General features: G+C 40.7%; 3 protein-coding genes across 19 annotated transcripts in view; 2 read left to right on the top strand and 1 right to left on the bottom strand.

Moving 5' to 3' along the window:
* The window catches only part of LOC113988418 (atrial natriuretic peptide receptor 2-like), a 39,997-nt gene extending 16,041 nt beyond the window's left edge, over window positions 1–23,956 (top strand). The window contains exons 8-23 of the mRNA XM_027722003.2: window positions 1,361–1,433; window positions 3,670–3,817; window positions 5,268–5,354; window positions 5,602–5,745; window positions 6,612–6,733; window positions 8,372–8,513; window positions 11,363–11,411; window positions 12,335–12,439; window positions 13,386–13,505; window positions 14,368–14,461; window positions 15,236–15,323; window positions 16,076–16,215; window positions 19,417–19,569; window positions 20,488–20,586; window positions 22,944–23,035; window positions 23,579–23,956. Of these exons, the coding sequence (XP_027577804.1) occupies window positions 1,361–1,433; window positions 3,670–3,817; window positions 5,268–5,354; window positions 5,602–5,745; window positions 6,612–6,733; window positions 8,372–8,513; window positions 11,363–11,411; window positions 12,335–12,439; window positions 13,386–13,505; window positions 14,368–14,461; window positions 15,236–15,323; window positions 16,076–16,215; window positions 19,417–19,569; window positions 20,488–20,586; window positions 22,944–23,035; window positions 23,579–23,728 (1,806 nt within the window). The 3' untranslated portion in view covers window positions 23,729–23,956. The remainder of the gene's footprint in view (window positions 1–1,360; window positions 1,434–3,669; window positions 3,818–5,267; window positions 5,355–5,601; window positions 5,746–6,611; window positions 6,734–8,371; window positions 8,514–11,362; window positions 11,412–12,334; window positions 12,440–13,385; window positions 13,506–14,367; window positions 14,462–15,235; window positions 15,324–16,075; window positions 16,216–19,416; window positions 19,570–20,487; window positions 20,587–22,943; window positions 23,036–23,578) is intronic.
* Window positions 23,957–30,253: 6,297 nt separating this feature from the next.
* TMEM215 (transmembrane protein 215) lies at window positions 30,254–34,071 on the bottom strand. Its single transcript, XM_027722000.2, has one exon. The coding sequence runs from the start codon at window positions 33,776–33,778 to the stop codon at window positions 33,059–33,061; it is 720 nt and encodes a 239-aa protein (XP_027577801.1). The 5' UTR covers window positions 33,779–34,071; the 3' UTR covers window positions 30,254–33,058.
* Window positions 34,058–90,418, top strand: TOPORS (TOP1 binding arginine/serine rich protein, E3 ubiquitin ligase). 17 transcript variants are annotated; one of them, XR_005563216.1, is made up of 14 exons: window positions 34,058–34,252; window positions 52,468–52,759; window positions 53,820–56,009; window positions 56,753–56,811; window positions 58,813–59,055; window positions 60,221–60,305; window positions 61,866–61,951; window positions 63,216–63,367; window positions 64,103–64,283; window positions 71,786–72,471; window positions 74,126–77,572; window positions 82,810–82,938; window positions 83,682–83,821; window positions 89,568–90,418. XR_005563216.1 is itself a non-coding variant. In XM_039380404.1 (9 exons), exons 8-9 carry the CDS (start codon window positions 72,310–72,312, stop codon window positions 77,096–77,098), a joined length of 3,135 nt encoding a protein of 1,044 aa, XP_039236338.1. In that variant the 5' UTR covers window positions 52,996–56,009; window positions 56,753–56,811; window positions 58,813–59,055; window positions 60,221–60,305; window positions 61,866–61,951; window positions 63,216–63,367; window positions 64,103–64,283; window positions 71,786–72,309; the 3' UTR covers window positions 77,099–77,630. The 17 variants fall into 17 exon arrangements, 1 of the variants encoding a protein (XP_039236338.1); XR_005563214.1 differs by lacking the exon at window positions 52,468–52,759; XR_005563218.1 differs by lacking the exon at window positions 52,468–52,759 and having other exon boundaries at window positions 53,815–56,009.
* Window positions 90,419–144,179: the final 53,761 nt, after the last annotated feature.

Raw genomic sequence — 144,179 nt, 5'->3', positions numbered from 1 at the left:
ATGTGTAATTGGACAGATGAGAAATTCAAAAGGTTTTAAATAACAGGCATTTGCATTTTAGAAAGAGCAATCCAGTTTCTTGGCCTTACATAGGCTTCTTTAAATGTCTGGTAGCAAAATTTAGCTATTATTTCTGCTATTTTTCTGCAGGTTTTGAGTTTATATTTTTTCTTCTTACATTTCTGTACACATTTTCCTATATGTATAATGATATGGGAATGATGTAGTGATAACTTCTTCAATAACAGCAACTTTTTTTAAAAAAACTTTTATTGGTTTTATTGTAGCAAGTTAGGAAAGATTATTTTATCCAGTTTGGTTACTGATAAAATTTAAAAAGAACCATCTGGAAACTAATGCCTTCTTTAATCATTCAAGTAGAAGAAAGGATTCGTTTGATATCAAGTTTGATATTCGTTTGATATCAAGTGTCTATAGCAAGCCTGATAGTCACTTCCTGATAATAAGTCTTTGTACAGTCATACCTCTACAAGATAAAAGTAGGTTTCTTTCCTCAAAAACCTTTTGAAATAAATGGGATGAAATAATTTGATTTAATGGGCTCTATATTTGCCACGAATTTCTCCCAATTATGTCGATACAATTTTCACATCATGTTCCTTGTGTATGAACTTGTCACCTGTTTCAGAGAAAACATGCATCATTCCTAGTATAATTCCAGTCTCTAGGAAATGCTATAATGATGGTAAAATGCTGCTTTGATTTGACATTTAAGCATTGACTGCAGCCATTAAAACTGTATAATTTAAACTAGTGCTCATTTGAAATCATGTATTTATACTTTGTATATTAGTTTTTCATGTCAACTCTACAAAAAATCAGCTATTAGATCAATGCCTTCTTCACTGATGCTTCAAGTAGCCAGAGATTCCCTACCTAATACTCTTTATGCTAGAGTACTTGATATAATATGGCCTAATTTGTAGACTGGGGGCTTGGAGTTGGGATGTATTGTGTTCTTGTCATACACTTACATAGCATAACACATGTTCATGACATGAGGGGATGTGAACCACTCATTTGATGTCCAGGCTGAAATACAAATGCATAAACATTAATAATAATGGAGAGTTTATAGCCAATGCAAAATATGACATGTAATTACTTTTAGAATATAGACTGTACAGTGCTTAATATATTTATTATGTGCTGTTTTCTTCCAAGCCTCTTATTAATACATTTGGTTCAAACGTTATTCATAAGATGTATGTTGAATGTTTAAATATCAGATTTGGTTTGGATACTTATACACTTTCATATTTGATAAGAATAATCTCTGGTTTAATTTCTTCAAAGGCATTGGGGCTACATTAGGAATGAATTTGATTTATTTTTGTAGTGGTTTCAATATCAGAAACAAAAGATGCTTTGGGATGAAAGTTGGATTATAGATTTCACCTGCATCAAACAAGGTTAGTAACTTGTCATTTTGATACTGTGATCAGTTTCTTTAATAATTTTGAGAAATAATCTCCATTATAAGTAGATTTTTACATTTCAAGGGTCTTACAAAAAGTGAACCAATCTGTGAAAGACATATCCAATGTTTCATCCCTGTTACCTCTGTGAACTGGTCACTGATGTTTCTTTCTTGAAGCTTCAGATGTCAAAGTTATTTTAAATAGTTTCCTTCTTTTTATTTACATTGATTTGTCAATTGAAAAAAAAACAGATGCCAAAATAAACAGACAACTTCTGAACTTGGACAAAATAAATTACAATTATTTCAGTGAGTGTATCATTCTGTATAATTGGTCTCTGACTAAGTTGCCCCTGAATTGCACAAATATATTATGATATAACATGATCATAATTTCTCTCAGTGTATGCTATCTGTGACAGACTTCCTGCAAAAAGTAATTCATTGTGGCCAATGGGTTTTTTACTATTTTATCTTCTGACTACAAGTCATGATTTAATTAGTTCTAATTAAATAAATTAAGAATAAATTCAGATCTTATTATATGCTTTACTGTGCTACGCTTAAAATAGGCGTAGATTATTTACTTTGCTGTTTCATGATTTGGCATTCAGAAGGAAAACAGTACCTAGATCTTCAGAAAGGGTAAATCTGTAGAAATCTGCTGAAGTTTGTAGGCCTGTGCTGATGCACACTCTCTCACTGTGTGTGTCTGTGAGGAACTGCTAAGCAGATGTCTGCTTTATCTGTGTTATGTTATTGTGTTGCTAGTGTCAAGATGTTCTTGTGATAATATATAGTAGGGATACTTTCAGCCTTAATTTTTTTATAGCTTTGATATGATATTCTTTTTGCTGTAATAAGAAATTTTGGCTTAGGAATTAATTTGATTACATAAATCAAAATGAATTTAAATCCAGATTTGTGAATACAGAAATGGAGGAAAGTGTCTTTCAATATAGCAAATGTAAGAAGACCAAATTTTCAGCTAATAGTGAACCAGAAAATGTCATAAAGATCACACATGAGGAGAAACATTGGAAAGAGACTCAGAGAAACTAGAAGCATGACCAAAAAATAACACATTAAAAATTAGTTTGAAAAATCAAAGAAGAAAGACAAGCTTTCTTGGAGAGAAGACTGCGAATCAACAATATTGTTTAAGACCTAGGAGTGATAATTAACAACTTAATGGGGACTGATAACATTATGAGATTTAGTAACAGCCAGTACGTCTTCTCTGGATAAAGCTGTTCAGAGCTACCCACTGTAGCCTGAAATGCACAGTTATCTAAATGGAAACAGATCATCAGTGTTCTACCCAGGGTATGTAGCCTGTAAAATGAAAAATTAGCCTTATTTTTTCAAGATAACTTCTCTTTTTTTTTGCTTTGCACCACATATAGAGATATAGATGTACACTCTTAAATACACACTCTTATTCTCAAAGCTGTCTCAGGGATTTCTAATATATTTCTGGGTGGAATGCTGTAGAAAGACTTAAAATGTCAATGCAATTTTGACCTGCATATGGATAATACTGTGGTGTGGGAACATGGCAGTTCTAATCCAAGCTGAGATGCTGAACTTTCTCAGCAGCATTTTATTGGATACTTCTACCAGACTTGAGAGCTCTCAGCATTTCTGAGACTAATTGGCTAAATCTGGATTTTAATTGGACATGGTTAAACAATATGTAATTATTAAATTTGTTTTGAAGTATCTTTGTCACCCTGAGTTGGTCAACAGAGATTAAAAAACATACATCGAGATCACTGTGTATTTTTTTCATCTTTCTGCATTGTTGCTCTTCTCTGACTTCAGTCTGGTGTCAGAATCACTTCCCACATTCTTGTCCTTTACAGTCTTCTAGGAGCTCCAAATAGACTTGTTAAAGTATAGCACAGGGCTTGCTCTCCTTCCCTGGGTTCTGTCCTCAGCATCTATGTAGCAGCAAGGGCTAATCATGTCAGGAGTAGAGAAGTAAAAATTGCATCAGATCCTGAAGATTAGTGAGAAAGATCTCTGGCAATGAATCATCTTTGGAACTTTTTTACTTTTTATGTAGCAGTCACATCCCAGGCAATGGTTTTCTGTCTTAAGTGTTAACAAGAGCAGCTGAGATGTAAAGATTTGGAGAATTCCCTTTATTTGTTTGCCTCTGGAGTCTCTGCCTGTGCAATAATAGGCACCTTCAGGTGATTTTTCTCATCCCACATCCCGTTTAGATCATGTCATGTGGACAGTAACAGGAAGCATGATGAGTGCTCCCCCAGCACCCAGTGTCTCCAACGTCAGCTGTATCACTGCTCTGAGCTCCTGCACAGCAGCTGCCAACATGTCCAGGAAACAATACTTCACCCAGACTGGAAGATAGTAAGTCAATGTATTACTATTTTACTTCAGTGCCTACTATATTACAATTCCACCTTGAATTTCTGGTTCTTGCCACTTTACTGTTGAATAGGCAGTAAAAAAGCTTCAATTTTTCTTGTTAGGCCAAATCTGGTAAGTTAAGATCATCATCTGACTTCCACACCAAATATTGGCTGTGGAGTATTTTATATGCCAGGCTTCTGGTTTGTCTTTCGTTTCTCCTTTTCTCTTAGGGACTACAGTCTGCTAAAGAATGGTCCTTGCTGTTCAAACATATTTGGAACCAAGGTTTTTGTGAAGCCCTTTTTCTAAAATGCAGGCAGAGCACAGCTAGGTTCTCTACACTAAAGAGTGGCACCCTTTACAGCAGCATGTTAGAAATCTTGTCCTTAAACCAGCTAATGTGACTGAATGTTCAGAACATTTCACCTCTAGATCAAATTATAAGGGTGCACATCTATGTAGACAGATGGCATAGGCATATCTTGCTATCCAGAAAGCAATTTTCCCCATAAAAGTAGTATAAATAAGGGGTAGGAGGGGAACACATGCAAAGATGGAAGCAATACCTACCATAGGAACACGTAGGGTAAGATCTGTGCTTTGCAGGAAAAAGAAGCTTACTTAGGATCATTGGCAGGGGAAACAGCTGCTTTTTCAGCATAGATTGTGGAAAATCACAGCCACTTCACTGATGTAACACTGTGATGTAGCACTGATCTTTTATATTAGGCTTTTTGCTTCTTCTTTCTGAAAGGTGACATTTTCATCATCATCGTCATTATCATCTTCCTCAGATGCCTCATGGTTAAAAATATTCAGCAAGGGTGAAAAATGTAAGAATGGGGCATTCAGTCTCATTGGCAAAGCACCTACAGCTACTACACCACAGACCCCATACTCTGTGTTTATATGGTGGGTATCACTTAAATTCCTGCAGGTATCTCCATTGGATTCCTTTAACAAGGAAAATTGCTTTGTTGTCTATCAAACTCAGCTGCTTCATTGCTGAGAATGCTTAGTCCCATGAGAGCAGAAGTATGTGAAATGTCAGTGAGGGATCTACAGAATGGTAGCCAGAAGTCATGGATAAGGAGGGATGTGGCTAAATGTGTTTCTCTCTCTCTGACACTTCCTTTGCTGCTACTCCATCACTGAACTGCCTCAACTGACCTTAACGCTCACAATCCAAATGTTGTTCACAGATCAAGATTGCTTGAATGCAATCACTAATTCTTCCTTTGTCAGGAGAAACAGGGAAATCTGAATCTATGTCAGCTGTCATAGATTCAGATTTACAACCACATATGGAAATGCTTAAATTCTCTGCCTCATCTCTAATTGTATGAAACTGTTCCACTCTAGAAAGTATATCTTGTCCATTTTTGTAGTATTGCTGGCTTAGGAATTTGGTCTAAAACTCTATGAATAGCATTTCATTCTGTTTCAGTGATGGTAGAACAGTGGCCATAAAGAAAATAATGAAGAAAGCATTCACATTGTCTAAATCCATACGTAAAGAAGTAAAGCAAGTGAGGTAAGAAGTGAAATCTGAAAAGTGTTATTCCTTTTTTGACTGGTTCTTTCAGGTTTAAAATGTGACCATAAATTCATATTCCTCTTTCTTTCAAATTTTGGTTTAACACCAGATCAAAATCTCCTTATTCCTGTCTTACTTTTTTCTCTACATTGTAAGACAAGGCACTTTCCATCTACCGTATAAAAAGCAGGAGGCACATTCATCAAAATTGTCATTATGCTGTGATTTCTGTTGAATTTCACAGGGAACTTGACCATCCCAATCTCTGCAAATTCATTGGAGGTTGTATAGAAGTCCCAAATGTTGCCATTGTCACGGAGTACTGCCCCAAGGGAAGCCTGAGTGATGTGCTCTTCAATGAAGACATTCCTTTGAACTGGGGTTTCAGGTAGGAAACAAAGTTTTGAGAAGATGAATGAGGCATACTGTGATATATGCTGCTTAGGGAAAGATGTTAAATTTTAGATGATGTTCTTGGAGAGAGAGGCCCGTACTGTGATATGGAGAGAATGAAGAAGCAAGCAAGCAAGCAAATTCAAATATTCAGTCCAACTTGTCTTCCATTTTTTTTGATAAATCATATGTTTAGTGCTGATCATGCTAAGGCAAAGACTTTTCAACTCTTGCCTAGAGAGACCTGCAGAAACTGCTCTAAAACCTTTTTTCCCGTGTAACTTAATTTTGTTCCCAAATATCTTGAGCATCCCTATTTAACTAAAGATAACTGCACCTTTGTTTATGAAGACATATTGATTACCTGGTTAGCATATTTACAAATGCTTTATTATACCTACCAATAGAGAGAATGAGCTCATACTGTTGATGAAACTTCCACAAAGGCAATGACATTGTTTTTTGAAATTGATCTTCTTGTCACACCCTTTCTGCTTCTGCTTTATGTTTGCCTTCAGCAAAGAAAAAGATTTTGAGGAAAGAAAACTTCCAAACAAAGTGAGGAAGTTAATAAAATTGTTTCTCTTGTAAACATTTGAAAATGCTCCCAAGGATACAAAAGTACTGGCAATTTCTAGAAGACACTCAGCTGTCTTAATAGAGGCTAAAGGCCTGCAGGCTCACACAAATGAGTGGGAGTTAAGGGCTTTCAGCCACCCACCTTAAATATTTTGGAAAATTGAGCATGGGAACACAAATCGAAAGCTATAAGGTGTGTTTCTGTAAAATTCAGTAGGCTTTGGAGCCACTCTTGACTGAAAGTTTAGTGGAAATATCAGCTTACTGACTTTTATCTTTCAGGTTTTCTTTTGCTACTGATATTGCACAAGGAATGGCTCATCTTCACCGCCACAAAATGTATCATGGACGGTTGAAGTCTAATAACTGTGTGATAGATGACCGGTGGGTTTGCAAAATTGCAGGTAAAAAGTAGATAAGAAAAAAATTTCAAAACTGTCTGCTATCCCACTAATGTGTATAGATTTCACACTCAACACTCTTTCCAAGTGCCTTCATGCTGATGTTTCATGTGGAATTGCCAACTGTACCAGACTTCAGTAGAAGTGGCCTGTACTGAAGTAAGTTTCATGTTATATTATCAAGTCAAGTTAATTAATATGTGTCACTGATGCATTCATCAGACTGCACAAAGGATGGAGTTTGTCAGTATCAGTCTGAGGAGAAACTCTGCCTCATTCTCAGTTTTGATACAGCGAGAAAACCTGAGCCATGGACAAAGATGTGTAGTAATGTTGACTGATTGGTAAACACAATGTAGTTTCATGGAGAAAAATAGACTCAACTCAGAGCTTTTCAGTCCTTTACACAAAACTGAATTGTATTCTCCCAGAGACAGAGCTACAGTTCTGGTCTGCTCCTGGTACAGGAAGACAGCCTGTGGAAGCAGGAATGCCACTGAAGAGTCTAGTTTAGTTTGCAGCTGCCAAGGCAAATTAAGGCAATGATCATCTCTTCTACTTTCTCTCCAAAGTTATCACACCCTCTCACCCATAGCCATCGTAAAGGAAGCAGCAACAGATTTGTTTTTTAATGGAATATCCTATGACTAAGGCTTCCACACAGGGCCAGGCCTGCTTTTCCAAGTTGTTCAGTATTCTAGTGCCTTCAGAACTGCCTGCTCTGCTTAAAGTCTGTTCTTGAGAAAAGCATAAAAAATAGACTTAGTTGGATTACATCAGCTACATCACCTTAGCACAGCTCGTCTCAGTTAAATAGGATCTCTGTGAAATCATTCAGAAGTTATATAGTTCCACTGTAGCAATTTAAAATTTTCATGGCTTATCTGGATGTGATAATATCAAACCAACATCACAAATAATGAATGTGGGAGCTATTTGAAAAATTACCTCCAACATAAAGAACTAATCTCTAAGACCATCTTATTTAGAGGTCACTCCAGATAAAAGGAGACATCTGCATCCAACCTTCCCATACACAGCAGAGTGCTGTTTACGTAAGAAAGAAAAATGAAGTCGGTTGTTTTTTTTTCCTTCTCACCGATTCTGAGTCATATGCTGAACATCCCTTCTATATTAGGCTAGAAATATAGATGGAAAGATGTTTCACATCTATGCCGCCTTTGTTCTGATGCTAGTGGTGTGCAAGTAACACCCACCATCTGCTTTTCAGTCGTTAGTCTGTCTAACTAGTAATTACTTTAGCAACCTGCCACCAGAGATAAGTATCAAGGGACAAGGTAGAACAAAAACCTGCATTTACAGGCTAACTCTTGCACTGAGGTGAGACTATTATCTGAATATAATTTGATAAAATCATAAAATAATTCTGATTGGAGGAGGTTACGTAGTTCAACTTCCCTGCTGTTTTGCAGTCCTACCTATATATTTGGTTTCCAGTCGCTATATTTGCAATTGTTTAGGGAGGCAAGACCACCAAAAACACACTATTTCTAGACTAACATGTGTATTTTAAATAGGGAAAACTAATTCCTTTAGACTAGTTATGTTACTGTCTACTATTGCAGGCGTTTCAGTGAAGTACCCACTGAATAGTTTGTTCCCTGTTTTCTTTCACGCTAGATTATGGTTTGCAGTCATACAGAAAAGAAGATTCTCCTGAGGGATCAAGCTCATGCCAGCAGCATTTGATACAGATTTACACAGCTCCTGAAATACATTCGCTTTCGGAGTTTGAACCCAATTCTATGACAGATGTCTACAGGTAGTTAAGTTTTCCTGATCTTGCACTTAGTAACCTCATCTTGAGTATGTTTAACTGACAATTAAGCTCAGTATAATTCTGTTGTCACTCCAAGTATATGTTTGATTGTAGTTTTTAGAAGATTGGTCCTGGAATACAAAATAGCACAGATAACATAGGATCTTCTCTTTCAAGGTAGATAACCAAATACTGCATTCACTGAATATACATGGAAAGTTTGCCAAATGAATTATAAGGAGTCACTATAGACTGGTAGATAAAAAGGCATAAAGATGTGTTACTGTCTATCCATCCATTTTTCCTGTTGCTGTTTCTTACGAGAAGGTGGATTATTTTCAATAATGGCAATACTTTAAAAGTTAGTAGAACCAATGTTCCAGGATGTCACAATAAACATATGCATCCATAATTTCATAATTAGTGTCTATACATTATTTGCTGCATATACACAGTGACATTTTTGGTTTACAGAGGAAAAAATAAAGGTCAGAAGAAGAATAGATGCACTAGTGAATAGCTTCATCCCCTTCCTTTTGAAAGCTTTTATAGAATAGCATTTTCCAATGGCTTATTTGGCTATCAAGTTTAGCCCTGCCAGTGGTGGATAGCTTCTACACAACCACTTTTCAGATAAGTGGGATTACAATTGTAAACAAGTGTATACATATTAAATGTGCTAGAACACTATTAATTTTAATCCATTCTGTCAGGTTACCTAAGCAAGAATTTGAGATCACAGTAGTATTTATGTCTATAGGCTTAAATACGTCCTGAGAATTTGCTTCAAAATGGTTCAGCTAAAGTAGTTTGAGATTGTGTTGGTATTTCTGGCTACCGTCATTCGTCCTGTGTCAGTCTGTACTTTTTCAATATGGAGTGGTGTTAGAAAGTACTGTACTCCAACTAAACAATAATTTTGGGGTTGTCTCATACATTCCAGTTTACCATTGCCACGAAAATGTTTCCTATCTGTTCTCACTTTGCTCCTGTTTGGAAAAGATATTGTTACTTGACTTTGCAGGCAACTTGGCCTCCTGAAACCATTTCTAACCAAGGGTTCCCCTTAAAGTAGTCTTAAGATCTGCTTTTCTCATGTCGTACATGACTACAATGAACTTTTGACAGACTCAATGAATCAATCTTGCTGTCAATCTGTGTATTTGCAAAATCCAGATCTACTCTTGTGGTACTGCACTTGATCCTTTCTTGGTAAAAAAAAAATAAAATAGTAAGAGATAAAATCAGAAGAGGGAGAAGATCAACATAAAGACAGTGAAGATAAAGATGTACCCTATATGATTAAAAAATCTTCTTATCCGGGCTATTTTTCAGAATTTGCCTTTTAACAAATTTTGTGTTTGATGATAGGAGCAGGGGTTAAGCTTTCCTGATAAATGTATGTGGGCTCACTCGCCAGCGAGCGGTGACCCAGTCTTGAAATCCTCAGTTTTTATCCGTGCAAAAATTCCATTAATATTTCTGAAGATAAGGTCCAAATAAAAAATTAGTAGAAACTGCAGGAGTGAGACTTGTAATTTACTGTACTCTTACAGATGAATCACTTGCTCTTGAATTTCTCTGGGGAAAGTGTTGGTCAGACGGGAAGGCTAAAATGGAAATGAGAACAGGAGCACGAAAGCAGCTCCTGATTTGAGCTGAAGAGGCTGTTACCACTCACAGTTTCTCCGAGATCAGCTCCCCTTGATTTCATTATGTGAATCTTAATGTCCACTATGTTAGGACTTTATTGAGCAGTGCTGAAAAAGCTGAATTGAATCAATACTGCTTTATCAGAGTTACTATCATCTAATTATTCTCCTCTAAAATCTGTTTTAGCTTTGTTGTCTCACCAGGTTTGATATTGCTTTCTACTACCAAATCACCCCAAAATTAACAGAAAAATCTCATCGGATTAATTTCTACAGTATTCAGCATAGTTTATATTTATTATTTTATTTGCCAGTGGTGGTCCACAAGTGGACTGAAAGACAGATATACATATACCATTATGCAACCAGAATGTCTTAGAGAACAGAGCAACCATCAGCAACACAACAGACTGCAAACCAATATTCTCCATAAAAGTAAATGTTACCAAGCACAGCTGCATGCAGGGGGTTAATTATTACACTGTTTCAATATATAAAGAGACGAGCATCTTTGTCAGGCCTGTTGGCTGGAGGAGCTGCTTGCTTCTGAGACATCACTGTTCTAAAAGGTCTCTAGTGGGTTCAGTGAGGAGGTTTAACACCCAGTTGTTAGTGTCTTTTTCCATTCTTCTTCCTTGATGAATATGTTTGACCTTGGTTCAACTGAGGAAGATGATGATGAGGAAAATATAATTCAGAAGGAACAAGCAGACATGTCTACTATAAAATATCTATTCTGGACACACTGTGTCATCCTTGACTTTATGGAGGTTTTTTAGACAGTGATCTGTGCTGAAAAGAAGCCAATCCTCCAACTGATGGTCACGATGAACCTACTCCTGCCCCTTGATTGGAGCACAAATCAGTCCTCTCTGTTTAACTGGATTATGTACACATCTCTGCACATATCACCTCTGGATTCCATTAATTCTTCCAGAGAAAATTGCTTTGCTATCCGTCAAATTCAAACTCTTTATCTCTGGGCTTGATAACTGTGAGAGGATAATGCTATGAAACGTTTGGTAACAGATTTCTGAAAACACAGAGCAGTACACACAGCAGCACTTTTGCCATCCTTCCTTTTGAGATACTGGGCTTTCAGTCATACAACAGGGAAGAATAAGAAATCATGGAAAGAAGAAATCACTGACTCCATTGACTGTTATTTCATTAAGATTTTGCTTTGTTTTTATTCTGCAGTTATGCTATTATTTTACTAGAAATTGCCACAAGAAGTGACCCTATGCCAGTAAGTAAAGATGAACTACCTGTGAAATTTGCATGACTGCTTTGATTCTGTTTCTGCTGAAGACATAAACCAAACTTTGAGTAACTGCACCTTTGAGTTACTTTTTGAGTACACATTTTCCTTGTGATTTTCTCGGTGTTAGTTCAGTTCCCATGGAACATTGCAATCAGAGCTTCCTCATACACCTACCTCTCTTCCCTTTCAGACCCTTGAAGAAGAGCAGATGATAAAAATAATGTGGCTCCAAACCTGATTTTTGATTAGTTCTGTGAGGCTTAATGGTGGCAGGGAGGGATGTAGAGGGAACATATGTCCTAATATCTTCCTTTTTATTCTATTCTTCCTTTTCCTGCCATGCAGGAGCCCTTTTAGTGGAATCTTGAGTGCTAGAAAGGCAAATGAGCTTCTCTCCATAAGGAAAATCTCTATTTTGCATGTGTCTTGTGATCAGTGCTAAATGGCAAATACACAAAAAAATGCACCTTATAATTGAAACCAGATGGTCTGGATATGTAACCATGTTGTCTCTGAAATAATTTGCTTAACAAGAATTGTAACAATGAAGTCTTGAAAACTACCATTCTTCCAATCATGACAGTTTGTGATAGAGCAATGTAGGCCTTATGATTTTTAAATGTTTCCCAATATCTTGCCAGGTATTCAATTGTTTATCTCATATAAACACTGAGATTAAAACCTTTCAGCCATGAAAAAGCTTTTAGAAAAAGTGACCCAGTTTAGACTAGTTATATGCTTTTTTATCCTTTTTATTTTCTTTCTTGCACCCTTATGTAAAGAAGCAGAGCAGGAAGTGATAAGGAAAGATGTTATATAAGTAATGATGGTAATACTAATATAATTTCAATGGCTGGCATGAAAACCACGCCACTAATTTCAACATTGTTTAATCCCCTTTACTCTAGAAAGATAGTATGCACTCAGCTGAATATTTTTGGTGCCCACCTTTGTCAGAATTAATTTCAGGAAAGGCTGAGAATTCTTGCCCATGTCCCACAGATTACATAGAGGTAAGTAAAATATAATATTGTGTACAAAGATTCTTTACTGAAGTGAATTTATGACATGTCCCAGAATTTTTATGGCAGTATGTAAATAAACCAGAAATCAAGAAGTACTCCTCAAATAAGGAACAATGAAATTATTTAATATCCTTAATTAAAAAAAAAAGTCATTGCGATAATGAAACATTCAGTTCTCTCCAGTTGAGGGTGTAATAGGTTATGGTTTTAATATGCAATCATTGATTTTTGTGCATTTTCATTTTATTATAAAGTGTTGAATTCCATACATATTTTATGTCAGTAATATCCATTTAGCTTACTGGCAGAGGGCTTTCAAATAATGAGGTTTCTGCCTCAGGCAAAGTATCAGTTTGGTTTGATTCTCATGCAACAGATCTGTGTGTTCGGTAGCCCCAAACTGCCTGATAAAGTACACCTCCCCCCTACCTCCATTTACTTAAATTAGAACAAGATTATGGTGTCCTTACTTCAGTTTAAGTGCAGTATAACTGACTTTGATGGTTTGTAGCTATCTAAATGTAACAAACTTCTCATTAGCAGAACTGGATTTTAGCCGGGAGTTAACATTATTAAAAGAGTAGTTGAGTTTTTAATCTTTTGTGAGTTTTGTGTACAGAGAAGTCCTCTGAAAACTGTATGAGTTCACCAGCATAACACTATCTTAAAACATAAGACAAGAGCTTAAGTACTGTTCAGCAGAAGAAATGTGCGTATCTAATTCATGATTTCCCACAGGAGCATTTTTATGAACTAACATCCTTTGTTCAGCAAAAACCTGTAGAATTCCACAGACCTCAGTATATCTCTGACACTTTTCCTCAGCTGCAGATGACCGGTTTGTACAAAAAAATAATAGTATTAATTTAAAAACTGCCTGCACTTGGAATGATAAAAGGCTGTTTGCTTTTGTCACTCTTTTTTCCTTCTGCAGTTAATCAGAAGATGCAGAAAAAATAATCCATCCCAAAGGCCTACATTTGAACAAATCAAGAAAATGTTGTACAAGATGAATCCTAATAAAGTTAGCCCTGTTGACATGATGATGACTCTGGTAACTTTAGTTTTTTATTCCAATCCAAGTTAGTCTGCTCACTTGCAATCACTTTCACCTGTATCCTTCAGGTTTGTTTTTTGATCTCATACCCCTTGTTTGGTGAGAAAACCCAGTTATTTGTTCGTCTCTGGTCGGCTAATTGTAGCAGTAGTTCTGCTTGAGACACAGCTTTCCTTCTCGTTCAATTTCTGTCGTTTTTCTTAACTTTCTCAACTTCTTTGGGGCTGAACACTTTCTTCAGTCAAATGTTGTTTGGTGTTTAATGTGCTTACAGGATACTATATTCCCCTTTTCCCATGACTCAGTGGTCTTACAGCACCAGGGATATAGAATCCTGGCATGCCACAAAGAGCATGTTTACAGATGCATTTTGAGCAGAGTATCTCAAGGCCATGAGCAGAGAAGGGAGATTCCTGTTCCCACAGCCTATTACCCCACACAGAAGAAGGATATAAGAAAGCAAAATGCAGACTAGCACAGCAGGATAGTTTACAAAACAACATAGTGAGCTTTTGATGAAAGTCTGAGACTTAGATACCTTTTGTTTTGGTGAGATTTTAATCCATCTCTGCAGCTTGGTCTCTGCATTGGATTAGACCCCTAAAGTTTACAATAACTTTGAAAAGTCTCAAATCAGCTTCTGCTGTCAAGCAACAATCTCAAATCTAGATTCATAAATTTACCTAAGGGGAAACTTAGATCTTTGGATTTTGTAGAAAAATTTTAGGTGTCTTAGACCTGCACCTTTTCTTATCTCGGAGTGTTTTCCAAGCAGAATCATTCAAATGCTTAAATCATATCCAACTATGGATCTGTTTCAGCAAAAAGATTATTTTATGCAATTCTCTATGTTATTTAGATGGAGAAATACAACAAACATCTGGAGGTACTGGTTTCTGAGAGAACCCAGGATTTAATGCATGAAAAACAGAAGACTGATCGTCTATTGTATAGTAAGTTATAAATACTGGATATTCTTCTCAATAATAATTTTATTTCAGCTGTCTAATTACAAACAGAAACCCTTTGATAAGTCATTATTTAGTAGCAAGGAATGAGTATAATTGTTACTTTCAAAGTTGGAAAGATATTTACCTACTTTCTATACTTCTCCCCTAGAAACCAGTACACTCCTCTGAGAGGTATGACCCCAGAATCCATAGTGCCCTGACTTCGGATTTACATGGCAGTCCTGCTTAGTTTTAAATGTTGGGGAATTGCAGTTGGTTACTTTTGATTGTAGTGTATCCTCTGGCATTATGCAAGAAAAGAGGTATAGAGGAACAGGAATACACATATGAGAGAGAAAAAAAATTGTGAAGGTGCAAGACAGGAGAAATAAAGACAATTAAAAGAACAAAACAGAGAAGTGATAGTAAACAAACCTAACACAGGTAGAAAGCACTAGCAAAGAGTTGTCATGGAAGGAATTAGTAAAATCCCAAGTCATACTATTAAAATCTATCCTTATACTTCCTTGGAATGTATAGATTTGGGTTTTTTTTTTGGAACTAAAAGTTATGGGCCATCAGAAATATCTGGACATGTTATCAATGAGATTACTGTGAATTCTCACATTACAGCAGAGCAGATTTTGATGCCAAACTGTGTTTCAATCTTTGTAATATTTCATGTTTCTAATCATTGCTTTTCACTTTTAAACAAGCATGTTTAATGTGTGATTTTACCATGTCAAAAAAGTAACAATGCACTACTTTCTACAACAGGTATGTTGCCGAAACAAGTAGCAGATGATCTCAGGCAGGGGAAACCTGCACAAGCCCAAAGTTACTCGAGTGCCACCATCTTTTTCAGGTAAACAAAAGTGAAAGATAAGACTAGAAATGACTCCTACTGAAGAAACTTCTAGGCTTCTAGTGGAGGTGAAGCTCCTAACCAAGTACAGAATTTCTATCTAAGCTGCCATCTATTGTACCAGCTGCCTCTCCAAAAGAGTGTTTTCCAAAATTCTCACACCATATCAATTTTTAATTATAAATACTTAAATAAGCAATGAGATTACTGTGGAGCTCTAACGTACAGCAGAACATTGCTTTACATGTGTTACTCATGCATGAATGTATATTTGATAACGTAGGCCTAAGTAAAGACTCCAGCACTTAGCTGTGTAAAGAAAACTTTTCTGTCCTTGCAGTCCACATGGATTTACAGTTTTAAATTTTTATATGTGCATGAAGCAACATATAAACAGCATGCCTTCACTTGTCACAAATGAACAGATATCAAATTTCCTTTTTTCATTTTTACATAACCTAAATTGAAGACTACTTAATCTGTTGCAGATTAAAGTCTATCTGTAAAAACGGTTTATGGTATCGGTAAGCAAAAAGACTTAGGTCAGTCTGTCCTTTTTGAATGGAAGGAGTCTGCTGCCAATTTAAATAAATTAATAAAAAACTATTCCATAAGATCCTTAGCAAAGGAAATGCTGAAAAAGAGAAGTTTGACACAGTTCCAATGAGAAATTATGACTGTGTGTTTAGGTTTACCAATCTGCAATGTTTAAGATGGTGGATGAGTGTGTTCTTTCTGTTGTGTTTTAACAGCGACATTGTTGGCTTCACTCAGCTGTCCAGCAGCAGCACACCGTACCAAGTGGTAGATCTCTTGAACAAGCTTTATACCACTTTTGATGAAATCATAGATAACTATGATGTCTATAAGGTGGAGACAATAGGAGATGCCTGTAAGTTCCTTGAGCTCTGGACAGTGGTGGGGCTTATGGGGCATCCAGGCAGAGACTAATTTGATGACAAGGAAGAACAGATGAAGGAGATTTGGAAAGCTTGTTACCAGTGAGAAGACCACATAAAGCAATAAGGAGATAAGTCCTAACTACCAGAGCCCCTGAAAACTTAAGGAACATTTTCCTGCATAACTTAGATCATTTGTACAACTGATGACTGTTGCAGACAGGAAAAATGAATTGAGTTAAATACCACTGATGTTTATTTAGTTCCTATGACCTGTAAGGTCTGACTTTAAACCTTAGCAGCAGATTAATCAAACTGGCAACTTCTATATCACAGGAACACAACTGAAAAATTTACCTTCTATATGGGATCCTAGATGTCTTTCCATAAACTTTATTATCTCTGTCTTTTTTTTTGCAAAGACCATGAAAATCTTCTCTCTCTAATACTCTGTAGGGGCTTGACTGTCTCTTCTCTTTGGGTTTTTAGGAAAATGGCTTTATATTTGCTACCCTGGGAATCTGCTGGAGACTGATTACCATTAAAACTCAGTTCCATCAAAACCCTAAGGGAATCTAACAGAACTTTTGGATGAGACAGAAAGGAAGTCCTGTAAGAGATTTGGAAAAAAAAATCCCCACTCTTTTTTTCCTGTGCCATAGTTCAGCATATTCTCAAGCATAAAATGCCTGAACAAATGTACCTGGGAGATCCTGAAGAGACCTGTTTCTTGTCCTACAAAGTCATAGAATCAAAGAATCATAGAATCATAAAATATCATGAGTTGGAAGGAACTCACAAGGGTCATTGAGGCAACTCCTGATGCTGCACAGGACAGCCCCAAGAATCATACCATGTGCCTGAGAGTGCTGTCAAAACCCTTCCTGAACTCTGTTGGGCTTGCTGCTGTGACCACTTCCCTGGGGAACCAGTAACCAATCACCCTCTCTCTGGATGATGAACTTTTTCCTAATATCCAGCCTAAACCTTCCCTGACACAACTTCAGGCCATTCCCTCAGGTCTTGTCACTGGTCACCACAAAGAAGAGATCAGTGCCTGCCTCTCTTCTTCCCCTCATGAGGATGTTGTAACTGCAATGAGGTCTTCCCTCAGCCTCCTCCTCTCCAGGCTGAACGGACCAAGTGACCTCAGCCTCTCCTCATACGGCTTCCCCTCAAGGCCCTTCACATCTCTGTTGCCCTCCTTTGGACACTCTCCAATAGCTTAATGACTTTCTTATATTGTGGCACCCAAAACTGCACACAATATCCAAGGTGAGGCTGCCCCAGTGCAGAGCAGAGCGGGACAATCCCCTCCCTTGACTGGCTGGCAATGCTCTGCCTGATGCCCCCCAGGACATGGTTGTCCCTCCTGGCTGCCAGGGCACTGCTGATTCATGTTTGTAACATAAGTTACAGAGGTATAGCCAGAAATGCCAAGACAGTGGAAAGAATTCAAAAGTTTATTTAGAAGGCCAGAATATGAGAAACTTATAAATATCTCACAGTGCTTATTGCAGCACTGGCCCCAGGAAGAAAAAGTCAAACCTCCTGTTCGCTCCTGGGTTTATCATCGCTGGCCCCCTCGACTCTCTGCGGGCCACAAGGGCCCTGTAGCATTCCTGTAAATGTTATCTCTCTCCTCTCGTATCTCAGAGAGAGAGGCTGAGAACTTCTCTTCCTATGAAGAGAGGGGAAGAAAATGTTGAAACTGCCTTTGAGAAAGAGTTACCTTTTAGGCAGAAAGCCTTCCTAAGCAAAACCTCTGTCTCCTCATAACAAAATCTTCCAGAAAAAAGAGGGTATTCTACCCTCACATGTTCATTTGTCATCAACCCCCAGACTTGCTTCCAGAGGGCTGCTCTCCACCATCTCATTCCCCAGTCTGTAGGAACACCCAAAGCTGCCCCACCCCAGCAGTAAAATCAGGCACTTGCTCTTGTTAAATGTCATACAGCTGGTAATTGCTCAGCCCTCTGATTTGCCAAGGTCTCTCTGCAGGGCCTCTCTGCCTTCGAGGCAATTTAGTATCATTGGCAAACTTACTTAGTATCCCTTTGAGTCCTAGATGCTGAAGAGCACAGGGCCTAAGACGGAGCCCTGCAAAACCCCACTAGCAACAGGTCTCCAGTGTGATGTCACCCCATTCACTATTATCCTCTGTGCTGGATCCATGAGCCAATTCCTCACTCACCACATGATGTGTTTACCCAGCTGTGTACTGGACATTTTATCCAGAAAGATCCTGTGAGAGACAGTATTGAAAGAGTTACTGAAATCCAAAACGATTACATCAACTGGCTTCCCTTACTCAACTAGATCGGTTGTCATAAAAGGAAATTAATTTTGATAAGCGGGACTTTCCTCTCGTGAAGCCATGTTGGCTGTAACTGATGACTGTGTTGTCTTTCAGGTATTTTTCAGTAACTCCCAGAATAATCTTCTCCATAATGTTATCAGGCATTGAAGTGAGACTGATGGGCCTGTGGTTTTCAGGGTCATCCTTCTTCTCCTTCTTGAAAATTTCGACAACATTTGACAGCTTCCAGTAAGCTGGGACATCTCTAGATTTCCAAGATCATTGAAAAGGCATTGAGAGAGGTTTCACAATGACTTCAGCCAGCTCTTTGAGTACTACTGGATGAATCCCATCAGGCCCCATAGGTGTACAGGGATCCAGCTGGAGCAGCAAATCCCATATAAGTTCAGGGTTCAGTGGGAGTTTATCATTCTCACAGTCATGGTCCTCCAGCTCAGCACTCTGGGACCCTCGGAGCTCATCATCGGTGTTCAAAGCATAGTGCAGGAAGCGTAGGCCATTGCCTCTTTTTATAATAGCTCCCCAAAAACAACAGGTACTGAACAGCCATATTCCCACAACCTGTTCCATTTCAAGCATTCTCAATGAAGGGATGAAGGGAAAAAGAAAGGGTTGGAGGGGATAAATCCTGTGTAAAACTGAGAAGGAAATACAACGTTTTTCAGAGCTAGGGTAATTACACGCAAGGGCAAGTTGCCCTTGCCTTTGTTTGTTTCTGGCTTTCTCTGCTTAGGAGGCACAACTGTGCCCTAGGATATGACAGAATTGGGCTTCTTTTTGTTTGTTTGTTTGTTCTTTTTGTTTAATTTGGGCAACACACTTTGGTAAATCTGTGTAATGCCAAACATTAACACAGTTGCATTGTTGTGTTAAGATATGGTGGTTTCAGGAGTACCCAAAGAGAATGGGATCCTTCACGCCGGTGAGATTGCAAGCATGGCTTTAGACCTCCTGGATGTCTGCAAGACTTTTAAGATCCCACACAAGCCCAACACCCTTCTAAAAATAAGAGCAGGAATCCATTCAGGTATGTTGAGAGGGCTGCAAAGGTTTCTTCCTCTGGCTTAACAAATACTTCTGTAGTGGCCATTTTATCTCCATTAGGAATTTCTTCATAACTTCATTAAGAAGCTAATTCCTTGATATGAGAGGGAATACATCATACAGGTCATCTCAACAGAATAAATTATTGGATACATGGAATATTTGTAACTCAATGCAGAATACAACTTTGGAAATATTCCATGGTCCCAGTGCCTTTGCTGATCCAAGTGAGAACTGCCCTTCTGTGTCTGTTGCTTGTCCTTTTCAGATGTTCTCTTCTCAAAACTGTGAGTTTTTTCTTGACTCATTGATCTAGCCTTTGCTCTCAGACTCCCAGCTCCCTGATCTAATCTGATGTGTGATTGCAACTGCTTCTTGTTAGATAGTCAGAGTTGGACCTATCCTGTGCAGCCCAGCACCTGCCAATTAAATGATCTCACCAAGAGATTATATCTTCTATTTTTTAAATCAGTTGAGGCTGACATGAAGGAACCAAAATTCTCATTTTCTGTCTTCAGCAGGAGCAGGTTGCTTCCTGTTCCTACCTTTCCATGTGATAATGAGTGTTACGTGTGCAACTCCTATTGACAGCATTCCTATCCCATTGCCCCTGAAAATATGTTGAAATGGGGTTCTGCAGATGTCTTAATTCATGCACAACATCTCCATCACATCACCACTTCCCCCACTGTTCTCCTTTGAGGCCTTTTTGCAATTCCCTCCATGGTTCTGGAATCTATGTGTAAGATAGATGTGTAACCCATGTAAAGATGATACCAACACTCAGTCTTTGACTGATTAATGAATGAGATATAAAGTAGTGTAGTAAGCAGCCATAAGGCTGTATGACTGATTATGTGATTTATAAATATGAAATGCTTTATTTTATTTTTCTTAACAGGGCCAGTCGTAGCTGGAGTTGTTGGAACCAAAATGCCACGGTACTGTTTGTTTGGAGACACTGTGAACACAGCTTCCAGAATGGAATCTACCAGTGAAGGTAATAAGGAAAAAACTGCAGGTGGGGTTTTGATCATCCTTACATGAGTTCTGAAAAAATGCTGTGCTGAGTTTTGAGTCCTGACCTATTCAAACAACTGCAAATCCTGTAAGAAGGTTCTTGATTTCTGGTTCCAATCTGCCTATGAGCAAATTATGACAGTGATATTCTCTACAACCATTTTTGTAACCAGATCCCCTTATTCCCCAAGTCTTAGAAAGGGATTTTTGTTGCTGTGAAATTCTCTATGGTAAAAAAAAAGTAAGAATACGATAAAATGAGAGGCTCGATGTTCCTATTTGTACCTGGCACCCTGCTGAATTTATAGCAAAAATACTTTCATAACTCCTCTCTTTTGCTGATAAGTTTCTCTAACGGAGAACACAAGCGGTGGCAGGACACATGGGAGCTGTGTCTGTCTAACTGGTATAGAAGATTATGTATATGTCTTCCAGCAAAGAGAATAGACAGAAATTTCTAGTGATTAAAGCGTGGAGATATTCTCACCTTCACTTCTTCCCAGGACATAATAGTTTAGTTTGCCTGCTTCATCTTTAGCCAGTATGAGCATTTGAACCTCACATTCTGATATACTTTAGCCCAATGAACAAGAATTGGGAAAAAAATAAGGAAAGAAAGGGATTCAAGGTCAAAGGACCTTGATGGCTTTTTTCCTTTCATTCATGAAATGAAGGTGAATAGTTTTATGGCTCACATTGCAGTGCATTGTAAATGTATGTGAACTAGGCAAATACAAGTTTTCAAGTTTAATTTCATGACAAAAAGTGATGCTTTCAATATCTATCAGGATCCACTAAAAACAAGGCAGAAAGGCAGTGGAGTGGTCCTACATGATGGTTTTGAAGATTATCTTTGGGATTTGAGAATTACGAAGGTCTATTCCTTCCCACTATTTTATATGTTTTTCCAAAGAAAATGCCAGCCTGAGTGCAACGCACATAATTTCATTTTCTTTCTACCAGTCTCCCAGATAACTCCTTTCTTTCTCCTCCTCCTTTCAGGCTCCTTGAATCATCTTCTCAGACCCGCCTTAAAACTAATGCCTTCAAAATCTACTTCCATCGTTCTTCATAGTTCATCATTCATTTTTTTCTGTATGTCAGTCTCTTTCTCATATGGTACATCAACACTGCAAACCTATGTACAAAGACAGAGCTTTTTATCTTTCAAGCCTTTATTTTATCTCCCTTTTTCTCTGGTCATGTACCTCTGAGGATCTCAAATTGCATTACCTTGTTTTCACCCTAAGTTGGTTGCTTTAAAATAGAATAATTATTTACTAGAAATGTACACAAAAAGTGCTATCACCTGGAATCTGAGTTCTAGTGGCTTGTTCTCAAGCAGGATGACAAGTTAAAATATTCTGTACCTACTGCAAAGAATATTTTTGAGATATATATCTATATATGTTGAAACACATATTTCCTGATCTACAGGGAGTGTTCTGAGACTTTAAAAAGAATTTAAACAAACAAACGAAAGTGGATATTATAAAACTGTTATTTTCTGATATAAGAACAATCACTAAGACAATCTTAGACAGTACTACCATCAATCTGGGATCTTTTTCAAACAAAGAAGCATAATGATTTACTCTCTGTCGCTGATTGTTACAGGCAAAAAACCCTCAAAATGAAATAAAAAAAACCAGTTTTCGTTTTTTTGTTTGTTTGTTTGGGTTTTTTTTTTCAATTTTTAAAATTTTGGCAAAATTTTACTTTCTGGCAAAAGTAGTATTTCTTCTATGTGTTGTCTTCTTTGGTCCTTTCCCATCATCTGCAGAGGGCAAGGGAGGTGAGGCTTACATGGAAGTAAAATCTCAACTAGGAAAAAATGACATTGTAAAAAAAGTTGTGGAATTATGGTAATATCATCCTGTCCGCCTGTCTTTATTAACAGGTTTGGAGTCAGAGCAAGGATAGCAGCTTCTCCAATGTTTAGACTTTGCTGAAAATTATATGTGCAAAGAAAGAGCTGGCTCTTTATTGACTAGGAGATAAAACTATATGCAGTTTTCTTCACCAGATTAAATGGATGCTCATCAGTAGCACGAGCCAGGCAGCTGCACAGAGTAGACAAATACTATTAGATGCAGAAAGTGAAGAGTAGTGTTTGTTGACAGCCACATGCTTTTTGTGAGATGCTCTCACAGACAGGCCGGGATACTGAAGCTTGTGTGTGAACATTTCAAATAACAGAGGAATGACAGCAGAGACATGAAAAAAAACAAGGGGAAGCTCACTAATGGGTCTTGAAATCTTTGGTACACATTGTGGGGTGGATCTGTCTTAGATGTTTAAATTGTTTGATAATATGACAACTATTTCTCTTTCCAGCTCTTAAAATACAGTGCAGTTCAAGTGTATACCAACTGTTGGAGCAGATTGGAGAGTATGTGTTAGTATGCCGTGGGAATTTACAAGTCAAGGTGTGTATGCAACATCTATGCTCAGCTTTTCAGAGAGGAGAGTGTGAAAGCACTCTGGAGTCCCTGAATTTTAACCCATGCAGTCCTTTATGTCTTGCAGTCCTTTATATCTCACAGTCCTTTAGTTAGACTAATTCCTGATCTAAAGAAAGCACGTTCAAGTATTAAACCAGAACCAATTAAATGGCTTGTTCATGGAACAACTCTGATAAGTCAGAGATGAAGGACTTAGCCAAGCTTGGAAGTCCTGCATGGCACATTCAAAAAAAAGGTCATTCAGAGGCATCACAAACCATCATGTGAGTGCTATAAGAGAACTAACATACTTGTGCGCCCAATTTTGGATGGGACTTCAAAGAATTGTTTTAATTGATACTGCTGCCATTATCTTTTAAGGGAAGGTCTTATGCCTCATTTTCTCTGTATGTAAAATCGCTGACAGGCACATCAATCTCCTTTTGGGACTTCTTTTGTACTGTAGTAAAAAATTATTTCATAAATGATGGATAGTATTGTAACCCCATGACTGATTTTCTTCCTTAGGGGAAAGGAGACATGGTAACATACTGGCTTGAAGGTAAGAAAGCCTCTGACTTCCAGAAGACAAACACCAGTACATCTGTAACTCCTCAAGATGCCAACAGAACTTCATACACTTTGATACCAGGCGTACTTTCCAGTGATCCTCTCTGAAGTCCTGCTTACTAGCCAATCACTGGCTCCAGTATCCATTCCGGTTTTTGGCTTGCTAGATCATTCTGCTGAATTAGAAAATTAGAAAAGAGGTAGCACACCCCTTTGGCCTTGTGAATATATTAGCTCAGATTTCATTCACAGGTGTCTCTCCTACCAGTGGCACTGAAAACACAAAAAAGCAAAAACTTATCTTGGGGAATAATACATACATACAGCTACCAGGGCAGAAGGTGTTTTGTGTTGCTTCTTGATTAGGTTTTGCTGGGTAATCCCCTGCCAGCAGACACCATGACTTCGAGATCTGCTGTCCAGACATTCCAGTCTGTAAGCTGCTCCCACAAGAAAGAAGGAGACAATGCAGTATTGTAATTTAGTGGTACAATAAACCTTGTGGTTGTGACTGGTTTTGTACTGTGAGAGTGAAAAATGAGATGTGGGCTGTGTGAGAAAGCAAGGTCCATGGAAAGAGGGGGATGAAGCAGAGCAATGGATACAAATTGAAATGAGAATTTGTGCTCCTGCTTCCATTTCATCTCCATTGTCTGGAGCATAGAAAAAAAAGAAAGTCTGGTGTGTCTCCATACAGTCAATTTCTAGGGACACCCGATGTCTTGATACAGAGATCTTGGAATCTTGGGAGGGAAACTAAAGACATTGCGTGCTGCTGTTAAACAGACTAAAGTTCACTACAGCTGCTCTTGTCCTTGGCTCTTCTGGGATTTCTCCAAAAAACAGCTCTTAACATTAGCTAATGTTATGTAGTTGCTTTGACTAATGTGGCAATGGACCTGCTATTGCTGGCTAGCTGTCTGTGAAATCAGGCAGCCCTCTGAGTCACTGAGTAATCTAGGACACAGCTTAGAAAAGGTCATTCCTGAGCAAGCATTTCCTGTAAAGAGAGACCCATTCCTACCAGTGGAGTAATCTGTAGATGAGCATGATTCTGTGAGCACTGCACTAGTAGACTTCCTTTAAAAACTTACCATTTAGGGCTAATCTATTTTGAAGAGTTTAGCCAGCTGCAGTTCAACTGATTAACAAACAATCTAACAGAATTAAATACATGAAATAGAGAGAAGAAGGATACAAAGCAAGGAACATAGACATAGCTGATTTTGGCACATGAGAGTCCAGTCAAATTTTTTAAAATTAAAATTTTTAATTGGTTTCATATTTTTTGTAAGCTTAAAAAAATACTTTCTCTGTTTTTGAGTTTCATATTAGTAGGTAGTTACTTTTTTTGTAATCTTTGTGAAATAAATCTTTCAGTTATCCAGAGCCAAGAGATGTTCTCCAATACAACAATTTCCTTCATGCAAATGCTATCTAGAAATTGTCAGACTCTCTGCTCTATTATAATCCTTCATAATGTATTAGATGTTTTACATTATTCTTTAAATGAGTTGGCATTTGTTTACGTTTTTATTAAAAAGGCACATATCCTAGGGTTTTTTATGAAATGTGGATGTGAAAGCATATGTTTTGCTATATTTGTCTGTAGCAATACTTCAGTTTTAACTCTTTTACTTTATCTTAATGTTGTTTATAGAATCAAAAGCTCTAAAATGTGTGTCTTATGAGTTTAACTTCTTCTAGAAAGAAATGAGTGGTGAGTGACCATAAGCAAGCTTGTTGGATTGACAGCTTTCAGCTCTGACAAGTCTTCAGGTAGTAATTCAAAGTCTGCTGAAGATAATACAGACTCTTGCAGACTTAGGAGGCTTAGAGTCTGGTGTTTATCTACAAAAGAGATACAGCTTGAATGATACCTGTGTCAGCCTACTTCAGTTTTGTTGTTGTTTATTGATCAAACAGAGCATATCCAGCATGAGAACTGGATTATTTTCTAAGGACCATAGAATCTATGATAACTCTTCTACAACTTCAAGCAGTAGTCCTTATGAATGTCAGTTTGTCTGATGACTGTAATAATATGATGCTCTTCCTCCAGAAGACAGAAGTACAGGGTAATGAACGTCACAGATGCAAACACAAGGGTCCTCAGTCAATTGACAAGTATTTTAAGATTTATCTTGGATTTTGACAGGTGTAGTCAATGGCTACAGAAACATTTCAGATGCAGGAAAGCGTTTACCAGCTGGTAACATATGATAACAGCACAGTGTTCATCTGTGACATGCTTTAAATCCACAGAAGTTCACATCTCAGATGTGGAGTCAGTCAGCTAATCTAGCAGGAATTCTTTTCTAAAATGGCACTCTATACAGATAAGTATGTGATATGTTCCTCCTTTCCTTGAACATTGTATTCTACGAGAAAATTGGAAAAAAATACAATAATAGAGCTGAAGGAGTGAAAGCAATATGTACCTTATAGATTACTTCATTTCTTCACTCAGCAGCCATTCATTGTCCACAGTCACGCAAAATAATACAGAGGATACTAATACTGTATTTCTGATGTGGTGATTTTATGGAAGGATTATGCATTTTGATTAGTGCTTATTGCAGTTCCATCTACATAGCATTGGGAATGTAGATAGGAATATTAAAAAATCACACAACACAAAAACTGACTTATGAAAGTCTTTAATTAGATTGATGAACTTTCACTATCTTGTTTCAACTTCAATATTGAGGAACAGACTGAACAATCACAACATTTAAAAAAATCACAACAAGTAAAAAGAAAACATCATTAACATATTTCCAAGTGTAAAACTTCCTAGATTTCATTCAAACCATTGGCACTGGAAAGAGACTGTGTTTTGCCACCAAGAAGTTATTCTTTATCCCCTAGATTAGGTAGCAAACATCTTATATTTAGCTTGTTACTGATATGTGCAGGGGGTCTCCAGTTTCAAGGTTATTTTTTTCTAAACAGTTATCTGCTTCTTCATACAGCTGATTATTCAAACCAAATTTATTCAAATAAAAGTGAAATAAAATCAGGTGTTCTTTGCAAACAGTGCACGGGCATAGTATGATTGTTGAGCCTGACTGTGCAGTCAAAGGATGCAGAGTCTCTCCAAGATCTATGTCTGATCAGTATGAGATTCCCCAGTATGTAGAACATCTCTCCCATCCCACTTAGACACTTACTAATAGCCCTTCCATCTGAATTGACCTCAATAGTAAGAATCTTTGGTTTTTTTAAGTGTCTTTCTGGGGCTGTCCTTTCAGACTAGTAAAAAGACAAGGCTATGCTACCTTATTCTGATTATTCTCCAGCTGACTACCATCTGCTTTTCAGTTAATGAGTTCTCTATCCTAATTCCTCTCTGAATTTTTCCCTACTTCATGGTAGTACATATAAAACATTGGATTATACATTTTTTACATTCTAAATTGGAATTCAGAAATGAAATTATTTGCAAAAAAATGCCCTCTCCAAAGAAAATACAGGAAGATTCCCTTTCTAATTTTAAATTTGCTTAAATGAACTTTCTAATATAGAGACATGAAATAACCAGTTTGAAATGTGAGAGAGTGGGTTTTGTAGATTTTGTGTGGAAACCTTCCAAAGAGCATTCATACATCTGCTGATGTTATTTAGTGCCCCACAGGATACTAACCACAGTCCTCTGGTTCAGACAGCAAACAAGCTACCCCATCTTCTGTAGTTGTACCTCACTCTTCCACTGCACTAGGTTTAAAGTGCATATGCACCCTTTTTGGAACTAAATTCAAAGAACTGGATTCAACAGTTTCCATACAACACTAAATTTGACCCTGAAGATTCACATCAAATTTTTACTGTTACACCTTTGTGAATTTTGCCTTGGATTTCAACAGCAACAAAATAGTTACTTCCTGCAAGTGAGTGCCAAATATGAAGCTAATGTAGTAGCATCCTTATGTACATGACTGTGTATAACTGCTGATTATTAGTGCATTTCATAGTAAAATACAGTGATGTGCAAATAAGTGTTTTGATGAGATCTGAAAATGAATCAGCTTTCCTGGCATCAGATCCCTACTACATCTAATTTTTTTCTGTTGCTCTTGTATCCTGCCTTCAGGCAGAAAAACACTCTCTGTCCCCACCTAAGGAGCCTGTTCAGGGAAAGCTACCGAAGAGAAAATACACATATGGCAGAATGCACTAAACATATTGCCTCTGTGACCAGAATTTAACACAGTTAATCTGACAAATTTGGTTACTTTTGCTATCATGAAGGACACTTCTTTTTCTGTTCTACTCTCACTAGAACAAAGTACAGACCCAGATTTCCAAAGTGTTTAACCCTTTCTCACTCCCTAAGTAATGACACTTGAAGTTGAAATACTAAAACTGAATCTTTCAGAATTGATCAAAGGTTCAAGGCTTTTACCAGTGGTTTGGGGAAATACTGAATGCAAAGCACTGGAAAATTTCAATTTTCAATTGCCAGGATTTCACAGGGGCTGTATTGAAGCACAGACCTGGGATACTTTAACTCTGTTGAAAGAACTGTGTGTTCTTAAACAGCCACAACAGAGTTGTTCTTAAAAAAACTTTCTTCTTCTAAAGGATGGAAGGAATTATAAATTGCAACAATAGGCTTGAAGCAGGAAAGTTAGAAAGACACCTTTGAGGAGATCTCAAATTAATATGTGGCTACATTGTGCATTCTGTGACCTGCTCTTGCAAACGAATGTATAATGTATATGCACCCATCCATGGTGCAGTACGAAAAAACATTAAGCATAAACACTTGTATCTGACACAAGGCTAATTCACGCAACTGTTCTGAATGGAAAAGAAGCCATGATTTAGACACCAATGAAAGCTGAATCTCCTTGTCTGATAAAGACACAGAGGGTCTGGAATTCTAACACTGACAGGACCGATAAATTAACAGTAATGCTTATAGATGAAAGTTTGCCAGAGAGCAGTAAAAGTCGCTTCTAGATCCATTCTCTGTGTTGTTGCCAGACATTAAAGGGCAGATACCACCAGAGAAATAACAAACTCTCCAAGAGCAGTCCCAGTAGGGATTGTGTGTTCAGGCTGGTTGCAGAGTAGAAATGAGTTGAGCATGAGCTGCATTGCAGCTGATGCCCCACTCTGTGTGTTAAGAATCTGTCAAGAAAACACTTCTAGTCTACATCTTAGGAAACTCCTCTACATGTTTTAATACAATTAATTTTGGAAACTTAGACAGAAACCTTTCAGGACTCAAAAATCTTCATGTCAGAACTGCATTGTCTAGCAATATGGTTTTACTGGCAACATGTTGAAACTCAAGATTCTGTGTGCTGATTGTGCTCTGCAAATAAATAGATCAGTTCCTACATGCAAATGAAAATCAAGTTGCCTTGGTGGTCTGACAGTCACCCATCTCTAACCCACCACAAAATTCCAAGCCTGTGCTGCAAGAACTGACAATTTAGTTGGATCATCAAATGGATGATGTAGTGTCCAATTCTACCACTCTGGCCAAAAGCAGGAGTTCATTCTGTGAACAGTCTGGTATGTAGCAGCAGAAATGGTGAGAGGGGGTCATAGTAGCTGTTACTCTGCTAATTACAACACAATAAATAGTTACTAAAGTCAGGACTGCAGAGAGGTTGGATCAGGAACTGCCTGCGGAAGAGCAGGATATTTCTGCAGAATGAAGATCAAGAACACAATACCAGTCCTGAAAGACAAGACAGTCTCCTGAGAGAGACTCTGAGCACACTCTCCTCCTGCTTGTTCCATTCCTGGTAGAAAGGACCAGCCACTGTTTAGTGCTCAGGAGGACAAACTGCACACTGACTAAAACTTCTAACTGTCTGTTAAAGACTTTGCAATGATCAGCTTGTATGACTGTAAAAAATTCTATTTGTGACAACAGAAATTTTAAAAAAGTAACACAAAATTTCCCTGTGTACCATTGATCTACGTATCACATTTCTTCTTAAAAGAAGATAAACTCTACTACAACACTATGACAAATGCTATTCCAAAAATAATTTTTATATATCTTAGGAACCTTCTCTGAATGTACAAATCACTGTTTTACTTCAAACACTATATACAACCTGCCACCCATGTTTTAGGACCAAGCAGTATGTGGCAATAGACATTTATCCCACAAGCAGAGCTCCCCTACAGCTGCATGCATTATTTGGAAGCTAACACTGAGAAGTGGCATTTTGATCCGGAGGTTTTTTAGACTAGTAAGAACAGAAAGAAGCTCTCACCCCTAGTTGTGGCTTGGAGTCACACCCCAAGCTATGGTATCCTGAAGCCAAATTCAAACTAGAAGTTGCCTCTGAAAAGCAACATGATTATTCCTTCTTGTTCTAAGGTCAGCACTGGTACCGCAAATTCTAGTGGCCGTCAAAAGAGACCACATGAGCTGAACAAAAATAAAGTCCTAGTACCTCTCTGGCCTGGGCATGTAATCTACATAAAAACCTTGAAGCTTCTGTCATGCTATCTTCGATCAAATAAGCAGTAGATTTCTACTGCAAAACCATGGTGTTTGAAAAAGGTCACTTTATTAAAAAAATCCACAAACAATTAACAAAAGCTTATTTTTAAAATGGCCAAATTAATCCATTTCCATTTCATTCTCTAACTAGCAGAAAAGAAAGGACAAAAATATAAAGAAAGAGATTTCAGAGGCCATACTAATATATTTCTTTAACATCAAATTCTCACATGTTCAATAAAAAACTTTAGTGGATCATGGTGGATTAGCCTAGAAATATTGCCTAAAAGTGTAGTTTGTTAAGAAATCTTACCTCAGTAAAATGAATTAGAGGGATGAAATTGCTTGTAAATATCACATTTTAACCATATTTTTTTTTAATATATCTTTATATATTGTGGGAAGTTTTCACTCCCGTTAAACTTTGCTTTAATACAAACGTTCTCGAGTTTTTACACTAAGAATGGAATAACGCATGTGACTCAGATCTGCATGTCTGTGTCTCATGTTAGATATTTACCATTCCATTTATCACTAGAGTTTGCTGTCTTGTCTTGAATAACCCCATATAACTTTTGACAGAGAATATGTAATCCTAGAAAAAATGGAAAAACTTGACCTCTTCCCATATATATAGATATATATTTGCAGAACTGTACAAATCTAGGTTCCCAGCAGGCTGATGCTTTGCTCTCTTATGCAAGTGATTGCTCACAACCCTGTTAAAGGCAGCACACAGCTACCCAGTAGCCTGTTTTCTCATGGTGGGTCTGATCTTCAGGGATGCTGAGTACACATGGGCACACACTAAGACCCTCACCTGCTTTCCTTGGAGACAGAAAGCAAAGGATTCTATTCCTCATCATGTTCATCAGCAGTATTTTAGCTGTTGGCTTCAGAGGTTGTGAAGTAAGATTTCCCAGTGCCATCAAAGACCTGCTCTGTACACTGCAGAATAAGGTCTCGCAGTGACTAAGCTTGCAGGAGGCAAGCTGCTGACAACAGAGTGCTTTTATGTGGAAGTGGGAGCTGAATATGTCAGAGAGAGGGTCTGTCTTGTGGAATTATTCCTTTGCTCAGCGAATAAAACTTGGGCTGGACAGAGTGCAAGGGTTTATTTATTACCACAGTACTCTTCCTGCATGCCTGAGCAGCAGAGCTGCTAGTAACCACCTATTGAGAGGCTTTACCTGACTCAAACTAGCTAGTGTTTTTTAAATGTGTCCTAATAGCATCCTGATGCTAAAGTGTGGCCAAAGCTTTAACATCTTGTTTGGTCTGAAAGAAATCAAACTATCCAATGTAAAAAATTTTGTTTCCTCCTTCTGGAAAGCTTTTCAGAGACTGGTCGACTGTTACTACTTGAAGTAAGTTTCTAAACAAACAAACAAGCACACAAGTGTATGCATATTTACATTCAGTATCCAGACAATTCCGTAGACAGGGAAAGCTCATTTCAGTGCAAAGTTCTTTTCCACTTTCTACACAACATCTGAGGTTGCTACAAAAGAAGGCCTGGTTTTCTTGTTTCCTATTCTGGTAATTCAAAACATTTATCCGATGCAATTTATGGTTGACAAGAACGAGCTAAGTAGAGACAGTTAGTAAGACTTGCATCACACAGGAACTTTTTGGAGTTGTGAGAGTTTAGTTATAGGAACTGGGGCTTTGTGAGATGCTAACTCTGTACTTTAGCAGCCTAAGACCTTAACCCTTGGAGCAGCTGCTTAGCACGTACATTGTGTCACACCATGTCTCTGATACCTAGTTAGTAGAGGCCAGTTAAGATTTTTATACACAGCATGGAAAATACAATTTACTGTTGGACAGAATAGCTGGGATTTGTGTTTCTGCATGTTAACTGCAGGCTCAGATTTTGAATGAGTCAGGTTAATCCTCATTACTTGCTTCATATTTTCTTGCTACGTATCCACAAGCTGTGAGTAAAAATGTGTCAGTCAGGTCCTCTCTTCCCTCCCCACAGCAAAGCATGGCTTTGAGACCTCTGACTGGACTGTAACCATGCATCACCCATACAGAAACATCTGGCATTTTAGAAAAGGCACAAGAAAATGGCATTTTCAGAAGGGTAAGATCCTGCTCTGCACATAACCCATAGAAGTCTATTCCCTAAGCAACTTTTGAGGTACTGAAATACATTTTAAAGGCCTAAGTCCACTGACATCTGATTCTAGTCTGAGCAAGAACTGTGTCAGGATCATGTTGTAATCTCCTTGTCAAGTATGCCTATAAAATCCTAAAGTGTTAGAAACATTTCAGTGAAGTCAAGACCAGTGGAGAATTAAGCTAACACATCTGTGTTGCATGCTATTGATGATGGATTAGCCTTTGAAAAGTCCTCTGAGCCTATCTGGTTCCTAGGAGACTTTCAGGAGAGCCCACAGGGTCAGCACATTGATTTCTTGATGCAGAGGAAAATAAAATCCTGTCAGGAAGAAGAAGGGGGACAAATAACTTCTACACTCCCTGACATCAGCCATCTACTGAAGTGCATGTTGACATCTCTCAGTCCCTCCCAAAACGAAGTGACAGTATTTCAAAGATTCATTCAGCTATAGAGCACTACATTCTTTCCCACAGACAGCTTGAGTCTGATTCAGCTCTTGATCCCAGCTGACAGCCACTGCCCTCCTGCCAGGCTGCCTACAGGCTTCATACAATAGGCAGCAGGAAAACAGAAGGGAGAGAAAGGGAGAAAATAAAATTAAAATGTAATTTTTTTTTCCCCCAAAACGAAGAATGGAATTCTTTAACCTCTAAACATGCTTGTTTACTTACAGAAAGAATATTTCAGGCACAAAAGGTTTGAGTCAGTCACATACCAGGTTAAATTGAAATAGTATCAGGATTGTCCCATGCAGTGTAGTCAGCTATATTATCCCCTATCAAGAAGTTGAAGTTGCAGTTTTTGTATACACACATATATGTAAAGTATATGTCTTTCACACTATGCTCTCCTGGTCTGAGTTGATTCCGGTAGGGTTTATGTAACAACAGTATCTGTCATAAGGGCTGTTATCCTTGTAAGAACAGACAATGATACTGTCTTTAGGTGCCACAAAAATGTTGTCTTCAATTTCAGGGCAAGCAATGCTGTCCCTGCTGGGAGAAGAGCTCTTCTTCTCCAAGGCACTGTATGTGGAGCCATCTCCCACACACAGAGTCAGCGGCATCTGTGGGTAAGGGGTCTCCAGGTATTTCAGCATGTCTTCCTGTTCCACTTTCTTGATGAGGCTGCTGCATTCTCCCATGGTGGCAGCGGCGGTGGTGCAGACGAAAACGGAATTCTCCTCACCCCGCAGCACTCTCCTATCCCTCTGGTATGCTTTCTTGGCCAGTTCGCCACAACTCCCCTTGCCAGACTCCAGGTCTGAGGGGGTTCTTAGCAGCTCCATGACATCTCGGTCCTTCACCCGCTTACAACACGGACGCATGTCCTCGGGCCATTTGGTGCAGCCGTCGGTCTTTCTGGTGAGGGCAATAGCGGCGATGCCCGGCAGACAGATGGCCGGCCCGATGGCCAGCAGCGGGATGTCTCCCAGGGTCTCTCCCTTCATGCCAGACACAGTGAACATGAAGCCGAACACTAGGAAGACGCTGACCAGAGCCACCACCAGCCCCGTCCGGGGGTTGATGTCGTCGGGTCTCAGGGTCCGCGCCATCCTGCCGCTGGGCGCGGGGACACTTCACTCCACCGGAGCGCCCCTCGGGACAGGGGACAGATGTGCCCCGGCAAGCGACTCAAGTTTCCCAGACAGTGAAGCGCGGAGAACTCCGACAACCGGCACCACTCGCCTTCCCGTCGGTGGAGCCGCAGACGGAGGGCGGGCCGGAGCCGGGAGCCGTCCTGCCTCCTCCCTCTCTCCCTCCCTCACTCCTCGGAGCCGCTTTGAGCTGCGCTAAAGTGGGAGCGGCCCTCCCTCCTCCGGCAGCCCCGCCGCGCCCTCCCACGAGTGGGCTCGGGGGGTTCAAACCCCGGCAAAGGGCGGGAGAAGAGACACCGGGGCGGTTTTAAGCAGTCGGCGGGCGGGGAGCAAGCAGCCGCGAAAGAATACCTGCCCTGCCGCCTCCTCCTCGTCCTCCTCCTCCCCCTTCTTGTCCTCCTCCTCCGGCCCCACCGGAGCCTCGCAGCAGCCGTGAGTACGCGCACGGCCCCCGAGTGCCGCGGCGCGGGTGCTGCGGGGTCGGTACCGGGGGGTCGGCGGAGTTCCCCCACCTGATGGCCACCGCTGCTCGGCCGGCCCTGCTGCCACTCCGGGCAGTCTTTCCCTCACGAGTGGACCCCCGACTGGCGTCCTTCCCCGGGGGAGTCGGCCTGCGCATCCTGCGTACGGACCTCCACCCCGAAAGCCCCTGTCTCCGTGGGGACAGGGCTTGCGGACTAAATCCTCCCCCGGACAGACAGCAGTCTTGCCCCGAGTCCTTTCCTGAGTTAGGTACAAGTGGAGACCAAGGCTTTAGGAGATGCTGTGCTTCAGCTGGATTTCACCCCGGAGGAGGCCCTTAGGGGAAAAGCCTCTCCCGGTGTTATTCCCTCCCCAAGATCCCAGAGTGAACTTAAATGCCGGGATGCATCTCGCAGGGGTTTCCTTGGTTTCAAAGGTGTGCCGGCTGTGATGGTGATGTTCCATCCCTGTGTTTTGATGCACTTGGGTGATGGCAAAGTAAGCACCTCGAGGTGAATGAGTATAGGAAAGAATCTGAAATGTGTGGGAATATGGAAATGCAGCAGCATGATCAGGAAGGTTGCCAGTGAAATAAAGGAGTAAATGCTTCCACCTGGGGAGAGATACTGAGAGATGAAAAGGAGTGATACGAAAGAGCTTTCAAGAAAATTAAGATAATAGAAAAGGACACACTGAACTAAATTGTGAAACCATGGTTTCTCTAAGTTTTCCCAGTAACATAATTCCTTTTCCTCATACTACAAATTTGGAAAGCTCAGAAAAGCCAGTTTAGGAAATGCACAAATGCTCCTCAACTTTAAGTCTTATTTACCCTCTTATTTACCCTCCCTACAGTACAACATGAACAGAGCACATCTGGGTTGTAGGTTTCTAAACTGCCTGAGAATATCCTTTCATTAATGGGACCAGCTGCTGCCTTACAGGACACTTTCTTCATAAATGGGATGTCAAGTTATAGGTTTTGCTGTTTAATTTGAAGGATGAGTAAGTGGGAGTAGAAGTATACACTGGGGAGAGTTATTAAGTCAGTGGCAGTGACCTGGGTTTGAGATTAAAAGTTTGTAATGGACCATGATCATTGTTTCAACTTGTACTCCAGAAGGTTGTCCAGTAAAATCCACACTGAACCTCCCTCCTGTTGCTGCATGGTCTGAAATAGGAATAATTTGGACTTTGTTAGAAATACTCTTCTTGACTGAAAGACTTAAAAATCAAAACCTTTCAGTTAGATTTCAGCACAAGTTAACTTCTACTTTTGCCACTGTGCAGGATTTAGCCGTACAAGAAATGACAGTAGTGTCTTGGCTCCTGTTTTCCTGAGTGAGAATTTGCTTCTTGTTTCCATCTGCTGTTATTCAGATACACAGCTTTTATGTCTTCACACTGGAATTAATAATACCTTTTTTTTACCCGTCTGCTGAATTCTGTAGGAAAGGAAGTGATTAGCCTTCAGCCTGTCTGTCCCATATAAATAAAATATTGTAAAGTGTAAGTTATGAGCACTGTTGTGTTGATAACTAACGCCATGAAAGTCACCATTCCTGCTCCCTGACCTTCCTTCACCTCTCTTACTGCATTTGAATAGTCTTTCAAAAAATTGGAGATTGGTTTTTAGTTGAAAAAAACTCTGATGCTTGGAAGTAACAATTACCTGAAATTGTATTCATCAACAGTCCTTCAGAAAAAGAAAAAGTGCATCACTATATGACACAGAAATGTAAATATTAGTGGCATCAGTGGAGAGGAAAAATACCTTAAGAGCTGCAGTACATGTCAGAATATCTAAGAGGAATAAAAATGGCCCTTCAAATTTAAGCGACAGGCTTACTGAGATGGAAGAAAGAACATCTACTTTGAAACAGAAAGCTATTAGTGGACAGAAAAATACAGAAAATGTCAGGATAAAGGTGGAACTAAATGCCTTCAATTTGTCCCTTTGTGAGTGTTTTCAAAACAAGATGTTTTCTTCCTGGGAGAGGGGGTAGGAGAGGGAAAACAAACATCCAGTTCCAGGAAAGCAAGCTACAATTGTTAAAATGGTCTTGCAAATCTAGAAATCAAGAGATCAGCAAGTATCTCTTAACATAACTGAGTAACAATACAAATAGTTGAATTTTCTATCCTGTTAATAACACAACCTCTTTTGAGGTGAAGCATGTTTCTGTTCTGGTGCTGGACAGAAAAATGAGGTACTCAACAACTTTTTTGCCTCAGTCTGCCATGGCAACCTCTCTTCCCACACTTCTCAATTGGATTTACTGTAAGATGGGGACTGGGGCACAAAAATGGTTCCCACTGTAATAGATCAGATTTGTGATCACCTGAGGAACCTGAACACACCAGTTTATGGGATCCAGTGAGATGCTGTGCTGGTTTTGACTGGGGTAGAGTTAATTTTCTTCACACTGTCTAGTATGGGCCTGTGTTTTGTATGTATGCTGAACACAGGGGTGACAACATAAAGTAGTTTCTGTTATTGCTGGGCAGGGGTTACACAGACCCAAGGCCTTTTCTGCTTTTCCTTCTGCCACACTGGTAAGGAAATTGGGGATGTGTGGGAGACTGGGAGCAGACACAGCCAGGACAGGTGACCCAAATTGATCAAAGGGATATTCCAGACCACACAACATTATGCTGAGTATATAAAGTGAGGGAAAGAAGGAGGGTGGAAGGGACATTTGGAATGATAATGTTTGTCTTCCCAAGTCACCCCTTATGCGTGATGGGGTCCTGCTCTGCTGAAGGTGGCTGAACACCCACCTGCCCATAGGAAGCAGTGAATGAATTCCTCATTTTGTTTTGCTTGTGTGCCTGGCTTTTGCTTTCCCCTTTATCTCAATCCAAAAGTTTTCTGAGTTTTACCCTTCTGATTCTCTGCCCAATACCAATGGTGAGGGAGGGAGTGAGCAGCTACATGGGGCTTGGCTACTTGCCGGGATTAAACCACAACAGATGCATCCCAGACTCCCAAGGGAATTGACTGATGTAGTTGCCAAGCCACTCTCTATGGTATTTGAAAAGTCCTGGCAATCAGATGAATTCCCAGGTAATTGGAAAAGGGGAAATATTGGACCCATCTTTTAAAAAGGTAGGAAAGAGGACACTGGAAACTACTGAACTTTCAGCCTTCCTGGGCTGACATTTCCCATTAAAAGCTACACAACGCTGCAAAAAGAAATAGACCAAACTCACCCCTGTGCCTGGAAGATTACGGAACAGGTCCTCTTAGAAGCTCTGCTAAGGCACATGGAGGACAGGGAGGTGATTTGTGACATAAAGCCAGCATGGCTTCACCAAGGACAAGTCCTGCCTGACCAACCAGGTGGCCTTCTGTGATGGAGTGACTACATCAGTGGACAAGGGAAGGACTAGGGATGTCATCTATCTATATTTCTGTAAGGTGTTTGACATGGTCTCTAACAACATCCTCCTCTCTAAATTGGAGAGAGAAGGATTTGACTGGGGAGCTGTTCAGTGAATAAGGAATTTTTTGGACAATCAGATCCAGAGGGTGGTGGTCAACAGCTCAGTGTTCATATGGAGATTGGCAATAGGTAGTGTTCCTCAGGGATCTGCACTGGGACAAGCGCTGTGTAACTCACCCTCACTGCTGGAGAACCATCAGCAGGTTTGCGGTCAACCTGTTTTGAGTGGTTTGAGTGGTGCAATTGATGTGCCTGAGGGATGGGATGCCATCCAGAGGGACCTGGACAAGCTCAAGAAGTGGGCCCACAGGGATCTCATGTGGTTTAAAAAGACCAAGTGCAAGATGTTGCACCTGGGTCAGAGCAACCCCCAGTATCAATACAGACTGGGGGATAAACGGAACAAGAGCAGCCCTAACGAGAAGGAGTTGGGGGTGCTGGTGGATGAGAGGCTGGACAGGAGCATCCAGTGCTGCATCCAGCTCTGGGGTCCCCAGCACAGGAAGGACATGGGCATGTTGGAGTGCATCTAGAGTAGGACACCACGGTGATTAGTGGGATGGAGTGCCTCTCTTATGAGGAAAGGCTGAGAGAATTGTTGAACCTCATGAGATTCCCATGGGCCCACTTCTCCATCTTGTGAAGGTCCCTCTGGGTGGCATCCTGTCCTTCGTGTGTGTCAACCACTCCACTCGGTGTCATCTGCAAATTTGCTGAGGGTGCACTCAATCCCTTTATCTATGTCATTAGACATATGTCATCCGGTCCAAAGTACAGGCCTCTGAGGGACAGCACTCGTCACTGATGTCCATCAAGACTCTGAGCCCTTGACCACTACCCTCTGAATGTGACCATCCAAGCAATTTCTTATCAATCTAAAAGTCCACTTATTAAATCCATCTATCTCCTATTTAGATAGCAGGATGTTGTGGGGGACCACGTTGAAGGCTTTACAGAAGTCTAGATAAATGGCATCCATAACCCTTCCCTTGTCCACTGATGTAGTCAATCAATCCATTCCTTTTTCCAATCACTGGGAATTTCTTCTGATTGCCGTGGCTTTGCAAATATGATGGAAAGTGACTTACCAACTACACTAGCTAATTCCCTGAGGACTCTGGGAGATATCTTGTTGGATCCCATAGACATGTATGTTCAGGTTCCTCAGGTGATCATGAAAGTGATCTCATACTGTAGGAAGCCCTTTTCTTCCCAGGCCTCCATCTTGCAGTCCATCGACTCACGAGGTGAGGGAATAGAGATTGGCAATGAAGACTGAAGCAAAACACTTGAGTACCTCAGCCTTCTCTCATCCATCATTACCAGTTTTCCTGTCATGTTAATCAGAGGGGCACATTTTCTTTGATCTTTCTTTATTACTATGGAACAATCAAAACAGCTATCCAGATCAACAACTTTAGATGTGTTACATTCTTTCTGGTTTTTATGTAGGTTTGATGGTAGAGATCAGAAAAGAATGGATCAGGATGGATGTGCTGGAAAGGGTACTGGTTGAGTAACAGGTAATTTTTCTTAAACCCTTCTCTCAACCTGTTACCTTGCAGATATGATTGTGTGCTTCTGTCAATGGCTTTTTGCAAAAGCAAAGCCTTTCTCTGACCAGGCAGTACTGCAAAATACATGGAAAAGTGTGTGTGGTACATTGTTTAATATCCTACAGTTAAAAGATCTGGCAGATGAAGTTTCAAATTAATGCACTACAACTGACAGCTGGCTTTTTGATAAGATCTCAGCCACACTATATGAGGACTCTAGAAGTTCTTAATAACAGGTAAAATTAGACTCTTATTTCCACCTTCCAAGTTCTGTGGCAATGCTAAAACTTGACACTGCTTCTGAATGTGGGATCATCTAAGTCCTACCTATAATCTGGATATGGAACACAGGACTACTTTTACTGACAAGGATTGGGATACTCAAGTTTCAAGCTTTTACAGTTAGGCACTTGTGAACACATTTGAGCCAGCCCATTACCCTGGGCAGACAATCATACTGCTGAGGTCACTGGCAGGCACTTCAAACCCACTCAAGAGCTGCTTCACTAAGTCCTAGCAAGTACTGCTTGCTAAAGTGGATGCTGAATGCACCACATCCATCTCCAGGCCTTCTTGTACATTGTGTTTTCTTGGCAACATCCACAAGAAGAAATACTTGAGAATTTCTTTGTGTTGTGCAACTGTGTGCTGTGATCCTCATGCACCTCAATTAATAGATTTTTTTTTCCCACTTAACAGTGCTTGTTGTTCAACCAACTCCGCATACCAAATTACCTTATTTATATTTCTTAGGGGATCTGTCTAGCTACACCCTATGGCTCTTCCATGCTTCTGAACTGTACTCAAAGCCCCAGGCAGTTCTTTGTGTTTTCATGTCCTCAAGCACAAAAAGTTCACCTGAGGGAGGCTTTTTGGACTCTGGCTGTTCACTGATGCCCCTGAGTCTTGATCTTCGTTGACAATCATATGTACTTGACTGCTGATTGCTGGCTGATTGGCTGGATGTGGGAGGATTCTCCTGATAAGAGCATTCACTCAATAAACAAGGGGGCAAAAGGGAAACAACAGATGTCTGAAGGGCTTGTGCTTTGACACTGAGCCTTCACAGGAGTGGGATTCAAAAACCATGGCAGTGAGTCAAGCATCCATCTTGAGGTGGGGACTTAGCAGGATTGCTGTGGAAGAAGTACAGGCTGCCGTATGAGCCACATCAACAGCTAATAAATTAGCCTGTATCATTCAATGGGAACTTTGTCCATCTGCATCATATTTCCTGGTATGCTCTTTCCCTTTGGGAAACTTCTTATTAAATATACTTTATTGCTTCTATTGAAGATTACTCAAAAGATGCAATAAACTCAGGGAAGTCACAAGTACGGTGAGTTATGCACAGTGGTAGATAATGAGTAGCATGCTTTGTCCCAAAAAACTTAGCAAAGACTTCTGAAAAGGTGTCTCTACTCAAGTTGCTTGTCTGTGGAGAAAGAGAAAGGGAAAATAACCAATGTCAGGTTGTCTCGACCTAACTCTACAGAAGAAGCTAATAATTTTGGGTGTGGTGAAACACCTTTAAAGCAGTTTTAAGCATAATCATGTAGAAACGTATGACCAAGTATTAGGGCCCTTGCAATGACTAATTCTTTCTATGAAGCTTGCTGACACCCTTCCTGTCTGTTTAAGAAAATTAAGTAAATAAGGGAACTCATCAAAAGACTATTCCTATGTTCCTTGCAGGCTCTGGAAGGGTGAGACTTCCCAAGACAAGCGAACTTGAAACAAATTTTAATGGGGGTGGACTTCATTGAAGTATATAGCTCAAACTATGCAAATATCTCTTTAAAAATATTCTATGCTGTGGATATGAAGCAAGCAGTGAAATCATTGTCATAGCGCTCCTGATTGCCTGACCTCTGATTATTTAGTGCCACATCTTCACCTTGCTAAGATATAGCAGCTAATCCCGGGAAACATTTCCAGGCATACAAATGACAAGAAAACAGTCAGGATCAGTCAGCATGGATTCACAAAGGCGAAGTCATACTTGATCAAATAACCTACAGTGAAATGACTGGCCTGGTAGATGAGTGGATATTGTCTACTTGGACTTCAGTAAGACCTCTGACATTGTCTCCTGTAAGATCATCATAGACGAGCAGTTAATATATGGCTTGGGTGAGCAGTGAGTTGGACAGAAAACTGGTTGAATGAGCAGACCAAATGTTGGTGTTTAGTGGTACAACATCTACTGGATGCCAGTGACAAGCAGTGTACCCAAAGACTCAATACTGGTTGCTTCAACAGTCTTCATTAATGAGCTGGATGATGAGGCAGAGCGCACCATCAGAAATTTTTCAGATAATATAAAACTAGGAGGAGCAGCTGGTATCAGAGGGTCATGTTGCCATCCAGAGGGACATCAACAGGCTCAAGAAAGGGACTGGCAAGAACCTGATGAAATTCAGCAAGGGGAAATTCCAAGTCCTGCACATGGAGAGAAAAAAAAATTAACCCCCCCCATATATACATACGTATATATACATACATACCTATATCCATACACACACACGTGTGTGTGTGTATAGATATATATACACATATATATATATATACACACACATATATATATATACACATATATATATATATCTCTATATAGATATATGCATGCTATGTGCTGCCCAGCTGAAAAGCATTTTGGCAGAATAGGATGTGGGGGTCCTGGTGGATACTAAGTTGAACCAGCAGTGTGCCTTTGTGGCAAAGAAGGCAAATTGTGGTCTGGGCTGCATTGCAGTAGGAGGAGTATTGCCAGCCAGCTGGCAGGTGATCCTGCCCCTCCACACTGGTAAGGTTACACCTAGAGTACTTTGTCCAGTTCTGGGCTCCTCAGTACAGTAGAGCCATGAACATACTGGAGAGAATCATTTCCTCAATGGACTTTCCAATGGAAAGGTCATTAAGACGACTCAGGGACTGGAGCACCTCTGCTATGAGGAAAGTGTGAGGGAGCTGGGACTCTTCAGCCTGAAGAAGGGAATGCTCAGAGGGATCTTGTCAATGTATATAAATGCCTGCAAGGAGGTTGCAAAGAGGATGGAGCAAGGCTCCAAGTGGTGCCCAGGGACAAGACCGGAGGTGGTAGGCACAAATTAAAACACAGAAGATTCCCTCTGAACCTCAGGATGACCTGAGGATTCATTTTGAGGATGACCAAGCACTAGCACAGATTGCACAAAGAGGTGGTGGAGTCTCCACCTTGGAATTACTCAAAAGCCATCTGGACATGGTCCTGGCAAACTGCTGTGGATGACCCTGCTTGATCAGAGGTGTTGGATCAGATGAACCTCAGGAATTTCTTCCAATGTGCACCACTCTGTGATTCTTTAATGGCAGAGAAAATGATGGATGAATGTGTGTATGTGGGTGTGCACAGCCTGAGCAGTCTCTCATCACTGTGTGCAGGGGCACTGGAGGCAGAAGAAGGGCAAAAGGCATTTTTTACTGGAGAAGGGGATGCAAGTAGCTCCCTTTGAAGGAGGTGAAATCTGCATGGTGCACCAGGTGTTCTCTGGGGGAAAGAATGCAATGTGACATAAGGCATGGAGCAGCTGTGTTCTTGAATAAAATGAAATCTGCTTTTTTTCAGGAGGCAGTCTATCTGATCCCTGTCAAATGGTGATGGCTTCCCTCCACCATCTGGTCCACCAGACCATCAGCCATCACCTGGCTGAAGGCACCAGAGCAGTTTGCTGCAGTCCCATGATAGCTCCTCAGCTCTCAGGCACTTCCCTAGCAGCCCCCCTTCTTGTTGCCTTCGGGAAATACCTGTTGCTTTACCTGCCACCACCCCACAAGCTGTGTATCTCAGAGCAGCTTCCTCAACCAATGCCCTCCAGCAGCTGCAGAGCCACAGAGGCTCCTCAGTAGACACATCTCACCTCAGCCCAGCTAGTTGCTGGTGGTGAAGATCTTTCAGGCCCTCTCTGAAGTCCCAGGCGTGAGTGATTAGCCACCAGATAGGTATCTGTCAGCTCTGCTGTCCCAGTGATCGATGCCCAAAGCCATCAATCAGAGCAGCTGGGGATCAAACCATCAGCATGTACATGCTGCGCAATTCTCCTTTTTGTATTTGGCTGTCAGGTCCATCAGACCAAGGTCAGGGAGCGAAAGAAGTCTGTCCAGGCTTTCTTCCAATGAGTGTGAGCTGCTGGAGATTGACTTCAGAGGAAACATGGTTTGAATTTTAGCCACAGGTACCAACCCTGAGGATTTTGGGAGTAAGGATGTGAAGAAATAGTTGTTAGGAAGATATTGCTGTTTTCCTCCATGCATAGTGCATGGATTCAACCACTTTTTCTGAAGCTGCACCCGTAGTATCCGTTATCTAACTAAGCCATTGCAGATGGTGAGATGACGACAACCATGAGTCAGTCACGGTTCTGCACTGTGTCAGGGAGCAGGATTTAAAGGTAGGGTTATATGTTCATTGTGCTCAGGGCACAGCACTGTGAATGTATAAATCAGATTCTGGTGTTTACTACATGAGGAGGTGTGTAACCACAAAGGTTGAAGGACAGTGATGTGGGAGGGCTCTGCCAGTGTTACACGCCTTCCAACGTAATAGGGTGTTCTTGTGTTTCAAAGGCGTTTGATGCAGGGAGGGTATTAAAGTTTTTATAGCTGTACACTTGGAGTGCTTGCAATACTTAGAGCTGGTAAAAACCTGGCATGCTGATATCAGGGCATATCAAAAGCCTTTTGATTGCAAGCGTGGGTGTAAATACACAGCTAATTCACTCCCTTTCTGTAGAACAGACCTGTATCTCTGAAGATGCAGGGAAGAATGCCGTAAAAAACAGCTACATATGTTGCAGAGGAGGAGCAGAGCACATGAAGGTCTCCAGCCATCCTACAGGAGTAAGGGGTGGTGCAAACCAAACTTTGAGCACAGGTTCAGAATGGCCAAACCTGTTCCTCTGCCCACCCTCATCTACCCTGCACTCTGTATGGAGCAGAGGCATCCTAGGCCACTCAGGGCAGCTCCATTTGAATATTGATGTGCCTTACCATCCTCCACAGATGGGCTTTAACCTCGCTGCTGGGTTTAGAGGGCCCCAGTGAACACTTACCCAATGCTGGCCCTTCACAGCCCATCACAACCCATTCTCTGGTGAGGCTCCATCTCTACATTCAGTATCAGGCATCAGGTACCCTGTGTCCTCTGTCAAGGGATTTCCAGCCTACAAATGAGGCAATGTGGCAAATTCCTTTCTTGCTCCGCTGTGAAATACTGTCCAATGCATATGTGCAAAATTGTTTAATTCACTTCCACCAAAGAACATATCTTTCACTGCATGGTAGTAGGGAAGACATGGTAACAGAAATTTTATAATAGGCTTTTTTCTCCTTCCTGCAAAGTACAGGTGGTTCCTTAGGCTCTGATGGCATTTTGGGTCATCAGTGTACCACAAGTGTGGGCACTGCCTCTCACTGGCCTGCTCCCAAAAGCCCTGGAACAGCATGACAGCTATCAGAGGTCTGGTCTCAAGACCTGCAGGGGACGACACTCCTAAAGGAGGAGCCAGTGTGCTTCCTGCTTTCCTGACTGCCAAGCAGACAGGCACAGCTTGTGCAGTGCCATCCTGACACAGGATAAAGACCCTTGGGTAAGCATGTCCTTGAGGCTTTCAGGAGACCCCAAACATCCACTTCCCAAGCCTTGTTTTCATTTTCTGTTCAGGAAGCCACATTCAGCTGAAGCCATGGAATATGGGTATCAAAGACTCCTTGTCTAGACAGACAGCTCATCTGAGGTGCAGCCACTTGGCTTGAACACCTCCTCAACCCATCCACCTATGGAGAGTGAGCACAGGCCAGTTTGGGACCCTCATCTACTGCTGTCATGGTCTCTGAAAAGGAGCAACCAGCCATTGGGGTATTTTGACAAGTGCCTTGTGCTTTGACAGGAAGCTGCAATGTGGCAGGATGAGTAATTAATTAGCCTTGTGCTGCCACAAGCGTTTCCAGTCCCAGCTGACAACAGACTAATTAAGAAAGTCCTTGTGGAATCTATTTTAGATAACCATTTACTTTGATACAAATTAACAAGGGCTTTTCTAACGGTTTATTTCACAGGCTACTCATTAGATTAATTTATGGGGTAAACAGCCAGAACTTGAATAGACAATTTTGCTGAAGAGTGTACTAATCTTATCAAGGCAAAACACTTGCTTCCTTCTGATTTTTTGTGTCATGTTGTTTGTTGTCAGATGTTACCTTAACCCAAGTCCAAAGGCTTTGAAAACTGAAATAAGTGCTGGTTCTTAAGAACCGAATAATGTCCCTCGTATGCGATTTGCCCATCAGAGTCATTTGACTGAGCACCATGAGTGCTAAGTACACCCCATTATGAGTATTGTCTCTTTCAGCATCTTGGTGAAGATTGAGGAACCAAACTTCCTGCCACCACAATGATCCCTGCATCTGTGACTGTGGCAAACACTGATACTCATGTATCAGTGTATGAAGTGTGACTTCATGCGCAACCTCAAGGGTTTCACAGGATCTCCCGCAAAGCCTAAGAGAACCAGAAAACGGCCCTACATCTCCCAGATGGCAGGAAAGAGTGTCCTCCCTTCCTACATTAGCTTTCAAAAGCTTGACCCTACCTAACAACTGCACAGTTTGTCTTTAGGATCCTGCAGGATTCTCAGATGTAATCCGGAACAGAGTAGGGATGTGGGTTGATAGTGAACCTACAAGCAAACTGGTTATCTCCACTTGAGGATCTGTCCAAATGGGAAAACATGTAGGAGGATTTTACCTTCCCTTACTGTCTGCACTGCTTCATGTTTACAAAGTATAGCAGTGATGGTGAAGTATTTGACTCCAAATCACGGGTGAGTGGATGACAGCAAAGATGGCAGGTTGGACCTTATGTAGCATGTGATTGCATAGCTTGGGAAGAGAAGTGCGGCTGTGGACAGAGAAAAAGAGTGAAGAACCTGAGCTGGAAGGTCTCACCTGGGGAATAAGGTGGCACCACAGCAGGAGCTAAAAGCTCTTTGTCATTTTCAGCGGGGTACAGTTCTCCACATGACTGAGATCAGGTATTTCCATCATCACTAGAATTAATTGGGAAAGTCTCTTTGAAATGAATATTTGAATATCTAATATAGTTTCTTTTTCCTTTGGGAGGATAATACCCAGTTCCCCATTTTCAGACACCAGCAGAAACTTAGGTGAAAGCCACAGAGATAAATTTTTCTTTCACATTTGGTTGAAATTGGATTGTGGATATGTATACATAACAACTCTGTTGGGGAAATTGCTTAAGCTGGGGGTTATTCTCTACAAATCGTCTGCTCAGAGACACACAGATCGAGAAAATCTTCCATGCTTTTCTTTCTAAAATGCTGACCCAAACTAGAACCCCTAGATTCTTGTTTAAGCTTGTTTAAGGAAGTGAAAACTAAAAGTTTAAGTGGGATTATCAGCTTGCATTTCTTAGCACCTAATTATGTGTAATTTTTGTCTCACTCTCTCCCACTCCCAGAAATTCTACATGGGCAGAATTTGGAACATTTCCCCTGTGTCATGGTAACAGAGCTGTGCTGTAGAGGCTCCACAAAGCTACACACATTACGATTTTTATCCCTTGTTGCAGGCTGGTGATGCATAAACTTTTCCTTCCCAGTCCTGTCTGACCATTTTGGAGGCAAGCAGCTACAATGAACATCAAGTGCGACTTCATTTGCTATAGCTATCTGCTTTCCACCTCCTAATCCTTAAGGCTGTTGACGATTTCCCCCATGGTTGGATGATGGGATGTTGGTGACCCACTTCCCAAGTCTGAAGGGACCACAGAGCAGAGGGTAGCTGCAGTGCCCAGCCACTCTGTTGAAGCTGAGTGCTGACAGCCAGGAGGTAGCAAGGATGGAACACAATTGCTTCTAAAATGCACACTGTGTGCTTCCCATAGCAGATGCTTCTGCCTTATCTGTGTGACAGAATGTGCTGTTGACTCACAAGGCCAGACTCCTCACAGGTGAATACTGGCTTAGTGCTATCAGCTTCGATTTCTTTCTGCCAAAAGCCTCCAAGGACCCTATTAAGAAGGGGGCTTGGCTTTTATTTTAGGAGGAGTAGCTTTATATAAGCAGCCTGTGCCACATTGATGCAGTTTTTACTCCTAATCTTTTCTGACCAGTCCTCTGGGCACTTCATGGTGGCTTCCTGAGGTCACTGGCACTGCTGTGCTGACTCCTACCTGGTGTGCTACTCCCTCGCCAGAGCTCAGCCTGCCAGAACAATAACTTTGTCTACCAGGAGCACTCATGTCAACTGCTGGGTGCAGCTAGGTGAGCTGCAGTTGTCACTCCTTTTGAAACCATCTGCTGGTTGTTTTTTGGTTCTTTTTTAATCACCTTTAAATATCTGCTCTCAAGAACATTGTGTGGTTTCTAAGGATGCTGTATGCATAAGAACCCCCAGGTTGTAAACTTGTGTGTCCTTTGTGCTTTGGTGCATTAACAGATGGGGTATTTGACTGTGTTGCAGTGCCTGAGAGTCTGTCTGGCCTCTAAAGCTGACTTGATATCTGCTGCTGATTTTCCAGAGAAGAAAATCTTCATGGGACCATGAGGCTAGGGGCAAGGTCTTGTGGATGTTTTAACACCAAGTGACTACATATGGTACATATTTCTTTGCAGAGGCATGCTCAGCCCCAGTAGTAACACTGAACAGTGCATTTTACCTGATTATGCTGCTTTTTGATTTTCAGACCTCGCTAAATATGTGAGTGTGATTGCTAGGTACTACCTTGCCTCTGGGGCTCAGATCATGCATTCGGTTTCTTCTATACTCCTACCCCACCTCAGGGCAAAGCTGTCTCACGGATGATGTGGTCTGCTGCTAAATACACTGAAAACAGCCATGAAGCAGGTAGTCCTTGAGCTTAAACTGTAGAGCATTATCCTATATTTCTAGTAAGGTTATTGGTTCCTATCGTGAATTCCTGCCCTAAATACCACCCTATTTTGCCCAAGGGGAGCCACCAGTAGCTGTGTTATCCCATGGCTTGTTGCAGGATCCCTGACTTCAGTAAAGCAAGTTTCTAGTGATATTTTAGCATTCCTTCAGACCCTGTGTCCCTGTCAGGATCTTTTCCATAGTTCCTACTCAGGTGCTAGATGCACAGCATGTAATCAGGCAGAGGGACAAAGACTGGATAAAAAATTTCTCAGCAACATTTATTTGACAGATTCATCCTCTGTGATCAAAGACCCCGTCTTGATCCTGTTAAATTTAATGGACATTTTACTAAAAACCTCAAAAGACTAGGATATGACTCTCCCTTATTTGTGAACAAGACCATTATATCATTATAGCTTTGGAAGAAATTAAATCCCTTCCCCTACTCTTTGGGTGGGAGGAAAAGGCATTTATTATGCTTCCTCCTTGGATAATGCCTGTTCTCAGAACTGGTAATCACCTGAGACAGGAGCTGGTGTAGCCTGTGTCAGAGGAGTGTGCTGTAGCAATTTCTCTCAGCATCATATAATTAGCCCTGAGTTTGGGAGATGGCTTCTACTAGATAGAGCTAAGTTTACCTCCATGATTGCAGCTGTGCATTTTTAGTCCCTGCAACTACTGGTGCTGCAGAGCCTGGCTTTGAACTTCCACTACTTTTTATTCTTTCCTGGGAGATTTGGTACAGGGAGGGGTGTTGAAATGATTTCTCTGTCTTCCCCCAAAATTTATATTTCTGGAGTGTGTCTCAAATGTACTTAGGAAAAGGAATGAATTCAGCAGTATCACTGTGCTAGCAGAGCAAATGTTTTGCTGATGGTAGCTATTTTCCCTTTCATGTTAGCACTGAATTTGTTTTGGTATTCTTGGAATGCCTTTAAACTCTTCATTTCTTCTTTAGAGTGAGCTGAAATGGTCCCTTGTGTGAAAGTTAGCTTTGGGAAGACAGCGCTAAGCCTCTTACGAGAGCAAAGCTGTGCCTGTGTTTAGACTCATTCCATCACCCTCTGTGGCATTTGAGCTGATTCTTCTTTTTATGCCTATCACTTTCTCATTTCCTTTGGCTAGGATCCCTCTTTCTTTCTGCTGAAATGTTTGGAGGGCAGACAATTCCGTGGCTGCCTGCAGATGAAACCAGATCAGTCTTCGGCATTGAGTTGTGTAACAGCTGCCCACTGTCACTACAGAGACAATTTTGGGACAGTGTCATCAGCTTTGTCAATCCATATGTGCCAGGGACATTTTTGCTGGATAAAAGCTTAAGTGCACATTAACTGGATCAAATTCTTAAATGTACATCTGAGATATGAAGAGTCAAATAGAACACCCAACTTCCATTAACCAAACAAAACTCATTAGTGTAATTCATTAATATAAGCCAAAGGTTCCATGAATTTCAGCTATCCATAGGCACATGATCTCTAAAAGGTCGTCCTGTGTTCACTTTAGTCAGTATATGAATATGTGTGAATGAGCAAGAAAAATTTTAGTATTCTCTTTGTAAATTTTAATTTTTTTTTTTTTTTTTTTAATAAAGCTTATAATTGTCAGGTCTGTGTTTATCAAAAGCATGTGACAAAAAGACCAGTATGAATACTATCAGGGTTTCAGTTTGACAAAGCAAGTGTAAAAAGACCTAGTGGAATGTGGCAAAGATATATATCGTAGCTTTCTAATAATAAAAATGTCCCACTCGCCTTAGATGTGGGACACCGTGTCCTGGAAGATGGCTTCTTGTTACCTTAGCAGCTGAGCCTCCTCCAGTGAGGGCATGCCCTAAATTGCTCCTTGCGATTGCATTAATTTCAGAACAAGGTGACAAGACCCCAGGGTTGGTAGGTCAGAACCACACAAACTGCATCAGATCCCAGATGGCTTCTGCTGGGAGGTTCAGCATCAGCCTGCCTTGTTGGCACATGCCAGGCAGCTGATGGACTGGAGGACAATGCATGGAGCTCAGACAGCTCGGGATTTATGCAGGTTTGCATAGATAGACAACTGAAACACCACGTGCTCCAGGTGAGTTGACTGCAGAGACCCTGCTGCTGAAAGTCTCAGAACTGAGTTTGGGCATGTTTCTCTTTGTCTAAACACAAGAGCATGGTCAGTTCAACTCACTTCACTTACCTGGTTCCTACCAATTAACTTAGCCACTAGCTTAATAGTGGCTTATCTTCATCCATTACCTTAATATTTCTTTAATTGACTCAATTTAAGTAAGAAATAAACCACATCTGGTGCAAAATTTGCTGAATGATTGAGATGTGATGCTGCTCAGTACCTCTCAGTCTGACATTAGCACTAGATCACTTCTCAATAGGCTTCTGAGTATCTGTAACATGACAACTGCCTTCAGGATAGCCAGAGGAAGGAAAAAAATAATGCTTATTTCTTTTATTTTAAATAACCATCTCATATTGTAAACAAACTAGTAAACATACCTTAGCCAGGCGTGCAGCATTTATAAATCAGTGTAAGCAGCTCTGTTGCTCTGATGAAATCAATTGGTATATATTGATTTGCATTTTTCATTGATCAGACCTGCCTGCATGAGATTAACCCCTTGAAATTATCTTTTATTTGAAAAGTGAGTTTGGCCTATTTCTTTGCAGCACGGAATAGCTTTTAATAGGAATGTGAACCCAGAATTCTGGGTCCTTTTAAAAAATGGACTTCGTTCTGGAAATCCACATAATAATTTTTTCCAGGAATAACCTGGGCTTTTTTCAGGCTGGATAAATTCCAGCTCAAGTAATTACACTTTGCCTTCCTCAATTCCTCCAAAGGTCTAATGAATTCAGGCACTCTTAGCATAACATTATTACATGCTGCTACTGTACATGGCTAAACAGCTGTTGTACTTCCCCCCAGTGACAATTACATTTCAGTGGTGCGTGAGCTGATTCCCTTACACCTCTCTGCTGGGGTGTGCCAGAACGATTCCAATGCTCACAGTCCTCCAAGAAAAAGCACACTGGTTACACGTACTTTTATCATGGTCTTGCTAGTCTTGCTCATCATTCTTTGTGTTACTGGTTAAATTCACTTCTAGATCTTGAACTACCATAGCTGGGAAAGTCTCAGAGCAAAGGACAGCATGTTGCCAGAGGTGCCAGGTGCACTGGCAGGCTTTACTCACATGGCACATGTTCTGAATACCTGAAAGGGCAACCCCCACTGAGGTAATTAGTTACATCTGTGTCACTTGACAGACCTGTGACACCTATGTTGGCTGCTGTCCATCTATAGTGAAAGAAAAGTTTAAAAATCTATAGTTACTGGAGATGGGAAGTTCATAGCTACAGTACTGCCTATTCTGCTTTACCTTTTGAAAGCGTTTTAGCCTCTGGTTTTTTGACTAGGTGTCAGTCCAATCATTGCAGCAGGAGCATGCTGCTTTGATGCCACCAGTTCCCAGTTCTAATAATCTAGTGTGACTCCTGAGGTTTGCAAAATCAGCTGCAGCGCTTATGCCTGACCCCTGTTGTCAGACTGGAGCCAGATGTCCCATTAGAGTCTCACAGAACAGAGGGCTTTCCAGGCCTTGTTCAGCTTCAGAAATTTTGCCCTTTTCTTAACCATGGGGATAGTGAGGATGTTTCAATGTCAGGGTTGAAAGCAACAGCCTCTTTCTTCTGTAGTTCAAACAGCTGAAAAGCAATCTGATGCCCAAATGTGATGCCAGGCTACATCATCTACGTGGGGGGACCTGTGCACTACTGGGGCAGCAGCTGACAGCAGGAGGGCTACAGAGAGAGTGAGTCTCAAAAAAATAAAGATGAACATGACAAGGATCAGAAGGGAAGGTTCTCTACCATGTGCTTTGCTGTTTGACCTTCAAGGATCCTTTTGGACATGCTGTAGGATTTCCAGTCATATGTGTTAACACCCAGTATCTGCACCTAGGTCTGCCAGATACAGTGGACACAATTTTTTTGTGGAGCTGCTGTGAGATGGGATAATCCACACTTCTGTATCTTCTGCACCTGTGGATGCATTTATCTTTCAGCCCACAAGGGGCTCAGTTGATCTTCTTGCATTGCTTGAGGGATAGGATTTCAGTTGGCAGCTTCTGGGTCAGGCTAGCTTTGGCATGTGGAGTAGCTCTGGGAAGGAGATGGTTTAGCTCTGAGTGTCCTGCGTCAGTCTGTCTCTGATGTCCATTAGGGTTTCACTGAGTGCTAATTTACAGCGTCCTTCCTGCATGGATGGCAGCTGTCATCCTACCAGACCCCTCTTCCGACTGTGACACTGACATCCTCGGTCCATGACGTGAAGAACTGGGAAAAGGCTGCAGCAGGGAGGTGGTGTGTGCGTGACCACCGGAGAGCCTGCCTTTCCTGCACGTGCTTCCAGAGTCAGCCAGCTCACATTTCAACTGAACTCAGTCTGGAGGTGGACATATTCAGCACACATCCTTCCTGAGGAAAGGCTGTCATCCCTGAGACACTGCTTCCTCCAAGCCCATTGACTTCCAAGACGTGGTATGGCGTGTAGAGAGCAAGTTAAAGCATTAGAAAAAAAGGTTTGGTTTCACATGTGTTACTGGGCAAATTGACATTCTCCAGAGGAGAATGTAGATGAGAATTGGGATGGTAAAAAAATGGAAAAAACTCGTGGGTTGAGATAAAGACAGTTTAATAGGGAAAGTAAAAGTCACACACAAAGCAAAATGAGGAATTTGTTCACTGCTTCCCATGGGCAGGCAGTAACAGAAACATCCCTGTGTTATCAACCCTGTGTTCAGCACAAATCCAAAACATAGCCCCATACTAGCTACTATGGAGAAAATGAACTCTATCCCAGCCAAATCCAGCACAGAGGCCACACTCTTCTCCTCAGCTTTAGGCGCCTGCATAAATGTTGACAAAGTTTTGCACATAACCTGAAGCATTTTTAGAGGAGGTGCCTCATGTGATCTGGAGTGCTGTCCATCTCTGGTGCCTCCATACAGTGTCAATCTCATTCAAGACAGGCTTCAAGGTTATACCTGCTGGCCTCCTTCCCCTACCAGCACCCATCCCAGCAGGGGTAGTAGCTGGGGTCTTTCTCTGCCAAGGAGAAGGGGAGTAAGGAGCTGATGCTGCACTACCCCAGTGCTTGAGGTTGATGCCAGACAAAAGGTAGCTGGTGCCCAGGCAAACAGCTGAAGGCTTAGTTTTGCATTACGGGCTGTTCAGACAGAGCTTTATTTGCTCTTTAGCTTATGCCAAATAGGGAATTCCTGTGGGGAGTAGACACTCAAACTAATGTTTGCCCCTGGGCTGAGGATGTGGGGACATTAAATGGCCAGTTTCAGGACGACCTTGTGCCCCTGTGTAATAGTCACAGAGATCAGTGGAGATGCGGCTCCCCTCCTCCTCTTCCTCAGTTTTCCTACTCTGTTGTCTCAGTTTCTTCATCACCCTCTCCTCTTCACCTTTCTCCTTAGTCTGCACAGATCCATATGGCTTTAACAGAATATCATTAACCTGCAGCACTACAGAAGGCTGGTGCTTTCTTAAAAACCTGCCACTTTCTATTTTTACCCTCTCTGAAGTACAGGCGCCTCAGACCAAGCTGAGGGGGCTGACCTGCTGCTGTGAACTGATCTTGACTGCTCTATCCCTGCACAAGTCTTATCCTGCTGGTGCTTCAGAGATGCCTTGGACTCCAGGTTGTACCTTTTCAAACTGTGGTCCCTTAAGAAATTTGTACAATACCCTGCCTAAAATGGGTAGGAGGAAACTTACCTTTTCAGATATGCATATGCAAATGAGGATGCTGTGAAATTTGAATAAGAGTATGTGGTTTTGCTCTGTTTCTATATTTCAAATTCCCTTCTTGCCCCATCCTCATTTATTTTTTCTCCTGGTTTCACAAATGTTGTGAGAAATGAGCTAATTTGCCTTTACGACACAACGTGTTACAACACAGGTGTACTTGTACACCCCCCCCAGCTCATTGTAAGTTTGTGTTGTTCACATGCCTTTTTAAGCAAGAGTCTGATAATAGTTTGCATCATTAAAAAAAAAAAAAAAAAGACTCTCCTTTTTTTGTTTCCCTCAATCTAAGTTGTATTTTCCTCATTTAATGTCTGGATAAGCAAATATTCACTGCTTTCATTTCATGTTGTTGCTTTCTATTCAATGATAATGATATATTTTCATGTAGTACTATGGCATATAAATTGGGATGAAGGGAGTGTAGATTGTTTTCTCCTGCAGGCTGATTGCAAACCTTCTCAACATTTACCAGTCATTGTACTGGCAGCCAGTTTAATCACATATTCATGGTAAGGGAAAGCACACTGGGCTTCAAAGATACTTACAAACTGCCTTTTTGTGAATGTCAAGTTATTTTGCCTCAGAATTAAAAAAAAAGTCTTAACACTATGAGATCCAGCTGGACACCCAACTTTCCAAACTCCAGGAATGCTAACATTAAAATTTGAAATTAAATGAAAACCGAATCTTTAAACCTTACCAAATCATCAAGTTTCATCTTGAAAGCTATCTCAAATGTCTAAAGTTCAAAACTTGTAGATTGTACTGGTGTGACTGAAAAACTTTTTTTTTTTTGCAGCAGATTTTCGCTTCAGTGTTCAAACTCTGGAGCAGAGGAACATAAGGCATAGTACCAGATTTGGGCATTTTATATATCCTCTAGTGAAAATTGCTTATATAACTTGAACACGCAGTTCATGCCTTGCAGTATCATCCTGACTCTGAGGACTCACCATGGTTGCTGGCTCCCAAAACCAGGCTGTTCCATATTGGCTGTTTAAATGTCTAAAGTACATTTATTAAAAAAAAAAAGTACATGGGCAGGTGGTTGCTTACCTGGAAATAACTCTGTGTTTACAGAAAGCCGTGGTTTGAGGGACCTTATTACTTACTACAATTTATTTCTTTCATGAGCTGGTAGGTACAAAAAAGGCTTCTTTTTCTTCTTTCTCCAGCTGCAACATAATGAAGTGGCACACATCAAAATCTGCATTTCCACTGCATACAAGGAGCAAGCTTTGCTGTACACAGGGCTCAGCTGTCATGGAAGAAAGACATGACACTGAAGTGACCACACACCGTTTTTTATTCTCTCCCTCACAATCTCTGCTGGATCTGGTGCATTCTCTTTATAAGAAACTGCTATTACAGTAGGGTGTCACTTCAATCCCTGTTCACAGGCGTTACTTCATAGTTTTTGGTTGGTTTTTTTTTTCACCATGAGATAATTAAAACGTAAGAACAGACAATTTTGGGATGGTTAAGTAAAGCCTTTGAGCTCTTTGTACTTCTGTACAAATTTCCAGGTAAATTTTTCAGTGCAGAAATCTGTTCTTGCCTAGGGGTCATACTCCAGTTCCTGCAGTCCCTGGGTCAGAGTGCTTTTTCTGATTTCATCCCACCAGGGAAAGCATGGGTTGTCTCAGTAGTGTTCATGCCTGCCATGAATCTCTTATTCCAAGGTCCCATGTTTCTACACTTAGGGCTGTGGGCTCTGAATATGTTGCAATGAAGGACCTGAAGCTGCCTAGGATCACAAAGTGAGGCCTTGTAAGCTTTGAAATGCCTCCCAAAGGGTACTACAAGGATCCTTGTAAATACTGTCCTGCTACTGTCCCTCTGAGCAGGATGGAGTCATCGCTGGTTTTATTGCTCTCCTTTTGAGGCAATAGGTACAGTCATTGTGTGGAAAGGCTGGAAGCTGTGATCTTATGACCTAAACGGACAATCTGCATGAAATTCTTGAAAGGTGAAAAGTTCTCTATGCGTGATTTTATCTATTAGTGAGTGTGGAAGGTTTTCACTGCTGTCCTTGCCTATCTTTGAAAGCATGTGATTTAATTTCTTCCTGTTATCGAGATTTTTGCTCCTGCTTTTTCCTCCTCACCTTCCTCCTTTTGTACATGGCTCCTGCTTCTGATGCAGCTTGTATCTGCTTTATACAACCCTTGCTGTCTTACCGTTCAAAACTGCCTTCAGTCTTGATAAGAGCACAACAAAAAGCAAAGCACATCATGGCCACAGACCAATATTGCCTCATGGAGCATCTTTGAAGTAACAACCTTGGTTTCTCACTTTGCTTAACAGCTTCTGTTTCAGACCCTTTTGACCCAGTTTTCACAGAGCTTGAGAACTCATCGCCCGCTTTACTTGGTGTCTGCTATACAGTTCACTCTGTTCACTGATTTCCAGTTGACCTTTCCAGTTTATCTTGCTTCTTTGCCACCAGTCAACCAAAGGGCAGGCACTGAATATGTTTAAGGCAGCAGGTTGCTAATGTGGGCACTGTTTGGCCAGTGGATGTGCATCCCTGCAGCAGTGTGAGGAATGACAGAAGGATGTACAGCTTGCTGGTAGAAGGCAGCTGATTTCAAAGCTTAAAGGCTTTGCATATTAGAGTCTGTGCCAAGAAATATTAAATATTATTCCATGTTCAGAAATAAAACCCTGCAGATGATACTGAATGGTATTTCTCTGTATCTTCCTTTCCAGTTTTTCCCAAAGAACTCCTCAAGGCCAGCGTGTAATTTTGGAAAGATTCAGTCCCTTCTGTAAGTGACTGCATACTGTACCTATCTTGTCTTTTCAATTATGATGCTAGTTTAGACTGTATATGTTCTTTCATGTCCTGGAGACTGACCCTGTGTGATTTTGCTTAGAGAATAATAATTAATTTTATTTTAAAATTAATCTAATTTTATTCTTTTACCCTTAGAACATGATTATGTTTGAAAGTAGAACAGCTCACTGGATTCCAAGAACTGGGTGGCTTAAAGGGGCAGTTATGGAGGCTAATCCTTTACTTTCCAAGTTGCTGACTCAATTCCCATTCACACAGTAGTGAGCAATGTTGCCATCTGACAACTGCCTGCAGCTCACATCAAAACGAGATGGTGATTTAAGGCCAGTCTTTGGGGCTGAAGGGAAACTGAAGGGAAGAAAAAAACCCAGAAAGACCCTCTAATCTCTACTGCAAGTTGGGACCCTGTGGGCACCCTTGGCTGAGTACCAAGAACTGAGATGAGAGATACACACATGGCATTCTGCTTGGAAAAAATCCTTATCTCAGTGAGTAAACTCAGCCCATCCTTCACAGGTCATGGTGTGACTCAGCCTTCAAGATGCTTTGCAGCAGCAATGGCCCAACTAGCCAAATGGTAATGTTAAAATGTGGTGGATGCTGGGTGCTTTCAGTTACATGAGAGTGTGTAATGGGTCAATTTTCTTTTAGAAAAAAACTCATGTTTAAAGAAGTCTGTAATTTCTGCAAAAATGCATGTAAATCTATTGGCATTCCTGAAAATCCCTACGTCTTCCAAGTGTAACACACTTCAAGACTTTTCAGGAATGAGGAAACAAAATTTGACCTCTTAGATGAATCAGCTTCCATGTTTGCAGTGGCACTACAAGATTTGGGATACAGTGCCATTAAAAGACTGTATGTGTTACCTCCAGAGCTTGCCTGTAATGAGAATATTGCTGATTTCATACCTTGATTTCAAGTTACTTATAAGCTGCATAGGTCTGCTAGGAGATTAAAATATTGGAATGAATGGAATGGGCAACACAGGGAAAATATTCAGCAATCCCTGACTTTCATAAAACAGAGACTTATCTGCAAAAATATCTTTTCAATCACTTGTAATTACAGCTGTCCACTGATAACCTCAGGACCAGGATTAGACATTAGATTAAGGCCATCAGGTGTGCTGGATTTTACAACTTGGCTGATTTAATGAGTTACTTCAATAGGTATTATAATTGATGTGAATTAATTTCTTCACTGCGTGACCAGATCTCCTTGTTAGAAGTCATGTTCCCTGATCTGGCAGACAGTGCAGCCTGGAAGATCAGTTCAACACACAAGGCTAAGCCATGGGAAAGCATCTTTTCTTAAGCAGAGATGTAGTTCTACCTGCTGCTTAAATACTACGCTATTAATTCTCTAATTCACAAGGGTGTTAGGGGATGCTGTCCAGTGTTCAGGACAAACAAAATCAAAGTTTGTTACAGTATTGATCTTCTCTGAGTGAAAAAACAGAGCAGAAAACCCTACCTCACTTGAAGCTTGCCCATCTCCTCACTCTTGTGTCCTCCCACATTTTATTTAGAGATACACAATTCACATGCCAGCTGTCCCTTGCGAATGGTTAGTGGCAAATGCAGTTCACCTCCAGATAGACACTCCTTCTTTTGCTAGCTCTATCCCGACACAGGAAAAGACAAACATGGCACTTCTGGAGGATTTGGGAGTGGAGGGATCCAGAGTCAGTGTTGGAAAAGAGAGGTGTGAGATGAAACTATAAAGCTAACAACATGCCTTTTTTTGTTCAATTTTCAACTGTCCTACTGTAGCATCAGCAGACCCTGATGAAAGGGTGAAAAAAGCTAGAAAAAAGCTAGGGTGTTGATTTCCAGTGTCAGTTGAGTCTCTGTCCAGGAAACAGAAAGTATTTTATAAAATATGCCTTTGCAGGTGCTGGAATATGTTGGGCTTTGTTACTGGTAAAAAATACCTTCTTGATTCTTTGTTACCCTTGTTCTCATTATAGAGTAAATGGGAGTTTTTCTCTGAACAATGGAGCTCACCTGATAATTTTGAAACATTTGGACAGTTTTGTTGCAAGTTGCTATTTTCAAGCTCAGTAGGAGGATATACAATACATGACTGATACATAACTCTTAGCATGAGGCACCAGAAACAAGTCAAGAAGGCAAAATGGAGAGCTAACTTGCTGGTTATACTTCATATGCCAAATGTTCTTCTCAAAACCGGAAGGCATGAGACATGAATGGTAAGATTTGTCTGTTAAATTCCATTGTTCTCTTCCTCTTCACACATTCAGTTTAACAACAGCCATGGTTTAAGATTAATTAGATTAGTTTCACGTATTTTGAAAGCCATGGAAAGATGAAGAGCAGCAAACAGATAAGATGCTCAGGAGAACCCCACTTTCCATTTCTGGCTTTGAGGTTGCATCATCCATTTCCACCTCTCCGCCACACATTCCTTATGAAAAACCCATTAGTTCAGATTGCTTTTTTGAGAAAAAAGCTTTTGTTTCAGAAGACAAAACCTCCTCACTGCACCTGTGCAAGAAATCCATGATCCTTGCCTGTTACAAACAGCTTTTGTACATTCAAGGCTGGGCAATTTCACGGAGAAAAAGTACAGATGATGTCCAAACTCAGGCAGTGGATACACATATTTTCCCACCAGTGCTGAATCTGAAATCACTGACAGATTTTAGAGTTAGTGTTGGCCTGGTGTAGCAAAAAAACCCTTACAGGTCTTACCCTCGAATGTCTGCACTCTCATGCTGGCATAAATGCAGTGATGATTTATGCCTGATTCACATTTTTAAGGCACTCAGAAGAAATTTGAGAAGAAAGCACTGAGCAATAATTCATTGGGCCCATGGGTGAAAATCAAGACACCAGAATATTCAGTAAAAATTAGATGGCCTGGGATGCGGTGGGAAACCTAGTTGTCCAGTTTAAGACAGATATCTAACTCTTGGATGGCTTATAAGACGTGATGTCTGTCTTGGTTCTCACATGTTGACCTAATCAGTTTCATACCAAAGTAATTCAACTTATTCACGCAGGCATGAGAGGAGAATGAGGTCTTTAAATAGTTAAAGATTTGTAAACATTGAGTATAAAATAGGTGTTATCTCCTGGTTTTTAGTTGTTAGTTCTTTCTGCTACCTGAATGCCTCATTCAAGGCTTTTAGTAGTATTAAAATACAACTTCTACACTATAGAGTAAGAGTTTGTTGCCTCTGCCTGTCTTACATGTGCTTCAAAACCTTTGTTTTACTATTTCCAAAGGAAGATTTTTAGCAAAAACCTGACTTCAGTTTGAGTTTTTAAATTTAAATTTGTCATAAAATGTACTTAAACTTATTATAAATGCAGCAAAGTAAGAAACAGGCTTTTTTCTTTTTTTTTTCCAAGGTCTTGGCTTTGTGTCTGCTGAGCTAATGGTGTCAGGAAAGCGAGTCAAACTTTAGCTGGTGAAGATGGACTTGTTTTCTCAGGGGTAAGTGGTTTCAAAAGTCTCTACTGGTGCACTTTGCTCCCTGGCAGGAGTGGGGAGCCATGCCTGATTTAATTTTGGCAGTTCTCTACATTCACATGCATACCATCAGTCTTACTCTATTTTTCATTTAGTCCTTTCACACAATATAGCAGGGAAAGAAGCATTTCTTTTAGCGAAAAACGTGATTGTTAACACATGAATTATCAGCAGCCTGCAAGCACAGCTTGCTGTCTTCCAGAGCTCACTTCTGTGTAGCAACTGACATTGCCCATTTAATTCAGCACTGACTTTATACAGGTTTCTAAAGCATCACTTACAGTTTTGTTATCTGACTTCAATAGCAAAAAACAACATAGGTGACCTATGTTTAACTCAAAAGAAGTAATAAAAAAGCATATGCTTATTAAGCAACAATATAGGAATCCTAATAAGCTATTTCTACAACTGCTTCTCAAACTAGAAGTATGTATTCTTCAAATGAGCGTTGGGTACTCTTTTCCCAGAAGCCACTTAGTACTGTGGCTGAGAAAAACAAATTGGTCAACAATGGAATGCAGTATGAGGAATGTTTTGAGATGAAGTTATGTTTCTTTCCTCCTCCTGGGTAAAAGCTTCCTAATCTGAATTTGTCCAAATTAAAATTGGCAGTGCAATCAATGTACTGATTCACAGACTAACTGTGGGTGACTCTTGTACAAAACCCAGGAGTTTATACCAGTCTACTGAGATTTGTCTTAAAAAAATATGATTTTCTGAGCTTTTATTATTTCAAGAAATTGGAAAAATACCTTTATTATTCATTCAAATGTAAAATAATTGATCTGAGATATAATTACCTTATAAAGCATATTAAATGATGTATTTTTACATAGACTTTAATACATATCAATATACTGCCTTATGTCTGGAAAAGTAATGAAATAGTTGTTTCTGAATTCCCAAGTCTGGGCTTCATTCTGTTGTAAAATCTTTCTTTTTATCCAAAGCCAAAATTCCTTGTGCAGTTGTTTTTTTGTTAGTGTTGTTGTTGTTTTGTTTTGTGTTGTGTTTTGGTTTTTTTTCCCACTGGAAGTCAAAATTAATGGACCATTCAGAAAGAATCTTTCCTCTGTAAGGAAAGATGCAAATCAATCATCTGCGTGCAGCTGATGTCCCCACATGATCACTTGTGCTCAGTAGACTACAGGGCATGGAAATACACCCCTATCTGCTGACCTGCTTATTCTTCGGGAGGACAGCTTGTTATTGCCTATCTGGTGGAGCTGTCTCCCTTCCTATCCTACTCTCAAACCAGGATTGTTCACTGTCCATCTTACTCAGATTTTTAAATATCAGACTCATTGTCTTTCAGTGTGGGGCAGTGCACTGTGACACCATAGGTTCTATCTTCTGTTAATCTCTGCATTCCTCCACTGTCACCCATTTACAGCCTACTGTTCCCATCACAGTTGTGGCTGTCTCAGTACAGTTTCAGAAGGCTTTAATAAAAATTATACGTTAGCTGTTTTTTTAAGGCTCTTTAAAACCCTGTCTGGCTTGGAACATGCTCTGTTATTATAGGAGGACTGTGGTTGGTTGCTAGCTCTCAGAATGCTTGTGAGCACAGAAAACTTTCTTACCAGCTCATCTCTTCAGCTCCTGCTCAGGTAAACAGGCATGACTGTATTTCCCTTCGTTTGTTCATTTTGCAGCAGTTCTACATAAGACTGTAAATTCTAAGGGATGTGTGCTGCCTTTTACACTCCCTCAAAAATTTGGTTATGTGCTATATTTACACTAAAAACAGTGTAAATATACTCTGTTATTTCCTCTAACAATAGTTCTGACAGACTCCTTGAAGCTGTTACCTGTGATGTGCTTTGGATCAAGCCTAATGAACTGCAGTTATTTGAGGGCGAGCTTATTGTCGACACCTTTGTCACCAGACCAAATCCCTTGGTTCTTTACAACAACCCTCCTGGATGCAGTAAATAAGATCTGTGGGCAGTGGCTGGATGATGCACTGCCTGAAGTCAGGCATAATAGTTTAATTGACTGGCTTCTGATTCGGTATATTTTGAATAGGTTAATCCTAATAATCTATCAGCACAGAAATGGAAATAAGGACTGAAATGTTAACATTGCCTAGTTTAGTTATGTTGAGGTGAAATACCCAAACAACTTCCCTCTGTGCAGAAGGGAGCTCAGCGTTACCAAGGCAAGGGTTGTTGATTTGAAGTAATGGACTTTCTTCTTTTAATCAGTGATGAGATGCTAAAAAGAATAAATATATTCAGCTGCAAATTTCACACAAAATGTAGTCCACAAACCTTTGGAATACAAACAGTGTAAAAATCCAGTGGGAAGCAGGCTAGCTCCAAGAAGTACAGCGCCCAATTTTGTGTGCTGTATTGTACCTTAGAGTATGAGCCCTTCTTGGAGAGATACAGTAGCTGGGTAAATCTCATCCCTTGTGCTGACAAGTCTCATCTTGCAAACAGGGTATGATATGTGAATTTAAGATTTAGTATGTATCACGCAGTGATACATAAATACCGATTAATAAATTGCAGCCCTGCAAGGATTTTAGTTTGTAGCATGTTTGTAGCTAAGATTTAATTAGTTGGCTTTACATTCTGAATATGGAAGTTCAGCACACACTTTTGTATGTGAATAGTCCCCCTGAAATCAAGGGGAACAACTATCAAGGTCATAGCAAGCTTCTTGTCTGCCACCAATGTGAAGCCTGCTGCAGATGTTTACACAGAGTATGATTTTTAAAATTGCATGCATTTATTTACTCTGATAGAATTATTTGCCCCAGGTCAAGTGAGTAATTTGTGTGGATCTAAGATTTAATCTCCTAAGGGAAGTCTCCTTTTTAATTCTTATCCTTTATCCTGTTCTCCAAATTTCTCCTTCTTCAAGTAGGCACTTCCACATGCTGCAAAATGTATTGAGCACCCATAGTTACATCTGAAAAATGTCAACAGAGAACACAAAATGCGTTTTCCTGTGTTTGAGAGCCTTTTTAGTAATTTGGAGTGGCAGCAGGATGACTGCAGCTGATGCAAAAGGAAAAGGTATGGTTATTAAGCCGCATAGGTAGCAAATTATCTCAATAGTTCATATTTAATCTTTTTTTCTGTTTGGGTTCTAACGCTGGCAACTGAGCTCTTGGTTCATGATAAAAAACCAATATATATTTAGTCTTAATTACAGTTCATCACTTCACTCTTTTAGTAATTTTGATTATTTTGCTACTTGATTCAGCACAAGAATAGAATCAAGTATCATTTGGAATGGAGGACTAGGAAAATAACTCCACCAAAAAAAGAGTTTGTTGAGTAAAAATGTGTTGTCTTATTGCCTGTAATCAGTAACACTAGAAGTGTGGAGGAAGTAAATGCTGTCCCTGTCTGCTGGCAATGTTGTGCTCTTAGCTGCTGATATAATTTTAAAATAATCCTTATCTGAGTGAAAGAAAATTCCTTCTCCTTTTCCTCAGAGTGACTGTTGTCCTAAGTGTGATATGTGCCATGGACGAGGGAACTAAAGGAACTTACTGCTTCTGGTTTTCCATCTTACCAAGTTCAGAAATCACTTTCAGAGCAATCCTGTTTAGTCACAAAGCTGTCTGCAGTTCAAAGATTATTGTGACATTATTATTATTAGAAATCACTGCAGGGACAACTTGCCAAATGAACCATTAAAAGCTAGCCAGAGTCACTGAACCAGAGTAAAATTCATTAACGGCTGCTTGGGGCAACATATGGTCTTGGAAGGTCTTTATCTTTTTAACCATTTGTCTCTTCCAGTGTCTGTGGCAGAGCCCTCCACTTCTCTTTCTATCTCATTTGAATGTGAATAGCCATTTCAAAACCTGCAACTTCCTTTTAGTGACAAGCTCATTTAGTGTCACTGTTCAATTGGACCATGTACTGACATGCAGAAATTTGAATTAAAGGGAGAAAACACCTTTTACTACTAAGGAAAATGGTAAGTTCTTCTCTGCTTTGAGACCTTTTCTTGAATCATTTTGGCTGTTGCTCTCCCCTATGTAATCTGAGCACCTCTCTTGTGGCTGTTGTTTTTGAGGCTGAGGTTTCAGAGGTGCTAAACCATTTTTATTTCAGATAACCAAAAAAAAAGGAGGTCGAAACACCGTTCCTGTAAATGGAGTTCCCACAATTAGAGCTTACGGTTCAAAATCTGAGCAGCAGCTTGCCTGTGCCTTATAGCATGTGCCAACACTGCCGTCTAGCTTCTGCAAGGGTTTTGTGCGCTTTTGCTTCTCGATTGCTTGTGTTCGTGTGTTAACACAGCTTTGCTGAGCCGCTGTTGGTGAGCCAAGGTCCTGTAGTATTGACTTCTGTTGGGATACACAGAATCATTTGAAGTGGTCACAGCACGAGAGGAGGGATTGAAGATGACAGCAGCACACAGTAGAGGGGATCTGAAGTGGCAACACATAAAAAAACCTGCCAGTCTGTATTTGGAGATAAGGAAATTAAACCCATCTGTCCACAAGGTATTTGCCAGCACCACAACTCAGACAAACCAGTTCTAGGCCTGTTCAGTGTTTCTAATCACAAAGCACTTGTAAAGTCCTTGAACAGGGCCTTCTGACATGTCACCCTCAAACATGTCCTTTGGGCTCAGTGTTGACTTCTGCATTCCTGTGTGTGTCTTTCTCACCCTTATCCTTCTCTGTCTCATACCATGCATACATTTTTTGACTCTTTCACCATGGAATATGTACCTTTTGTTTCTTGGTCTGTGGTGACTTGGGAACTACTTGCAGTCTGAAGTCCTGTCTTTAGGTTTAAATGCATTTTACCTCTGGTCATCTTGGGATTTTAAAAGATTGTTTGGTTTCCATTTACCATGAACTTGTGTGTGTTTACCAAAATTTGTATTTATATAGCCTTTAGGCTATAGGTAGTATTGCATATATAATAGAGAGGCTAAAGAAAGCATATAATTTTTATTAAGCAGGCAGAGAGCTCTATTAAACTCTAGTTTGAAACTGCACAAATCCTGCATTTTCAAACAGCATGCAGTGCAGGGTTGTAATTATGTTCCAGCTTCCTTGGTGGGGTAACGTGTAAGAAATTGATTATCATCATATGTTAAAGTGATTTAAAGCTGAATTTAGCCCAGAGTGGTCCAAATAATGATTTTGTTTCTGATTGTTTTCAGTAGCCTTCCCTAAATAACTCAGCTACAACATTAGAATCATAGGATCATAAAGGTTGGAAAAGACCTTCAAGATCATCAAGTCCAACCTTTGACCAATTGCCACCCTGTCAATTAGACCATAGCACCAAGTGCCATGTCCAGTCATTTCTGGACACTTCCAGGAATGGTAACTCCACCAATTCTGTGGGCAGCCTGTTCCAATGCCTGGTCACCCTTTCAGTGAAGAAATTCTTCCTGATGTCCAACCTGAACCTCCTCGGCACAACTTGAGGCTATACTCTCTCCTCCTTTCACTAGTTACCAGGGAAAAGAGGCTGATCCTTACCTGGCTACAATCTCCTTTCTAAGTAGTTGTAGAGCGTGATAAGGTCTCATGCGAGCCTCCTTTTCTCCAAGCTAAAGAAAGCCAGCTCCTTCAGCCACTCCTCATATGACTTACTCTCTAGCACCTTCACCAGCTTCATTGTCCTTCTCTGGACTTGCTCCAGCACCTCAGTGTCTTTCTTGAGGGGCCCAGAACTGGACACAGGACTTAAGGTGTGGCCTCCCCAAGTATAGACGGACTGTTACTGCCCTGGTCCTGCTGGACACACGATTTCTGATCCAAGCCAGGATGCCACTGGCCTTCCTGGCTATCTGAGCACACTGTTGTCTTGTGTTCAACTGGCTATCAATCAGCAACCCCAGGTCCTTTTCTGCTGAGCAGCTTTCCAGCCACTCTTTGCCCAGCCTGCAGCGCTGCCTGGAGTTGTTGAGGCCCAAGGTCAGAACTGGCACTTTACCTTATTGAATCTCATATTGTTGGTCTTGGCCCATTGATCCAGCCAGTCCAGATCCCTCTGCAGAGCCTTCCTGCTCTCCAGCAGATCAACACTCCCACCCAGCATCAGCAAACTGACTGCAGGTACACTAGATTCCCTTGTCCAGATCATTGATGAAGATATTAAACAGGACTGGCTGCAATATCGAGCCTTGGGGAACCCCACTAGTGACCAGCTGCCAACTGAATGCAGCACATTCACCACCACTCTCTGGGCCCGGCCATCCAGACAGTTCTTTACCCAGCAAAGAATGCATCTGTCCAAGCCACAGACTACCAGCTTTTCTGGGAGAATGACATGGGAGACAGTATCAAAAGCTTTACTGAAGTCCAGGTAGACAATACCCACAGACTTTCCCTCATCCGCTAGGTGGATCACGTTGTCATAGAAGGGGATAGGTTGATCAAGTAAGACCTGTCTTTCCTTAACCCATGCTGGCTGGGCCCGATACCCTGCTTGTCCTGTACATGCCATGGGATCATATCCAAGATAATCTGTTCCACAGCCTTCACTGGAACCAAGGTTAGTTATCCTTACATATTCTTATCAACCTTATAATTATCATGTATCCATGGGTACTGCTTCATGTTAATGAGGTAAGGTTGTATTTCAAAGAGAATCTTTTGTCTCTGTTGAAGCAGATGTTAGTATTGCTGAATATCTGGCTGAATCAATTAATCATTTCATTAAATAGAAGTCCTCTTAGCTATGCTAATCAAAACCATGCTGTTCACAATTTTTCCAAACAACCTCCTGAAACCTAAACAAACAAACAAACCACTTCAAGACTAATAAACCAGTCTTGCTCTGATATATAAGCTATGCTTTCTTAAAAAGGATTAAAAAGAAAAAAAAGATCTGAGGGGTATTTCATCAGCATTATGCATATATTCCTTTAGCCATCTCTGGTGATCTTATCTGAAGAGTTAAAGCTGCCTAAATGTAGTTATTTGCTGTACCATTTTCAATGTGACAAGAAACACATACTTTTTGTTCTGAACCACATCTTCATGGGTGAGGAGAGGATGATGGATGCTGAACACTGGGTCAAAGCCCTTCTCATGACATTCCAGAAGCAAGTTGAGGGGGTTTCTATGTGCTTCTTGACTTCTGTGAGTCAGCACATGAGCACAATCTGAACAGAGAGTTTGAAAGGGAAGGAAAGGTGGAATATATAAGCTAGATGATAACACTGTGAGCAGCTTCACAGACAGATTCCTCAGAGAGAGGTAGATCAGTTTATTAAGAAATGAAACAACTGGTATCAAAACTTCACAGGTATGGTTTAAGCCCAGTGGGCAACTAAGCACCATGCAGCTGCTTGCTCACTCCCCCATCCAGCAGGATCAGGGAAACAATCAGAAGCATAGAGGTGAAAAACCTTACAGGCTGAGATAAAAATAGCTTAATAGGTAAAGCAAAAGCCATGCACGCAAGGAAAGTAAAACAAAGAATTTCTTCACCATTTCCCATGGGCAGGCAGGCGTTCAACCATCTCTAGGAAAGCAGAGATGCTTAACAGTGCTTAACTCATGCTTAACAGTGAGTTGGGAAGACAAATGCCATCCCTCCAAATGTCCCTCCCTTCCTTCTTCTTTCCTCAGATTCATATGCCAAATATGATTCCATACGGTGTGGGAGACGCCCTGGATCAGTTGGGATCACTTGTCCTGGCAGCATCTCAACTTCTCCCAACTTGTGCACCACCAGACTCCTTGTGGGTGTGGTGGCTGAGGAGCAGAAAAGGCTCTGTGTAAACACTGCTCGGCAGTAACAAAAACTACTTTATATTATCATCAATGTTTTCAGCAAAAATCCTAAACACAGCCCCATACTAGCCACTATGAAGAGAATTAACTCCACCCCAGCCATGATCAGTACATTCTCTACCCCTTCTTTCATATAATTTATGTCATGCTCTAGTCCTACATTATTCAATACAATCTCATTAACACCTCCCATCCTCTTTCCAGCCTTTGATATAATACACAGACATTGTTCCATTAGTCTATGGACCACCTCTGCAAATGTCCATCAAATGCCCACAGATGTCCACAAAATGTCTGTTGAATTCATTTACTCCATGACTTTGGGCTCCATCTGTTCTAGTGGTCACTCAGGACAGGAGAGGTGGTGTGCTGAGTGGAGTTACTGAGCACCAAAGCCAGCTCAGGTCAGGTCACCGCTGTGCTGCAACTGTTTCTTCTAAGGCTTCTCTCCCCCATTGGTTTGTGTGGTTCTTGTTATAGTAACTCAAAATATGGCTTACAACAATTTAAAGACACACGTATTACAATGTCTACCCCTGGTCCTTTCATGCCAGGTTATAGGGTTTAGTATAATAATAAAGTCCTCCCCTTCTAGTCTGGGTGCAACAAGGGGTTCCAGCTATAGTAATTAGTCTCTACCATGGACTTCCATGGGATGCAGAGGGATAGCCTGCCTGACCATGGCCTTCACCACGGGCTGCAGAGGAATCTTCTCCAGCACATCAAGCACCTCCTCCCCTTCCTTCTTCTTCAGGGGAAGGACCCCTCACACTCTTCCCCCTGCACTGTGGACTCATCCACAGGTTGCAGTCCCTTTGACTCAACTCATTGGAGTTCCAGCCTGTCCAATACAGAAGCAAAGATACAACAGCAGTGCTCTGGCCACCTGCCAGCCCAGGCACATCGCCAGGCTGTTATCAGAGTGTTCCCAGCCACAGCAGGCTGAGGTGATAACCAGCACAGCACAGCAGTGACCAGCCACTAACAAGCACTAGATTGCTATACACAAGTGAGCAAGCCCCATGGCAAGCACAGAAGCCTGCTGGTTAATAATTAAACAGCAATAAGAGCTGAACATTTCACCTAGCACATTCAAATAAAATCTGTCATTATCGGAACTTGCTGAGCCCCACACTGTGTCCCAAAAAAGGACTGTCGTGTTTTAACCCCAGCTGTCAACTACACACTCCATAACTGTTTGCACACTCCCCCACTGTGAAAGAGGGAAAAGAATTGAAAGGGTAAGAGTGAAAAAACTCGTGGATTGAGACAGAGACAGTTTAATAGGGAAAGCAAAAGTCACACACACCAGCAAAACAAAATGAGGAATTTGTTCACTGCTTCCCATGGGCAGGCAGGTGTTCAGCCATCTCCAGAAAAGCAGGGCCTCATCACATGTAACAGTGACTTGGGAAGACGAATATCATCACTCCAAACTTCCTCCCCTTCCTTCTTCTTCCCCCAGCTCTATATGCTGAGCACAACACCAATACAGTATGGGATATGCCTTGGGTCATTTGGGGTCAGATGTCCCAGCTGTGTCCCTTCCCAATTCCTTGTGCACCCCCAGCCTCCTTGCTGGTGGGGTGGGGTGAGGAGCAGCAAATTCAGCTGTTGCTGCTGCTGCGTCCCCGAAGTCTTGCATGGCACCAGCCTGCGGTGCTGCTAAGCAGGCTTGGGAGGGATGCTGGGGAGTATTTTGCCATCTCGTGGCAGCTCGCAGGTAAACCATCTCTGCGTGATCACGAACACTCTCTACCCAGAAGGAACAAGCCAGAAAGGCTGATTTCCATAGCGGTGGCTGCAAAATGACACTTGAAAAGTTTGCAGCAGAGCAGAGCAACCCGTAAACCTACAATGATGAATACCTTGGCTGATACGCCCACATGCAGCTCCAAGTGCTTGCCAGCGGTGGAACCTGAGAGGAAGGTTGAGAAGACAACAGTAAAGAGGCCACAGCTTGGGGGTCAGAGGCTGTTTCTATCTCCTGCTCTTGGTGTCGTGCTGCTGGAGGTGTCCAGCTAGCCAGGGAAAGGAAAGGCTAACTACAATCTGGTGACTGGTTGAACACCACAGCGTGGACAACAGTGCACTGAAGCTGAGCTCTTATGGTATGAACAGTGAGGGCTGATCCAGCCAAACAGCTTTGGTTCTGAGAAAGTCAGTGGAGAGGCAGAGAGCCTGTCAGTGTAGAAACCTTTGGAGGGGCACTGACAATTTTCAGGTATTTGCAGGGTGATGCAGCTAACATGGGAGATGCTAAAGAAACTCAGTCTGAGTCTCCTGCTGACCTCCTTTCTCAGGGGAGCTGTTGCTGCTGTGCCCAAAGGGCTGTGTTCCCTTGTGCCAGGGCGTACCAGAAAGAGGGCTGGGGGTTGTCCCCGGACAGGGACTGTAGGTCTCACTGTCAACAGCACGGGCACTGCCAGTGCTGTGGCTGCTGCTCAGGAGGACATGAGACTGGAACCCCTCCACACTCTTCCTCCCACAAAGCTGCTGGTGAGGAAAACCCCTGCTGCTGATCAAGGGACCCCAGAGGATATGATGGCACAGGAAAAAGGTCCAAGCCTCTCCAGAGGAAAGTTTGTCCCCAGCTTCAATAGGTCTGTGGGCGGGATGAAGTGCTGCCAGTCTGTGTCAGCAGTGGGAGAAGAGCCAGTAGACTTCTGTTCTTCCCAGCTATGTAGAAAACCAGCACCTAAAAGAGATCCCTTTTACTTCCAGAATGGCTGCCTTTCAGCTCATAAATGATAATCCACTATGAACAGCCTGGAGTACCTTCCATCGTTTCATTTCAGTGACCCAGACATAGACTGTCCAAGTGGGCCCCACTTTGCCTAAGAGCTGACACACACACACAGCAGTCAGGAAGCTGACAGAGTATGACCATTCTGGATGCAAATCCCTCCTAACATGCCAGTGATGGGAGTGGGTAAGGGTCTCAATGCCAGCAAAGGGCAGAGGTGACAGCGAGGGTCTCAGCTCCAGCCACTGGGGCAGGACTGGTATGTGTGCCTCAGGTGCACCTACTGGGGGAACTGAGGGGAGTAAAGCGAGTGAATCCAGCATGCAAAGCAGGAATGCAGGTCACAGCCCACATGCCTGCTGCCGCCTGCTGTGGAGACAAGAGTGGTTGCATCTCCCCCAGGCACCAGGGAAAAGTATTGGGGCTGGGGATGTCACTCCTGAACAGAGGTGGGCTACCTGGCTAGCAGGAGGCTCTGAGTCCAGGCAGAGTGTGAGGCACATGCCTGTGCTGTTACCTGGGGATATCTGCGGGAGTGGGGCACCTGTTGAGAAGTGTGTGTGTTTGCTCCTGAGCAGGAAGCTGGACAGCTGGTGCGTGGGAATGACTAAAATGGCTCAGGATATGGGGCAGGGTTATCACACTAACAGAAGGGCTGTGCTGGTACTCTGGGGATCTGTGAGTTATGCGTGCTTTTGCGAACATCAATCCATACTGGCTGCAGAAAAGGGACGTGGCTGGCTGTGCTCACGTTCTACACGAGTCCTACTACTAATACATGTATGTGCTGTGGGAGGCAGTGCCTCATCTGGGAGGTAGCCTACAGAGCTGGCCTTGTCTGTGCTTTGGCATATGTGTCTCTCACAGGTAAAAATCAGTAAGATGAGGTCTTCTCCTAAGAACTGTTTATGATTTATTTACCTCTTCTCTCCTAAGTGCTATTCATGCTTTATTTGCCGCCAGACTACAGGACTCCTCCAGCCTTCACTCTGCATCCTCGGAGACAACACCAAGCCCCGGTGGCCAGTGCCCAGGGCCAGTGCCCAGGGCAGTCCCTGGGCCAGGAAGCCGCTCTCCCGCTGCCCGTAGAGAACGAAGCCCCAAGAGAGCATCACCACGGCAGCCAGCGCCTGCAGGACAAAGCGCATCGCGCGCTGGCGGCCACACTGCCGGGAGTCTCCCCCTGCTTTTATCCACCAGCGTCCGCTGCCTCCACCGAGAGGTGCTCCCAGCCCTGCTTCCCCCGGACACAGGGCAGGGCATCTGCCGCCGCCCGCTACCGAGCTCGCCCCAGGCGGCACAGGGCGCTCGGTCCCTCAGCCCCGGCGGCGCCACCGCAGCCCCGGCCTGCGCTCAGCGGCGGCTCCGCCCCGGAACACGTCATCGCCGGGCGCGGATATGACGGGACGGCGGCGGCGCCTCTGTCCCGGCAGGGCTCGGCGCTGCTCCGCGCCTCGGGAGGAGCAGTTCCCGTGGCAACGCCGCCCATGGCGGACCCGTCCCGGCGCCTGGCGGAGGCCGCCCGCCGCCGCCGCCGCCCGCTGGGGGAGGAGCGGCGGGAGCCTCCTGGCGCCGGGCGCTGCCGGACCCGCCACAGGCTGAAGGCGGCCGCGGCACTGGCCCGCGCAGGGAGCGAGGGACCGGCGGCGGTGAGTGCGGGCCTGGGGCGGGCGGGGGCGCCGAGCCCTACGGGTAGCTGGTCGGGGGCGTCCCCAGGGGAGGGAGCGGGCAGGGAGTGGTCCCGCAGCGGCCCGGGCGTGCCCCCAGGCCGTGAAACCCCGCGGGACGCGGGCCTCTTTGTAGCTGCCGCGCCCGTGTCCCTGCACTGGTGCTCCCCCGGCCCCTGCGTGTCCGGGCGTGTGTCCCTCTGGCCTGCACGGCGCGCTTGGTGCCTGGTGTCCCGCCGGCGGGGAACGCCTGCTCCCGGACTTGCTGCTAAATGCGGGCTTATCAGTTTGGAAGTAGCGTGGCGACTTATTCCCGCTGAATTATAATGCCTTAGAATAACGCCAATGCCTAAAATAATTTTTGGGAGGATAGATTGTTTTGTTTTTTTTTTACCCATGGTTGACATCTGTAGTGGTTTAGCCTCAGCCAGCAACCAAGCCCCACGCAGCTACTCACTCACTCCCCCACCAGTGGGATGGGGGAGAGAACTGGAGAGGAAAAAGCCAGAAAACTCGTGAGTAAAGATAGTTTAATAGGGAAAGCAAAAGCTGTGCACACAAACAAAACAAACCAAGGAGATTTTGTTCACTTCGTCCCATGGGTGGGCAGATGTTCAGCCACTTTCAGGAGAGCAGGGCCCCATCATGCGTAACAATGACTTGGGAAGGCAAACACTCCGAATATCCCTCTCCTTCCTCTTTCTTCCCTCCACTTTATATACTGAGCATGATGTCATGTGGTCTGGAGTATTCCTTTGATCAGTTTGGGTCACCTGTCCTGGCTGTGTCTCCTCCCAGTGTTCCGTGCATCCCCAGCTTCCTAACCAGTGTGGTAGTACAAAAAGCAGAGAAAACTTTGGCTCTGTATAAGCACTGCTCAGCCGTAATAAAACATCTCGATATTATTAACCCTATATTCAGCAAAAATTCAGAACGTAGCCCTGCACCACTAGTCACTGTGAAGGAAGTTGATTACCCCAACCAAAACCAGCATGACAACCTGATTAGATACAAAGGCAGTGTGTACCTGAGGATGGGTATAGGAATGACACCTGGTTGTTTCTGCTTCAGTCTTAAAGACAAATACTTATTTTGACAGGAACACATCCCTGGAGGTTGTCTAATCCAACAAGCTGTGTATAGTCCAGCATGAGTGCCCAACGAAAGAGGGTCAGGGCGTTCAGAAACAGGACAGGTCCAGCAGAACTTGGAAGGTGATAATATAGCTTGAGTGCAATTACTTGTTTTGACTGGTTTCTCTTAATGTACAGAACGAACTGTTCTTATATTTGTCATACATAAATGCTAGTCTTTTGGAGCTGTGTTTTGGAGGATACCATGTAAATCATAAACTTACTGACCACATCGAAGCAGTTACTTAAGAATGGGGAAGAAGACAGTCCTGCCTGTTACCTTCAAGTGCTCTTTAAAACTTGCAGCACTGAAGAACTAGGTCTCACTGTGAAGAGAAGCCTGACAAAGTAGTTAGGTCATGCTGCGTCTTTGTTCAGCATTTCCTTAGAGCTACTACTGAGTTTTGCAACGTTAAAAGTGATTACTATGGGTTTCCGCATCTAGATGGTAAGATTTTTGCTTCTCTGTCATATCAATCGTCTTTTATTTCTGTCTTTTCTAGAACATGACTTCAGTAGATAAAGAGTTTGCAGAAGACAGCAACTTTGCACCAAAAGCCAGCACCAGCAAGCTGCCAACAGATGCATCTCCTGACTCCAAATGCCCCATCTGCCTGGATAGATTTGACAATGTTGCGTATCTAGATCGCTGCTTGCATAGGTTCTGCTTCCGCTGTGTCCAGGAGTGGTCAAAAAACAAAGCAGAATGCCCCCTCTGCAAGCAACCGTTTTTTTCCATTTTCCATACAATTCGTGCTGAAGATGACTTTAAGGAGTATGTACTCAGCCCTTTAGAAAACAGCTCTTTTGCCAGCCCTGATGGCCGGAGATTTCGTTACCGTACTACCTTAACAAGGGAACGCCGCAATCGCAGTTCCCCTTCCCGAAGGATGCTGTCCCCTCCAGATAATGGGATGTTGTTTGAAGAGTTGTCAAGCGAACCAGTGCGTCACAGACACCGAGAGATTCATCAGATGATGAGGAGGCTGGCCTCAAGGAGGCAGGCTAGCGCAGAGGGCAGATCTCTGCGGCAGATTCAGGAGGAGGACATGATCAACTTCCGCAGAGCCCTCTACCGTACTGGTGTGCGTATCCGCGGCATTCAGGATGGCGGCCGCTATCGAGACATCTCCGCAGAGTTTTTCCGCCGCAACCCTGCCTGCCTTCACCGGTTGGTTCCTTGGTTGAAGCGAGAACTTACAGTCCTGTTTGGTGCCCATGGATCTTTGATTAATATTGTACAGCACATAATCATGAGTAACGTGACTAGGTATGATCTCGAAAGTCAGGCCTTTGCTGATGATTTAAAGCCATTTTTGCTGAATCGGACAGAACACTTCCTGCATGAATTCATCAGTTTTGCTCGTTGTCCTTTTAACTTAGAAGCATACGATCAACATGCCAATTATGATTGTCCTGCACCATCATATGAGGAAGGAAGCCATTCAGACTCATCAATTATTACAATATCTCCAGATGTGGCATATTCTCAAGGGCCAGATAACAGTTCGTCTGTACCTGGCCTTGGTCAGGCCCCCTGGGATGATGAAACTCCAGGACCTTCCTATTCCGTTTCAGAAGAGGTTCGTGCAACCATAGCTTCTCCTTTGGAGTCATCGGAAAGTTCTGATGAGGACTCTGCTACAGGGAGTCAAAGAACCAAACTGCAGACTCAGTTACAGGCTAATGTTGACTCAAATGACAGTGGCTCTTCCTCAGACAATTGTGTCATTGTTGGGTATGTAAAGCCATTAGCTGAGAGGACACCAGAAGTGGTTGAACTGTCCTCAGACTCTGAGGAATCCATCAGGGAAGAGAAAAGGGAGGATGTCAAGAAACAGCGGCCAGTCCAGTGTCACAGCTGGAGTGACAGTGAACGAAGCAGGAGCTTCTCGCCGTGTTCCCCAACGTATAAGGAAGATGCAGGTAGTTGTAGAAGCTGTTTATCTCCTACAGTTGAGAAGACAGAGTCAAAAGAAGATGAGAAGAAAAAATGTAAGGGAAAAGATCTGCCTCCACAGGACTTGAGCTGGAGCCCCTCTCCAGGGAGTGACACAGTGTGTTCCCCTTGGAATCACAGGAAGGGAAAGTCTAGAAGCCCACAGTCCTGTTCACGGAGCAGTCGAGGCAGTCATGGCCATCGGTCTAGGAGGGAGCACCATAGCAAAAGCCAACTTAAAAGGAGACGATCAAGAAGCAGAGATAGCAGCAAACACAGGAGCAAAAGAAGCAGTAGAAGGTCGAGGGCTCGTGACAACAGAGCCTCTCTGAAAAGCCAGAGGGGCTCTCTGAGTGGTGAGAGCACTCCATCCAGAGAATTAAGCAGATCACGATCATGTAGCAAAGGCTACAGTAAAAGGAGATCAAGAAGTAGAGACAGTGATCGGTATTATGTAAGAGACAGTTATCAAAGTAGACATCAGTGGGGTTCTGCTTTCTGTAGTAGAAAGGTGTTTGGGGATAGCTATGAATCCTCCAGTAGGAGGAGGACACGATCTAATACTCTCTATTCGAGGCAATCTGCTAGTCCAGAATACAGGATACGGTCATTTATTGAAAGGACAGACCTGCATAGCCAGAGGGGACTCCATGAGAGACACTATTACTGTTATGAAAGATGCAGGTCAAGGAGTCGGTCGAGCAACAGGTCAAGGACTCCTTCTGGAGGAACTGACAGAATGAAAAGCGAAAAGCCTGGTGGAAAAAGGAAGTACAAAACTCGCCACCTGGAGAATGCATTCATGGAGAGCATAAGTCTAGAAAGAGAAAATGACCCCAAGAAAACTTCCTCAAAATTCAGTGACTGCTGCAAAAATGAAGATAGCCCATCAGACAATCGAGCAAGTAATGAGATAAAGCGTAAAAAAAGGAAGAAGAAGTTGAGGAGTCCAAGTGTAGAGATAGTCTACGAGGGAAAAGCAACAGACACAACGAGACATCTTAAAAAAAAAAAGAAAAAGCATAAGAAGAAACACAGGAAACATCACATCAGTAACTCAGCACATTCTTCTCCAGTGGTGATTACAATTGATAGTGACAGTAGCAAGGAGCCAGAAAGTACTGAATGGGACAGCAGTATTACATGGACAGGCACAACTCTGAAAAATGAGGGGGGAAATGAGTCTCCATCTTCTTTCCTGAGGACAAGATGTGAGGAAACTGGAGAAGCAGACAAAAAGTACAGTATCCCTACCACAAGGGAAGACTTAGATGGTGACATTAGAAATCCTGATGTCAAACTTCAAGGAACAGCAGCTGATCAGAGTGTTATCACAGCAGATACCAGCAGTAACACCTCTCACACAGAAACTGTAACCAGCTATGTTCAGGAAGCACCAGCAGCGCCTTCCAGTCAACTATCTTCCCCCAGGATTTCCTTCCCAGAGCATCCAGAGAGACAACCATTGATACTAAGACTGCCAAAGAGACTTGTCAACAAATCCTCTTGGTTTGGTTTCCCAGAAGAAAAAATGTAGCACACTTTCCATGGAACATTTCTTGAAATTGTGAATTTAACTACTTTTTTTTTTTCCCCTTAAGAACTAAAATATCGGGTAGGATTTCTCTCTGTTAAAAGATGTCTGGGAAATGTGTAAAACCTTTGAATGTGTATGCACTTTTGAGTCAAAGAAGATAGAGTATTGCTAGTATGTAACTTTAAAAGGTTTTTTTTGGAAGACTGTTTAGAAATTGTAATTTTATAAAGCCATCCACAGTATTTCAAAGTTTTGCTTAAACCAAATGACAGGAAAGGAGCCCAAACCAAAAGCCAGAAAATTAATTTTATGGGGATTGCCCTTCTTAGACAAGGGAAAAAATGTTTGGTTCATAAGAAATTATTCAGTCTGAATTCCAGCATCATTTCAATTTCTTTGGTTTAAGCTGATCTCTGCTGAAAAGTAGTCAGTGATTTCTACAGAGATCCTCAGAGGACTTCTAGTAATTTCAAGGTAAGCTATGTCAAAATCTGAATAAAGCAATAAGACTTCTTTTTTTTTTTTAAACATATTTAATATGTACTATGTGTTTTGCAAACAGAGCATTTTTCTTTTGGTTTTGGGTGTCTTACCTATACAGACCACTGGATGTTTGTGCAGTCAGGAGTAGTCTAGGTTGGAAGGGACTTCAGAGATTTTCTGGTCTCTTCCTTCACTGAAAGCAGGAACTTTGATCAGATTGCTTGGGATTTTTTCAGTTTTTAAGTTCTCCCAAAACTGGATGGCCCCTTGTGCTACCCCTTCTAACATTTGAGTGTTCCCTTGGGAAATATTTTTTTTTTCAGATTTATTTTCTTTTTATTCTTGTTGTAGCCTTGTGTCCTGCAGCTGTGCTGCTCTCAAGGAGGCTGTTTTTCCTCTTCTCTATGCCCTACCACTGCATACTTGAAGACATCTACCTTGTCTGTAGCCTTGGCAAGAGAGCAGCTGCTCTCTCAACCTCCTTGCAATAGCCAATACTCACCCACCTCAGCACACCCTGGGTGTCCTGCTGCGTTTATGTGCAAGGCACAGGGCTCCAGGCAGAGTCTTGTTCTCCAGCTTTGTCCCTTATCTGTGCACACAGCAGTAGCTCTTAGGGCTGGATGAGAAAGATGCCTTCTCTCTCTCCTGTATGACTGCCTTCATGAGTTTGGTGGGTTTGACCTTGGCTGGTTGCCTGCCATATACTCTCCAAGCTTCTCCATTGCTTTCCTTTCTCCACAACACCGGGGACAAAATAAGATGAGAAGGCTGGTTTGAGATAAGGACAGGGAGATTACTCTCACTGGCCAGATAGCCTCGGGGGCAATTAGTGTCTTCTGTTGCCAATGGAAAATTGAGTAGGTGGATAAGAAACAAAGACAAAACTAAAACCAATTCCCCCTCCCTTCTTCTCATCTTCACTCTTTCATTCTAGGCTCTTCTACCTCTTGCTCTCCATCTGTGCAGAAGGATGGGTTATGGTGTTGTGGTCAGTCCATAACACTGTCTTACTCCTCATAACTCTTTACACTGTTCCTCTGCCCTAACATGGGCCCTTTCTACAGGGGTGTAGTTCTTCAGGAACAGACTGCTGCAGCTGCCAGAAAACCTGCTCCTATGTGGGCTCCTAAGCACAGGCTGCAGATCCTGCCAGGCAGCTGCTCCTGTGTGCAATCTCCATGGACTGTAGCTTCCTTCAGGGGATGTCCACCTGCTCCAGTGTGGGGCTCCTCCGCAGGGAGCAGGTGCGGTTCTGCTCCACTGTGATCCTGCATGGGCTGAAGGAGACAGCCTCCCTCACTGTGGTCTTCATCAGCCCAGAGTGCCCAGGCTGTGGTGAAGGGCTGCTGCTGCCTGACCAGTCAGCAGAGGTTGGCTGAGCCTGAGAGAGAGTCAGGAGTGATGGCAGTCAGTCCCCTCCACTCTTGCCCCTGAGAACATCCCTGGGCTGCAGGAGTCAGACTGATCTCTGCCTTGGGATTAGAAGATTTTGGGGAGCACAAATGTATGAAGGAGCTGGGTCACTGGCAGGCCCTGGGACCACATGGTGGGAACCATAGTGGTGGCATCACTGTTATCTGGTCTGGAGGGAATGTGAGTGCTCCCTTTGTTCTGCTCAGTCCCAACAGCCTCCCCAGCTTCTCCTGGGGAGGGAAGGGGTCCAGAGGGGCTGGGGTGTCCTCAGCCCCAACAGGTGGCTCTCAGTGATTGTGGATGCATGTGCCTTTGACTGGAAGCCTTGGTCCATTCACAGAGCTGAGATATCCTTGGCAATAGTGGGACTTGTCCCTTGGAGTGCTGGGATAGAGGCTGTTGAGTGGGCAGGGCAGGCAGGCAGGTGAAGATGTCACATTAGGTACAAGGGAGAGGTTAGGTGTACAGCCCTGACAGTCGGTGATGGTGTGGTTGGGAGCCTCTGGGTGAGGATGAGGGGGTGGAAAACAAAGCAGATGTTGTAGTGGGTGTCTTCTTCGAGTTGCCCAACCAGTATGCCAGCGCTGAGGACTTTACAGGCAATTAGGGGAAATCTCTGGATTGGCAGCCCTTGTCCTTATGGCAGATTTCAGTTTCCTAGAGACCAGCTGAAAATGGTGCCCTCTGTGCTGTGCTGATCTGAAAGACTCCTGAAGTTTGTGGGAGAGAACTTTTTGTCATGAGTGCTCTGTGAGACAACTAGGAAAGATGCCTTCCTAGTTATGCTGGTTGGGAATCAAAGAGGCCTGGTGGGAGATGGCATGGTCATGGCCACAGTGCTTATGAAATGGTTCTGCTTAAAAATGTCAGTGCAATGAGAAAAAAGAAGAGCAGAGTGATACAGTGGGTTTTGAGAGAGCAAATGTTATGCCACCTGGGAGTCCCCTGGGAATCTGGTCTTGAGGGCTCAGGAGCTGCATGCTGCATGGGATCTCCTGCAAACACTGGAAAAGAGCAAGCTGTCAAAAGCATTATCAATACTTCAAGGAGACATTTACACTGTGGGGAAACTTCATCTGTTTGTTTTTCATGACACGCGTTACTAGGAAATTGTCATTAAAATGTGAAGGGTTATCTTCTGTGTATAGGGCAGTGAACACAATTGAGGAAAATGTGTCTGCCACAAGCAGCCATTGCTTTCCAGTGCTGCTTTATGTAAACCAGCTCATCATTCCTGCTGCACCTATCTGCGAAGTGGGAGTAAGCAGGTCGACTCACAGTGTCAGCTGCTATTAAGCTATTTACTTCTGAAGAGAACTGTTTTGGTTTAACCCCAGCTGTGGCAACTAAGTACCAGGTAGCTGCTCGCTCACTTACTCCTTCCCTGGTGGATTGGGAAGGAGAATCCGGTTTAAAAAAAAGTGAACACTTTTGGTTGAATTAAGAACAGTTTAATAATTGAAACAAAGTAAACTGTAATAGTAATAAAAGGGAGAGAGAGAGAGCTCAAGAGAAACAAGTGATGCACAATAAAATTGCTCACCAGCTTCTGGCCAGTGCCATACCCAGAAAGACCCTCTCCTGAGTAACTCCCCCTGTTTATATACTAGGCATAACATTCTGTTGTGTAGGATATCCCTTTGGTCCATTTGGGTCAGCTGCCCCAGATATGCTCCCATCCATCTTTTTGTGCACTTACTAGCAGAACATGAGACACTGAGCGGTCCTTGACTCCGGGTGCTTAGCAACAGCCAAAACATCAGTGTGTCATCAACATTATTATCCTACTGGATCAGAACCAAAGCACTGTACTGCTACTAAGAAAAAAATTACCTCTATCCTAGCCAAAATCAGGATGAGGACTGAGATGCATTGATCAGCTCTGGGTAGGAATGAGATGCATCAAACCTCTTCCAGAGTTCACTTGGCATAATTTTGTAGTCTTAGACCAGAAGACTTCTGTCAGCAATGGTGCTGGATTTAATGACCCACATAAACTTGTCTGGGGCTGTTTGACTTTCTGTGGATATTCTGCCTAGTTTCCAGGTGCCTTTTGAGAAGGTATCTTATCTGCCAGCCCTAGGGTATCATGAAATATCAGGAGAGATATGAGAGCATGTAAACCCACCAGGGTTATCTCCTGCTCTGCATGCATGTACAGCATGTGGAAATGGGACCTTATTTGAGGTTCATCCTATAAGGAATAGATAATAACCCAGGGTGCACTGCACAGGGTTCTCCCCCTTTAGCTTCTGCTTGCTGTGCTTCAAATGAGTTCTCAAAGTTCATCTCATTGTAGTGAAATTCTATGAGGAAGAAGCATGAGGCAGTGTATATTCCTGTCTCCAAACTGGACTGGAATCCAAAGGCTGGCTGCAGAAAATGCTGCTTCTGCTGGTGTTCGTATCTGTTGAACATTAGTTGGTAGATCAGTCATCAGCAGTGTCAGAGATGGTCAGTGCCTCGGTTTTTAGACATTTGAACTGTCACTTCCCAGCAGGCTAAGACTACAATTCAGTAGGTTTCACAGCCTTTACTATGGCATGACAGAAGACCTGAAAATGACCCAAGCTTAGCTAGGCAACCTGCTCATCTACATTTTCAGTGGTCTCCAAAAGGGCAACTAAATTAACTGAAGGAAACCTGAATTAGCAAGGGTTGTCGGAAAGCAGAGGACAAACGTCCTCTATGGGATGCTCTGGAATGCTTAGTTCTAAAGAATTTTTTGCACAAGATGTAAAGTGACCCAGTGCACGTCCAAGTTACTCTTCAGTCCTGATGAATAACGTGAACCAGCGTGTGTGGCAATATTACCATTTTTCTTTGGAAGACCTGTAGCCCTTAGAGGTGAGGCATCCAGTGTGTTATGCACAGAACAAGCCACAACTAGGTGACAAGCTACTGTCAAGGCATTGAGATGAAAATGAAGTGCATAGGGGCAAAGAGGTGCAGAGCTATGAAATAACTTTTTTTAAGATCATTCACCTGGTAAAGCATATCTGGGATGGTAACAGTTTTATTCTCAGCCACCTACATGAACCAGATCACACGGCTCATTCAAACCACAGGGATTTGTGCCTTGAAGTCGTAGTAATTTCTTCTCCATTAGCTGAAGAGGAAAAAATAAATATGTGTGTGTGTATATGTGTACACACGTGCATGCATTATATGTTTTTGGGGAGAGAGGGAGAGAGAGAGAAGGGGAGAGAGCAGGAGTAAGCTGACAGATGCCTGTTGTACCATGGAAGAGGAGAGCAGAAAAGCAAAGGCAAATATTGTGCACCTCCTGCATGTGCTTCTGTTTCTTTTTCGGATATATGAGAAAGACATGAAAGAAAGGAAGAAAACTCAGAACAACATACCACTGAATGGACTGGTGCCGTGCGAGATTTATGAACTGCTAAATTTAGAAAAGTCATTTTACTGTTGCTGGTGTATTGCAGGCTCTTGTGCATGAGTCAATAAGAAAAAACCAAGTCACTTCCTCTCTGAAAGCATGTAGAAGTAACATAAAATATATTCCATTAATCTTTTCAACCACTGAATTTACTCTGGATAAACAAAGCATGTATCAAATGATATACCCTAGAAAGGTAATCAGCCTTATAAAATGGTTCACAGCTCTGCATTTCTCATTATTGTATTGCAAATAGTTTTGTGAATGGAAAAACTGTTCAAGCAGAATGTTAAACAGCATTCATTTGTCATTTTCCTGCACGGAGTAGGCAGCAACCTGCTGGATCTCAAAATGTGTGGTCATTATGAAGCTTGTATTGAACTGTTAATCTTTTTTTGCTCCTTCTTTTTCTCAGGTGATGTTCCTTTGTGATGGGTAATTTCCAGCACTCCTGCTTCAGTTGTCACAGGTGAAAATCAGCAGGAATCACACAGATAATTAAATACAGTGGATCATCACAAGCTCGTGATCAAGCTGTCTTCAGGTACTCTACAGGCAACCTCTAGTGCTTTACCTATAATCGTAGATGTTTTTTCATGGGGACCAGCTGTTCTCCAGATCACACGATAAGGATCAATACAGAAGAAACCAGTAATTTTAGGCTGAGGCATTAGTGAGTGGACATAGATTTCATCAATCCCATTGTATTGTTTATTTTTTTCAAGTACAAAAAAGGAAATTTCTGTGGTTCATTTTTCATGGCAAGTTGATGCAGAAATAACTCAGTAAGGCTCTTTGACTTTTGCTATGAAGTGGGTCATAGTAAAACAGTTAGATTAAATGTCCCTTCCAGGCTAAGAACAAAGAAAAGGGGAAAATAAAGCTATGAAGATAAAGAGTTCAGCAACAAAGCAAAACCTGATGTTGTTTAATATCACAGTCTTTTGTGCAGGCATCTCAATTTCAGAGCGTGAGAGATTTATTACAGGGTGATCGTTACACACTAGGTGCCATTGCTCACTTTAATACTAATGCAACAATTCCAGCACTCTGAATTATGATTAAAGACCACCATTTTTTTTTATTTTCGTTCCATATTTTCTAGTGTTATAGTGTGAGCTTTGGTATTTACTGTCAGATTTGCAGGGCTATATTTTATGATACCTTTTGGTTGGCTAAACTAGGTTGGAGTGATTATCCCGGGAAGATGAATAATCCTTTATTTAACATGCCAAAATGTGTGCTATAGGCAGAAATTAATTGCATTATTGCTCTCTTTTTGCACAGGCTTATTGATTGCTGCAGAGCAGTGGTGGAAAACAATACTGGTGTACAATTCAAAGGAAAACAGCCGGCACCACAACAAAGATTACCAAAGAACAAATCGATGTCACAAAATACCCTTACCATGTCCTGTAGCGAAATAGGTGAATAATGATGCCATCTCCTACACAGCACTAAGCAGACATGTTGAAAATAGTATGCAGCATAGTACCTGTGTTGTAACCACCGCTACCAGAGAGATGGTTTCTTATAAAGACACCTCATTGTCACCAATTAGATTATCATTATTGGTGCCACTTCCACATAGATTTCCTCCAGCAGTAATAATGTAATTGAAAAAATGAAATTTAGCCTTTACCCATGTAGAACTACTCTGTAATAGCAAATCAGTTGTTCTAACTAATTATGCTGAGCCAGAGCCCTGACATCTTTAGCACACTTTCTGGGCGTGCTTTCTCCTCACCCCATGTCAGGCTGCTGGATTTCTAAATTCAAAGAACATATATGTTGTCTGGAGGGAATATGGGTGAGGTGTGAGTATATAGGAGGGTGTAGAAGTAGTGTTGAGGAATACGTTTGGTGCAGGTGGCTCGATGTGCAACCTGCAGGTTGAGCTCTTGGGGGCAGGAGCCCCAGCTCAAGCTCCAGGCAAGAAAGAGGTGGTGAACTGCTGACCCTTTGCTTAACAAAGGGCACAGGGACCAAGGGACCAGACACTCAGAGACACAGCAGGAGCCAAGGACCCCTAGACTTTCCCATCATTAGAGTGTGAGGGTATAAAAGCCCAGGGTTTCCTTTGTTCAGAGTCCCTTTTGAGAGGCACCAGCTCAGGGTGTTAGTTTGTTACTTAGTTATTGTACCATGATTAAATTATTTTAAGGATCTAGTCGCCTGTGACTCTGGTATGGGAAACCTGAGGTCGAGCTGTTAAGGAAACTGGTCTGGCTGTGTGAGTATGGGGAGTGTAGCTGGGGGGAGACCTGGGTCCCAGCTCAAGGTGTGAGAGTGACTGGCTGAGTGGCTTCTGGATGATTGAACAGAGAAGTTTCCTTAACGGTGGGAAGGAATATTTCTTTCCTTACGCACAGCATGGGACAATGAGATGAATTTACATACCTCTCCTTCCTAAAAAAGGTGTCCTAGGGAGCTAAGAGTTTTATAAATTTAAGTGGATTTAGGATGACCGATGGCATTGTGTTTAACTGACTGCCTTGGCCTATTTCCCCTATTCAAGTTTGTCACTTGAATATTGTGCTATTTAGTGTGATTCTAGATGGATATGGATGTCTAGACTTTTAGCTGAGTGGAAGTTATATACATATCATGGAAGATCTGGGCTTCTTCATTAGAAGAATTGACTTGTTACAGCCATCTTTTGGCATCCCAGAGTTTGAGATAAAGAATAGACACCAGCAGCAAAGCTCATCTTCTTGTCAGGAGATCGTAGGCTCTTCTGCATGTTCCGTGTACGTAGAGTACTTAAGTGGTGATCTTAAAAAAACAGTTCATAGTCTAATCTCTGATGGTTCCTAGAAGTGGTCACCCAGTCTCCACAGATGCTAAAATAGAATTGGTTAGCTGAGAGTAATGCAAGAATGAGGAAAATTTATGGTATCCTGGGCATCTGCAGCACAAGAGCATCCCAAACCAGCATTATGAAATCAAATAGGTGAATAACTGTTGTAAGATACATCACCCTACCTGGGCTGTTTGTTTTTAGTAGTATTTTGCAGCTAAAACCCACATGCAGTTATGTACATGCATTTGTTTACACTTAATCAAGTTGTTCCTGAGGGGACAGTGGAGGTCTTGCATGGAACATCTTCTTCCCTGTTGAAACATCATAAAGAAGCTCATAAATAATAAATTTTATCAATGATTAGCAGCATCTCTACAAATACCTAAGAGCTATAGAGCTGACATTTTCCCTCTGCTGTCTCTTCTCCTATTTATTAAACCTTTTCTCCTTTTAGCACCTTTTCTGTTTATTTTTCTGCATGTACCCTAAACTTCTCCAGTATTTGATAGATAGGGCAACATGGAGAGAGCATGGACTGTGTGAAGGTAATGTCAGAGCCCTGAGGGCATTGCGTTCCAGGCCTCTCCCTGTGTCTCCTCTATCCTCACACACTGCAGCCCTGTAGTCTGGGGTTGTGCTGCTGCTGGCAGAGGTGTCAGGGGCTGTGCTGGGGGCCTCCCCAGCACGTGGGAGCTGTGCATCAGCTCAGCCCCTCTGTTTTGTCCTTGTGCCCAAGCTGCCTGGCTCCTCTGCCAAGCAGCCAGCTCTTGCCGATTGCCAGTATTTCATGGAGATGCAAACTGGTTGAGCTTCCAGTTACCTGAGCTTTGTGCTACCTGCATTGAGTCTGGCTGTGTCCTGCTCGAGTTCCAGCTCCTGAAGTACTATATTGTCAGTGCTACTAAACATTGGTCTAACAGGAGAAGCTAGAATATTGTCATGAGAAGGTTTTGTGTCAGCCCTGCCATGCTTTCAGGTTGTCATTCTGTGCAGCCCTTGACTAAAATGGCCAGGGAAGCAAATGTCTCCACAATGGTGAATAATTGAAAGGTCTTTTTTGTCGCTGATAATGTCGGAACGGCCAAAGCGACACGAAAAAAGGTTCCAGCAAAGTTTATTCCAAGAAAAAAGCAGGGACAGTGGGGCTGCTGCGCAGCCCCTTAAGTACAGTTTTTGAACACACGTAATGCACACGGATAGGACAGTTCAAACTTTCACACCAGAATTCTTACAGCTAATAGGTGCATTTTCTAAACTCTACTTTCTCACAACAAGTTTGCTCTTTCTCAAAACAGCCCAGTTCTTTCCCACAACAGTCCCGAGCACCCGCTCTTATTTTTCTCTCATGTTGATGTTCTTCCCAACCACTCTCATTCAAAACAGGTCCTTGTTCTCATGAGACAGTGCTCCTGTTCTCATGAGACAGTGTTCTCTGTTCCCACGGGACAGCTTCTTCAGGATGCATCAGTATGTTGTCAGGATCAGGGCCTCCATTTTCAGTCCTCTCTTTCAGTCCATCTCAGGGGTATACTTTGATCTGGTCAACATCTATTGCTTCGTCAGTATGTGCCAAGGTGCTGACAGACCCGCTGTCACCCCTGACACTTTGAATTGTGTGGAATTTCATAGCATTTTTGTAAGTAATTTTCTTCTCTTTTAGTATCTTATGTGATGTTTGCACAGCACAAGATAAAAATGTATCCTCTGTCCTCACACCTCCTTCTGCTGGATGGACACAGACATAGGGACTTGATTACCTTTATATGTAGTTTTTATCTCCATCTCCTCCTCTTAAGCCTTCTCATGTTTCTTGGTTCCAGTACAGCCTCTGCATGATTAACTGATCCATGTTCATCAGGTTTCCATCTGATTAAAGTATTGTCACACTGTATAAATACAGTGCTTACTGGACAATATAATTTTAAGAGGTATTACATATTGCACATTCTGGATTTATAATAGCTGCTTTTTATTACCAGCAGTATTAATCTTTAATCTGTTTGGCTGCTTTTCTTTCAGGAAAGCAAGAAACAGATCTGAGAATTTTATCTCCAGTACAGTTTTGATCTTCTTGCTTCCAGTCTGTTGTTATTATTTGTGCAGTCTGGGTATGTGACTAGCGAGTTCTGGTGAACTAGTTGTTTGGGATATTGTAGATGGCTTTCAAATACACTTTATATGCCTTGGAGTGTACTGGTGTGCACATTTCCAAGCCTTTCTAGGAGTATTTTGATTTTTGACTCAGGTCTTCATGGTCATGAACTAGTGACTGGTGAATGATTTGTCTTTTGATTGTGCTGAAGTCATGAACAGAGCCAGCCAGAGGCTGGCAATTCTGTTTACCAGCAAGAAGTTTCCAAGTTTGGGTTTTCCACATATTTGAGAAAAATAGCGACTTTTTGCAAGGCCTTCATCTGTCTGAACTCTTCAGCTGTGCAGCGATGCAGAAAGTACCTCTTCTTTTGCTAAAGGGGTACGTATCTAATACTAAAACTGTTTTTTTCCTGGTCTGTCTAAGCCTCCATTGGAAGTGTCTGGACAATGCTCTCAAACACATGCTATGATTCTTGGGGTTGTCTTGTGCAGGGCCAGGAGCTGTATTCAATGATACTTGTAGGTCCCTTCCAACTCAGGATATTCTATGATTCTGTGACTTCCAAATCCACATCTCACAGCCCAGGAAAGGAGAAAGGTGATCTGATTTCTTAGCCAAGCTGTGACAGCCTGCATTCAGGAGGAGAGGCTGGGAGACTGATTTTTAGCAGGGACTCAGTGGCACCATCTCCAGTCCAGCCCTGACTCAAGCTGCCAGTCAGCCTGGACTGAGTCGGGAAGAAACTCTCATCCCAAATTTCTTGCATGCAAGCAATTAAGTTCATGTCTCCCCTAAGGTTTTCCATGGAATTATAAAGCTATGGCTTTGCCTCCTCCCTCAAGACTGCATCTCTGCTTACATCGCAGCTTCTCTGAAACTTGAATTACTTTGAAAATAGTCTTTCTAGTTCTGATCACTCTTATAAATGTAAACAAGCAAGAGTGTCATCTGCTGAAACAAAAGTCAGTCAGCCAGCCTTCGCTTCTCAGCTTTTGCTGCCCTATCTGTTATGCCTGTCACAACAAGTTGTCAGACTGTCACAATAAATGGCACAAGTTTAGGATGTTGTTTTGTTTAGCCTTTGTATGAAATACTTTCGAGCACATTGTAGTAGAGGAGTATAATTAAAGTATAGCAAATTAATTCTGAAAGAGGGTAATAAGCTACATGGTAGTTTAAAATTGTTATAACAGTATTTTCTCTTTAGTTTTTGGTTACTTGGAAGGACTGTAAATTGTCATAGGTTATTCCAGTTGGGAATACTGAAGAAATAAATATTGATTAGAAACTTAGTGCTTGAAAGCCAGCAAACTAAGAATGTGAAGATTTCACTTACTTACTTAAATTACTAAATTGATAATTACTGCTCTTATGCAAGTTAAGATAGTGCAGCCTGCCAAATATTCACCCCATTAGAGGAAGAAAACCTGGTGTCTGTTCCAAGAAATAAAAATGCCTAACCATTTTTAAAAATTAGTATATTTTCCATTAAGTATTCCTCTTCTGTCTGATTTTCCACAGAAACCTGTCATTTTTCTTTCCCTTCTTTTTTATATCCTGGAGTAGTCTTGGAGCAGAGATGTAATTTTGATTTGAGTTCTCACTACTCTTACAGACGCTGATATGTCTGTGGCCCTTTTTAAGGTCTGTCACCATTTATCTGACCCTCTGTGTCACCTAACTCTACTGCCATCCCTTGTGCGTTTTGACATCACTCAGCACTGTCAGGATCAAACTTTTCTAAAGCCATACTGTTCAAACCCACCTTCATCTCCCAAATCATCACCATCAGCAGCATGGGCCACTTGTCATTCAGATCTATGACCTTGGTCAGCCTGGATCCTTCCTTATCTTGGACCATAGTTACCTCTTGTTTCAGACAGATGCTTTCAGAGGGACTATCCTTTCCTATGCAGAGGACTTCCCATCCATGTCCTTGGATTTCTCTGTCTTGACGTCCTTATACAAAGACATAGATATTCACAGAGCTCTGTGGCTGTGCATTGTGTCCAAGCAGTGTTCAGAGCTCCCATGAAATCTCCTGTTTCCTTCTTCCCTATTAGTTTTCTCTATTAGTCTTTTCCCCACTCCATACTTTCTTCCTATGACCAACACTACCAAATATATAGACATGAAAGGCAGAATAGCAATCTAAATGTTTAGATTATAATTTTTTACATTAAATTAAATTTAATCTTTGAATGTATTTCCCTTTGGTGTTTTGGGTTTCTTTTTCTAATCTCTGTTATTTTTAACTAAAGTTGTTCATTTACAGAATTGCAGAATTGCTGTGATTTGTGGGCACCTCTGAGATCATCTAAATGATCCATCAAAGCACGGTCTATTGGAGCAGGTTGCCCAGGACCATGACCAGTCAGGATTTTCAAATCTCCAGGAATGAAGTCTTCAGAACCTCTCGGAGCTCAACTGCTTGACCACCCTCACCACAAAAGTGTTTTTTTTTTAAATGTTTAAGTGGTGTTTATTTTGATTCAGTTTGTGTTCTTTGCCTCTTCTCTGCTCACTGGATACCCTTCTTCTTCTGTCTTCGTTACCCCTGTGTGGTTTATATACCCATGTGTACATGTATAATCCTCCCTTCATACGCACCCCCCTCCCCTTCTCCAGACAGAACAATTGCAGCTCTCTGAGCCTCTCCTGACAGACAAGTTAGCTAAGTTATTGCACAAGAATGTATATAATTCTGAAATTATATTAACCCAAAGCACAGAAGATCCCTGCTCAGCCAAGCTGGCCTTCTGCCTTACCTGATTGACTTCTCACGTTTGGGAATTGCTGCTTCTGTGCCTAAACAAGGTGATGTTCGAAAAGCACTGATGGACCCCAGCACCTGCAAAAACATTTTCCCAGGGGACCTTGCTTACTAATTTCCTGAGCGGCCTAAATGAATGTGCTCTCCTTGTGTCCAAAGCTGATGTTTCGATGGCACTTTTCCTCCTGTCAACAGAGGTTTTAAACTTGATCACTTCAGTGGTGCGAAGGGGCACCAGAGTAAGTCAGTCGTGTTGAAGAATGAGGGGATAACCTATCTGGATATCAGTGCAGATTGTTTTGGATAAGGACCCCTCTGTTTAAATAAAATTGTTGCCATTTCTGAAATTTGAATTGGCCTCAGTTTTCTTGGAAAATTGTTTTCTGTATTTTGTTTTGTCTCATCGCCTTTTGTCTACTACAGCCCAGTGTTTGACATTTGTATGATTTCAGTGCTTTAATTATGGCTTCATTTTGACCCTGTCAGAGACCTAGAGATGGTGGGTTTCATGTCTGTGTTTCTCACATGCTGCTTGCATAGCTGTTATAATTGAAAAGAAAATGCCATCATTAAGATTCACTTTACAAAGTTTGACAAGATATGTGAGATTGCAAATATCTGATTTCAAAAAATGTCAAAACCTCAAGAAATGCTGTCAGTGCACTATGAGTTTTTTCCCTATTTTGTCTCTAAGCCTGATACAAAATAGGGGTAAAACTGGTGTGTTAATGATGCTTCCTGAAGTTTTGAGGTTACCTGAAGTCAGATATTTGCAACCTCACAAACCGAAGCCTGGTCCAAGATAAACACAGCCACCAGCCCTGTTCTTGGCTCTTACCTGGGGGAGCTGGATTGGATTACAGAACAGTTAGTGCCTGTTCATCTGAGGAAAGACTAATGAGCTTAACATCATACTGGTTGCTTGGCTGTGCAAAGCTGAGACCCAGTAAAAGATACCAAATGTTGTTTTTGATAACAGAGAAAAGCCCTCAACAGAAACATTTACTGTTAATGATTCCTCATAAGAGATTTCAGTGGAAGGACCTTACATCTCTATTTTTTTTTCTGAACAAGTAGTATTTTTATTTTCCAAATGTATTACTGTTACAAAGGAAAATAAATCATAGTTCTCAGGTGTCAGCCTTGGGTATTATTTGGTATCTGAGGTGCATGTAATGCTGTTCTAATGCATAAATACACATGCCTTTGTGCATCTGTGTGTGTGACAGGTGTGGGGGAAGACTTTGTTATGTCTCTTTCAATGGAAGAAAGGAAGGCAGGTTGTCACTGGAAAAAAATATAGCTTTTCAGCAAACAGAAAATTCATAGACCTCCGTGGATGTCAACTGAGAACCTGGCCAAGTGTGCTTGTTATCTCCAGATAAATCTGCCTGGTACCAGCCTGCTCTGTACAAGTGACAATGAAACTAAGTAGTCCCCAAAAGCAAAAAGTCTATGATGGGCTTGCAACAGTTAAAAGCCTGTGATTAGATGGATGTGAACTTCAGCCTGGTGTACTATGATTTGACTTGTGAAATGTGCAGCATCAGTTCTGTGAGAGTTGCTTGGGGAGAAAATAACATCTGCTCTATGACTGGATGGCAAAACATTTTTGTAGTTATAAGCAAGAAACAATTACTTTGTTGGAAGCTAAACAAGATAAACAGTCTGTGAATAAACAACTGCGACATTGTTTCTTGTCTCACCACTGCAGGGGTACAGCAGGGCCTAAAATACATATACCTTTTACTTTTAAAGCAGTTTTAGTTGAAGCTGAAGCAGAAGAGACTCTTCTGGGTTCCAGAGCTAATGTTGCTACTCTTATCTCTGTAGAGCTCAGATGGGAGATTCCCCCCACTAATGCTTTCCAGCTTGCCTCCTCCTCTCTCTCAAACCTCAAGGTCAATCCCTCTACTGACTCCAGAAATTTCTCTGCAGTTTATTTTGAGAAAAATTCAGTTTCCACCAAGTTTGTCTTTTTCCAACCATGCCCCACTGGGAAGCATTTTCTGTGACTTTGGCACTCAGTGGTGATGAACTGCTGTTGTGCCATTTTCCTCATCTATCTGCAGTGCCTGTGGCCTGAATAAGGACCACAGGATTCCCTACAAGTCCTTGCACAATGACTGAGCACCACCGACAGCAAGTTCTCAGTGTGTCTTGAGAAACACTTAAAGCTGCCCTCTTCACTTGGCTGCTTAGGACTGCAGCAACTGTTGGTCTATCATCTATTTCAGCCCACTGAAATTTTCTTTGGTGTATTTCTTTATGCTTCATATTTATTGAGGATCAACTTGAACCATTTTGCTTTGACTGAGCAGACAAATGTTTTGGTATGAGTCATCTGGCACTTTAACACCTTTTATTAATTCTACTATGTAAGTGTAAACCCCCTTATCTGCTGCCAGTAGATCTCTCCTGTCTTCTGCTTCTTTTGCTTTATTTTGCTTTGCACTTTCTCCAGTTCCCACCTTCTGCTTTATATTCTTTATCAGCAACTGTCTTTTTCTTACAGATAATGCACATTAATAATAACATCTCCCACTATCTACAGCATTCCCTGTTTCTTTGTTCGGTTGGATTTTTTAACTACTTTGGACTGTAAGATTGTAGAATGTATAAAAGGATGTTACAGGTGGGATCTGGGGCAGGTGCTGCAGGTGTGCTGTAACTTTCTATTACAATGGGGTTTAAACTAGGTGAAATAATGGTATCTCCTTGCCTGAATACCTGTCAAGAAAGCACGACATGGGGGAGGAATTCAGAAACAAGATGGTGTAAATCAGCTGGCATGTTTCCACTAGCTGCTCTAGAGCTAAAAAATCTACCCAAGCTGATTATGGGCCCTAGATGTTTCAGTTTGTGAAGTGCGTATTTGAGTAGGTATTTTATGCCAACACAGTAAAGCATCTTCTTAATGAATGATTACCCCTGAGACAAGTCTGAATCAAATTATCCAGTGGGAAAGAAGTGGATCTGTGGGACTGATTTTTCAAAGTGACAGTAGTAAGAATACCTTGCTTTTTCATGCTGTAATTGGTGTTGTATTTTCAGTTACTATTTAGTTATTAATATTCTAATTACTGCATTTAGTTATTTTAGAAAAATCCTAATGCATTTTTTTCCAGTAGAAAAGCATTTAACAAATGAGAATTTCTAGTTTGCCTGCTTGTAATACCTAATAGGCTAATCCTTTTTGAGATTAAAAATTTAGAACTGCAGAAGGTGTTTGGATATGTCTTAGGAATCAGTTCAGATTTGCTCTAGGCTACATCTCTGTTGTCAAAAAATAGATCAAGTTTTTCTGAGCCAAACAGTTTATCTGCTGCAGAACCTGAGAACACAGAAGGTAATGGAGGCAATCCATTCAGCTCAGTGTCAGGTTTTGATACCTGGTGTTGAGGAATACCTTCAGTGCAGGTGGCTCGGTGAGCAGCTTCAGTGGAGCTGCAGGTTGAGCTCTGGGTGGTGGAAGCCCCAGGTGACAGGCTGTGAACTGCTGACCCTTTGCACAACAGAGGGCCCAGGGACCTGTGACCCAGCCAGGGTACCAGACACTGAGACACAGCAGGGACCAACAAGCCCAGACCTCCCCACCCTTCGACTGTGAAGGTATGAAAGCCCAGAGTTTCCTTTGTTCGGGGTCCCTCCTGAAAGGCTCCAGTTCAAGGTGTTATTTAGTTTTTGCACCAAGGTTAGATTATTTTAAGGATCCAGATATCTGAGACTCTTCTATGGGAAACTCAGGGCCAAACTGTTAAGGAAAACCTGGTCTGACTGTGTGAGTGTGGGGTGTGTACTTGTTGGGGCCTTGGTCCCAGCTCAGGTGGTGCAAGTGTGACTGCCTGAGTGGCTCCTGGATGGTTGGACAGGGAAGTTTCCTTAACGTTGGGCACTATCAGCTACACCGGAAGAGTGTAAAAACCCACATCACTGGACAAATGTGAGACTCCTTAAAAATTGTTCATTTTGATTAAACCTGATTTAATTATGGGCAAAAGGATGACAGTTTGCTCCCTTTGTCATGTTCAGAATGAACATCAGTGTGCCTACAGAACTAGGATATGTATGCCTTTGAATGCTACAAGGCTTCTGATCTGTCTAACGTTTCTTGGCCATGAGATTCACAAGTTAATTGTGCACTAACAAATGCATATCTTTCCATTAGTCTGAAATGTGTTGCATAGTTGCATAGATTATTTCACTTCCTTTTTTTTTTTGATGCTGCTCTCAGAGATGTTGGTGGTTCAACCTCTTTCCTCTGCCTGATGCCTGCCTAGCCCACCAAAGAGCCTTTAGGGATCTTCTGAGGCTGGTGAAGAAATGGACACTATAAGCCCGTTAAATCTTACCTGTCTTTTGTGTTTGTTGAATCATTATAGAATTTATTTACTTTATAAAGTTCTTTGTATCTTACATGCAGAGTCTCTGTGTGCGGAGCCAAAAGCAGCTATACAAACTGACTCAGGAAAGGAAAAAAATACTGTAAGAAAATATTTATGTGAAACAATGCATTGCTACTGTATCTGTAGAAATAAAATGCAAAGATACCTGAAATGACATTTGGCAAACAAACACTTAAAAATCTCAAGTGATCTTAAGGAGCATTTTCCATTGAAAGGATATGCAATACTTGTGCAGACAGTATTCAAGTGGTTAGAGCAGTGCCTTGGTAAGCAAATTCCTCTTGACATTTCCTATTAAATCTGTACCATCTATGACAACCATACTTTTGTTACTGTACTTACTTCAGATCTCTTCAATGTCATTCTGTAATTCTACACTTTCTTTTTTTCTTTTTCCTTTTTTTTTTTGTAATTAGAGAAGCTAGAATAGGATGTGTGCCTTTCGTATATTACAGCTACTAAGTAACTGTTTTAAAGTTGGCTATATTTTGCTTGCAAATCATCTCTGAATTATTAATTTACTCAGAAGAGAGGGATAACACTTTATTAAGGCCTTTCTATTTGTTACAGCTCTTACAGAGTACTTTCACTAATATAGTAACAATGCTGATAACAGGTTTTGAAGTCATTGCTTTTACCACGTGCAGAAAAATGCCAGAACAAATAAGACCATAAGCATTAAGCTTTCTGCTGAACTGGTAGCTTCCTTTGGATGCAAATATTTTACTCATAATGAGTGTAGAGGAGTTGAGTGAACTATTAGTGTTCTGAAATCCAGAAATAAGTACTGTTTTGTGCTTTGTTCAGACTGCCATAGTTAAACAGTATCATGCAAATAGCACCACGTTAGAAAAACTGGTAGAGATAACAAATATAGAAGTGATTAGTTCCGTGTTGGGTCTGTATGGACAGATCTCTTTCACTGTCCATGTAGGTTCTCAGTAGGTTTAATAAATTTGCATTTCACTCAGGGTTTGTTTTCCTTCCTGCCTAGGGAGGAAATAAATATTTTCATTCTGAATTTTTATATGAAAGCACTAATAACTCAGAGAAGTTCTGGTGTTAAATTTGGGCACTAAAAGTTATCGCTGAGAATGTAACTGGTCCATAGTTTTGTGCATTTCTCATGGCAATATATATCATATAGTTACTCATATGACCTCCAATACATCATTACTAGAACCATGTCGAAAGCCCCTGATTAAAAATGTAATACCTGGAATAAATCTGATACTATATCTACATAGAATTCTGTCTAAAGTCAGACTCCTGTTGCCAGTAAGACTCCTGATTTGATATCAGAGGGACAACAAATGCAAAAAAAATAATAAAAGAGTTTTAATTTTTTATTATATTTACTTGACATTAACTGGTATGGTCTACAATCTAGTCTTTGAAAGTCCTTTATAACTAGAACCTGGCAGGATATTTATGCTGTAATAATTATTGACAACTGAGATATGTATCCCTCATATTCTCTAATGTCCATCCAAACCAGACTGAATGGTGAGGATATACTGATATATTTATTATTTAAAAATATAGTGGTCCTGTGAGTAGTTATTGAAAAAAGATTTCTACATGCTTCATGTGTTATGATGATTCTGCAGTTTTCTTAAGTGCTCTGCAAAGAAATCTTGCCTTGCTTTAAATAGTTGTGAAGTACTGAACAGTTAATGTATAGTATCCTGAATAGATGTTTATAAATATGAACAATGTGAACAGGAGCTCTATAAAATGTTCAGTCAGAAAACAGATGTTTATAACTCATTGTAATTTAAAAATATTGCTTTTACAAGCTTCTAATGTTAATGATTTTGTTAAATACAGCTTGCTTACTTGGAGAAAAATGTTCTCTTACAAGCATTATCAGTTGAAAAATCCTTCACACTGATTTTAGACACAGTCTGCAAAACTTCAGCACGACTTGATTTTGTTAGGCTTGATCATGTCGTGCCGTTGTGACAGAGGATGATTTTCTCAAGTGCATGTCATGCATGACTGAGTTTGGAAAAGTATTATGACGAGGAGTATTTTCCTTACTTAAAGTGTTCCACTGTTATAGTAAAAGTGTAAGATACAGTTTTCTTTGTAAACAGCTGAAGTGTAGTATCTGCAATACATCACACGAAAGTATAATCACTGTCAAAATGACAAGACAACATCACAGAAAGTGACTGTTGTAATTGACAAAGGTGGTGATCAAGCTCTGAAACTGTTTTGTTCTGATTGCATATTCATGATTCCTCTCTATAATATGCTGCAGTTACTCTGTGAGTTGATCTAAGTGGATGTTTTAACATGACTAGACTGACACCCCGTACTATGAGATCTTTAGTACTGTTCCTTCCATTTTTTTTCCAAGTGTCTAAATCCTGACTTGCGGACTTTGCTGTGGGACGCATCCAAGAACATGTACATCCAGGCAGTCACACACACGTTGCTACACTGGTGATTGTGGTTTACTGGTAGAGCAATAACCAAGTGTCTGCAAACATACAGCTGACCCAACAAATAGCTGTGAGCAGCTGGTGAGCACTCATTCAGCAGCAGCAGAGAAATGTGCTTTAATACATATCTGTGCACAGATTATTTGTCTGAGTTTCTTTCTAGCCTTGGGTAGCTCTTTGTAAGCAAACTCTCTTGTTTACTAATTATTTGACTCACTTGGCTTTTAGGCAGCCTTTTCCAACATAGTGTGCCATAACAATGGCAGTTTCTGGTAAGCAGACACTTGCAGAAATAAACTCCTCTTTGTCTCTTGGATAAGTAGCAGGCAATGTTCTCTCTTCTTTCATGAGGGTGAGTATTACATTTTCATTCAAATTCAGAGACAAATTTGGAGGGAAGAAAGCAAAGACACTATCTGTTCTTATTATTTCTTTCATTGTTTGTATTTCTGACATAGTCAGAAGAGTTAGGCAATTTTCCAAATAAATGATGATTTTTTTTTCATTTATTTTTTTTTCTTTCCCCAGGAAGCGACAGTTTATCAAAAATGGAAGTTCTATATAACTACATTCCTGAAGTTTTTCCACACTGTATAAATACATACTCAGTGGTCCAGAGAGGAAGTGACCATAAGGGGCATATGCAAGAAGAGCGATGAGAGAATTGCACATTAGTGCCTGTTTAATCCTTCTTCTCATCTTTTAACTGTACATAGAAAAGTTTTAACTTGATCTCGGTGCAAAAGAAAGGGAGGGTTTTATAATTAAAAATACCTTGTGCAATTAACTACCAATTCCTGTCCACCTCCATTCAGGAACAAAGGAAATGTGTACTAGAGGGTGTAATTCGAGACTCAAAGGCATGCGAGGAATCCCAAATTTACTGTTGCTTAGTCCACTTACTGTTGTATATTTGACCTTCCTCAAATCACAGTCCTTCCACCAGTTTTCTGGATGTTTCTACCCGTGTTTTCATGGCAGAAAATACAGAAATCTTACATTGATTGATGTTTCTCTCCATGCAGTTCACAGCTAAGGGCCACTGTGCACCACAGTTTTAAGAATTTGAGTGTCGTCTTTTGACTTAAATATGCTTCCAAGTCAGAGAATAAAGAAGCATCTCTCTGCAAAGTTAACAAGCTCGCAAAAAGTTGCATTAGCACCAAAGCTCACTTTTATGCATGAGGGACGGTGGATGAGATAACATGCCACTTTCCTTTTTCTCTCTCTGTGCATCTAGTATAAACACATCTGTATATGTTGGACATTGGGGATGACAAAATTGCATGACTGGAGGATCTGCTGCCCCCAAGATTAAGGCAATAGGTCCTGGTATTTCGACAAAGCCAGCCAACTGCAAACCTAGACTTTCAGACTCACCTGGGTTTACAGTATTTGCAGAGAGTCAACCAGCTAGAGAAAACTGTTGAATCTGGTCCTGTAATGGGGAAAAATTCATATGGCAATGCCATAGACTGCTGACAACATTTCTGCAGTACTGGTTCAGCTTGCAGCAGCAGCTGCAAAAGTATTTGGCCTAGCAGAAAGACCATTTTTGATGTACATCTAAATGGGAGAATGCATTTAAAAAGTTGGATGGAACTACAAAAAGTCTGGTCTTTTCAGGACACAGCATGCAACTATTCAACTTCTCCAATGTCCCTCTGAGCTCCAGACCTGCTAGCACCTGAATAGAAAGAGTGAAATCACCTAAGATGCCAGAGCTGATCACTCCTTGCTATTAACAGAGGGAAGGTCTAAATTACTTTTCTGTCTGCCTATATCCTGCTTCAGAGACCTACTCCCTCTTTTACAACTGTGAGAGCCTTCAGTGAGCTCCAAGTCCAATGCTGACACCTACTCACTTCTTCACACAAATCTGAATGATACTGTGGCACAGCCTGGTACAATAACTCTTGCATCATGTGAAGGGGCAGCCAGCCACTATTGACCTTGAAAAAAGCATAAAGATATTCTCTTTCCTCCCTCTGCATGGTCTAGAAAATATTTGTGATCATGCAAATTTTGGAAGGAGTATCCACTCCTTGTTTGATCACTATGTATTTTTGCAACTCTACCACTTTTTAAGGTGTCATACATTGATATAAAACGGTTTACATTTTACAGTTATGACCTGATAAAGTTTGTTTCTCAAGTTTTAACATATGCTAGAACTTTTTTTGGGAAAAAAAAATCCATGGTAAAATGCAGTTTATGAAAAACTGAAAACTTTCACAGAATTTTTCCCCATCTTGAAGAAAAAAAAAAAAAAGAAAAGGAAAGAAAAGAAATTAAAAGCTTTTGACACATTTTTGGGGTTTTTGTACCAAAGCATTTCATAAAAGTCAAAATAGCTTTGCTTCAATTTATGGAGTACATTAATGTGCTATATGTGTACAGAAGTTGTATTACTAGATGCTTAATATAACACCTTTAAAGTTTTATAATAAAGGGTTTTCTTTGAGAACAAAATGTTTTGATGTTGTTGGCAAATACCTCGACCACTGTGAAATTTGTATTTTCATTTTTGAGTTTCATGGTAAATATACGACTTTTATGACTTTTGGTTTCTATGTGAAGTAATACTTTTCAGCTGACTGCTACCAATATCTTCAGAATACAAATTGTATTTAATGAGTTTTCTCCCATTTTTGGTCATTTTCTTCTCATACTTTCTGTGAAGTAACAACAAAAGTTTTCCCACAAGATGGCAGTGGCGAGTTGTGAAATTTATGGCAAAAACAGGTACGGAGGGAGACGCGTTAAAAACTGAAAACAGAAGATACAAGCTTGATGAAGCAACCAGAATGAAGATAGTACAGAATGACAGGAAAAAATCCAGCTTTAGTTCGCTTTTTTTTTTGTGACCAGATGAAGCAAGACGTATTTTATTGTAAATAAGGTCATATACCATGGTGCTTTTAGCTAGCAAGACAAAATTAGCTACAAAATCTAATTTAAACATGTAAGTTTAATTTAAACTGAAGTGTATGTGTTTGTGGGTACAGATTTCTCTCTCAAATGCATATTTCTATATTCATATAGCTGAAAAACCTTCATTTATAAAGTCTGCTGTTAACTGAGTAGTTACAACACACAAATTATTTTGCCTGAAAAAAAGAATCAAGAAGAAAGCTATTTCAGGGGATAATAAAGGACTACCACTACAAATGTAGTGATAAATACATATCAGGAAATTGATATTTTATTAATAATATTAATTTTTTATTATGCTAAATTTTGTTCTAAGTTTCATTCATGTTAACATTAAAAACTCCCATGAGTAATGAAATACTGCATGGCAGAGAGTTGCCCTAAACATACAATAAAGAGCCTGTTCAATCATGAGGGGAACCATCATAAGTATGAACAAAACGATCTTCCCTGTTCTTAACTGAGAAATACAGACACATTTTCCCCACTATTTTCATAAAAATCCTACAATTCTTTTCATTCTGATCTAATTTGAGCTTGGCAAGAAAGCAAGTGGAGTAGGAAAGCCAAAACAGCAAATCCCAAGCCTTAAGTACAAGCTGTCTTTTTTTGACTTTTTCAAATGAAGCGGGGCAGCTTGGACTGTGTGTCTGTCTCTCTACACAAGATATGCATGTGCACACCCCCCCACGCTCTGTGTATTTCCAGTTTTTCCAGGCCTATTTCCCAGAAGAATGTACACCTATATTCTTACTTATGAATACTACTTTAACCTGACAATGCAAAGAATGAACATTTTCTTAAGATGTCAGCACAGAATAAATCTCCATCTGGTGAAAAGCATCACTCTTGCAGACACAGGGAACGATGCCAGCTCCTGGGGACTCAGGAGGTGTCTACGTGATTTAGGCCCCTGCCTAAATTACAGCTCTCTGTGGAGGATGGTAGATTTACTCCAGGTAATATAAGGCCTTTCTGTGGGATTTGTATGAGGAAATGGTTCATCCAAATGCATCACAACTAAAGTTAAGAATGGCTGTTCAGAAATCATGACTTGGCCTCAACCAGCACATATTCTTTCTGATAAAGGGTCACATTCAGACATCTGTGTCTTTCCACACATGGAGTGGCTAAGACATCTTCACACCATAGCAAGGAATTTTAGCTGAAACAGCCTCGATGCTGTCTTCAGACATTGCAAGGTCAAGTTTCTACTTTGCAGCTTTAAAATGGGCTTCCAACAAGGCGATATCACCTTGCCCTTCAGAAGCAAGTGGAGTTCTTACACAGGTTCAAAGCCAGCAATGCAGCAAACCTGGGAGGAAATGATTGACTGTCTTAGCTGTAGAATTAACAAGGAGAAGTATGGTAGAGTGCAGGAGACAGGAAAACTTGCACTCCTTTGTACAAACTTAAGTTGCCCTGACTGTCTCAGTTGCTATTACACTGTCTGCGATTTACAGAAATGCATATTTCAAGGTCAAAAGACTGTGGAAGCCATCTCCCTATTGTTGAAAAAATACGGATGTAGACAATGACCTAAATCACTTCCCTAACCTCTTGGAAAAGAAATTCCAGTGGGAAAGGTTCCACAAGTCACCCAAAATGTTTCTGCCTTCTGAGTTTGAAAGCTTTTGTTAATCTTTAGCTTAGCTTTCTTTAACAACTGTCATCTGCATTCAAAATTCATTGTGCTGCTAATGACGTACAGGAAGAACAAATGGTCATAAGTTGCTTTATAAAAAAGATGCACTTGTTTGAGGAAAACTGCCTTATTCTTCTATCCTACATGTTTTCCTAATTTATTTTTTAATTTTTTTTTTTTTATATGGTGCCTTGAACCAGCTGTAGTATTCCTGGGGGCACTGTTTCTGGCTTCACTGCAGAAAGGGTTCCCAACATTGGTTTTGCAGCAATGGCATGTATTATAATTTGAAATTTGTTTGTGGTTTGTTTGGGTTTTTTTCACTATTGGCTACTGACCAAATTCTCACTTGCTGTGTAATTGCTATGTCCACTGAAGGCTTTGAAGACTGATTTCCTGTAGGTCTATTTCTTTATCTTGACCACTATAGCTTCTTTTTTCTTCATGATATTTTGTGGCTTTTCTTCTTTTTGCAATTTTTTTATCTCTATTTACTGAGAGGTAGATTCCATCTCTGCTGAAATCATCAAGTGTTACACTATTCCCATCAATGAAAGTTCAACTAAGTTATGAATGCCTAAAAGCTAATTGATGCATCATTTAGATATTACACTAGAAAATGCAAATAAGGTACAGGTTGTTTCCTGACATTTTCTTGGTATCCTTTAGTTTTCACCTACTGAACAAAAGTGACTGTCAGGTACTTTTATGTTTTCAAAAACACTTTGTCGCCACATAGGAGTACGAGATGATTTTGTTTGCTGAACTGAAAGCTTACTTTATAGATGTACTTTTTGACTCATTACAGTGTCAAGTTGGTACTGGTGTTTGGATGGCTCAAAGAAGAATAGGAAGAGTCTGATTTCCACAACACCTTGTTTTACTGCATTAAAATAAACTGTTTTGATCTCTTTTTGTTAGGGTTGTTTGGGTTTTTTAAAGTGTATAAACATGAATCATGGGTGTGCCTATGTATTCTCCCCCTTTCTGACCCTTTTAGGCAGGTTTTGGACCTTCAGATGCTGGTAAAGACAGACAAGGCAAGAAATTGTAAAGCAATTTAGCAAAAAAACCTGTTTATGTGATGGAGTAAAAGCAAACCAAGCAGCCCATAGTTTGTACACATAAGTTTATCAGAAATAAAAGTCAACTTGGCCCCTGAAATCAAGTGTCTGCAAGACAAAAAACAGAGATGCTGAAATTACAAAGAAATTTCCTAAAATGTATTTTCGCTTTGCTTCAGCTGTGGTATCATCTTTTAAATATAGGATTTATCTCATCCAAATGCAGGCTTCCAAGTGAAAACCACTAGTGCTCAATTATAAATAAGCAATTTTCTTACCTTTTTGAAGTATACGCTACCACGTCCTGAAGAGTTTGAAAGTTTTACCTCCTTGTGAGTTGCCTAACCTCCTTTGACTGCATTGTCACAGAAGGAGAATATACTCATTAAATAAGTCATCACAGAGCTTCATTTGGAAATAATTTTTTAAAAAATCTGTATTCCTGACAATCTTAGTGCCATAGCCACTGTTGCAAAATACAGTCAAAGGATGTAGGAATACATGGTGCTTTTGATTCTTCTAATTGTGAAAACAAAGTATATCTCACATGTGGAGTTTCAGGTTGTTTGCACTATGTCATAAGCATGTGATGGCTTGTAGTTAAGAGAGACAGAACAAACAGAATTGGCATGTTCTTCTTTCGTATTCCTGATGAGAAACCTGGATTACAAATTGAAGGGAATGGTAATGAAATGGATGACATAAGAAATTACATTAGATTTCATATTTGCACAAGCAAAAACAAGAACAGATATTGCTTAGCTTTCAGCATTCTTTTCACATTGGAGAATAATATTTTTATAGTATAATAATTGTGTATTACTCTGTAAACACCCAAAAAAGCAATATGCAAAAGTCACAATAATCCACGTTTACACACTACTTGGTTTTGGAAAGGAAAAGGCTGAATCTGGGATGTGAATCCAGCTTATATTGTAAAGAAACTGAACAAATTAATTTAAAACACCTTTCTATTTTTAAAAGTAAATAGAATATGTGGCTTCATAGGCATTTTATTTATCTCAACATCTCTTAGTTCAGGTCAACAGTTCTGTTTGACTGTGAGTTCACAGCTGAAGGAAAATGTTCTCTCTCTGTCTCAGGTTCTCTCAGAATTTCAGCATGCCTTTGAGCCGATCTGAGCTTTTTCCAAGTTCTACCTTGCTTTGATTGAGCACATTTTTAATTATTGCCTGCAAGTTGAAGACTTTCACTAGAATGTAAAAAACTTCATGAGGGTCTGTAGACAGAGGAAAAAGAAAATGCTGCTTCCAAAAGAGATTATTTCCCTCTCTGAGAAATGTTTCAAGGAATATATTTTTTTTTAATTAAAAAAGATGGCTAAAATTCAGGTAAAATGTCACCTTTTTCCTTGGTTATTTTGTAAGAAGTATTTCCATTTGTCAAGCAGTTTTACTATCAAACTAGGCCACTACGAAAAGGCCAAGAAAAAACCCCAAACAACTTGCGTATGAATACTACAAACCTATGTTTTTATATCTGCCAAGTTTTGCTGCCCTTCATACCAAAATGATGAGAAACTACAAATTTCTTACTGTACCACTCTTCAGAAACTGCCTCTCTAAGGAATAATTTAGAAAAGAGGAGTAAAATCCCACGTGTGTATTCTCTACCAAGATTCTTTAAAGTTTTGTTCTAACAAGTTTTTTGGATATTTATTTTCTATCTCCTTAGAGTTTTACAGAATAAAACCTTCTAGCTGAAAGCTTTAGATCTTGCGTTGAGCACCTGGCCATGAAATCCTCCCAGGTTTTAATCACAGTAGCAGTACAGTATGGTGGGCTCCTTTTCACTGTCAACAAGGAATTTTACCATGGTATTATCAATGTACACCTCATGCAAAAAACCCTCATACAATTTTTTTTTTGTCAGCTTTCCTTTTTTTTGCCCTCTTGACAGAGCAACTCAGGACTTTCTTCAGTAGTTATGACACTTAAGCATTTCATAGAATCATAGAATATGCTGAGTTGGAAGAGACTCATCAAGATCATTGAGTCCTACTCTTGGCCCTGGACAGGACACCCCAAGAGTCACACCATGTGCCTGAGAGCATTGTTCAAATGCTTCTTGAACTCTGTCAGGCTTAGTGCTGTGACCATTTCTCTGGGAGCTTGTTCCAGGGCTCAACGACCCTTTCGATAAAAACTTTTTTCCTGATATCCAACCTAAACCTCCCCTGACTCAGCTTCATGAGTCCTGTCACTGGTCACAAGAGTGAAGGGATCAGTACCTGCCCCTCTGCTTCCGCTTGTGAGGACGTTGAAGGCAGCAATGAAGTCTCCTCTCAGTCTCCTCTAAGCTTTCAGAAAATACTTTCTATCTTCTGAGTTTTCTGCAAGTATTAGGCAATATTTGTTACATGTTAAAACACTGACATGGAGCAGGCAGAGAAACAACAGTCTCTTCGTAGGAGCGAGTGAAGAAGTGGAGAGGTTTAGGACTTGATTCTGCTTGAAGTTGCCTTCCTTGGGCACTTTCTGCTGTCAGGCATGTTTACATAGCAAGTAATTTCACACTAGTGTTACCCCCTGACTGCCTGACACCAGGTTCTGCATCAAATAAAGCTAGACCCAACCCCAGTCTGGATCCAACCATCTGCTTTTCTTGGTGCAGCAGGGTCAGCAGATCCCTCCCACTGCATCCTGGCCACCACGCTAAATTAACGCCTGTGAGAAATATCTCTGCTCTGTGTCACTGACATCCCTACTCTTGGGTTTCCTTTTGCAAAACAGAGGTAGACATTGTTCCAGAGATCACATGGAAATACTGCTCCTCTTTCAAGCAAATGAGGCTAAGTTTCCTGCAGCCCTCCTCAGCTCCTGCAGAGTGTGGTAGCTTCTTTACATAGTCTTTGAATCTCACTGGTTTACATGACAAAAGCCAAAAATAAGCTATTACCGAGTTTGGTACTTCAGCCTTTTAATTGCAACAGCCAGTGTCATGTCACAAATCATGATTTTGTAGCACATGTAGTAGTAAAAAGACTATGTGATAGATTTTCAGGGAAATTTTATGGAGCTGTGTTAAATCTCCTGTAGCATACATACCATGTGATACCTGTCACAAAAGAGTTAGATATGTGCCTCAGCAAGCTGTCTGACTGATATGTGAACCTGAAAGTCATACGATAAGGAATGTTTTTATTGCAGGCTCTTTTCCTTGACTAATCTCCTTTGTTACAGTGGTCTTATCACTGGAGACATTATTTTACTTGTGCCTCAGTTTCTCTAACTGTATGGTAAGAAAATTCACACTTACCAAAGTGCTTAAAAATGTCTGGACAAATTCAATACTTAAAAATCTCTGGAATATTAGCAGAGCTGTTTCGCAGCAGTGGCCAAACTTTACAGGAAGAAAGATTTCTCCAGGTACAAGATATACCACAATATGAGACTCTGTGTGATTGCAGAAATTACATTAACCTAATGGTCCTTGACACACAATTGTTTTCATACTGGCAGTATAGATGCAGCCAGACCTAAAAGACCAAACACTGTCCCCCGGGTAACTACCAAACCTCGGACTAGTAATGACATATGCATCTAAACAGAAGTACTTCAATTCAATATGTACAGATTTGCCATGATAATATAAATGATATCTGGAGACTAGAGCTCATATATATATTGACAGTGACTGACAGTGTCCACACAATTTCCATACAAATCTTACAACTGAAGGGAAAACATTAGGAAAGAAAATATTTGACAGACAACCAAGCAAACAAACAACCCCTAAAGCATCTAATTTCATCTTACTGGAGTGGAAACATACAGCCCTAAATTACACTGTATTTCCTTCAGTGCATGCTTTCAGTAACAGATGTTTCACAGCATCCTCGGAAGAACAGAAAGAAAAACTGAACTATTTTTTGAAATATTTTTCAATATTTCCCATGCTTTATAGTATAACCCATATATCTGGTTTATAACATCATTTTCATTTCAGTACGTCAGTCATTGCCCTCTATACAGAAGATCTATCAACTCCCTACTTTGCATTACATTTGGTACCATATAGTAGTCCACCCTAAATAATAAACCTGGATTTCTCTGTTCCTGACTGCCAGCATCTCTGCACAACATGCCTGTTGGAGCTGTTATAGTGAAATAAAGTCTGTTTCCCACTGACTGTTTTAAAAATCACTTTTTCTCCTCTGTCTTTGAAATTCCATTATTTTGTGAGTGGAGGACTGCTTTCATGAAGTGTCGAGAGGCTCCTGGAATGACTCTCATCTGCAGAAGAAGGTACTGGTGGTTTTGGATCAGTAGCTTTGTTTTCTGGCTTGAATCCTGAATTTATCAGCTTGATAAATTGTTTGGTTTTGTTTTTGTTTTACTGTGTTTCTTGTTTTTAATGTTCAAATACTCCATCTTATTTAGCAGAGGTTGTTCTGGCACTCCCAGGATAATTGGGTGGATAGGGATGGGAAGCTCTTTATTTTCAGTGACTTTATGATATTAATATAGAGTTTAGTGAATTCCACCTGCACTGTAAAATAATCTAGAATACAGAGAAGCGAATACTGAAATACTCAGCTTGTGTTTTAATTCTGGTTACCACCAAAATATCCTGGGTAAGTGGTGGACCCAAATCACCCGGTGTTCTAAGTAAATATGGAATGGTTATTCTGCACCCTAAAGAAATTATCTCCAAATGACTGACTGGGGGTGCTTAGCATCTCACTGGTACTCAAGATACACATGGAAATGGGTATGTTTTAATGGTGTATCGTATATTGCCCCTGTTTCCCACAGTCTTTCACATTGGGCTTGCTACACCCAAATCAGGATAGTCCTTGTTGTCTGCCCTTCCCTCTTCTACCGGAGAGTGGACACGTACTCTGCAGGACTCCACTCCCGGGTCACTGTTGCTCTCTGGCTGCGAGTGGCCAGCGCTGCCACGTCTCTGGGTGCAGATGGAGGGGCATCCTCCTCCAGACATCCCCCTCCCATGCATGGACAGTTTTCTCTGAAGATCAGCTTCTGACTCCTGCAAGATTTCAAGTGTCTGTGATACACACTTGAAGCAGATTTCAGGGGAACATTAGAGACTTCATGTTTTTCAGATCCTTGCAGGTATCTCAAAAGAGTTACCGAGGAGTTCATTGATAACAACTGGAAAACTCCCCAAAGTGGCTGGTTACTGCCTGCAGGGTAATCAAGCAGCAAGGGAGGTGGTGTACTTGATTTTATTGGTTAAACATTTTCCTGTTTGCTAATGTTAATAATTTTAATGTTTTACTTGTATTTTAACTTACAGTAGGCAATATTTATACACTGTTATTTTACTATCCCTTAAGGAATGTGTTTTGTTATCCTGTGGCAAATAACCATAGCCAGTTTCTTAACTAGCTTACTGACAAATTTCAAAAGGGGATTAGTGACTGGCTCCCTGCTCTGAAGTTAATTTTTAGTGCAGCCATTTGGACTTTTTGAAATTTGCTCTTGGTCTGCCCTACTGTTCATGTTTAGTCCCTTGCCTCAATTTCCACATTACTTACTGTCAGTTTATCACATTAAATGTCCTCCTGCACTTGTGAGCAACATAAAGTGCAAAACTGTTTCTGACCCCCAAATAATGGTTAAATATAATGAATTCTCTGAGCAGTCTATCAAAATAAAGCAGCAATCCTCTTCTTGTACCTACCCTGCAGCTTAAGCCACCAGTATACAGCGTTATTTGCAGTATGTAACATCTTCAAAAACACCCTAGTGAGTAACTCTTGTTTCATTGTTGCCATATAATTTCTGAAAGGACAAGCTAAAAGACAAAATATGTTTCAAAAACTAATTCAAACTTCAGTGCCCACAAAACACCTCTGAGAGACAGCCTTGGATCTTGTCCAGGAGCGCTAGCTGGGTGCAAAGCTCCAACACAGTTGAGGTTAAACCAGTTTACACTGCACAGACAATTATCCTAGTGCAAATTGCTCTTGACCAGAAGAAGGAAAGAGCAGTTTTAAGAGTCATCAGTATCCAAGTCCGTCCTGCTACACTGATAAGGGAGGAAAAACAGAAAGCAGTTGCAACTAACATTACTACGTTTGTGCAAAATCAGAAGAGTGTCCTTCACTGACATTAAAAGTATTAACTGCATACTATCAACATATGAGATACAGTTGCCTTAACATTGAAAACTTTTACCTTCAGAAATGTTTCGGACCTGCAACTCCAGTAGGTGAAGCGGTTCTGCAGCAGTTCTTCAATCATGTCCCAAGAAATTATTCTACTGATAGTGGTGAAGAATCCAAATCAATCAGAACTTTGAATTTGTCTTGCACTTGCTTTCAGGTAAACGTGATTAGAAAATGCAGAAAACCTCTCCACAGTTTCCCTCCTTAAAAGGAGATGAGGAAATATGCATTAGCATGCTTTTGTCACTGATATAAATACATATTTAGATGAGGGGATAGTAACTGCAAATGGGAAATTCCATTTGAAGTGAAAATCCTGCTTAAAATAATTATGAAGGAAAAAGATAGAAAAAATGGGAATGTCTTATTTTTTGACGCTAAATTAGAAGTTGCAAGTGTGTGCATTACTTTTCACATAGTGTTCAGTATTATTAAAAGCCTAAGGTTTCTATTGCCCATTCCTTTAAATAATAGAAACATTAAGGCAACAGACAGCCCAGGGTCTTTATTAGACTGTAGGTAGTTTTATTCCATTGTTAGTTTCAATACTATGATAATGTGATAATTTTATTCATTCAGTTATCTCCTACTTTACAATATACCACACATGGGACCTTTCTTTTTCATGCATTTTTGCAGCAGTGAGATTGAAGATGGTTCCTGCTAAATGTCTGGTGCCTTACAAGAGCCTAGTTTTCTTGATTTTTTCAGTGCTCAGATCAAATGAAGTCATTATAGCTTAAAGTAATGAATAGCAACATTTGTATTAAACTGTAGTTGTGTTTATTGATTGATGCTAAAGTTATATTTCCCTTCACTTTGGAAAACAGATGAAATGGAAGTAACTTGTTGAGCTAAATCTTTATTCTTTCAACAAAACCAAGAAAATTTCTCCTCTGTAATCTGAAAACTGGTTATCTATGCTGGCCTCCTAAGGGATAGAAAGATAATTTGGTGCTACAGTTCTCTTAATGGTGTTTTTTGCCTGGCTTTTAGCTTCCATACTCTACTTTTTTGCGAAGAGTTTTATTGAGTATTTTGATCCTTCACATGCAACAGCACCTTCTGAGTCACAACCTGTGTTCTTACCAGAAAGAAAAGTTTAATATGTACTTGCAGAACTAGATCAGACACAAAGGACCTCTGCACATCTCATCATGTTTTACAGCAAGTTCAAGGAGCATGGCTTGACTTCTGCAATATAATAAATCATAATTATGAACTGTCTTTTGTTCTCTAGGATCTGTAGACAGTGAAAGCAGGGGAAGCAAAAGAACTGGAGGCATGTGTATTCTGCTTATGCCCAGCATCTCTGTGAGCAGATGTCCTATACCAGCCCTACTGGGGATGTAGGCTTTAATTTGTTGGACCTTTTGTGTTCTTTAAAGTTAGCCTCATTCCCCTCCTAGAATAAGGGGGAAGGTCCCCAGAATTACATTTTCAACCTCCTTAAAAATGTCTTTCCTTTTGAAGCTTACAGCAGACAAATAATCACTTGATATCTGGCATCACAACCAGTCTTACTGTCTGTTGTTGTCTCCCAGTATCTGCCTGTGTTATTTATAATCTGTAAAAGTCTTTCAGGACAAAGATCGTTCTATGTACACACACTATTTCTTAGACTTGTCTCACTTTTGGCTACTGTAAAGGGACAAGACTATGGGCCATGTACTCTTGCCCACAAGGACAGTATTTTTGTTCTTATATGGTAAAATGTTATTAAGTTAGTCACGGATTAACATCCTCTTTGTTTTGTGCTTGTACAACAGCTATCCAAGTAGGGATAATATCTGTGAAAGTATTTCTCAGGCACTTGGTTAGAAACCACTTACGTTTCAGATAATTGCTGGTACAGCCAGAAAGGTATCTATATTTCCAGGGTCTCCAAACATCCTAGTTTCTTTTAATTGTTATGTAGTGCTTAGATAGCTTTTTTTTTTAAAGGAAAGGCGTATTTCAGGCTCAATTTCATCTTAGGTAAGCTTTGTGAGGTATGAAATTAAGCAGGGAAGTTTTTTCAGCAGGTGCAAATAGGACAATTTTAGATCCTGATGTAGTGCGTGACTTCATGCACTAAGATGACAAGGAAGATGTTGTGGACCCACTGCTGCTCTTGGACATCATCATCTCACCTACAAGCTACATACTGTGCATTTTTAAGTGACCGCTCATGAGATTAGAGGACTGAAAACCAGACAAGACCTCTGTAAAATAGGCTTCTAGGCTACTGGCCAATTTCTACACCAATTCTGTCCTGGGCAAGAGCCTCTCACTCCCTTTTGGGATGCCAGGTTTTGTTTTATAGCTCTGGTTTGTACAGCACACAGCCCTGTTGAGGTACTGACTGAAATCTGGTACTAGGTGAATAGTAACTAAATCATCATTATAATTTCAAACTGTCCATACTAAAATACTGTATGGATGTTACACGCATGAAAACAGAAGACCAGTTCAGAATTACCTCTTATTCTATTTGTGATCAAAACTAGCTGCAAGTTCATTGTACTTGCAATAAGCTAGTTTATTAATCTACTGCACTAAGCAGACTTTGCATTGACACCTTGTGCTATTGATTTTTCATGCAGAATCTGTTCATTCCAAGCAAGAAGCAGATTTGTGTCCTTGGAGCTGGAACTACAGAAAATGTCACTGCAATTTAAGCAACAGTGATCAAGAGTAGCTAACTCAAATCAGCAGGACTCAGTTCCAGGCCTTTATACTAATCCAAAATAAGTAAAGAACATCATGTTCAAAGAAATAGTTTCTGTATAAGACTTGACTTTTAAGTCTGTGTGAAAAAATATTCTTTTTGATCTGAGTTCAGTGGTTTTCTCACTTATCTAAAAAGAGTTAGCAGCATAGGTAGTAAATTAAACTGGAATATAAAATAAAAACAGCATTAGACAACTGTTTCTGGTTTTACCAACTCAAGAAAGAACAGTGTTGAGAAATTATTAATAGTGCTCTTAGAGCATCTGATTTTGCAGATTATTGTGGCAATGAGAAGCAGGGGGAGAGAGGTTATGGACTCTGGGTCATATTTTGCCCTTGGGGTTGAACTTCTGTGACTGGCAACAGCTTGGTCTGTCACTTTTTTGGCTCACATGATAGATGCACTTAAAGATCATTTGTGCTTTCTGTGTTAGTGGTCATTTTCAGGATACATTTGTAAATCCATATGGGGGCTAAAGAGGTGATAAAAGAGTTTCTACTCAGTACCCTGTGGTGCTGACAAACCCTGGAACATTCTTAAAAGCAAATTACAGGTTAAATGTCTGTTCTACAAAGTCACTGAGTAGCAGCATCTGCATTGTCATAAATTGCTAATGAATCAAGCTATGCATTTGCAGGTGTTCAAGAGTAGAACTAGACAGTGGTTTTATATATGGTAGATTTTGTGACTTGACAAGTATCAAAGAATTTCAGGATCTTTGGACTCAATCGGTTTTTGGTCAATAGATATTTCTGTAATGCTATGTTTGTATACTAGAACTAAACATGGTTGTAAGGATAGGGACCCAAGCAGGAAAAAGCTATAGTTAGACTTTTCTTTGTTTCTTTGTCTTTTATAGCTGTGAACCTGTACATGGCAATGTCACTTCTTTATTTCCATCTCGTCTTGCCATATGTCCCTAAGCATGTGCTATCTGAGTTGTATAACTCTCCCTGGGTTTGCCTGATTTATTAACTTTGTATTTTCTCTAGGACTTTAAACCAAAAGGAGATATACAAATCACAAAAAACATTTACTCAAGAACAAATTTTGAGCTCAAGTAAAAATGTACTTGTACAAAATTAAAACCTTTGGATGATATTCAGAAAAGGAGGACACAAGAAATTTCACAGTGAATCTGATCTGGGGTGGGTGGAAGTGATTGTTTTAATAGCAAAAATATGACAATAGCTGCACTGTGCAGCCTATACTCTAGACAAAACACAGCATAAATATTGCAATGCCCAGGTATTCAGCAGGGAAGAGAGTAACATTTTCCAAATGGGCTATTCTTTATTCAACCTGCCTTCCTTTTTGCAGGTGATAGTTCCACCTCTCTGCTTGACCAACAGTACTTCCCATCCAAACACGACGCTCTGGGAAATAATTTGTTGCAAAAAGTCCCCTTTATGAATAGTAAACCAAAACTTTGTCTCAAAGAGTATCAAGATGCCTGTCAAATGAGGTGAGATTTGTTTACAAGGAGAACAAGAAGAAATAAGTGAGTGAGGCAAGAGCAGTGGGAAAAGGAAGAGCCATATCTAAAGCTTAATGTAAAATTTAAAAAAACTAATGAGGTACATTACAGGGGAGAAGTCAGAGGCATCAGAAATATGTAAAACTACATCAAATAAAACATATTAATCACTGAGTCATGAAATTGTGAGAGATTTTATTTTTATTCTAGAATAGAAACTGATCTGGCTCACAGATTATTTTCCTATCTATTCAGCAATGGAAGATGTAAAAATGCTTATTTCCAGCTTGTATTGGTTGCAGACTGGCATTAGAAAGATTACTTTTATTCTTTTCCAAATGCTTGCTGTTCCTGTATCAGCACAAAAAGAGATAAAAAGTAGTCTACATTCGGTGTAACACCTGTCTTTTGAGATCCCACAGAACTGATGGTTAATCTTCAAGGTTAGGATGACTTAAACATATATAGTGATTTAGTGTGTTTCAAAAAAGACTTATCCAGGCTTACACCTAACAGTGAACAATCAGCACGAAATATTACCAACTCCAAATTAATTATTTTTAGTTTCTGTTTTGGTAACTACACTGGTGATTAACACCTAGGAAAACACAAGTGCAGGGAACAATTCATGGCAACTTGATGTTCAGCTTTTAGCTTTTGAACATGCAGGAAAGCAATTAGATTTTCTCCATGTTTTTATGATGCATAATAGCATTAGTGATCTCTAAGGCAGGCATTTCCTGGCAGCTAATGGTGCGTTGCATTGAGAGCCCCTGGGTTTATCTTAGACATTTTACTCTTCCAGCCAGTCATTAACTGCCAGAAAATGTTTGACTCAGGGGTCATTATTGCTTAAATATTGCCTCTAAAAGCTTCTCATTACTACCAATTCTTTTTGCTTTTGTGCTGTATTAGCAGGTCTAACTAGTAATACTATTAACTATAATAACAAATCAGGCAAATTATAAAAGCTCTGCAGGCCACAGATAGGGCCAAGACAAATTATTTTCTACATATTTCTACTTTAGGGTTGGATATTGACACTGTAATAAATCCAAACAGGAAGAGTAAGTATCAAGTGACAGCTAAAGGGAAGAAGCAAAAGGAGAAAAGGAGAGGAAAAGGCAGTCTCATGAGAAGAGAAAAAGAGACAGAGTCAGAGGGAAAGAATGCCCAAGCCTTGAGTGAAGAATTTTTCATTCCTGCCAATGAGAAAAGGTGCAAGGACATATTGCTGTGTGCTAAATAATTGCAGATATTTCATCACCAGTATCCTCTTTTTGTCTTTTCAGTTTTATATATGCAAACAATACCTTGTGGCTTGAAGCCATGGTACAAATTAAAGAGGGCACTCTCTTTGATTTTTTCACAAGTTTCCTGCAAGAGAAGACCTCATCTGTAATCCCCAGAAGCAAACAAAAATGAAATGCTGCCTCAGTATGAACCAAAACATTATTCCTTTTTTACCTGGTGAGATTGCAGCTCAGTTTCCCATCAGCCTGCGTCTGTTATTGTGCATATTCCTTTTTATGCTCCCTCCTTCAGTCATTGTGCAGTGTGGTCTTTACACTCAGTAGTTCAGCTTTTCAAACTAAAGCAGCATGAAAACAAATGCCAACACATAATAATTTCTTTCAGGGAAAAAGTCATAGGGCAAAAAATTGCATTAGAATACAATTGACATTGAGAAGAAATATAAGGAAGTTTAATGAATAAACTGATTCATAAATATGTTGTAAGTATTCCTAAAAAGGAATTACAATGTGCTGCACTAGCTGGTATTGCTGGTATTACCAGTGTGTTGTCTCAGAAATGACAATGTTCCGGATAGAAGACTCCAAAATTCATCTCATATTATCTCATACCTTCTTCTGAAGAAAACCAACTCAGTGGCACAGACCTAACAAGATTTACTGTCAACAAGAGATGGTTCTCGCATGCCCATCCGACAAGGTATTAATATGTGAATGGCCCTGGAAAACAAGACAATGCACCAAAATGTGTGCCTGATAGAATCATAGGATCATTTAGGTTGCAAAAGATCTCCAAGATTGAGTCCAACTGTTAACACTGTCAAGTCCAACACTAAACCATGCCCCCAAGTGTCACATCCACATGTCTTTTAAATACCTCCATGGATGGCAACTCAACCGCCTCCCTGCACAGCCTGTTCCAATGCTTGCCAACAATTTCAGTGACAATTTTGTCCTAATATCCAATCTAAACTTCCTCTCATGCTATCACTTGTTAGATGGGAGATGAGATGACCCCCACCTGGCTACAACCTCCTTTGACGTAGTTTTAAAGAGTGGTAATGTCCCCTCTGAGCCTCCTTTTCCGCAGGCTGAACAATCCCAGCTCCCTCAGCTGCCCCTCAGAGGACTTTTGCTCCAGACACTTCATCAGCTTCACTGCCCTTCCCTGGACAACTTCCAGCATCTCAATGTCTTCCTTGGAGTGAGTGGTTCAAAACTAGACACATTACTCCAGGTGGGGCCTCACCAGCGCCAAGAATGTGAGGACAGTCACTGCCCTGGGCCTGCTGGAAACGTTCTTTATGATCCAGGGCAGGATACCATTAGCCTTCTTGTCGACCTGGCCACACTACTGGCTCATATTCAAAAATACAAAACCTTGCATGTTTTCTGATAGCATTTATATATAACAATCAAAGAAAAGCATTGCAAGCTGAAAATACTGTCGTACACCACGCATCCTCCCAGTGCAGCTGCTAGGCTACTGTTGAATTCCTAGCCCATTTTTTGCACTATCTTCATGACATTTGTTCACTTTTACTCATATGAGTTGTCCATGAATGAGTCAGTGTTCAGCAGTGAGACCTCCCACAGGGCTGCATTTTAGCTAAGCATTTTTGTGAGCACTCAAGCTCGTCAATATTTCAGTAAACTTTGGGCAAATATATTTTTAAAATACTCTGGAAGCAGACTGAATGTTGCGTTAAAATTAAGCCTATATAAGTTAAAAGCACATTTAGTCATCTTAAATATCAATTTTAGTATATTCTGTTACTATGTCTGAAAAGAAAATTAAGTGAGAGAATGAACTATTTCTTTAAACAAGGTACCTATTCTGGAGACTATAAAAACTGTATTACCTTCAACCCTATTTATTTGATTACATTATGGTATCAGTACAAGCCCCATTTAAAATTGACAGGAGCTATTAGCCTAATCCTGTACACTATTCTGCAAAAATAATTGGAAACCATAATTAGTTATTTATCTAAATTTAAATTTGAGGTCTACAGGTACGTGCTGCAAACAGGACCCGAGTTGAGTTTCAACCTCGGGTTGAAAGTTGTTGCCCTAGAAAAAATATGAAACAAAGCAGCGTAATAAGATCATCAGTACTTGCAAACTGATGCATTTTAAAATTAATTTCAAGTTAAATTAATTAATCTAAATCAATATTCTCAAAAAAATTATTCAGTGTTATGAGGAAAGATACAATCTTGAAAGATACAATTTTGTGAACTGTACTTGTCCTTTCAGAATTAGATAGATATATGAAACTCTCACAAGTTTTAGTTTCCCCATCTCAAAGGCAGCAAGAACAAAACCCACCTGAATTAATAAACTACACTGAGACATTACTTCCTCAATGGTTTACTAAATCAGTTTTCTAATTAAAGAAAATAAAATCTTAGTATTTTTAACTTACTACCATGTTCAGAATTCCAAACAGTCTTAAACCCATAAATGTGCTTATTTATCTCAAACTGCAAGACCACTAAGATTGTGAACTCTAGTGTTCACAAAATGAGGAACTATCACAATGAAGATTGTCCCTGATATTTGCATTTACCCTCCTTATGCACGTGCATATGCATTACCTTGCAATACTTTCTTACATAACAGCACACAAGCTGTTCCACAGCGTGCCTGACTCACTCAGGGCAGGCTAATAATTCAGTATTCCCTTTTATCTCACTGGAAAGGCCCCAGGCTTCACTTAATGCATACAACTGGAAACCTTCAGTGAATTCAAAGTTAATAATTCCCTCACTAATATTCCTATAGTGATTACTTCATGGTCTTAAAGATTGTGGAATTTTTTTTTTTAAATGTATTAAGATGCCTGTTCAGCCTGCGAGTAACCTCCATAAAATTTTCAAAATTGGCATTGTGTCATGAGGCTCTGCAGCAATCTGAAAGCCATTGTGAGGTGGCAGTCTCTGGTAGGAGTTACGCAGAAAATTCATCCCTCCCTTGCTGCACTGGAGGAGGATTCACTCTCCTGTACAGCCCCAATGTACAATCTGTCAGAGATCAAGGCTTCTTTTTATATTTTCCAGATAGTACCACTATGTCATTGTTTGGGTCTGGCCAAGGTAATGGGGAAGAAGCTGGGGATGTGAAGGGGCTCAGATGGAAGTGAAAAGGCCAGACAAGAGGACCATTTGATTTGGGAGAAGTTGCCAGCAGGTTCAACAGTGACTATCTCTGCTACTCTTCTCCTAAGATAAGGGCTAGCAGACCCTGTGGGATGTGCATCCATCAGATCCTTGAATACTGCAGAAGTGTATCCAGAGAGATCAGTCTAAGGTATGACAATACTGGCTGGGAAAGTCATTAACAAAGTGAATATCACACAGGAGTGATAGGTAAGTATATGGTGTACCTCAACCTGATAGCCCAGATTCTTGAAAATTTATTAATAAATTATAATACATTAGCATTTTTGGTAAGTTGAAGAACACAGTCTACTTTATGATTACTTTTGGATGCTTCTACAACAAATTGCAGAAATCTGCTGATATATCAGCTATTATCACCCTATATTTCTCCTATAATCTCTTAGCTTCATTCTTTCTTGTTTTAGCATTCGTAATCACCCATCAGCTGGTGCATTCAAAAGTGACCATTTTTTCTGCTTGTATCTTGCGATTCTGGTCTGAAAAGAAAGGAAAACAATCAAGCCCATGACTTTAAGCCTCAGTAGTCTGTGGCTCTCCTTGTCAGCCTTCTAAGCTGTAGAGTGGTAGTTGCACAGCTTAAACTGAAGACAGAAACTTGAATGTCGTGTTTCTGAATGCTGCATTGGGGGCTGCAGCGCTGTGCAGCTCTGAGCAGTATGTGACTGAGCAGCAAAGACAAGCTGATGTGTTTGTGTGTCCTGCAACACTAAGTGAGGGCTGCTTGCCTGGAATTTGGAGAAACTCCTTGGTTTGTCTGGAAATTCAGATTTGTATTTTTGCTCTTCTGAGTAGGCAGACGGTTGTTGCAGTGAAACCATAGCTGATCCTTGCTAGTCCCCAACAAAAGAGGTAAAAGCAATCCTATGCTAGTTTAGTAATTATCCTACATTGTGGTGTAGTTGGTCATAAAACTGCACATTTTGCTTGTTGTACTATCACAACCTGCAACACACAATGTCAGTAACTGAAAGGAATAGAGAGGCCAGTATTGAGGTGCAGAGTAATTGATTATATCATATGGATCAAGCATTAAAATGTTTCAGTGCTGCTTTTCCTTTTACAGATTCACTGTAACAAAGTTTGTCCAATGAGAACCTACTGTTGCATTGCCTCTTTTTGAGAAGAATCCTGAAACATGCTGTTTCATTACCTGTTTGGTTTTTTTAAACATAAGGTAGGGCAGGATGCCCTAGTAGGAGATTTGTGTGATCATAGCAATGGTATGAAGTTCAGAAAAGATGGAGTGCCAGATCATAACCTTTGGCCCCAACAAACAGGCTGGGGGAAGAGTGCCTGGAAAGGTGCCTGGCAGAGAAGGATCTGGTGGTGTTGGTTGGCAGCAGCTGAGCATGAGCCAGCTGGCCAAGAAGGCCAATGGAATCCTGGTTTGTATCAGCAATGGTGAGTCCAGCAAGACTGTCCCCCCGTACTTGCAATGGTGAAGCCACACCTCAAGTCCTGTGTCCAGTTCTTGGCCTCTCCCTGCCAGAAGGACATTGAGGTGCTGGAGCATTTCCAGAGAAGGGTAAAGCAGCTGGTGAAGGGTCTACAAAGTTGTATTAGGAGCGGCTGAGGAAGCTGGCTGGAGAAAAGGAGACTCTCTACAGCTACCTGAAAGGAGATTGTAGCAAAGTGGAGGTCAGCTCCTCTCCCAGGCATCCTGCACCAGAACAAGAGGACGTAGCCTTGAGCTGCACCAAGGGAGGTTCAGGTTGGACATCAGGAAGAATTTCTTTGTCGACAGGGTTGTCAAACATAGGAATGGACTGCCCAGGGAGATGGTGGAGTCACCATCCCTGGGGGTGTTCAAGAAAGGACTGGATGTGGCACTTAGCGCCATGGTCCAGTTGAGAAGACAGTCAAAGGTTGGACTTGGTGATCTTGGAAGTCTTTTCCAACATAAATGATTCTGTGATTATGTGATCAAGGCCTTCTGGCAGTTTTTTCACTGATTACTTGTGCCCATTAATATTAGCTGCCTTTAAAAATCACAAGAGAATCAACATATAATTATGTGCAAAGAGTAACTTTTCAAGCTACTTCAAATTTTTGAAGTTACTGCAGGTAATAAGAAACTGGTAATTTGAATAACTTTAAAGCAAACAAAGTAACTTTATAAATTTTAGAAGTTTTTATTGTAAATCCTTGAAGGGGTTTGTTGCAGTTTCTTTTAAATAAAGAATAAAGAATAAAAAAAAATTTCTTTTAAATAAATAGAAATGCTTCTTTTGAAGTAAATGAGTTCCAAGTCATTCTTCAACCAAGAAAGATGATATCTACCAGAATGAAGGGACTATTTACACACTTTTAAAAGTTCTGAGCAATTTTGTTTTAAAATCCTACATAAATTCAGCAATTGGCAGTCCATATTCACAGAGCCACACAATCATCAATTTGCTAAAGTTGGCAGGCACCTCCAGAGATCATCCAGTCTGACTACCATGCCCTGCCATCAGATATTTACATGCATGGATAAAACACCCTTCTTTTCTCCAACCTGAACAGCCTCGGATCTCTACCTTCAACTTGTATAAGGCATGCTTCAGTCCTCTATCTCCTTTGTGGCTGTTTGCTGGACTTGCTCCTGTAGGTCCATGTCTCCCTGGTACTGGGGAGATCCAAACTGAACTTGGTTCTCTAGATTTGTCACACCAGAGCTTAAGCAGAGGGGAAGGATCACCTCCTTTGACCTAATTACAGCGGGTCTCCTAATGCAGCCCAGAAGACCACTGGTCTTGTTTGATACAAGAACACATTGCTGGTTCATGAAAAAATAAAAAGAACCCTGAGTCCACTTCTGTCATGCTCTTTCCCAACAAGTTGGCTCCCAGTGTGTACTGATACCTAGGGTCATTCCATCCCAGGTGCAGAATCTGGCATTTCCAATTGAAGAATATGGACTTCAACAAGTTCCTGTTGGCCCATTGCTCCAAACTATCCATCTCCCTTTGGAAGGTAGCACATCCATCCAGCCTATCAGCCACTCCTCCCCATTTTGTGTCATCTGCAGACTCGTTAAGAGTGTTGCCCATCCTGGCATCCTTGTCACTGGGAAAGAGGTAAAATAATATTGATCCTCGTGGTCTTATTGACCATTGGGGTACACCATCGCTGATGGTCCTCCAGCTGGAGATTTTGTGCCCCTGGTCACAGCCCTCTGAGCCCATCTATTCAGTTTCCTTCTTCTCTTCCGGTTTTCCTTTCCTGGAGAGAAGAGTCTATTTTCTTTCTCCCTGTTCACTGTGAGTTTTCAAAGATAATCAAGAGTTGCCTCAAAATACACTTGTGGGTGCATCCTGTGACACCCAATGAATTTGTATCTGTGAAGTTTGTTTAAATATTTCCTAACCTAATTTAATTCCAGTTGAGGATAAGCCCTAACTTTTTCCCCTCTTTCTTCCTCTCAGGACTTTGGATTCTACCACCTCCTGGATTGATTGTTCCATGCTCTATTTCCATTCCTGCAGGTGCTGGGGTGGTTAGGTCACTCATGAAGACAGAGATCTGTTCAAAGGAACCTTCTTCTAGTTGCTTGAAGAAGACATTATCTAGTTCTTCCTGATCAGCTCATCTGTGTCAGTAATGTGGTCCCACTTCAAAGGTGCATCTTCTGTCCAACTCCAACCCACTACATCTAAATGGCTTGTGATGCTTCCTCTGGTGGAACTTCACACATCTCCTCTGCTCTCTCATTAAGTTAAGAGACACTGTTACTTAACCTGGTTTGGACAGGAGCAATTGTTCAGACCCTGGAACTTTAGCTTAAAACCTTAGGTTTTGAAAAATTGTGGCATTAAGAAGTCCAAACTAGTGGCCAAAGCTGACCTGTATATAGCTTTAAACTGCTGAGCACTGACTTGGTTTTTTTGTTTATTTGCTTTCATAGGGTTTTGTGATGAGTTTTTAGTACATTTAAGCGTGTCTTCTCAGTTTTATAGTCCAAGCAGCATATTGAAAACAAATTTTCTGTGTTAAGTAATTTACTACAAGCACCTATTTTTTATTCTTTACTAAACAATTACACCTATACATCATTTGAGTCTGTTTCTTTTGAAAAGTGTAAGAGCAAACATCAGATGGGGGTGGTGACACACAGCAGACTGGACATGATTCATTAAGAAATCTGCCCAGAGCAGATACTACTCCATATCTAATCCTATTTATGGGACTTCTGTATTATTTCAGATTTCTGCCCAAGTTTGAAAATATTTAGAAGGAAGTAACTAAGTTACACATCGCAATAGGCAGAAAAGTCAAGAGGAAAATAGTTCTCAGAAACATTAGTAACACCCAGAGTAATTTTTGATCCATTAGTAAATATTAGGGCAGGGCCAAGTAACTATGGGAAATTTCATAAAATGCAAAACATGCTACTTTGATTATCTAAAATGTAGTAAATGGGTTAATTTGTATTTTGAAAGCCTTGTGCAGTACACTTCATAGCAGCTAACATTTGAATACCAGTCATCTTTGCATATCGGCTTTTGAAACCTCAAGAGCTTTTGCTATTTGTTCCGATTAGGTCTGTCTTCAGGAGATAAGTCTCTCAGGTAATTTGAATCACAGGCACAAAATGAAGTCCATTTGATGGTCTGAGACTAGAAGATGTCTCTTACCGAATTAATTAATGATTTTTTTTTTAATTGCTGCTCATGTTTCATTTTTATGCCATTCCCTCACATGTCTGAACAGCAGAACACTTATTTCAGGATTTTTGTCAGTGTTTCTAAAGAGTTGCTTCTTATGTAAGTGGCTACACTTTTTACCATGAGCTAAATAGTTGTCCAAATCCCTTTTCACATCTGTGTGCGCAGTGGCACACTCCCACCAGATAATTTCATGTAATATCTGTTGTAGGGTTTAAACTGACCTCTTTTACTACAGTATATTACATCCACTATACTGAGGATTATTTAACACCAGGAGCAAGCAGAGCATAGAGACAAAGGAGGAAGAGCTAAGCTCTCACTCTCTGTTGTGTTGCCTGCTCTGTTTCCCTTTAATATTACAATTGAAGGTACATGCTCTGAAGATTTCCTTTAAATTTCATACCCTTTTTTTTCCCCCATTGAATCTGTGGCTGCTAGTGCTGAGTGCAAAACTGATTTCCAGCTATAAAGTCACTGCATTATTTAAGCTCTCATCTCTATTATGTAGTTACTTTATTAATACCTTCTCTAAGATCATGACCTTAATTCAATGTTTAAAGGAACAAAGGCAAATGTCTCAGTCAGTGACACATTTCTGATTTTAAGGAGAGATAAATCTCCTGCTCAGCCCAGAATTATGGAAGTTGGAAATGTAGGAAGCATTTCTCAGCATGTATATTCTGCAAAATGTGCTCCAAGGCAGCAAATGCCACTTCTGAAGCCACATCATTTGTCAGCCATTTTACAGATAAGTAACGTTCCTGTGAGCATGGCAGACATCTTGAAGAGAAATAATATCACTCGTGCGTAGTAACCAGCAGGAGACATTGATAAACAGTGCCCATTCTTTATTAACACTGCTTTAACGAGCATGAAAAAGATACTGTTTTATTTTTGAGCAGTGTGAAGGTGGTAGGAAATTATATTGCCCTTGCAGGTGGGTAAGGATATTAAAGATTTTTCTTTTATTACACACATATCATAGTGCTGTGAGGTAATCAAAGAGATATGAAATTAAAGTACTGCACCAGCTGAAGAACTGCTGATATTTGTCCTTAAGTCAGTAAGAGTTTTATGGTGAAATGTCCATGAAAATAATTCACAAATAGCTCAGACTGGATTTAAGCCTTGATTTTCCTACTTCCAGCTCCTGCACTCCCTTCCTTTTTCCATCCATCATGCTTTCATCTTACTGGTGATCTAAACGTACACAGTGAGATGAGATACTGGAATTGGTAAGATAGAAGTGTTCCCCATTCAACTACACGTTCTCGAAGAAAAATAGGAATCAAAAAATAGGGTTGTTAATGGAAAGATTTGACAATTTTCACTATGTAATATGGTTCTTCATCGCCACTGAACTTGGGTTTTTTTTCCACTCCTGTAAAGCACAATTCTGATGCTAAATCCAGTATCAGAAATTAAAATGGTGCATGGAGTGCACGTTTAAAAGCCAGGCGTTCTGCAGGGCAGAGAGTTCCAATGTTGCTCCTTGCATAACTGAGAGAACAAGGAGAGATTACGTATAAAAATAGAAGGCAAAAAGCCAGTGTTGTCAGATACAATTTGCCAGACTTTTGATCAGAAAAATATTTTCTATGAATTTTTTTTAATCAGTAACTAAGATCGACAATGCTGTTGTTCACTGTAGGAACTGTAGGCATTTTTAACCGTATCAGCGCTTTACCTCAATATTTTTCCAAGGTTATTAATTCGGTTTAAAATATGATTATTTTTTTTTTATAAGATCACTCTTTGATTTGCTCTTTTAAATGGAATATGTTTGCCCATCCCGTGTTGCTTCACGTTTGTATAGTTACTACCCCAATGTATCTTCCTCCAGAAAGATGTGACATGTGTGGCACTGCTGCACAAGTAAAACACTAGTTGCCACTGTGATACCTCAGACCTCATTGCATCATGCCTTCTTAATGATGTTTTCCTCATGTGCTGTACAGAGACTTGTTAATAACCAAAGGATTTTTATGTTAGTTAAACTTCTTTGATTTTGCCCAAGATTTAGTACATGGTGTGATCCATCAGACTTGAGACTTGAGGTCTTGATGCTGATGTGCTTGGAAAAAAGTAACAGCGGCAAATCATTGCATAAATCTCAGTAGTGTATATTTCACACAATATCGCATATATTCAGATCGGTTGCTGTAACTCCTGACTCTATATTACTCTAAACCTTTATGAATAAAATCCTGCATCTATAGGAAGCTCCCTGTGAAGCCTCCCATCACATTGCTGCCCCTACATCTTGAAGGCTCTCCTTGTGACAAGAGCAGAACCCCACTACTCACTCAGATGCTGGAGGAAAACACAGATTCAGGGACAGACATAAATAAGCAGATATCTCTGGAGAGCTGTCATTCAGGAAAGTACAAGGGTTCTAAAAAAGGATCTGTGCTGCTGGTGAAAAGAAGCTCTCTGGCCATCTCAGCTCCCAGGACTTTGGAAAGAGGAGACCTTTCATCCCAAAACAAGACCAAAGGGAAGGCAGGGATGCTATTACAAAAAACTGACCAGGAAAGTGGGAGAAATTGCTTTTGCAATTCATGCCTACCCAGAGGAAGGCAGTTCTGCAAAATAACAAAGGGAAAAGATCAAATCAGTGGGGAGTGAGATGAAGATTAAATGAGAATGTGAAAAAAGATTACTGGAACATTCTATGGCACAGCGGTTAATTGAAAGGAAGAAAAAAATCAAACTGTTTTGTAAATATGCTATCTACAGCATAGATATATAAGATTGAATACAGAAGGAGAGTGTTTCTAAATGGCTAGCAGCCAAACAAGTGAAAATAACTGTTTCCCCTTCTCTGCTCTGCCTGAAAAATTACTTTTTATTCTTTCTCCAGTTAAATTTTCCTTAGTTAAATGAAATAAAAATATGTATTTTCTGATCCAACAAGACATTGATTTGACTCAAAGTCAAATATTTTTATTTAGGAGATTATTTACTTTCTAAAAGATAGAACGTATGTTTCGGAACATTCTAAAGCAAAGTTTTTTCTGTTTTATTTTGTTTTGTTTTGTTGGTTTTTTGATGTTGTTGTACTTGCTTGTTTGTTTGTTTATGAAGACTTGGAACATTTTCATTTGGAAATATAAAAAAAATTGCCCCTTTTTCCCCCTTTTTCTCTTCCCCTTCTGCCCTTCTCTTTCTCTCTTTTTCCTCTTTCCTGCAACTATTTGCTTTATTTTCAAGAGTATGCCTGGTTAAGCTCAAAACCCATTTCTTTGAAATACAACTGGTTGTAGGAGCAGTACTTATTTGAGAGACTACATACATGGAGGTATAGCAAAAATATTTCAGGTTGTGGGTTCAAAGAACTCTTAAAAAGGAGTGGATCCAGATCAAAAGCAGAGGGGAAATGTGTTAATTGACCAAGAAAATAAGTAAAGAGGAATACACCTGTGCATAAAACGTTCAAAACTTGGACTCTGATCAGTTACTTTATTCCTCTGATGAATGCTGGAAAACTTCAGTTAAGGCCAAGTTGGATGGAGTTCTGAGCTGCCTAGTCTAGTGAAAGGTCCTGTGTCCACAGCAGAGGGGCTGGAACTAGATTATCTTTAAGGTCCCTTCCAGTCCAAAACATTCTGTGATTCTGTGATTCTAATGATCTGTGAAGTCTACTGCATGGCAAAGGATGCACATTTAAAATGTGTTACACAGCAAGTTATCTCTTAACAGGCTTCTACATTTTTAAGGTCTTTATATGATTCTGCAGTATAAGAAAAATGTCTACAAATCTCTCTGCTTCTTGACATACATTCTTATTACTCCCTTTACTCCCTACATAAATACAGGAAAAAAAAATGTTTTGTGTAGGATAGCAACCATAAAATGTTTGACTGATTCTGAAATCACTGATTAAAAAATTTTAATGTACAAGAGCAGCACTGAAATGAGGAAAGAAATTAATGTTTTAGGTTCAGGCTGCATACTTTTTATTCTCTTTCTGCATATTTGAGGTAAGGATCAGGAATATTTGTACGCTTAAGTCATGTACGCACTTTGAAAAATAAAGAAATATTGAAAACTACTCTTTTTACCTTGTCTTTTTAGAATGATTTTGAGTTTTCAAACCTCCTCATGAGTTTGCTCATTTCAAAAACACATAATACTTTTCTGTAGTCCTAAGTGGTTACTTTTCCTTGTGGATTTGCTAAATACATTTGAGATCACTAAGAAAAGCTGAGAGTTCGCTCGAAAGGAGAAACATTGAAACCAGTGCTATGAAATTGTATAAAATGCATAAAGCAAGCAGTAGAGGAAAACCAAGTTGTTTTATTGTGAGGCTTTCAGCTACCACACTCTGAAATTTTAAATGGAAACATAAACAGGCTAAGAACTAATAAGAATTGGCATGTCATTTTGAATCAACATTTTTCTTTTGAATGCTGGTCTTCAAAAATAATACTCTCTTACTAGAGAACAAAATTACTTTAAGTTTACCCCATCAAGATGACGAATTTGCTGACTCTGCTCCTCAGGAATTTCTGGATAGGAAGACTTTATGATTTCTGGCTGAAGAGCCTTTTGTGTTATTGTCCAAAGTTTCAGGCAAAACGGTATACTCCTTGAAGTGTTTGAGTGACTGATTTGTGCTCGTGATAAAATGATGTGCAGTGGCACTCACAAGACTGATTAAAATACTAAGAAGCTTAGTTCATATGGGAACATAAAAGATTGTTTAAAATCCCAAGAAACTTAATTTATATGGGAGCATACTTTGTATTATTACTCAACTACAACTGTGCTTAACTTTGTTTTATTGATATGGTGTTGCTGCCAAGTATCATTATTAATAATTCCTAGCACAATACAACTCATTCAATTTGCATCTAAACCAGTAGTTTCAGTGATACTTGATTGTCATCTGAATAGTCCTTAAATTCTAGAAATCTCTAGAAATTCATTTCTTGCCTTTGGGACCAAACAGTGAATCCCCAAAAAAGAACAGTTTTTAAACTTTTTGTCCCTAGTGGTATTTTCTATCAATAAAATAATTACAATCTAGCAAACAGAAGGGGAAATAGAACTTTATAAATTCAGAGACAACAGAAGTTCAGAGAGAAAACAGGACTGGCATTTCAGCAAAATATTAAATATGTGTGTCCATAATAAAATGAAAAATATCAAGTAAGCAAGTTGATCTGTTTAGTTAAAAATGTGGAACAAGTAATACTAAAAGGAAATCAAAGCCACTTAACTAAAATAAATTCTACTAAAGTTTGGAAGAATTATGTTTATTTTAATGCAAATTATGCCCCCAAATCTATAGACTGTCTTGGTACTTACAGCTGGATCTCACATTTACAAGGTCTAACACTGAATAAAACTGGATTTCAAATCATCAGATTGTGAAGAAGTTTTCATTTTGTCTGTAATATTATCATTCTAAAATTGCAATTTTATTACATGGTCAGTCTGAAGAAGTTTTAATAAAAGAATTTATTGAACGCTAAGGCGTGCTGGTGCACCACTGAGGACAGACATTGCTGTGGTTATATAAATCATGTTGAAGTAGTAAAATTTGTATGCCATGTAAGCTCCCAGAGTATTCTTTCAAATAAGCCTTGAGAAGAAAAGACACAAATAAATCCGATAATATAGTTATATTTATAGTACAAATGGAAAACTATTCTGTGATTACACTTAGGAAGCAGAATAAGCCATGCAATTGGAAAGTGTCCATCAAAGAAAAAGAGGCGTTTTTCCCCTTAGGACATAGGGCCACAGCCAGTGTCATATGTAGCAACTTAGCCATTGCTTGTTGTATACCTATGGAACAGTAAAGGAAAGAGGATGCTGGTGATCATAGAGACAGAAGGTTGTTAAAATGTGATTAACTAAAAGCAGTTTTAGATTCTGAAATGTAATGTGTCCATATATGGGAAGAAAGTCTGCACCCTTGTATTTGTGCTTAATTAGACGCTGCTATTTTTTTGCTCTGTGGTTGACCCAGCCACCTGTGAGAATCTAGTCTTTTCCTGCCAAGTTATGAGAAAACAAGCACTGATAAACTAGAATTTTGTCCTTGAAGGGAGCATCCTGTATAAACGACAGCTAATTGGTACCTCGCTATTGGTTGACGGCCGTCCAGGGGCATTTGAAGAAGTTGAAGAGGGAGAGGATAAAGTAAGCCCCCAGAGTCTTTTAGGAGAGACACCCTGAGGTGCAACATGCATGTGCTGGAAAATTCCAGAGTACCCACGCACACGCAGAAGAGATGCCACTTGCATGACGGGGGGAGGGACTGAAGGCCTCTAACTGTGCAGTGATGGCCACACCTGCCCACGTAAATGTCACCAGTAAATTGGATAAGGAGCAGATAGCTCATGCTGGGGGGGGTGGGGGGTGGGGTGTGCAAGCTTCACGTCAAAGGACAACATTGCCTTTTGCAGGGATGCCTGCCACCTTGTGAGCCTGCTGACACTCCGAGGATGTAGCTTCTGCTATGGGTAATTCTAGGCATTCTGAGGTTGGTAAGGACTTCATAATTAACGCCTGAGTTAGTAGGGAAGTCATACTGAGGGCTTATTTTTATTTTATTGGCAACCTCTTGGTAATAAATATTGTTTTTGTTGAGTTTTCAACAGTGTATGGTTTCAGTTTCAGCATCCTTCCGAACTTTCCCTGCTACAACCCTTCAAGAAGAGTTGTCTTTCATTTTTTTTTATATCAAGCTTCATGCTTCATTTCAAATTTTATTTCTTCTTGATGTATTTTACGCAGCAAGACTGTCTCTACCCACACTGAAACTTCTGACTGGTTGTTATCTGTGGTTTTGCAACATACTGAAAAATGAAACAAAGGAAGGAAGAAAGAAAGAAAGGAAGAAAGAAAGGAGGGAAGAAAGAAAGAAAGGAAGAACGACATGACATCAGGGCCTCCGCCACGCAGCAGACAGAAGAAGGACAGACAGGAGACCGAAAGACAGGGGAGTAGGGGAGAACGAAGCAAAACGAAAGGCAGGCAAAGGAAAGGCCCCCGGCCCGGCCAGAGAACCGGACCCACGGACCGGCCCGCCAAGGAAACGGAAACCGGAAACCGCCCGGCCCAGGAAACCGGAAAGCAAAGGCAACGGCACAGACAAAGGCACAGGACAACGGAAAGGCCCCGGCCCACGGCACCAAGGCCCAGGACACACCCGGCCCAGGACCAGGGGAAACGAGAAGGAAACGGGCCCAGGCCAAGGACCCGTCACCGGCCCAGGACCAGACAAGAAAGAAAGAAAGAAAGAAGCAAACTGGAGAGAATTTTCTATCTAAGGCCATCCCTAAATACAATAGTTTCTGGGGAGACATTCTATCTATGTCCGCACAAATCACTGCTTTTATTGCTCCATGGAGGAAGGTGGTCCAGTGATTTTCCTTTGTGCCGTTGTATTGTGTTCTTCCTTTGAAGTCTGTAATAGCTGTTCTGTAGATTCTACAGCGTTGTACTTGAAAAACACATTTTCTTCCTTTGCTGCAATTTAATCTCAATAATGTTGTTTGCACCCTCACTGAAGATACGCTTTATCTTTGTCTTGTACAGATGATTTTTGAGATCTCCAAATATCCACGCTAAACTCTTGAAATCTCTGAACAAAGTTTTACAAGGGCAGATTGACTTTCAGGATAGTTTAAGTTGACGACTTTCTATCTTCGTTTATTTGATCCCTTCCATTCCATGTCTCTTTATTATACTCGGGTCAGGAATTTCATCCCCTGCTTTAGAACTGAATTTCCCTCTAATCAGAGGATGCTGAATAAATTCTTCTCTAGTGTAACTCCACTGTGGTCAAAATACTTACATGAGGAACGGATTTGGCTCAGTATATCTGGCATAATGTCAATGAGTTACTGTAGCTGCTCTAGGCTTCTTTATTTTCGTCATCCTTGGGTACTCTATTTGGTACTTAAACTTCAGTAGTGGTCAGATTTATCTGGGATCTTTAAAGAGGGATTAAAATAAACTTGACACAGCCTGAATTATTTCCTAATACATGGTGCTCCTTATTCAGATCTGCCTTACACCTTCACACACAGCTAAAACTGAGAGTCCTGAATGGAAGGTAGGAATTGAAAGTATACAACATCCATTATAACTGAAGGAAATGAGGAGAATTGCCTCTTGAGAACAAAATTCAGGGTATAATGTGAGCTTTTTTTGCAACACGTTAGGAGTTGCACAGTGTTAGTTTCTGTCAAAAAAGTTGCCAACAGTGGTAGCAGTTTTGATCCTTGCGTGATGAAATTTCACTTCGCGTCAGACTTGACTAGTCCATGTAGCAATGTGATAAATATTTTATTTTCTACTGAAATCACTAGAAACTCCAAAAAGCTTTGTTGCTGTTGCATTACTTTCCTGTGCCTTATACAAAATATATCATTGATATCATTTTCCATTGAGAAGGAAATTCCAATAGTGATCAATCATGTTAGTGGCATTTGTCTTTAACCTTGCAATGAGGCAATATCTGCAGAAGAGTTAGAAAAGTCACCAAATTGCTACTTTTTGTGCCATATTTACTTTGTATGGAGGTACTGATATAGGGCTTTCCTTGGTCACCTGTTGTAGTGGCTTTCTGTGGCTAGGTGTTGGTAATGGAGGGAGGGGCTATAGGGGTGGCTTCTGTTAGAAGCTGCCAGAAGCTTCCCCTGTCCTGTGGAGCCAATACCAGCTGGCTCCAGGATGGACTTCCTGCTGCTGGCCAAGGCTGAGCCAATCAGGAGTAACAGTAACACCTCTGTGATAACATATTTAAGAACAGAAGGTATTGCACAGAAAGAATTCCAGCCAGGGAAGAGCAGAGTGAGAACATGGGAACAACGAGGTAGACACCAAGGTCAGTGCAGAAGGAGGGGCAGGAGGTGCTCCAGGCATCAGAGATGTGCCCCTGCAGCCCGTGGAGGACCATCGGGGTGCAGAGACCCCCCTGCAGCCCATGGAGGAGCCCATGCTGGAGCAGGTGGATGCGTGAAAGAGGCTATAACACTGTGGGAGCCCCAAGATGGAGCAGGGTCCTGCCAGAGACTTGCAGCCCGTGGAGAGGGAAACCATGTTGGAATGGGTTTTTCCTGGGCAGGGTTTCTGGCCCCTGTGCTGGACCCATGTTGGTACAGCTCATCCGTGAAGGACTGCACCCCATGGAGGAGTCACCCACGGACAGCAGTTTGGGAAGAACTGCTGCCTGAGGGATGGACTCACACTGGAGAGGTCCATCAAGGACTCTATCCTGTGGGAGGGACCCCACAGGAGCAGGGGAAGGACTCCTCTCCCTGAGCAGCAGCGGAAACAACTGATTGCAACCCCCATTCCCCGTCCCCCTGCACTGCTGGGTGGGCAGGGGAGGGAAAATATGGAAGGAAGGGGGGGAGGTATTTTTAAGATTATTTTACTTCTCACTCTTTTGCTCTGATCCTGTTAGTAGTAAATTCATTTAATATCCCCACTTTGAGTCTGTTTTGCCTTTAATGGTGATCAGCAAGTGACCTCTCCAAGCTCTTATCTCAACTCATGAATCCTTAGCTGTTTTTTTTCTCTCCTCTGTCCAGCTGCTAAGGGGAGAGAGAGAGTGGCTTTAGTGGGTACCTGGTATCCAGCCAGGGTCAACCCAGGGTCAACCCACTACACCTGTAAAGGTCTTCAAGGGTATTTTACCATTCTAATATCAGGAGACATTTTTTCCTTCATAGGAGGAAAATACAGGTACTTTTTTTCCCTTTTCCTATCACATCCTCTGAAGACTGGAAATAGGTCATATCAAGTGCTAAATTAGCTAAATGATGTTACAGATCTCAGACTTATCTGATCTATTCAAAAACTCATGTTTAGGGAAAAAAATAAAAACAGATTTTTAGGCCAGGAAGAAATCCATCTTCGGGTTAGAGGAGCCAAGACATATCATATTAAACATCAACCCCCCCAGAGCGGCAAGTTCGAAGTTTGTACTGAATGCCTTGGCACGCCATTACAAGCCATTTGGAGGACTAAAGTGGCTCTTCAAACTGCAGATAGGCTGGAGAATAAAAAGGAGATGATGTCGGTGTATTGCTTCCAGCACAAGTCAACAAGGAAACTGATGAAAACAGCAGAGACCAGCTAGGACCTTTTCTGTCTGCCACAGTTATTTGATAGAAGATCTGGATGGCATCCAGAGGTCATATTTCCTGCTGCTGGTGGGCTGTGGTTGGCCATGGTTCCTCCTGGGGACCACTGTGCCAGAGAGTTATCTTCAAGGTGGAAAGATTTCCAGAAGCTGACAATATCAGTCTGTGGAGAAAAAGCAAAAATTTCACTACAGAAAGGTTGATGTGTGACAGTGTGCATTCTGTCCCATACTCACAAACAGAAAGAGCAGTGATCTTGCTGGGCAACAATACTTGAAAAAAAATTAAGTCATTTAATAGAAAAGAATACACAAGAACAAATCTGTTTTGGCAGACACAAAACGTAGTCCAACAGAAAATGTATCCCTAAGAATTAGATCAGCTTTGTAATTTACCTTTTATGTGCAGTGGAACAGAGGAAATTCATTGATTTTGCTGAATTATTAATGTGCTTTATATTCATGCAAAGAAGATTCATCATATCTAATATATATTTTGTCTGGTTAATGGAAACAGAAATCTTTCTTTCATAGTTATTTTCATTTCATAGCTGTTTGTAGGAATGACCAAATTCTTCCTTACTTTTGAAGAACAGCACTTGCAAAAAGAAATTATTTATTATTTGGGTTTGAGTATGTGTATGTATATCTTGATGGTTGCGCATATGTCCTTCTTTGTGGAAATGATATACACAAATACCCTGCAAGTAGCAAACAATGGTCACTTTGAGACTTACAATAGAATTTTGGGAAAACGATTTAGTTTTGTAACTCAAGGACCTCTAAGATAGCAAACAATTATCCACCTTGTCTGCAACAGTAAAGATGGATAATATAACAACGTGACTTAAAAATTGATCTTAGCTACACTCAGCTGAGCATAAAGGAAAATATATGACCTGCTGAGGAGCCATAGTGAGCCTGCAGCATACAGTATGTCACTGCCAAAAGCTAGAAAAGCCTTTGAAAGATCTTACTACTAAGAATCAAGTATTCCATCTGATGTAAATTTCTAGCTAAACTTTTATTTGACCTTGAAAAGCTTACATGGTAGTGAATGACCACCTCATACCAGCAGTGCAGCTACAATATTCTGAAACTTTTTTTCTATGAATGTTTTAAGAAATACCTGTTAAAGGAAGTAACCATTCCTGATTCAGCAGGAAAAAGGTGGAGATTTTTCTATGACAGTATCATAGACTTCCATAGGGTTATTTTAGACTATCACAGCTTCAGGCTGTGATAGTAGAAGTAGCCCACTAGCTGTTTGTATCTTCTTTAAGCAAAATATAAAGGACTGGATATATGGAAGACCTTGGCCATCTGAAATACCCAGCATAATAACTAAAATAGGGTACAAATTTTCTGAACTCACCTCTTGTTGAGAGAGCTAAGGATTCCAAAATACTCCTGAACTACTGCCCCAAAATTTGGCCCAAAGGAACTAATATGCAACTTGCAACTGGAAATTTCTTGCAACCAGGAATTTAGATATGTTCCTATGCATATGGGAGTTAGGCAAAACTTCAGCAGAAGAAATTAAAGCTAAAGTACTTTACACTTGCCACTGGCTCTGAAAGCATAGGCAGTCAGTTTCTGCATGCTGGCTGATGCATATTTGTTAAAATATTATACCCTGACAGTGTGTCTCCAGTGCTGCCATTTCCAGTAGCTATCGGAGGATGGTGGGCACTTCTAAAAAGCTAATAGCAGAGCACCTCACAGCTGAGGGCATTGCCAGCTGGCATCAGTTCCAGCAGCAACAACAGCAACAACAAAGTAGGTTGGGTTCATTCCTGGCAGGCACACAGAATATATTCAACAGTTTGTTACCTCATGTCAGGCAGCAAAATTTCACCTTCGTTCAATGCAGCTCTATTTGATAGCTATCACATAAAGGACATGAAGATATTTTTACATCAGTTTTACTGCCTAATGTTGCTCTCACTATAAATATTAATAATGCAATAGAATGCAATGGAAATAATTAGAAAATAATTAATAAAAGGTTAGAAAATAGAAATTTCTTATCATACACTTTTCTGCTTATGGTCAGTGGGGATCCCACAGTTTGTCAATAACTAGTAAAAGAGGGAAATGCTGAGCGGAACTTTCAGTAAGCAAAAGATAAATCCTTTGCTATTTGAAATTTTGATGTAATTTGTCCAAAACAGTTGTGATTCTTACTTTTGTTATTTCATGGTTCATGTTTTTTGGTTTTTGTTTAATGGTATGAGGCCAGGTCTTTTGTTTTCAAGGAAATTGTGCCATTTGCTCTTAAAATCTCCCAAATTTTTGTGTCTTGGAACAGAAAAGTATCATAAGTTATAGCTAGCAAAGACTGCATGTAAGAAGATAGATACCCCTGGCACACCAGGGAAAATCACTACCATTTCTTTCCCTTTCTCCACATTCTTTGCCAGAATTGATATGGAATTCTTTACCAAAATTGATACACCCTCACTACTCCAAGTAAGAAATCTGTGAAGCCTATATTTAATTAGTTGAATAATCATGAATCAGACAAAGCTCATACCATGCAGCAGAAAGTCTACAAAAGACTGCCTAATTTCCAAAGGTCAAGCACTGTTTGATTTTTATTAGCTATAAGCAATTAGCTTGCAACTGTGAACTAACATCAACAGCAGTTGATACAAGTTACAATTTTTCTGTAATTCTTTTGTGGCTCCACAAGTGTAACTGGAAGCAGACTTTGACATGATCTCATAACTTTGGACTCTTAAAACAAGTTTATTAATTTAATCACTGCTGCTTTGCAGCTTGAACCGTCAGTTTGAGGGCTCTGGACTTTTTTCTAAAATGGAATAGCAGGAACTGTATTAAAAAAGATTGAAAACCATAATGCCTCCTTCTCCCTTGAGAAATACTGTTGGACTTAAAATGCCTGAAAACAGCACTGCAGTCCATACTCAAGACTAGCTGTCTTTTTTTTTTTAGTTTGGTTTTGTTTGTTTGTTGTTTATACATATGCCATGAGATTGTTCTGCTAGTCATTCTTTGAATCCTTGCCATGAAATTTTTTCACTACATATTCAAATTGACATCTGGACATATCAACCATTTTTCAAGAGAAAACCAGTCTCTTGCACCTCCCTTCTTTCAGCATTACATGGTTTGTCCTCCATATCGATGTGTAAATGGTGAAGCTTTCCTTCACTTCAAATTGTTAAATGAACCAAAAAACAGTGGTTCTGTTTATAATCTCATTATCACTGCCTTTAAACTGAACAAATCTGAACTCATTGGAAATAAGCTGATTTTGAACAGGAGTGAAAGAAAATCCACTCTTTCTAGAATTTTTTTTTTACATAGATCAGAGTGACTTGCAACTGTCTGAAAACAGATTAAGAAAAATTGCTAACTTGAAAGGTGTGCTCTTAAAACACTCTCAGAGGCACTTACGGAAAGCTCTATATAATTTAATGGGAATGGCACCATAGTGGTTATTCAGAAATTGTTTTTTGAACTTGTAAAACTAAAAAGACCACACAATGTTTTATATGTGATTTAAACACCTCCTGTTGTTAGCACAATGTTTTAATCTTTTTCAGGTATGTTGATTGTCTAAAAACACAGAAAATCTATTACATTGTCTAATTGCTAACTTTTTTAGGATTTATATTAAGAAGCACAGAGACCATGCCCATTCAAAAGCCTAGAAATTGATTTCTGTTAGTTTTGCTCACTATTTACTTTCCCTATTTGATTAATTATCTTTGTGAATAGTTCAAAGTCCTTCTTCAGACAGACCTGTCAAAGCACCCTGGAGAAAAGCCCTCGGTAGACCTTGGCTAATGTCCATGTGGGACAGCTCCATGTGCTGGTGCTGTACTAGGCATTCAAAAGACTGAGTGTATAGGGGTGGGTTAATGAGAATAATCTATCAATATAATGGGGACACTGGGAATTTTCAGCTGTTTTGAGATTTCTGCATAATAAGTTATGATAGATATACATAGCTTGGTTTAGAGTTTCTGCAGAACTATGGATGTGGACTCTGTCTGGAAGGGATCCTCACATCGACCAGTTCCATGTGACATCCTTACTTCATGTCACTGAATGTGAACTTTTTGCTTTGCCTTGCTGTGAGTGGTTTCAAGATGAAGGTTTCTCTCATGCTAAGCTAATTCAAATCCCAATGACTATCAATACAAGAAACCTTATTGACATTGTTACGACCCACCCCAGAAAAAGGGGAGGAGGGTAACCCAGGTTCTTAACAATAATTCCCTTGGGGTGGATTAGAGTGAAATGACACTGAATAATCGGTGTCTGAAAACATATATTGGTAAGGTTTATTTTAACAATTTTGTATCAACAGGTATGCTAGCATTTTGTGTGTTGTCATAGAGATAACCTTTGCGGGGGGAGAAAATGCATGGGGGAGAAAGACAGGATAAGAGTAAGGGAGAGTAAGGAAAAAGAAAAGCTGAGGGTGGACAGAATGTATATAGTCACCGCCCACGGGGTCCAGCGATGACACTTGGTAGTTGCAGCTTCCATGTCCGTCAGTTGAAGTGGTGGCCTTGATCTGCCGGGGGTGAAGGAGGGAAGCCCCCACACACCAAGAAGTTATGAGTTATTATGTCCATGGTGAGTGTCATGGGCCATGCCTCGAGCCTCCAAACTCTCCCTGGGCCTGCACAGAGCTTTTGTGTCTGGCCTGGTTCCCGCCTTTCAAGATTGGCAGAGGGGGGGATGGGCTTTGATGGACCTTTTCAGGGCTCGACACCTTCAGCACTGGAGGGAGGGATGGGCCCAATTGCCCATCAGAGGTATAATGCAAAGATCAAAATCCTGCAAGAGTCTCCTAGAATGCATAAATCATTAACCATTTCAGTCTCTGACAGACATAGGAGTAAAAATGGAATGAGAAGAGATTCCATTGCATGTCTATGTTGCTGATGTTCTCATCTCTTTTTATTACACGTTCATGTTGTTACTGCATCCTTGTTTTTTTCCCTTTTTTCGCAATCTACCTATTACACAAGTGTGCTGATGTATCTACAGGCATGCTTGCCACTCCTCTCCAGCAGCTGAAAGCAGCAGCGCTTCACTGCTTCTACCAGTGAAGCATCTGATCCTGCTTTTCCAGTTGATAATTCATTGAGTTCTGTGAAAGCCACTTCAGTGATTGCCGTCTCAGGAAGGGAAAATGGGAGAGTTTTTCATGTGTCTGACTGAACTGTTCAGACAGAGAGGAAATACAGAAATGATCTATACACCCATGTGATGCACCATCCATATGTGTACTTATGACATGAGGAAGGCAGTGTGAATGCTGTCTCGTCCTCTGGGCACAGCTGCTGCATTCAGAGGCATTTCACAGGTGGCTGAGGCTTTTTTTTTCAGGTTTTCGTTCCTACTGGGGATATCAAACTGCTTCTGATTTAGGTTTTTTGTTGTTGTTGTTTGTTGGGGGTTTTTTGGTTGCTGTTTATTTTTTAAATCTTTTAGCAGTAACTAGAACATGAAAGAAAATGAAAATATCCAATGAAGTGCTACAGCCAATGTCAGCTGTGCACTGGAGCTGGAAGGAAGGAAGGAGATACTGGAAATTTCAGTAGGAATATCTTTATGTCACAAAAAATCTTTTGCAATGCTTAATAAATTTTCTTAGAAAAGTTCCCAAAACTTTTAAAACATTTTTTTTTTTCCTCTGAGGTCTAGGAAAAGTCATGAAAAAACCCTCTCAATCAGCTTTCTTACACTTAAACAAGAATAAAAAAAACAGCTTCTTGAGTTAGACCAATGCTCTGCCAAGGCCTGGACCCTGTCCATTGCAGGAGTCAATGGTGCATGCCTAGGCAAGAATGTAAAGAGTCTTAGAGGAGGGCAAGCAGCATGAACTCCTGTTGCATAGCCCCTGATTCCACTGAGAAGAATCTTAGGGACTTCTTGATGCTGAGATGGTGCACACCCATTTAATAGATTTTCCCCCATAAACTAGCACAACTGGTTTAGATGCAAATAAACTGTCAGCATCTACATCATTTAAGGGCAAACAGTTTCACAGCTTTGCTATGTATTCTTCCAGAAAACATTTCCTTTTGTTGCACAAGAAAGACACATGTCCAGAAGAGGGCCACAAAAACAATCAGAAGATGGAACTCTTCTCCTATGACAGAACTGGGATTGTTCAGTCTGGAGAAGAGAACGTTTTCAAACGACCTTATTACGGCCTTTCAAAACTTAAAGGAGGATTACTAGAAGGATGAGGACACATATTTGGTAGGGTCTGTTGTAACAGGACAAAGGGAAATGCTGTTAAGCTAGGTACATTTAGACTAGATATAAGGAATTAATTTTTTACAGTGAGGGTGGTGACACACTGGGACAGGTTGCCCAGAGGGTAGTGGATATCCTAGCCCTGGAAATATCAGGTTGGACAGGGCACAGAGCAATCTGATCTAGTTGAAGATGTCCTTGTTTACTGCAGTGAGTGTTGGACTAGACGATTTTAAAGGTCCCTCCCAACGCAATCTATTTTATGATTCCATGATTTTGAACCCACTATCTACCTTTTTCATTATATTCAAATGTTTTATCAACATAAATTATGAACAGCTCAGGTGATGAAACAGTTGTGGTCATGACATACCTTAATTTGACAGGTGAAAAAGTTTCTCTGTTATTTTATTTATGCCTTCAAAGTTTTACATTTATAATACAGAATTCCATATTGTGGTAGCTGTAATCTGATTTTGTAAGTTTTTATTTGTTTTCAAGTGTATTAGCTTAGGACTGGAAAAGAAATCTTGTGTATGTTTTATTCACTGTAGAGGTCAGTATTGGTAAAATGATACTATGCAAGAAAATAAGTGGTGTGAACTTCTTCACCCATATGATGAACCAATCCACAGTGTTAACCACTTAAAGGTTAATGAATGAAGAGTGCATGGAGAAATCAGTTACGGCTGTTTTGATGCAGATCAGGAACTCCAAACGAGGAGCTCTACGTTACTAGATTCTCAAGAGACAGAAACCAAGATTAAGGGAAAAAAATCCAACTCTACTCCTATTGTTTAATTTGTATTGCAATGGATTTGGAAGGTAACTTAATATGTTGTCAATACTGAGGAAGGAAGAGACATAAATCAGAAACATACTCTTCTTTGACTCTGTGTTTTGCCTTGTTTTGGTTTGGTTTTGGTTGGTTGGTTGTGTTTGTTTTGTTTTGGTTTTGTTTTGTTTTCCTGGCAGATTCCTTGCCTAAAGGAACACAAAGGGCAAATTAGTGATTCTACCTAAAAGAACAAGAATAGGGAATTTCACCATTATTGTTGGAAAAATGCAGTTTTTCCTTCTGACTACCACTGATTGCACTTCTGAGAAAAAAGTAAAGACATTTAAGTTAATTACTTGCCAACTTCCTACTGACAGAGAGCTTGGAGATACATGGTTTCAAAGTCTTTTGAAAATTTCACTCTCAGCAGAGGAGCAGTTCTGAGAAGATATGAATAAAACAGTTCCCCAAACCAGTTAGAACTGGGCCTTGAGTTTAGTCCAAGACTATAACGCATAGAACACATCCAAAGTAGTGACATATAGGTAGTATGATATTAAACAAAGACAAGAAACTTATGTGACATTTCTCTGATAGATAGCTATTTCAGTTAACTGATAGGGAGTTTTTGTAAGTTGGGATAGTTTTTGTGGGGGAAGAAAACTACCTCTTCAGAAATAGCTCATTCCAGAGAAGGGGAGAGGTACCTGCAAAAACACCACATACCCACACCACCACCCACACACACACTACCTCCCAAGAAGAGGTCCAGCAATGCCTCTGGTCTTCAGCAGGAATAAAAGCAGCAGTGAGCAAGTGGACTCTGACCACTCTTGGAGACACAGGAACCCATGAACTCAGGCAACAGTGCAAACATTGTAATTCCAATCAATACTAATGATCAATAATAACGTCCTCTGTCCAAAACTTTTGTTAAGGATCCTGGAACAATTGGATGCTCCAACTTAGAGTTAGACAACTAACTTATAGAAGGTAGACTGGTTTCAATATTTGGTTCTTTTGATTAATAGCTGCTTGGAATACAATCATTTTTGTCATGGCTAATCACAGAATCCCAGAATATGCTGGTGATGCTTTGCCTGATGCCCCCCAGGACATGGTTGGCCCTCTTAGCTACCAGGGCACTGCTGACTCATATTCAACTTTCCATCAACCAGGACCCCCAGGTCTCTTCCCTGCTGGCCATGCTGCTTTTGATGCAGCCCAAGATAAAGCTGTTTTTCTGGTTTGTGAGCGCACATGGCTGGGTTTTGTCCAGCCTCTCATCCACCAGCACCCCCAAGTCCTTCTCGGCAGGGCTGCTCTTGATCTGTTCATCCCCCAGCCTGTATTGGTACCAGGGGTTAATGGTATTCCCTTAGATTTCAACTTGCTCTCTTGTATACTTGTTATTATTTTGAGAAAAAAAAACCCTTTAGTGAAAAGTGTCTTTTTTAAAGCAGGGATTTTTATTCTTATGAAACTTGCATAAAGTGACAAAAAAATCACAGAAAATATGTTTGAGAGGTTTTATGGATGTCTAATTAGGGTGACATTGTTAAGGCTATTACTTCTATTTATTTAGAAGGCTTATGATCACATGGTGGTAAGAAAGTTTAAGATGAATTACAAGTAGATTTCATCAGCATTTATTTATAACATAATTTGTAAAACAGGTTACTTAAATCACACAAAATAAACTGTAATATTTCATAATTTACTACACTTGTGGTCTTCCAGAAGATCTATTCTTCTTTTACTGGAGAAGATATTAGAGGTGGCAGGAGGCACACTGAAAAAGGTAGAGTCGAGTTTCTGTGTCATCCATCTCCAACATGAAAGGTTGCTAGTAAATTGCTATAGCTGATGGCCAAGATAGGTTTGTTACTTGTGTCTGCTCTCCGTGAACAGCTGTAAAACATCCACTAAAAGGGATTTGGAAAGAAGTAATATTTTCACTTCATAAGTTACAGGCAAAAGGAAGGGGATTTTAGAGTACATCAGTATTTTACTTGTTTTGGAAAAACAATCATGAATGTGAAAAATATGGTATTATGGTGCCATAGCTTCATCTCGAGGAATGGATTCAACAGCTTTGTTTTTTCTCATGCAGTTTCAGAGGTTTGAGAAAAATCCTCGGACTTTGGTGTAGCTGACATCAGCTGGAAGAGCTGACAAGTAGTAAAGACAAATGGTGGAAACGAGGGCAAAAACTGACCAGGGCCCATCCTCTGAACCAATCAGCCTGATCCAATAGACTATCAAGGGAAATGACTGAACATAAAAGGCTTAATAAAAGATGCAAAGGACCTAAAAAGCCTCAGATGTAGAGAATGCTAAAGTAATTTTTTTTGCTTGACTGCAAAGATGGCTGGCCAAAACATACTTGCATTTGGGGCTGGAATGAGACTTTCTCATTATCATCATTTCCCTACTTTATTTCTCCTGTGCACAGTGGAGTGAGTTCAGCTGTGGTGTGTTTGCCTGCCTGCCATGTTTGTCGTGTGTGAACAGTAAAACCTCTTTCCAGAACAGAGATGAGCAGTTCCACTCACAAAAATCTGCCTCCTAAACAGTGGTGCTGAGGGGGAAGAAGGTTGGGCTATGGGAGCCTTGTGCTTTTGTGCTTAGTTTTCATGCCTGGTCAGCTGCATCCCACGCTACCAAAAAATGTTTTATGCAGAGCTAATTTTGCTGTGACAAAAGCATTTCCGGGGTGGTTACTAGACTTGTGATATTTGAAGTATGAATTCAAAATTCACGGCTTATCAATAAAACCACATTGACTTTCATAGAGGTTGTCTGATGAATTCAGGTACAGCAGTGCAAATATTTACTTACATCAGGTCCACAACTGACAAACTGCTAAGTTTGTTAATTAAATCTTGGTTAAGCTTTGTCTATCCTGTGTTTCTGCACACCTTTAACATCTGAGGATGCAATTTGCATGCATCAGTCCACACAAGCACTGAGGGAAGTGCTTGTTTAGGTAATGAGGTACTCTCATGAAATGAATACAGACATGAGACCAGGAGGTACTCTCTCCGCTTTCAGGTTTTAGCTGCCATGGAGGTACCAGTTCCCAGGATTCACAGCTGCTGCTTGTTCAGGCAGCTCTGTGGTTCGTGCTGCATATTAATTTCTGTCCAACATGGGAATTCAATTTGTACTGTACATTTCATTTCTTCACAGATTTAGATTTATTTCATGTTCTCTGCTTTTAATTAACTCTCTGGCACAGCTGCTGGACAGGATATAAAAACTCATTGCTCTCCCTGCGTTAGGAGTACACCACCAATCATTTAGCACTTAGATGGTGGCACAGGAGCCATCAGTTTCCATGGCAACCAAGGCAGCAATGATTGATTCCTTGCCAGTATGGCATCACCACAGGGAGTGAGGCTTGTAATTTTTGTATGCTTGTAACATCCATCTAATTAAAACGGGATTAGAGAATCATCCCTGTATATGTTCAACAACTGCACTGCAATCCATTTATGTAAATGTCAACTCTATTCAACACAGTAGTTGGAGTGTTTATGAAGAAACAGTTGCTTTGCTCCTAGTGTCTTGGAATGGGAGGAGAGGAGGGATAAAAAGAATAATATGTATACAGCTTTATTTTGGCTACTAAATAAAAAGGTAATCCTTTCACTGACACACAAGCTCTATGTAAATTGTATCCTCTTTCCAAATCTGAATCATGACTACGGGGAGCAAAGATGGCAGAGCTGTTACTGCTCTGCTGATGTGGTGATGGCTAACGCAGGAAACTGTGCTGAGCCTGTCTTGAAAAAGCTTTAATTAATTTAATGTGTATGAATTATTTGCCAAAAGCCTTTAATTCATATGATTGATTTTATTACAGTGGCATCTCTTGAGAGCAAAGTAATCCTTGTGTTCTCATAATTTTTCTTTCATAGGGCATTCCTCAAGTCTTATATGGTTACTTGGAAATTTGTGAAGTCTTTACGGATCGTGGAAGACGACAGATCTTAGTATGCAAGACGATAGTATGCAAGGAAACTTCAGATGAAAAGAGCAGTACAGGGACTTTTAGAGGGCTAAAAGTGAACCCAGGTGCTTTACATAGCTGGATGTAAATGCAGGGCCAGAAAAAGAAAAAAAGAGAAAAAAAAAAAGAGAGAGAAAAAAGAGGAGGGGGGTGACTTTTCAGTTAGTATTTTCTCTGTATATATCAGCATTTCTTCTGCATAAATAATCTGTTAACATGAAAAATTACAGTCTGCAGTATGTAATGGTCTCATGTCTGTATTCATTTCATTTTGCAGTCTACTTCTATATTATAAAACATTATACACATTGTAGATAAAATTAATAGCCCATGGGATTTTATCTAAAAGTCCATTGATATTAGTCACATGGATTTTTTTTTTTTAAAGTCTATTTCCTCTGACAACAGTAGAAAGGAAAACTGTATGTCAGGTAACAATATACAGATGATTAAAATGCCATGTACCACAGAAAAATGCTGTGTTTTATCATGATTCCATAAAATCCTTCTTCATGAACAAATCCAGCCCTGGTCTGGGAGACTAGAAAACAGTATCAGAGAAGAGAGCTGAATGATTTTGGTACAGAGATATAATTCTGGTGGATCAGAAGTAAAAAATCTGAGTGATTGGTTTTGGCTGCTTCTGAATGAAATCTTACCAAAGTTTCTAAGAAATCCATCCTTCCAAATTACCTGAGGGGACATAAATGATGCCACAACTCTAAAGTCTTCATCCTGCGCTCCTTCTGGCTTTGAGCACCTCTGGGAGAACAAAGCTCCTTCGGTTAACATCAGAGCTCCCACAGAAGCTCCATGCCTCAGTACCCAGTGCTTACACAGGTTGCACTCATAACTCCTTTTATGCCCAGCTGTATCTGAACTTGAGGAATAACTCCTTAGTCCATTACACTAGACCACAGAGGAAAGCAAGGATCCATCCCTTCACCTTACAACATATGGATCGGGCTCAGGATAAAAACTCAGCCAGACACAGGTGCCATGGTTTGAGATAGCCCCAAAATCTAATT

Source organism: Pipra filicauda, unplaced genomic scaffold (genome assembly GCF_003945595.2).
Source record: "Pipra filicauda isolate LSUMZ 115617 unplaced genomic scaffold, ASM394559v2 scaffold194_size2289513_pilon, whole genome shotgun sequence".
NCBI classification, from domain to species: domain Eukaryota; kingdom Metazoa; phylum Chordata; class Aves; order Passeriformes; family Pipridae; genus Pipra; species Pipra filicauda.
This window is presented reverse-complemented; position numbering and strand designations above follow the sequence as displayed.

What these genes read in the sequence shown, in the direction of transcription:
- TMEM215 (XM_027722000.2), bottom strand. Translation starts at nt 33,778, where the DNA reads ATGGCGCGGACCCTGAGACCCGACGACATCAACCCCCGGACGGGGCTG.
- TOPORS (XM_039380404.1), top strand. Translation starts at nt 72,310, where the DNA reads ATGGCGGACCCGTCCCGGCGCCTGGCGGAGGCCGCCCGCCGCCGCCGC. An exon ending in GGAGCGAGGGACCGGCGGCG is followed by an intron (nt 72,472 to 74,125) that starts GTGAGTGCGGGC and finishes TGTCTTTTCTAG; the next exon opens with AACATGACTTCAGTAGATAA.